General features: G+C 38.5%; 3 long non-coding RNA genes across 11 annotated transcripts; 1 reads left to right on the top strand and 2 right to left on the bottom strand.

The window, feature by feature from the left end:
* Positions 1–3,670: 3,670 nt before the first annotated feature.
* LOC143850991 (uncharacterized) lies at positions 3,671–69,188 on the bottom strand. Of its 3 annotated transcripts, XR_013236158.1 has the most exons (6): positions 5,399–5,651; positions 5,147–5,231; positions 4,976–5,049; positions 4,681–4,825; positions 3,935–4,050; positions 3,671–3,835 (listed from the first exon to the last, which is right to left on the bottom strand). It is a non-coding gene; the product is annotated as an uncharacterized LOC143850991 (long non-coding RNA). The 3 variants fall into 3 exon arrangements; XR_013236159.1 differs by lacking the exons at positions 3,671–3,835; positions 3,935–4,050; positions 5,399–5,651 and adding an exon at positions 69,153–69,188 and having other exon boundaries at positions 4,540–4,825; XR_013236157.1 differs by lacking the exons at positions 3,671–3,835; positions 3,935–4,050 and having other exon boundaries at positions 4,540–4,825; positions 5,399–5,648.
* Positions 10,138–27,103, bottom strand: LOC143851077 (uncharacterized). Of its 2 annotated transcripts, none has more exons than XR_013236205.1 (3): positions 26,050–27,034; positions 24,808–25,003; positions 10,138–10,273 (listed from the first exon to the last, which is right to left on the bottom strand). It is a non-coding gene; the product is annotated as an uncharacterized LOC143851077 (long non-coding RNA). The 2 variants fall into 2 exon arrangements; XR_013236206.1 differs by adding an exon at positions 23,088–23,204 and having other exon boundaries at positions 10,153–10,273; positions 24,808–27,103.
* A 33,686-nt stretch (positions 69,189–102,874) lies between the features above and the next one.
* On the top strand, positions 102,875–105,767 carry LOC143849798 (uncharacterized). 6 transcript variants are annotated; one of them, XR_013235874.1, is made up of 6 exons: positions 102,875–103,434; positions 103,587–103,978; positions 104,094–104,585; positions 104,703–104,737; positions 104,888–104,948; positions 105,057–105,767. It is a non-coding gene; the product is annotated as an uncharacterized LOC143849798 (long non-coding RNA). The 6 variants fall into 6 exon arrangements; XR_013235875.1 differs by having other exon boundaries at positions 104,857–104,948; XR_013235873.1 differs by having other exon boundaries at positions 104,094–104,737.
* Positions 105,768–121,896: the final 16,129 nt, after the last annotated feature.

Genomic DNA, 121,896 nt, shown 5'->3' with positions numbered 1-121,896 from the left:
CCTCAGAAATCCCGGTCCTTCAGGGATTGGTGGTCTTCTTCGAGATGAGATGGGAGCCGTGATTTGGGCTTTCTATGGCCCGATGGGCATGGCGGATTCTAATGAAGCAGATATCAGAGCGGCTCTGTGGGGAATAAGATTAACTGAGTCTCTTGGCATGGTTAAGGTGATAGTGGATGGGGATTCACAAAATGTCATAGCTTGGATGAAGGATAGAAAATCTTTCCCTTGGAGATTTGCCAATTGGATCGACGAGATTAGAGATCGAATTGGTGGAGTGGAAGTTGTATTCCAACATGTCAAAAGGTTGGCGAATTATGATGCGTACGGTCTCGCCAGGGGAGGCCGCCCTAAAGAGAGACCATGCGCCCTGCCCCCCCCCCCCCCCCCCCCCTTTACTGAGAGGTTTTGTCAACCCTCTCAGTCGGCTTTCTGTTTTGATGTGCTTTTTTATTTCAAAATATCTTACCATTCAACAAAAAAAAAAAAGAGAGTTTTTTTCTAGTGTACTGTAATACGAAAAGATTCATAAGGCCTCATTACATCTTTGCTTCTTATTAAGATACAAATGAAGAAACTGAAGTAAATCATGAGAGAACGAAACAACAAAATTAGCAGACAAATTGGAATTCCGTGGAGAGTCATGGAGTCTCAAACTCGCTTAGATTTGAGAGAAGAACTAGGAAAGAAAATACTATGCTTTTGGCCAAAAAAAAAAAAAGTTAAAAAAGTAGAAGAACAAGAAAGATGACAGAAGAAGAAACTCCTTTTAAATTCTCCCAAAAAACTTTTAGAAACCATCACCTATTGACTGCTACCACAGTACACAGTCAAATGAAAGGGCCATGCACCCGTATTTATGTGGAGGATGGGTGAATAAAGAGCTGCCACTTGTCCACTTGAGGTGGTCCCAAGTTCGCTTGTCACCCTCTCAAGCGGGTGGTTAGCTACCTGATGGTCCCACTAGCCAAGTGTCACTCTTGGCTTGGCCCAATCTTGTGGTCCCCCTTGCCTTCACATTTTGTCAGAATCATGCTTCTTAACTCATTTCTGAGAATTATTATTTTAATTTTGTAGGAAAAAATCATCTTCTCTGGTAATGAAAATTTTTTATTCTAGAGTATAATTTGTGACAAACCTAATTTTATAGAATGAAAACATAAACTTTATAATTATGAAAGGGAAATGTTATCAGCACTACTATAATGATCGGAGGGTTGGGATCAACCTATGGAAATAATTTTTGGGCACACCCTATTTAGGCTGTGGCCCATCTAATGGACAGTTGGATCATCCTATGGTACAGACCATAACGTACTTTTAATAAAGTGTGGAGTGCCCTCATTAATATATAGTAGTGCTGATAACATTTCCCTTAAGAAAATAGAAAATAGGTGCCAATATCAATTCAAATATTTAGAGAATAATTACAATTGTAGTTATCAAAACAACATGTGACAATTTATGAGTTTATAAATAAAAAGTGGGTGTTATCAAAACAACATAATGCTAACTTTACCGTGTTGAGTCTAATAGCCCTATGGCCCCGTTCCTTTCAACATAAAGCTTGAAAACACTTCTGTCTCCCTCCCTCCCATGTCATCAAAGTCCGGACCCAATACCGGAGAAATGATATATTCACCCTGTTTTTTACTGGGGAAATAAAAAAGGGCGAATATATCACTTCCCAATTTTTCTCTCAAATTTCTTTTGCATTGGAAACAATTATTAGAATAAAACGGGTTTCTACCTTAGGCCCTGTTCGTTTTAGATTCTGAAAACCGATTGTGCGAGTCAAACAGATTATTGGACTTAATTTTGAATCCAATAATCGATTTGGAGCCCACAATCGGTTGTCACAATCTCAAACAAACTGGGTGTTAGGGTGTTTATTCAAATATTAATTAATTTCCTTTTTTTCATTCCTATTCCGTTGAGGAATTATAAACTGAAGGGTGCCCTTGCAAAAAATCATCTACAAGGGCACTTCCATTGGTCCATTTTAACAAACTGCAGATAATTCTATATTTGTTTGAACCGTTTGACTTTGATAGTTTTCCATGTGATTCTAAATGCACTTTGTGAGTTCAAAACTGTTTTTTGGCACCTTGGATTGGTCCAAAGAATTGCCTTCTTTGGAGACCCCTATACGTAAAGGCGCGTACCGCTTGACCACAAGACTTTATTCTGTACCTTCTGATCGGTATGAGTTGCCTGGTTTCTCTAAATAAATCAATCCATCACCTCTGTTTTAGCTTACCGGATTAGCTCAAAATTAAACATAAATTTTAGCCCAACAATCAGTTTTGGAATGACAGCCAATTCTCATTATCCAAAACAAACAGGGCCTAAATGTGCAAGTAAGAATATGTTTTGCTGGAAATGAAAGAGATTTCATGCTCTGTTTGGAATGCAAGAAAATTATTTCCAATGGAAAAAAAAATTTGCACGATTTTTTCTCTCCATGATTTGGAAAGAAATGATACGCTTATGGTTAATTTATGGGGATATCATCATAGACTGAAGGTCCCTCTAAATGAAAATTGAATAGGGTTGGTTCAAGGAGAAATTATATGGTGGGCGACCGTGAAGTCCTGTCAAGAAGGTACGTGAGACGTACCACCATATTTTATCCAACAGCAGCCTCTTAAAATTACTTAAAAAGTGTGATGCTATTGGATCAAATATCAAGGTTGGTGGTACCGTTTTAACAGTACTTGACTGTCGGGCACCATATAAAAACTCAAGTTCAAGTTATCTTTTTTTTTTCATATGTAAAAGTGGTAGGAAATTTTAGAAATACTTTTCCTTTCCAAATTTTTCCAGAAAAAATCCAAACAGAACCTTAGGGTGCGTTCTTCAACAATTCTGGAGATTTTCTTTCTAAAAATTAGAATTAATCTTTATCTTTTAGAGTCCTTTGGAATCAGAATTGTGTTTTTCTAATTTAGGGATAAGTACATTTACACCCCCTCAACTATGGCCAAATTCCACTTCTAACCCCGTGGTATCAACTTCACTAACGACACCTCCGAGGTTTCAATGGGTTTTTTAATGTGACAGAGTGGACAGAGAGGAGGAAATGACTACCGGCCACCATAGAAGTTCTCCTATAAGATTATACCTTGTTTGGATGCAACTAAGTACGCATGAGAAAGCGATGGTAGCACATGGATGCATTTAAAGTTAGATGCTTTTTGGCGACAATGCTCACATAGCTCCTACAAATCTATTATCAGTAGATATGTACATTAAATAATGTATGAATCTGTATCTCTTTATTTGTAGATAGGTAAATAGAAAAATGTGTAAATAGAAGTGACAAATTTTTTTTTTGGAATGGTATAATTAGAAGTGACAATAGCCACCGATTGGGAATAAAGAAACAAAAAACAGAATAATCCCCACCGATTAGGAATAAAGAAACAAAAAAAAAAAAAAAACTTAATAATCCGATTGTGAAATGGATACCTTGTCATATTGCCGAAATTTAAACCAAAAAACCTTTTTTTTTTATTATTATTATAATATTTTACCGAAATTTCGGCCGAAATTTAATATTGAATAAAATACCATTTTCTTTGTGGTACCGGATTTCGACCGAAATTTCAGGGTCCGAAACCGAAATTTGAAACCATGGACATAAAAACTTCAAGTTAGTCCCATAAAATGAAAAAAACATTGATGCAGCCACATCATCATAAAATTTAGTGTTATTCATTCAATGTATATGTGTGCACCATTTTCTCATCTTGAATTCTTGATAGGTGGTGAAATTGAGTAGGAAGTACCACCATGTAGGGAGGCCAGCCCATATAAATAATTGTATCAGATTCTGCAATATAATCATGTCAATAAAGATTGCCAATTGGAGGAAAATAAAATAAAATAGATACCAAATCTACAATAACCAATACCAAAAAACATTACGTACCCAGTTATCATAGTTGTCCATGTCAATTCATCTTTGTCAGGCATTCCATCCATTGAACATTTGACAGACATGATCCATCGACAACACCCATTACGTAACATGAACAAATGATAGCACTGAAGATAGAAACTATGGATTATGGCCAATTTACAGGAAAATAAAACCAAAACAGAAAACAACGAAACTCAATGAACTACTATGGTTAGCCAAACATTGATAGATTCCATTCCTCAATAAAATCTAGAATCAAAGCTACAGTTCTTTTTGCATTGTATTTCAATTTTTTTTGGTCGGTAAGCTGGGTTTGAACCCCTGACCTCAGGGTGAAATAAATCAGCAACGTAAAAATGTGAGAAATTGAAAGTCAATAAGGCCCTGTTTGAACAAAGTTTGCCTCAGAGCTGACCATAAAGCTGTCAGCCCAGTCAATTTGGATTTGAATTGTATGGTACCCAAGTGCCAGATAAAGATTGAGGATTTTGTGCTATTCATGAATTTAAGCAGAACAAATTATAGAGAATAAGTATGAAGCATGTGATAGCAGTTGAATTTAAAATTAAAAGAAACATGAAACAAAAGAAAAAGAAAAGAGAAAATCGTGAAAATGCTCAGCAAAAGTAAAAGATCTTATGATTATAATCTACTTTAATACTAGGAGAGATCCAAAGCAAGGTTCACCAATTGGACGGCTGAAATCAATTATAGTCTAGCACGAAGAACTACAAACTGCCTATTATTTGACTCACCACTGTAAGATATAAAAAACAACAAAATAATTGGAGGAAACATGATATTCTCAGTTAACAGGCTCTGTTTCGAGGAATTTCTATGCCGCGAGATAACTTTTGACAGGCGATTCCTATGGAGGAGATGGTGTCTAATATTGTGAATCTGCAAATTTCAACATGAAAATATATCAAATTTTGAGCTTATAAATTGACTAATAAAAAAAACTGAAAGAAAAAAATTACATAAACACTTTTTGATTAAAAAACCCAACCAGATATTGATCTCGTTTTCATAAAATCTCTGAAACTTTACCGCAAAGTTCTGAATCTTCTTCCGTGCTATTCATGAATTTGCAAGCATATTATTGTGTTAATCCTAGGTTTTACCTACAAAAAAGGAGATTAAAACAGTGAGAAATTCATAAACCCTAAGTTAATGTTATTAGATGGACAATTAAAACAGTGAGAAAAAAATGTAATTAACTGTACAAAACAGAAACTGGTGTTCTTATAACACATGTTCATTCAATCCTCAAAAACCACCCTCTCACTCTTCGTCGTTGCAGCACCTACACGACCGGAAAGAGGAGAAATTCATAAGCCCTAAGTTTTCTTTAAAAAGAGAAAGAAAAGGGGAAAATAAGAGGATATTGCAAAACACATTGAAAAAAACTACAGATATGAGAGAGAAATAAGAGATTGCAAAACACATATGAAGATGGCTGTAGAATTCCACCTGTCATTTGGTACGCCTTCATTAAAGAAGGACCATCATGGTGAGGTGATCGTTCAGGGCGTATTGTTTAGAGTAAGAAACTACGGGTTGTGTTGTTTACCCTTCCCCTAATATTAGAGTATCGTGTTATGTGTTTCTAAAGATGTGGAGACTGCCAGAGGAAGTTGCCCAGTTAAGAAACATTCTGTGGAAGTGAGAGAGATTTTAGGGATCGTTTTGCCTTTTTCAAAAAAAATTCCGTCTTTAAGAATGAGGGTGCCACGTAGATAAATAGCCGGATGGGGGAGCTGTCCATGTGAGCGTGAACAGTGAAACCCCCATCCTGCTATAATATAATAGATGGGGGCATGGTTTCTAAGCTCTAGCTCAAGTTGAGCTAGAGCTTAGAATATACCATCTCCCATAGTAGTTTGACTCATCCCACCCATTCAGTTTACACTACCTCACATAGATTGGGTGTTCCTAACAAACCAGCTCCATAACATAATCCTAACCATCCGATCTATAGAACCATAACCTTAGCATAACCTATAAACTAAATGGGTTGGATGACTCAACCAACTATGGGAGTAGTGATTTATGTGCTCTAGCTCGGGCTGAGCTCGAGCTCAAAAACCTTTTCCATATATATATATATATATATATATATATATATATATATATATATATATATATACACACACTTTTATTTTTGTGTTTCAGAAATGGGTCATGGGTGGAAGAAAGAGGGTTTCAAAAATGAGCGAGATGGAGACGACGACGGTGGCCGGAGATGGCGACGGCAGTGGGGGCCGGAGATGACGACGGCGGTGGTGACCGTGATGAAGGAAATGGCGTAACCCTAATCTCTCTGCAAATGGCTTAAAACTAGTGACGAAGGTATTTCTGTCTTCAAAATATTAACCATGGTTAATTTAAGTAATTCCGGCAGGTTAAACTAACGGACCGTCAATGGAAGGGGTCTACTTAAAAATGTTAGAAAGATGAGGGGGTGTCTTTGGTGAAGTCGATACCACCGGGTCAGAAGTGGAATTTGGCCAAAGTTTAGGGGGTGTAAATGTAATTATCACCTTAATTTATTTTTAAAAATTCTCAATTTTGTGTGGCAGGTGACGTGGAAAATGTGGTTTCACCCTAAGTGGACATGTTTCACACTAGAAGTTGAGAGTGGAGAGAGAGGGGAAGATCATGACATAGCACCCAATTCTCTCTTAAGCGAAAACTTTTGCTCCATAAAATAATTTCTAAAAATTAGGATGAATTCTTAGACGAGTTGTTGAAATTCCAAACGAACAGAATTCTCATTTTTTAGGCTAAAACAATTGAAAATCGTTCTAAAAGAATGTTAAAGAACGCACCCTTAGTTTCCTCAATTGCATTAGTTAACTATGTTTTCCAATTGGATTCAAATGTGAGATGACGGAATCTTATCGACATGGATTTAAATAGGGGCGAAGCTCGGTTCAATATTTGGGAATTCGGATTGAGCCTTTATCATAAAGTCGGGTCAAGTTTGGGTTAATTCTCATTCATTTTTTCAAGCAAAACCTCAAATCGACCAATGCAAACTGCACCACTAGATTTAAATAATACTCCAAGTTTCACTACTCCGATAAGAGCATACCGCTTTGCCTAGTAGCACGATGCTTGTATTGCTCTCCCAATGTGACAAAATCATTGATTGGATTGTTTTGTGAAGGAAACCCAAAGATCTCTGATTTTTTTCCTCAATGTTTTGACTCTTTTTAAAGTGACACTATGTGTAACGAACTAGGAAGACTCACCAGTTGTAAGGAGGGTCATTACTAGAAAGAGGGAAGTGCCAACAAGGCTTAAAGATTAGTTGCAACTAACCGATTCTGTTGGACAGACTAGAAAAGCAGTTAATGACAGTTAGCATCTTAACAGTTGAATAAAATAGACAAGAGGAGGAAATACAGGGCTTGTTTTTTGTGTAGAACAGGAGGTACTGGTGCCTCGAAGCCAGCTAAATTTCAACTTTTCTTTCAGCAATTCAAGATTCTTCTCCTTCTTCTTTAGTTCTGACTTTAATTTCTGAAACTACATCTAAGCTCCTAACAGTGGTGCTTTCATTGACTTCTCACCTTATGGCTGAGAATACAAGATTGAAGAGTTTAGATGATGCAATCAAGAAATTGATTAAGACTACATCTCTCCAAGAAACTTGTTTATAGAATTACCAGGAACTAGCCATGGAGCAAAGAGATTTCTTGCTTAAGATCTCCAATAAAATTACAGTTTTAGATGGCCAGGTAACCAATTTAACAAGAAGGGTTGAACAGGGAGAAACTCTTACTGGAACTGGAACGAGAGATGGTACTCAAGGAGGACTGCGAGATGGTACGAGTCTTGGGGGTTTTCTACAAGACAATTGCAATTAGAATTTTCCCAATTTGAGGGCACTGATCCAGCAGCTTGGATCTCGAAGGCTGAGAAGTTTTTTCGTTTTCAACACACTTCTGAAGAACTAAAGCTGGAAATAGCTTCTTTCCATCGGCTTTCCATCTCGATGGTAAAGCATATGATTGGTTTCAAGCAATGGAAAGGGAACAACCATTTGATTCATGGGAGAAACTCTCTGTAGCTTTACAAATCAGGTTTGGACCATCCATTTATGATAACCCTCAGGGCAAATTAGCTAAATTGATTCAACACTACTGTTGGCGATTACGAAGCTCAATTTGACGCTTTGGCCAATCGTACCAGTCATCTTCCTTCTCAATTTCTGGTAGATTGTTTTGTTTCTGGTTTAAAACCAGAGATCTGAAACGAGGTACAAATTCACTTACCAAATTCATTATCAAAAGCTGTAGGATTGGCTACAATGATCGAAGACAAGATTGATGATGCAAGAAAAATGACTTACAAAGGCAATTATAAGAATCCATTGCCTTCCATACCATGATATGGAGCTGAAAATTCTTCTGTGGCTTCTTCTTCAATGACTAACAAATTGCCTCAACAGGGCACTCCATTCAAGAAAGACGACCACAGCAGAATTGCAAGCAAAAAGGGATAAATGATTGTGCTATACTTGTGATGAAAAATACAATCCCGGTCATAAATATAAAAACAAGCAACTCTTTTTGCTTATTAATGAGGAGTATTAAGATACAGACGTAGAGGCCATGCGTCTGATGCAAGAGGAGACATGTTTCCCTCAAGTTCTTGAAAAATCTGACAAGCAACCAAAAATTTCTTATTACACCTTATCAGGACAAACTAATCCTAAAACCTTACGAGTTCAGGCCAACATTGGTGGACGGAAAATCATTGTATTAATTGATGGTGGTAGCTCTAATAATTTTGTTCAAGAACGATTAGTACAATAATTACAAATTCCAGTTATTCATGGCATACAAGTTCAAGTTATGGTCAGTAATGGGGAAAGGCTACAATGCTAAGGAATTTGCAGAAATGTCAGTTTGAGTATGCAAAATCATAAGTTACAAGTTGATCTCTTTGTACTTCCAATCATGGGGGCTGATATTATTCTTGGAGTTCAATGGTTAGAATTGGTGGGCCCAATTATTTTTCATTATAAGCGGCTCACCATGGATTTTCACTGGCAAGCTCAGGCGATTCATTTACAATGTGAAAGCCAAATCACAGAGGAGCCTATGCAATTACACAGTTTCAAACGTCTAGCTACAAAAGATGGGGTGGATTTTTGTTTAAAATTACAACTTCTTCAGTCCAAACTGAATGAAAGTTCTCTTCCAGTTAATACCGAATTGACCAAATTACTCGATGAATTTTCTGAAGTATTTGCAGAGCCCAACTCCCTACCTCCCATCAGATCACATGACCATGCCATTCCCCTAAAATTTGGCATTGGATCTGTTAAAGTAAGCATACAGATATCCTCATTTTCAGAAATCAGAAATTGAGAGATTGGTCAAAGAAATGCTTGACAATGGGGTTATTCAACCAAGCCATAGCCCTTTTCCATCCCCAATTATTTTAGTCAAAAAGAAGGATGGTACATGGCGGTTTTGTGTGGACTACAGAGCCCTAAATACTCTCACAATCCCTGGTCGTTTCCCAATTACAACAGTTGAAGAGCTTCTGGATGAACTACATGGTGCCAGATACTTTTCTAAACTGGATCTCAGATCAGGATACCATCAAATTCGAGTTAAGGTCGAAGATGTACCAAAAACTGCATTTAGGACTCATGATGGCTTATACGAATTCCTAGTTATGCCTTTTTGTCTTACAAATGCCCCATCCACATTTCAATCTTTGATGAATGATGTGTTTCGACCAGTTCTACGAAAATTTATTCTCGTTTTCTTCGATGATATTCTGGTTTATAACAAAACTTGGGAACATCATTTAGAACATCTAAAGATGACACTACACATCTTAAAAACTAATGAATTGTATGCAAAACAATCAAAATGCTCTTTTGGAGCAGCATCAGTGGAATATTTAGGGCATATTGTGTCAGCTGACGGGGTTGTCGTAGACCAATCTAAGATCGACGCTATTCTTCAATGGCCAACTCCTAAATATCTTAAGGAACTTTGAGGATTTTTAGGATTAACAGGGTATTACAGAAGATTCACTATGTGCTACGCTCATATAGCAGCTCCAACGACAGAATTACTCTAGAAGGGGGCATTTTTATGGAATCCAGAAGCCAAACTTTCATTTGAAGAACTAAAACAAGCTGCATCTTCAACTCCTCTCCTTGCTCTTCCAAACTTTGCAAACCATTTGTCTTAGAAACCGATGCCTCTGGGTATGGTATTGGTGTAGTTCTTTCTCAGGGATGCCATCTTATTGCCTACTACAGTCAAAAGCTTTCTTCCAAAATGCAATCATCTTCTACATATGTACGGGAAATGTCTGCAATCACAAAAGCTGTGTGAAAATAGAGGCAATATTTACTGGGACAGAAATTAATAATTCAAACTGATAAAAAAAAGCCTCAAGTCTCTTCTCGACCAAACCATTCAAACACTTGTGCAGCAAAAATGGTTAACAAAACTAATGGGGTTTCAGTATGATATACACTACGGCTAGGAAAAGAAAACTTAGTGGCAGATGCTCTTTCAAGGAACCTACGATGGAGAATCAATACATGACTTTGTCAATACCATTATTTGATATAATGGATCAACTTAAACTGGAACATGCTTCTAATCCTCACATCCGAGAAATTCATGAGGAGATCCAACAAGAAGGAGCCGTTCCTAATACATATACTTGGAGACATGGATTATTGTTATGCAAAGGTAGAATAGTTATTCCAACTGATTCAGGGTTAAAAACAAAACTCTTACAAGAATTCCATTCATCACCGATTGGTGGTCATGCCGGTTTGACTCGAACAATGGCTAGGATCGCTCTCAATTTCCATTGGCAAGATTTGAGAAAAGATGTCAATATATTTGTTGCTGAATGTGTCATTTGCCAGCAAACCAAATCACAACATCTTGCCCCAGCAGGTCTTTTACAACCCCTACCAATACCTGACCAAATATTAGAAGATTGGGCCATGGATTTCATTACAGCCCTTCCAAATTCAGCTGGAAAAACTGTCGTTATAGTAGTCATAGACAGATTGAGCAAATACGCCCATGTTAGTCCCCTACGAAGCCCTATTACAGCTATATCAGTAGCTCAAACCTTTGTGAATGATGTCTGTAAACTCCATGGCCTTCCCAAATCAATTGTAATAGAGATATAGTTTTCCTTAGTCGTTTCTGGCAGGAATTGTTTCGTTTGCAGGGTACTACTCTTGCCATGAGTAGTGCTTACCATCCCCAGTCTGATGGGCAATCCGAAGCCTTGAATCGTTGTTTAGAAATGTACCTCAGAAGTTATGTGTGTGATTGCCCTTCTCACTGGTCAAAATTTCTAGTACAATACAGCTTTTCATTCAGCTGCTCAGATGACACCGTTTGAAGCAGCTTTTACTAAGAAGCCACCTACAATTCTACGGTATGAACAAGGGACTTCACATTTGGAGGCTCTGGACCAAGAGTTATTGCAACGGGATAGCATTCTCCAACAGTTCAAAACCAATTTACACCGGGCTCAATTAAGGATGCAAAATCAGGCTAATAAGAATCGACGAGAAAAACATTTTGATGTAGGTGATTATGTACTTGTAAGGCAACAACCGTACAAACAAGCTTCAGTAGCACAACGACGCTCACACAAGTTTGGTCATAGATACTATGGTCCTTACTTGGTAATTGAACGGATAGGATCAGTAGCTTACAAATTACAGCTCCCTGAAGAAGCTAAAATCCATCTAGTTTTCCATGTCTCACTACTTAAACAATTTACAGGGAACCCGTCTGTCACACAGGTTGCCTTACCCCAACTATCCACAGGAACACAACCACTTTGCTGACCTTTGGTTGTACTTGATCGGAGAGTCATTCAATGAAAAGGAGAGGAGGGCATTCACCAACTCCTTATCCAATGGGATGGGTTACCACTCGAAGCTTCATCTTGGGAAGATCTATCTGTCCTCAAGCATGATTATCCTGATTTGAACCTTGAGGACAAGGTTCATTTTCATGGGGAGGCAACTGTAACGAACCAAGAAGACTCACCAGTTGTAAGGAGGGTCAGTACTAGAAAGAGGGAAGTGCCAGCAAGGCTTAAAGATTAGTTGCAACTACCGATTCTGTTGGACAGACTGGAAAAGCAGTTAATGACAGTTAGCATCTCAACAGCTGAATAAAATAGACAAGAGGGGGAAATACAGGGCATGTTTTTTGTGTAGAAATTTCCTTTTTCATTGTAACAGGAGGTACTGGTGCCTCGAACCAGCTAAATTTCAACTTTTCTTTCAGCAATTCAAGATTCTTCTTCTTCAGTTCTAACTTTAATTTCTGCAACTACATCTAAGATCCTAACACTATGACACTGGGTTGAAATTAGAAAATGAAAACAAGAATACAAAGGTGACCAGCTTTAGCCATAGGAACTCCTCTTTCTTTCAGGTGTATCTCTATTGTCTCTTATTCTTAGGGGTGCAACTCGGGTTGATTTTTGGGAATTCGGCTTGAGCTTTTAGTATACAATCGGGTCAGGTTCAAGTTGATTCCAATCATTTTTAGCAAATCTCAACCCGAACCGACCCGAGTAGCACCCCTATTCATTCTCTCTCCCATAAGTTAACGAGCAAGGTTCAGGACGGGACTAGAGTAGATAGTCATTGATGGGCAAAATCTCAAGAAGCGTACCAATCTATTCTCATCTACCTCAAAAAAATCCTAGGGCTTAGCATGGATTGGATTGCCCGACTGAAGCTGTGGGTTAAAAATGCCACTGCCCCATTCTGCTATTACATTGCAATGGCTTCAAACTTTGGGTCTTCTTAAAAGCCATCATGGATTGGCCTTTCTTTGAGTGTAGGAAATGAAAGACTGGTTGATTCTTGTTTTAGAACAAAAAAAACTCTTCATTATTCTATTTTAAGTGTGTTTTTTTTTTCATTTTGTAGATTTATCCTGAAAGACTTAAAATATATACTTTAGATCTCCTTGGTGATAACTTTGTTCTGAAATTACAGTGTTGAAAGCCTCAGAACTTCGGATGCAAGAACTTCGGATGCAACAGAGCAATTAGACATCCCTTTGCAGGAATGTTTCGTATCTAATGTGGACCATTTGGCATTTATTAGTGTGCAAGCTATCAATTTAACCGTTAGCATCATTTGTTAGGGAGACTTAAGGCCGTGGTCCACTACAGTAGGGCCCACTTTCGTACTGTGGGCCCTATGCATGTCATGTGGACATGATCGGGGCAGTCGATTCAGTCATTTCCGTTGGTCCCACCTTTATCAGGGATTATCCTAACCTCTTGATATGTAGGGTTTCTACAAAACAGTTTTCAGGGTATAAAATAATAAAATAATGTGGCGGTTAAGAAGGGCACTTTTCTAATGAGACAGGCTTATCTCCTAAAGATGGAATTTGCTATTGAGACAAAGCATGTCTCCTAAGAGGGGGGGGGCTCTAGATGACTCTTTCATTGCCCTGGCAATGAAAGGATCTATGGTTTAAGGTTACATATCTAATAGACTTGAAAAAGTCTTCTAAAGAAAAGGATAATAAGGGGGAAATGCTACAAGGACTATGCTAGTCCCCTAAAAGATGGGTAAGTAAAATTTCAAGCATTCAAAATAAAAAAAGAGAGCAAAGCATGTGTTTGTATATCGATTTTTACATAGGATCATGATAGCGTGTGTTCATTTCCTTGCTTACCTACCTGCTTAGTTGTAGCTCTTACCTGCTTAGCTGTAGTTCTCACATGCTTAGCTGTAATTCTCTATCTTTATTAGGTTACCGATTATTACCCTTTATTATCATCTACTGATGTTTGCTCATTGCACAGGTTTACCTTCTTAACTATAGCGTTTTACTGCTTTTACTGCAATTGCTATCTGTCATTTACTGCTTTCTAGATGAGATGTGTTAGGATTTTATATTAGGCGCTATGTATTCGCCCCATTGTAGATAGGCGCTATGTGCACGCCATAGGTTTTTATTATTGCAATTGCTATCTATCATTTACTGCTTTCTAGATGAGATGTGTTAGGATTTTATATTAAGCGCTATGTATTCGCCCCAATGTAGATAGGCGCTATGTGTACGCCATAGGTTTTATTTCATTCTTCTATTATTTGCCTGGCATTTTTGTTTGTTCCTTATTTCATTTACTATTCATGATCAACTGCTAATTTTAGATTTCCCTTCCTGTACAGACTTATACTTTAGCAGTAACATGCATGTGTTCGTCCACCAAAACTTAGACACTTATTAGGTATGTCACTCATAACCTAGCTGTGCTTAGGCGACACATCTTTCATTTTATTTTATATGTGTTTATTATTTCATCACCGAGTCATGCATGATTAGGTAGACGTTCACTCGGGGATATTTGTTCCCATTTCATATGATTTTCGCCCGAAACTCTTCGAGGTTACTAATAAATGGCATAAGAGACCAAGTGCTTACACTCGGACGAATTGGGGGTGCTCTTTGGACCTTCTCCATTCGTAATCAGGCACGGACCTTTTGTATCTCTGGTTATCCGTTGCAGACAGAGCATTTATTTTGGTTCTATGGCGTATCCATGGATGGCGACTCTGAGTTATTTTTAGGTATATCTTGGTTTCGAGCCCTGGCTCCGGATCAGGATGTATCTCATTCGTTTTGTATCGCCACTCATGCTATGCTGTGAGAGTGGCACCTATTTTGAGAGTTCCTTGGTAGAACTCTCTTTCATGTGGAGATCCAGAGGATGTAGGGACTCGATTCCTCATCGTTCTCAGGATCGGGGTCCACATAATCAGTTAATATTTTAATTATGTTTAGTATGATTAAGTTTAAAATTTGTTATTTTACATATTGATTAATGCATCTATCTTATTAGGAATTTGCTAGGGGCCATCACAAAAGGCATTTCGAGGACTGGCGGTTGCATGAGAGAGCAACCACATAGGCTTTGTTTTCTTCTTATTCATTTAATTCATCCTAAGTGGCCGCTCTCTCATGCAACACCCAGTCCATGAAATGCCATATGCGATTGTCCTTAGGAAATCCCATCTTATTATATGGTAAGTTCCGAACGCTGCTACTCGGTGGTTAGATGAACCACTCTCTTCTGCAAGTCACGCAGTTCCCTCCCCTATCGAGATATATATGTTGATATTTTTACCTAGAATAATGTCAATACTTGACAAGTATGATTAATTATCTTAAATAACTATCATTATATACCCTCAATTGCTCAGGTCGTTGTGATGGGCCTCTGTGGAAGTGGCACACAATATTTTCTTTAGACAGAAGATCCAATGGCAGAAGTTGGGGGCACACCATTCGGCCACAGATTCTGTGTAGTCACTATTAAAGTACCCTTGGTTCATGATGAAGTAAGACCGTTTGGAAGGTTCAAAACCATAAGAGATGTCGTTGGAGCAAATGTCGCTTGGGTTTTTGCATTTTTAAGTAATGTTCATTTACTTATTGATGCATGATGAGCCTTTATTGACATGAATAATTATTTATCGATATATATATTTTTTTGGTTTATTTTGTTCGCAGGTTCAATGTAATCCAAGTAGTTGAGTCGTACTTTTTTATTTTTTGAGTTTTGATTTTGGTTTTGAGTGTGGTGTTTGATTGGCTTTGACTATCAATTGTTTTGGTGTTTGTGTTTAGCTTTTTTTTGTTAAAATATGTATAAGATGATTTTTTGGTGGTTTAATATATTTGAATTGTGAATTCTTCATGTGTTTTAAGGAATATTGGCTCTATATTAGTGTGGATTTTAGTTTTTCAGTTTTGGTTTACATTCATATACCTATTTTGGAAGTACTTATGCTTGAGGAATTTGGGCCAACAAGTGCAATGAAGAAAGACTTGGTGCCAACAAGAGAAATGAACCAAGAGGTGAAATTTTGTATTTGTAAAAGCCCTCCTCAAAACCAGTAAGATGTAGCTGAGCTTCCTTTTTAGAGAAACTTGGTGCCAACAAGAGAAATGAACCTAGACGTGAAATTTTGCATTTGTAAAAGCCCTCCTCAAAGACAGTAAGATGCAACTGACCTTCCTTTTTTACTTTTATTTCTTCTCTTATCTTCCCTATATCTATCTTATAGTTTGATATACTTCTTTGCAATCATCTTTCCTCGAATGCATTGATAGGAGAGTTGCCATTAAAACTTTCAAAGCTATCTATGCTAAGAAATCTATCAGTACAACAATTCTCATTGAACTTCACTTATCATTTGGAATTGTATTACTTTCTGATAATAAATTGTCTGATTTCTCTTCACTACAATGCAGAGGGTGGAAGGTGGCATGGGAAGAATTACGCGCGGCAGAATCTTTCGATCACATAAAACAAATTTTTTTCTTCCCAGACAAATTGAAATTCAGAAGTTTAAGAGAACTTTACCCCAAGATTATCGAAAAGATAAGCACTACTTGATCCACTCACCACTTGGTGTTTGGTGTTTCTGAAACACAAACTCTTTAGAAGTTGTAGTAGTGGCTCCTTGAGTTGCACGAATTGAAGGATGAAGATATTGAGAACCGATCTTGAGATCCAATCCCAAGTGTATGTTGAAATCCTTTCGCCCTTTTTGTTTTTCTCAAAACTAGAAGTGAGAGAGAGAGAGAGAGAGGGGAAATGGGAATTGTGTATGTAGTAGAGGAGGATGGACGTCTAAGAGCTATACAATTGCATATCCAACCCACTCTTTCCATTTTATAGGATTTCATGGTGAGAAATCGTTTCCCACTTGAATTCCTATTCTTTTAGAATAGGGAAAATGAACAATGGGGGACAAACTTTCACTAGAATTTTGAACGGTGGGGGTCCCAGGTTTTCAAAACCTATCCAATGGGTGACAAAGTACAGATTCTGACATGGACCATGACCAAAATGCCCTTTCACTTATGCTACACGGCTCTTCTTCTACTTTTTACTTTTCTACTTTTTTTCCAACTATTTTCACGGTCTTCCTCCCGCCACTCCGCTTGCCAGCGTGTTGGAGCTCCGAGGAAAGTGAAAAGTAGGGTATTGCTGTATTTAGATTAGGTTTTTCAAGCCGTTCCACTGTTATTTGAGATTTGTTTTAGGGTTTTGCACTTTTTAGATTAGGTTTTTTACCTTTCTTTCAACTGTTAATGGAAGTCTGTTTTTTCATATTATTTAGGGTTTCTTAGTTGTATGTGGGAGAAAGAAGATGAAGAAAAAAAATGGATAGATTGTTAGGTTGTTTTTTCCGGTTTACTTCTCTTTCATATGATAACGGAAATATATTTTTGCATATTATTTAGGGTTTATTTGTTGTATGTGGGAGGAAGAAGAAGAAGGGAAAAAATGAAAAAAAATTAAAACTCCTGGATAGTGGACTATCGATACATAGTGCAATGTCTAGTTTTTTGTTTTTTTTTTTTAAAAAAAAAAATCTTGGATAGTGGACTATCAATACATAGTGCACTGTCCAGGTATTCTTTTTTAAAAACAAACTCATGGACAGTGGACTATTGATCCATAGTGCACTGTCCAGTTATTCGACCCAAAACACAGTAGGGCAAAATGGGGGTTGTCAATTCTATATTTTGGGTTATCAAATTACCTTAAAGGATTCATCATTTTGGGGTTATCAATTATCTTAAAGGGGGTTATCATGGGGTTTTCAAGTGTGTGAATGAGATTATTAATTCCTAAAATAAGGTTATTAATTAACCAAATGGGTTAAGAATGTACTTTTCTAAATTTGGGGTTTCTACCTTTTAGGATTATCTTCATGGGGTTATCAAATACAAGCTGTTGCAAATACTCTATTTACAAATCGCTTGCCAAAATGCATGTATACATAGTAGGTTTCAACTATGTAAAATGGGTTTATCAAATAAATTAATGGGGGGTTTTCAAGTATAATGGGGTTATTTAGCAGGGCTTACTAGGTATGTTAATGGGGTTTTCAAGTATGTTATTGGGGCTATCTAACTTCAGGCCGTGATAAAATATCAGAGAAGCAGTTAGAAATATGGAAGACGGTGAAAGCGCTTCTACATGTTAGACTTAAAGATATACCACGCGAAGCTATTAAGATGGCCTTATTACCATTTTGTCAAGACTTCCACTAGGTTATTCTCATTGTTGACATGATGTTTTAGGTGGAATTTATGGTGGAGTTTATGTGGATCTTTTGTAAAATTTTAAATGTGAATGGAGTTTATATGGAGTTGATGTGTACTCTTTGTAAATTTGTGTTTATGTGCATCAATTTATAAATAGGGTGGCATCAATTTGTATTTGATAACCCCATTCAGATATTTGAAAACCCCTTCTAAAGGGTTCAAAACCCACCCCATTTTATTACTGGATAACCCCATGCAGGTACACCTAGTAAGCCTAGCTAAGGCGGTTAATAACCCTTTCACATACTTGAAATCCCCCATTAATTCATTTGATAACCCCATTTACAATGTTGAAACCCCTAATTTAGATAAGCACATTGTTAAGCAATTTGTAAACAGAGTATTTGCATTTGATAACCCCATGAAGACATTTGGAAACCCCTTCTAGATGGATGAACACCCCATTTTAAGACTTGATAACCCCATGAAGATGCCTAGTGATGTGCTTATATAGGTATCTGCATGGGTTGATAACCCCATTAAAATACTTGATAATCCCCATTAATTCATTTGATAACCCCAGTTTACATTGTTGGAATCCCCATCTTAGATAAGTACATTCTTAACCCATTTAGATAATTGATAACCCTATTTTAGGAATTAATAACCACATTCACATACTTGTAACCCCATCATAACCCTCCTTTAGATAACTGATAACCCGAAATTTATGATCCCTTTTAGGTAATTTGATAACCTCAAATTTTGACTTGACAACCCCCCATTTTGCCCTAATGTGTTTTGGGTCGAATAACTGGACAGTGCATCATGATTAATAGTCCATTGTCCAAGAGTTTATGGTTGCTTTAAAAGTCCATTGTCCAAGAGTTTGTTTAATTTTTTAAATACCTTGACAATGCACTGTCCCAAAATCCTAATCTCGCCCTTGCTCTTCCCTAAACCCTAACGGCCAAACCCTCATGCCACTCTCTTTCCCAAACCCTAATCTTGCCCTCCCTCTAACAAACTAAAATCTAAAAAAAAAGGTAAAAAAAAAAACTAAGAAAAAGCTATAAAAAAGAGAGCAAAACTCTAAAAAAAAAAAAAAAAAAAAAAAAAAAAAAAAAAAAAAAAAAAACTCACATAATAGAGTTCCTGTGAGGAGGACGGTAACCTTTCGATTGAAAAACTTCCCAGGAGGTAGCATATGCCAGCAAAGTCATATTCCCATAGGGACGAAGGTGAAAAAGCAAGGAAGAATGGTGAAATGGGAAGAGAAAAAGGGGCGGGAACATGTATAACGTGTTTCTTTTGTAACAGGACATTGTGATCATTTTTCTGTCAGAAACAGTAAATTGTCCCCGTCACTAAGCTTTTCAATTGATGGGACCCGGTGAAAATTCAGCAAAAAGTATGTCCCCCATCCGTCATTTTTTCTTTAGAATAAAACAACTTTTATTTAATTTGTTGACAAACACAAAACAATTAGGTATGGCCAAAATGTTTTTTTTTCAAATAAAACTCCTTCTATTTGGCAACATGAAAATTAAAAACCTTTTTTAATTAAATTTCTCTCTCTCCCTTTTATTTATCCAATAGGAATCAAGATAAAAACTAGCCAATAGGATTTCACTTAACCTCCAACCAATAGGATTTAAGTGTCAATTTAGCATATGTTAATAAATATGCACCCACCATAAGTACTCCTTTCTAATAACTTGTGCACACTATATGTATAGTGTACCTCCTCCCTGTATCTCATACAGTGGATCATATCCATCCATGCAAACGATCAAATCCGGTACCAAGATCATCCAACGATCCATATGGGTCAAGGGAGTCATGTGTGGGATTGACGCAGGGATTCGATGGCTGACCCTGGAAAACCCACGAAAGGCCCCACTGCAATCTCATGCAAGTAGTCTAGTTACGATCGCATTAGGCAAGTAACCCCCACCAGGACATTACCCTAAAGAAGACCATCAGATCAACATACCCATAATCACATCCAATGTAATGTGTAAATTCTTCCTCTCATTCTCATTTTCCAGTTCGGGTCCAACGGAGGATGGACATCAATTACCCCTTGGGCCCACCCAATGGTATATCATTCCCAATGGTATATCATTCAATCTATCAGCTCGAACCTGCAAATGCATATCCAAATACCTTTTGAAGACCACCATTGTTTTACGAAAACCATTTGATAAAAAATTATCAAAACTAGCTAGCCATCCATTATTGAAGGCCTTTACTAAGATCATAACTGTAAATGACTTTCCTCTACAAGACAGTTGGAGGACTCCTTGTTGGGTTGGAGGACTCCTTGTTGGGCATCACTATTAATATCATGGATTACCTGATGACGTAGCATTGCCCGTAAGTGATCCTAAACTAGGAACCACTCTTAGATAGACCAAAGCCATAAGGCTCGCCCATAGACTAAAAGGACATCTCAGGTTTAAGGACATATAAAGGGTCCTGACTGACGGAATAACCTTATCCATATCTTCGTCCAGATGCTATTCTGTAAAGTGATCCGTTCAATGCATGAGTCATTCATCGTACCAATTCTATCTGCTTAGGGTCCACTACACCAGTGACCGAGATAAGTCACCCTAATGCGTGTATGGAGGCAAGTTTTACTGATACAGTTATTGTTGATGGCAGACAGTTGTTGTTCGTGAATCGTGGAGACTTGTTCATTTGGAATAATTATGGTTTAATTTATATTTCTATTAGATTATTGTGGATATTTTGTGCTATGCAGGTAAATGCACACAGCGGTGGGGTTGGGTGCGGGTGAGCGGCAATGAGCACTACAACATATAAATGTTTCTCTATTTGTTTCATTTTTGTATCTTGGTGCAGTTTTTGGCTGAAATTCTACTGTGCATTATTTGATGAAACTTGTAGGGAAATGTTATCCGCACTACTGTATTTTGATGAGGGACTCCTCATTTTATTAGAAGTACGGTATGGCCCTCACTATAGGATGATCCAAACCGTCCATTAGATGGGCCACAGCCTAAATAGGTTGTGCCCCAAAAATCATTTCCATAGGTTGATCCTAACCTCCGATCTGAATGTTTGAGGGTTGATCCTAACCCTCTATAGATCTGAGAGTTACGATCAACCTATGGAAATATTTTTTAGGGCACAGCCTATTTAGGCTGTGGCCCATCTAATGGACGGTTTGGATCATCCTATGGTGCGGGCCATACCGTACTTTTAATAAAGTGAGGAGTGCCCTCATCAAAATACCGTAGTGCTGATAACATTTCCCAACTTGTATTGTATTTTTGAAATTTCAAGCATATTTTCCGGTGTCTACTCACATCTTAAGGTATGGCCTTTGCTATTGATCTTTGTCAAAGTTGCAGTTCTAAAAGCTAGGCCTAATATTCCCTTCAATAACATGCGCTTCCTTATTGGTGGAAGTGATGAGACCACCTACCATATTATGGGGGTTTCATATCACTTCCACTATTAAATGCACTACAAGCCTTCACCCATTCAACCCACACCGAATTCTGCACCACTGTTAGAAAATTTTAAGTCAGTTATTGACTCACCGAGTCGACTTGGTTTTGGCCATATTAAGTCAATAGAAAACTTCTCTTACATGTTTATAAGAAACTCGCTGCATCAATCATTGGTTCAACCGTATCTTTTACCATACTTGGTAAGTTGGAGTTTACAAAAATTGTTCCAAACCGATGAAGTTGGGTGGCTAATTTAGGCTTTTTTTCTATTGAATCCATCAGAAATATAACAAATTGCTGATTATGCAGATTGAACTGAGATTGAATTAGTTTATAATGAACTTGAATAAGATTTCCTGGTCCTAAACCTTATAAAGCCTTTGTATATTTCCCAATGTATTCTGGCTGTTGCATAGTTTATTTGTCACAGTTTCCTTTCTCTTTAATTCTATCATTCTGAAATGTATGGCTCTTAACTGTGAGAGACTTCTCTTTTTTATGATTTTCATTCTTATGTTCTTACAACTGTTTCAAGTTCATCGGTACACATACATGAATGATAACTTGTTCTTACACTGAGTTTGATTATTGAGAGTTCTCCCCCTTTCGCTTCATATTCCTTTGTCATCCTCGAATTTAAAGAACCTGTGTGCTACTTGGATCACATCATATGTTTTTGTTCTGCTGGTTAACATAAAATCTCAACCGATTCATGTTTTTGGGTTGTGGAGCTCATCCAATTTAGGGGTGCAACTCGGGTCGATTTTTCAAAATTCGAGTCAAGCTTTTACCTTAAAATTGGGTAAGGTTCAGGTTGATTCCAATTCATATTTTAGCAAAAGCTCAACCGACATGACCCAAGCCAGTATCATCCATTCTGCAAAGGAGAAACTGACACTAATTTTTGGTTGCTCTTGTACATCACAGGCACCCATATCTGTAAGTTACAATGGGCAATTTAACTTTGGGACTATAAGCACATGTTACTTGGTCGTGGTACTTTCAAAGAACATTTGCTCCATGATTTGGTTTCCCCCCCCTCCTTTAACTTATCTATTTCCAAATATCTTTCTAGTATATCAGCGGTAGAAACTTTTAAATTCTTGATAATCCTCTAATTGTTTCCCCTTCTTCACATGTTGTAATTTGTGAATTATGTATTTATTTATAGTTGTTTTACCCTTATTTTTTGGTCCTTAACGTTTGGGAGGTCGACCGAACAACACCACCAACTTAGCTTTTGTCCGGTAGTCATCAACACCGGCATCATTAGAACTGTCGGCTAATGTTTTCCCTGAGGATTACCATCGCACAACAAAAAAAGAAAAGAAAAAAAAAAAAACAATTAGGCGGCGTCCGACGTTCCTGAACGTTGACGACGGTCATGCCGCCTATATTTTACACTGCCAAGGGTCTTGAATGGCGGCCAAAGTAAATGAAAATTATAAAAAAAAAAAAAATAAATAAATTAGGGGCGGTCTGGCAATTCAGTTTTTGGAAAAAAAAATACAATTAGAAGATAGGTAAATACAAAATTGGGATACAATGAATTACCTGTAAGCAATCCACAAACAGCAAATTCATTGGTTGTGCAACCAATAATAACAACAATTACTAGCTGGGTCAAGCGATGAAGTATTCCTTACAGAAAAGAGTGGAGTTATCCACAAACTGCAAATCCATTGGTTGTGGACCATTAAGTATATTTTACAGAAATGATGGTGCATTCACTATCAATAACATAAAATCTTGTGATTCTCACACTTGAAGAAATGAGATGCAGGACAGCATGGACTATGTTAGCTTCAAGAAATGAACTGCCATATCATCTCACTTAATTTGTGATATATAACTGAAATAGCACACACAGAGGGCACTCAAAATTGGGGATGAAAAATCATGATGCTATACATAGGTAAATGAAATTGCATAGGATAGAGAGCACACAAAATTGAGATTGTAAAACAATGATGCTACACAGGCATAGTGCAGAAAACTTATGTGGCGATATAGCAAGAAGATGAGGTAGAGATTCTAGCCCAACCATAGATACTTGCCTACTCCCCAAATTAATTTCAGTATAATGGTTTCTAGAATTGAGACTTGACCTTCCTATTTTGTGGCCTCTAGGAAACATTGTTCCCAAAACAAATATTCACTAATGACATCTAGTCATTTGTTCACAAGTGGCATAAGTCCTACAAAACTTGCAACTCATTTGTCAAATGGAGGAATTTTTTCCTTTTTTGACCTCAAAGGAGAGGCATTCACCTCCATCCAATTGAGCTATAGGTTGATGCGAGAATTAACCTGCTCCGATCGTGAGGTTGGTGTAGCACGTATATCAAATTCAATAAAACATACAAAAATCATTAGAACATGAACACAATCGCTACTATTAAGCATAACTCAATGGCATGTTAAAGGTAAGATTTGACCTTATAATTGAAGCATCTATTTGCATACCCTGAGAGAATAGTTTAGTGTATTGGTGATAAAGTGTGTAGTTTACCAGAATCACATGTCTTGAGGCATCAGCATACAAGAACAAATAAGCATTCAAACACTCGGCATGGCAAATAAGATGAGCAAAACATGAAATTTGAGCTACCCAGATGCAGCTACTCGAGAAATTATAATTGAAGAAAGATGAGATCTTTCTCATTTACTGAGTATTCTCACAAATGAAATCCAACAATGTTAGGGGAGATTGAGGAGGTTTTTTGTTTTAGGAGGGCTCCATAGATCTAATCTAGTAAGAAGATTTCTAAATCTATGTTTTAGGAGAGTGAAGAGGGTTTTTGTTATTTCTACACAATGATGAAACACTCATCCATGATTCTGAGGCTTTAGAAGCATTTTGTTCCTGTTTTAGGCCATCTGGGAGGTACTTTGTATGCCTTGTAATGTCTTACCTAACCAGCAAATATAACAATTGAAGGTACTATTGTGACTTGGGATCTGTCCAAGAAGGCATGCTTCTCATTTTCTGCTAAAATGCAACAGAAAGTTGCAAGAAACCTGAGAAACACGCAACCACATGTGAAAAGTTTAGACAAATAGATTCTTGTAATCTTTTTAGCCAACAAATATTTGGGGCAATGAAATCTAAGTGTTAGTTGGTTGATTGACTCGGAACCCAAGATTGTTCATAATTCCAACACAAAACTAGCCACACTTCAACAAATGGAATGGAAAATCTGGTAAATTAGATTCAATGATTAAAGAAGACAAGCCATCTTGCACACAAAACAAGCTAATGTACAACACTTACATGCAAGATAATCTTCATACTTTTGGCTTCTGCATAGTCTCATTCCAGCAACATAGAAAGAAACTTCACGGCAAAGTGTTGCACCAGTCCCACAAAAGAAACCTGTGAAGCCATCTTGGGGAACAGTACCTCTAAATTGAATGGATAATTCATTAAGTGTTTATGATGGCACAGTTCTTCTAGGAGGAAACATAGCCTGCATATATGAATGGGTAACTTAAAACAGAGTTCAACCCATCGATCGCACATAGAATAGAAAGCAAACTATGCATCTACGAGCTCTTGGGTTTATTTATGCTCATATGTATCAGAATTAAGGTTATTTTGGTCACTTTCCATCAGGGTATACTTTCCCTTCAATACAATATAAACTCGATGTATCATCTTTCTCAGATATGAGAAGATGTGTTTGCGCTTATTAAATCAAATCTTTCAATATCATTGAAAAAAATATGCTCCTACAGAATGATCTTACTCCGTCTTAATATCATCTCTACTATAGAAGATTCCCATTGCTATCCTATATTGAAATCTTAGCTATCATCTCAGGGCCAATTAAGTACAAATTACCAAGCTAAAATCCCAATTAAATAAAAGAGGACATCAATACCATTCACAATGAAAGCCATTGATAACACTATTAAAGCCAAAACTTTTTCATCTCTAAAATCACTAAAAGAGGGCATTCTGGCTAGCTCAGGTCAGCTGGCTATTGCTGAAGGTCAGATTTTACCCCCAACACTCACCGTTATAATCCTTTGAAGCCACAAGTAGAGGGATGGGAAAGGACTCTTACAAGCCGAGAGGACTCCTTGTTGCCAAATTCAAGAGTAAGTCCAAAGGAAAACAAACAAACTACAAGAAAAAAGGGGTGGAACTCGTCCAAGCCTGCCTCCAGATTTTGAAAACTATTTCAAATTTTCATCTTCAAAACTACTGAAATGAGAGGACATTTTTTTTTGAATGGCAAGGACTTCACCCCAAATTATAGTAGAGGGTTGAGGTCCTTGATGGGCTGAGAACTTGACAAGTGTCTTGTTTCCTCATGGACACTTGTCAAGCAAGGAAACAAGATGAATATAGATGTGGTATGTGTCCCAGGGTCCTGTGGTCCCGAGGACAATTGGCAATCATAGAGGCCACATGTCGCATTGGCAGCCATGAGTCTTTAAATGACTTGTTTATTGCAGGTCCCGTCCTAAATTTGTGGATTACCTGACAAGTGGCAGCCTAGGAAATTACCTTGAGTGGTCTCCCTCTTGTGCAAGCATGGGAGCTCTCCAAGTGACGAAGGTGTGGTCCCCTCCCTTAGAAGCAGGAACCTTCCTCATGGGTGCCGCCTGTCCCATGATAAAACCGTGATTTGGAGGTCCTTTGGATGGGAACCGCTCCCATGGCAGTCCCAGAGAGACGGGAAATTACCTTGAGTGGTCTCCTTTGGATTTGGAGGTTCTTAGATTCAGATCAGATATGTAACAGATCTTATTTTTTCTTGCTTTTCCATTCATAAAATTTGAAATTCTAGTAGATTTTGACATGAAACATGAAACATGAAAAGAAATATATGTACAAAGAAAACTTACCGATCTCATTTTTTTTCTTCTTTTTCGATCTTTTTGCAGAAAATTTGAATCTTGATCGTGCCTTCTGTCATGGGGCCATTTCGTCCAGCGTTGTTCGCATGGCCTAGCTCGTTACTTGTATTGTGTGCACATAAGCATGTAAGGCCAAGGGCCCCAAAAGTGTCTCGTTGCATCTTAAAGAGTGTAATTCCAAGACTTGTGAAAATCAGTCTTAGCCAAAGGGGTAGGTTGCTCCACCCCTTTACCCTGGAAGCTTGCTTGGCCATCGAGTGGTGCTTGCTAGTGCATATCCTAGCAAGGATTTAATTCTAGTCAACGGGTGCCTGAGCCCCTTAGGATTTGTAGACTGTTACAACATTCTATTGTACTTCACTCATGATTCATCAATAAAGATTCATGTTTGCCTGTTTGTGCCCCAATGTTGTGCCCCAATGCTTCTTGCGTGCTAGTGAACTTAGCTCCCTTCTGTACTCTACTTCATAGGTTTAAGCCTTCCAACCTTAACAGGCTGACTTGCTTTGTAACAAGACAAATCAAGCGTCAGATGGACCTCGTCCTCAGACTGATTGCTCGTGACACTTCAAGCAATGGGACGCGAAAGAACAGATCAAGCACGGAGAGTCGTTAGTGGATTCTTGCATTCAACAGGACAGAAAGATAGGATGAAAGACATGAACAAAATATTATAACTCTAATTTCCAATATCCAAAAACTCAAGGGAAAAACATGGAGAAGAAATGAGAAGAGCCAAGCTCTCTCTCAATTCTCACACAAAGGAAGAATGTCTACAAATTCTGAATCAACAAAAACATATGAAAATGAGGTAAGTATTGGCTTTATCATGGGCAGCCGAACTAACAACCACAAAACCAACATAATTAATCTATTTAAAATGACAAAAAGGACATCACTTACAAGGGAAATTACAACTAATGACTATTACTAAAGACCAAACACTAACACTAACCCTAGGCTAGTGCAATCTACATGTCAAGCTGCATCAGCCACCATCATGAATGAGGAGCAGGGATCCTAGTAGCACAAGGATAAGAGGAGAAAGCAAAATCTAGGAGAGGTGGGTTGGGAAAAAAAATCCTCTCTACTATTAAGCTTATTCAGGACAAGGGACATTGGCTACTGGTCAATGTCTGGGTGAGGGAACCAATGTTGTTGATGGTTTTAGATGATGACCATGACAGCTACCACATCAATTCCCTTGAGTAGAGGACCAAAAGCATAAAGAATATCACAAGGATTTCCCTAAGGACAGTTGTGTAGTGGTAGGCTTGGACTTAGCTCGAGAGGTCACAACCCCACTATATTGGATTAAGAGACCTCGATGTTTAGAGAATGTAGGAGGTGAAGCCTAGATGAGGACAAAAGAGCTAAAGATCATGGAGTCATTTCCTAGACTGTTGAGAGAAAAATGCACTTATCCTTCAAAGAGGGTATTGGATGGAAGCAAATTGATTATAGAAATACTTACGCTTGTTCAAGTATTGATGTGGACATCAACACATCTAATGTTGTAGACCCCATCTTGGAAAAGGCAGAAAAGAGAGAAGAAAATTATTAGTTTTAATTTCCAAATCATCTCACTTCCTGTTCGTTAAAGTAATTGCCTTAACCATAGCTTGGGCAAAATCCCTTCCTTTATTCCTCTTTACACCGGCTTTTTCCTTATGGGAGATTTGTTCCAGTGTAGAGAATAGGTCTGCTATAGTACAACAATGGCAAGCTCCTCATGGGATGATGAAACTCAATTTTGATGGCTCTAGTATGGTTAACCTGGGGCAGGCATGCATAGGAGGAACTCTAAGAGATTCCAGGGGTGAAGTTATTTGGGCTTTTTCTGGGCATGTTGGGGTAACATATGCGACTGAAGCGGAGGTTCGAGCTGCTCATCAGGGGATTATTCATCTCCAAAGGGAGATTATGGATCATGTGATTGTCAAAGGTGATTCCCTTAATGTAATTAGAGGGCTTAGAGGTTCATATGTTCCCCATGGAGGTTTGCTCAATTCTTTGATGAGATCTGTGATAGATCAAATGACTCCTCTTTATCTTTTATGCACGTAAGAAGATTGGCCAATGGGATTGCAGATAAATTAGCTAGGGAGGGAGTAGAGAAACAAAGTTTAGAGATTTTTGATTTCCTTCCTCCATAAGTGAGCTGTATCTTTGTTGCTTTGTTTTTCCTGTATTCTATCTTTTGTTCTTGTTTGTTCCTTTGGGTCGTACTTTCTCAGTCGCCCTTTTTATTGAATGAAATCTACTATTGTTAAAAAACAAATATTAGTTTTCAGCATCCCATGACACTGCAAAGGTCAGAAAAGCTTAAGGAACAATGCATGAATGCCGCTAGGGATTAAAGAGTAAATTATGTGTATTGTCATGGTTGTAAATTGAGTGTGTAAAAAGGGTATGCAGTGCAGGCTTATTTGTAAATAAGGGGATGAAATAGGTCATTGTAATTATACAGATGGGGACCAAGAACAGATGACAATCAACCATGCGGAAGCTAGTAGGGACGATTCCTGATTCTCTCTCAATATGAGTTTCACTGTCACCAGAATCAGAACAATTTTGAACTGTAACAATTCAGTTCTGTTCATGGTGTGTTGGAACCAAAATTACTTCTTGAAAGTAGTTTAGTTAGTCCTATTATGTTAGCTTAACTTCTATAGTTCCGATCCTATCTGAATCAGAAAATATGATTTGCTTCAGCAGTTGTGTTTAAAAAGTACAGCTCTATAGATGACTGTACATTTAAGTGTCATTTCCAAATCTGTAACTGCAATGTTCAGTTGCAAATCAAAGACATTTGATTACATATTTGTTGTTTGTTAGCTTGTTGAATTGGAATCCAAATGCTGATCTGAAATTTCTGCCAGAAGACAGTCCATTTCTTAAATAGCTGCAGACCTTTAGCTCCTATTAAAATAACTGCAAATTTCTGCAGTTTATAACATTGTCTCCTCAATCACAAATCAGATCTGAAACATGATCACTGGCTCTTGATTTTACTAGTTCTGAAACTCCAGCATTGTTCAACATTGTTCTGAACTAGGTCTGTTCATGTACTGAACAGAATAATGCTGATTAGTTGTGTTTCAGTTCAGCACAACTATAGAGATATTGTTCGTTGTAGTTCTAAACTGAACAGAGCAGCAACATTGTGCTCCGTTCAAGTGATCCTGAACTAGTTCAATGTTTATAGACCAGATCTGGCTATAACTGTTCTGAGTATTTGCTGCCGATTGGGCCCATAAAGAAGCAGAACTTTAAGACTTTTAATCTGTTTCATTGCCAGTCTAAGCGTCTGTTAGTTCAGAGTCTTGAATTCTTAAACAAGTTGGTAGTGAACTAATCTGAGGAGGCGAACGGAACGGTTGACACCTTGGACAATGAGGGGTGTTTTTACTCCAAGATAACAGACAAGTACTGCAAATGGGGGGAACGTCCCAGAGTAGAGAGAAGAGCATGAATATGTGATAGATTGGCCTTACCTACTCTGAGGACGATTGTCCTTGCATTTTCTTAGGAAAATAGAGGGGAAGTATTCGTGAGAAGAAGGGGGAGCTCTTGAAAAGTTTAAGGGCTCTACTCTCCTACTTGTTCTTCTACATTGAGTTCAATGGTAGAAACTATTTCCCTTCCCTCTCTAGTTATTTCAGTTTTCCATTTGAATTTCTTTCAGTTTTTCATTTGAATTTCTTTTAGTTTAAGGGCTCTACTCTCCTACTTGTACTTCTGCATTTTCTTTTTGTTAAATTCTCATAAAATACTAGCAAAATTCCATTCATGTCCTCGCAAACTGCTCCTGAACTGCTAATACTTTGGAAATTAACCGCCCATAGATCTTGTTCTTCCTACGCTCCTGAGATTTCTATACAACATGATTGAGGATGTGATTTGTTCTCCGTGATCCTATAATGTTTCTTTGCATAATTGTAGTTGGAAATTCTTGATTCGTGCTTGTTGTGCTTTATAAAGATAGTTGTGCTTTATAAAGATCAGAGTTTTCTGCATCTTAATCGACCCCTGAGCAGCACCTAAAAAAATCAAGAAGTTACTCAGATCTCAGTTTTATTGCAGAGATTGCTTCTACAATGAAGTCAATTTCCAATATTCATCTATATCTGAGAAATCGGATTCAGTTTGGGAGAAGTACCAGCCGATTCACTTGCTACTCAAGAAGCGATACGGTTGCAGATGATTGCCGAAACAAAGAATTAAGCAACACTAGTTAGTTGATAAAGTCCAACAGTCCAGTTTTATGTTTTCTCTGACTTGGATCTGTCCTGAGCCAAGGCTTAAATCCATAAGAATTACATTTAGAGTAAATTCGGGTTCTTCCTTCGTGTGTACGCTGTCTCAGAACCAAATAACACTATGTTAGGAACCGTACCAATATGCCAAACGCTCCAGAGCTAATGGAACATGTTAAGTAAGGCCCTTTAAACCTATCCCATACTAGCCTGGGTCCCACCCAGTCCCATGCCCAGGCGAGCCCCCACTCCGGACCATAACATACCACCACGCTTCTCCATCCGCCGTCCTCTGTGACAGCTTTCACTCTGGCTTTTTTTCTAGGTAGCCCTCTCCACATGTCGACCCTTCCGTGACTCGAACACGGGGCGTGATGGTTTCTCTGATACCAAATGTTTGGTACCTTAACAATACGCCAAAAACTATAGAGCTGATGGAGCACGTTAGGCAAGGCCCTTTAAGCCTGTCCCATAACAGGCTGTGTCCCACCCAGTCCCATACTTAGGAGGGCCCCCGCTAAAGACCATAACACACAATCATAAATTTTTTTGGTTCCAGTTTGTTTCAGTGAATCATTTGATCTCTTGTGAAGAACACAACATTAGCCAGATCCAGTAGCTATTCAAGTGGCTGTGGGCATCTGCTGTGCAGCAGAACAAATTTTCTTTTTGTTCTAATTCTGAATTCAAGAGGAGAAGCTCCATTGCAGATTTTGAGCTTGGCAGAACAGATCTGATGGTTCTTGAATCTAATCCTGCCATTATCTTCTTGTCTTAACAAGCTACATGAAATTTTCTGGCAAATCGAGCAAGAACACAAATGGATCTTTGACCGTGTTTAAGTACTGTCTGCTTGGTCTCTGTACCGTTCATCTTGGACGTTCTGGTTACATGGCTTGAAAGAAGTTTCGAAGGAAAAGTTCTTGCTTGTGCCATCAGGTAAGGTTGTTGTTAACAAAGCAAAGCCTCTGACTAAAAGCATCAATTCACATCCTCTGCCACTGCGAATGTTGTTTTCTTTAGACAAAAGGTTGTGCTTCAGTAATGACCAATTCATCTACCAGTTCTCAACTTTTCCATAGAACATGGAACATTTGTAGAATTCTGTCATTGAATCAAGTTGAAGAGCCATCACAATGTTGAAATCCTGAGATCCAACATGCAAGCCAGTATCTCAAATTCACAACACATCATCACACTTTAGTAAGGCTTCCCAATGTTTAAAGTAACTGTGCTCCAACAGATCAGAAACAGTTTGTGCCATTGGTTCAATTTTGAGATCTTCACAAGGCTATGTGTACTTGTAATTGATATCTTCAGAGGAGAGGATTTGAGGTTGAAATGAGCCATCACAATGTTGAAATCTTGCTTGTGCCATTGGTTCAATTTTGAGATCCCCACAAGGCTATTTGTACTTCTAATTGATATCTTCAGAGGAGAGGATTTGAGGTTGAAATGAAGCTGTTTTATTTTGCGAGTTGCATACAAGGGTATCATGTTGTGAGTCTATACTCTATAGGTATATGATAAAGACATTACTACCCTGGACAATTTGTCCTCAATTGCTTTTGATGAGAGAATGCTGCTTCACTCAGATGTTGAAATGAAGTCATGTCTATATCCAAAAGGTTCGGATCAGCGTCGAGCAATTACTTACAGCCTTGCTACTGTTGGTATATTTCCTGGAAAATGCCTCCCTAATCCCTATACCTGTCTGCTAGAGAAAATACGCATGATGAGCTCCGGATGGTTCATTCTCAGTAGCATATTAAATCTGTTGAACCTACGGGGTCCACGTTGTCCAGTTATTTCATTGGAGCAGAAGTTCAGTTGTGGAGTTCAAGAAAACCTTTGCTTAAGCTAGTAGCATGCAGGCGTGGCCAAGTACAAGCGAGGGCATAAGTATTTGGCATATAAGCAAGATGTGCAGCCTGATCTCTAATTATAGACCAGTTGGTTGGATGTACCAAGAAGGCTCCCTGCACTGGATTGGAAAAGAAAAGATGATGGACTTGAATACTGTTTGTGGCTTCTTTGCCTCCTCCTAGACGATATACACGCCAAGATCAGATCAGAGTTCTTGAAGGTTGCTACTATTCAAATTAGAGTGCTATTATTCCATTGGGTTCGACAAAGAAAAGAGTTTCAACAGAGAGCAGAAGAATTTCAATATGTGAAGGAATGAAATAAGGAATCAAACTAAAGTAGAATGTATCACTAGCCAACCAAAATTCTGATTTCACTGCAATCGTTCTAGCAACAACAAGGTGTTTGCATTTTTGCTTCATTCTATAGAAGGAAGGATCGAGCTTGAGGACAAGCTCTTTTCTAAGGGGGGAGTTTGATGTGGACTTCAACCCCATCTAAAGATGTAGACCCCATCCTGGATGAGGCATAAAAGAGGATAAAATTATTAGTTTTCAGAATCCCACGACACTGCGAAGGTCAGAAAGCTTAAGTAACAATGTATGAAGGCTGCTAGAGGTAAAAATGTAAATAATGTGTATTAGCATGGTTGTAAATTGAGGGTGTAGAAAGGGTATGCAGTGAAGGCTTTTTTGTAACTAAGGGGATGGAAGAGGTCGTTGTCATTGAAAAGGTGGGGACCAGGGATACATGGCAATCAATCATGTGGAAGCTAAGTAAGGAGCATGACCCTTGTCACTAGCACAAGATTCAAGCTAAGCGACAGGTGGTAATTGGGGACCGGACACTTGTCATGGGCTAAGGCTTTATTCTCTGATCATTCGACAAGTGTCTCGTGGGGACCAGACCAAGAGGACACTTGTAGCCACGTCATGACTCCATGCTTCATCGAATGACAAGTGTCAGTGGACCACTTGCAAGAAGCTTCTAGGCCCCTTCCTCTTCCTATATATAGGGGAGGGGGGAGGCAACATGCAAGGCACTTTTAGTGATGGATTTTTGAGAGTGTGGCCGGGAATTCTAGGTTTCTCATTGCATTTTTCTAGGAAAATAGAGGGGAAATAGTCATGAGAAGAAGGGAGGGGTACCGGAAAGTGTAAGGGCTCTACTCTCCTACTTGTCCTTCTACATTGAGTTCAATGGTAGAAACTATTTCCCTTCCCTATCTTGTTATTTCTGTTTTCCATTTGAATTTCTTTCATATATCTAGTATTAGTGCGTAGATTTCTCTTTGTTAAAGTCTCGAAAAATACTAGCAAAATTTCATCCAAGTCCTAGCAAGCTTCTACCAAATTACTAATACTTTCGAAATCAACCTCCCTTGATCTGGTAATTTCCATTCTCTCATCGCTGATCCACATCAAGTACTCTCGAATCAATGAGATCCCTTTTGTTGAAATCATCTAATTCTACTTTCAGTTGCATAATGCAAGATTCAAATTCTCAAGAATATGAATTATGAAGCAAATTCAAGAGATCCTTAGAATTATAAATTATATAATACTTGATCCAGGAAATAAGCTGTGAGTTTGGAATTAATCCACGCAATAATGAGTAGATCATTGGCATGTCAAGAATCAAAATTTGTGATTTTTTCCCAACCAGGGAGCTTTTTCTTCAATACAATCTCCATCGTCCACTATCTTTTCGATCCTTTTACTATATTCGGCAGTAGGTAAAGCAAGATCAACAAGATGGCCAGGGATGCCATGAGCTCGCCGTGAGCTCTGAGTCTTGGGAGGATGTATCTCTCCAAAGCTAGGAAGTTATTATGCGAATTTGATACTGACTAGGCGAGGGATCTCTTTTGAGAATTTGATACTGACTAGGTGAGGGATCTCTTTTGAGAATTTGATAATGACTAGGCGACGGATCAAAGAAAAGGAAGACAACGAGGGAAGAAGGGAACAAAGAGGAGGATGTTTCCATGATAAAGAAGAGAGAAGATGAATATTGGAAAGATAGGAGAACCCTCAATTCTAATAGTTAAGGATTTCAGATTTTCTTTTCTTTTTATATCTGAGGAAATGCTAACAAAGGAGATTAAAAATAAAGGAGGGGAATAATTTCTTTCAGAGACATTTTTTGGAGACAGAGGAGAGAAATGGGCAAGAGAGACCCAACCAGTTGTTCTCTCTAAGAAATCTTTACAAATACAAGGTTCTTGTGACAGAAGTGCTAGTCCTTCCATCCAGTTGTGCTAATAGAGGATGTTAACTTACCAACTTCTCCAATAGCTTAAGCTGTTGGAGAAATGAGTTATTTATCTTTTATACTTTAACACTCCCCCGCACGTGTTTGGCCCACTTGGCAAACACGTGGCACATGTGGTCCCACTTTGGGCCGACCATTGCATGTGGATTTTTGCTATCCGGGAGGTTTGAACTCGAGACCTTTGGCTCTGATACCATGTTACGGCTACATCGAACATGTAAAAGAGAGAAGAGAAGAAGGTTTTGGGGAGAAATGGTGAATGAGAGAGTTCTACCTCACGCACATATTTATTTATATATATGTAGCTCATATACATGCGAAGACATAAATACCCCCCATAAAGAGGGTGCGCACATATACTACGATATCCAACAGAGGATATGATAGTAAACTTTTCAATAACATGCTGCAAGAATTATCTATGAACATATTCAAGCAAGTAGTTAATTAACACATGAGTTTCATAGTTTAAAAATTGAAAGACTAGGTCAAGAGAGTCATCTAGTCACAATAAAAGAACTTTAGTGAGGTATATTAATCTATGAAAAAGGTTTGCAGAAACTTAGCACATTGCACAAATATTTAATCAAATATACTCAAATGCAAATTTAACATCCCCAGATTAGAAAAGTTGCAGAAAAAAAAATATATCTGTATGCGAGGATGTAAAATTAGTGATGCAAATCATAGAACCCAAGAGTCCCAAAGAATTATTTAAACATGCACACAAGGATGAAGAAAGGTGCGGTTGGAAATGTGGGTCCAAAGAGTCTCTTGTTGATGTCAGAAATGACTCCCAAGTGCAACAAAGAACCAAAACTTCCATTTCAGACCATTCCTATCTACTTCGATGTATGCTGAATTTTTAAGACATTTTACAACTAATTTTGATTATACTTTTTAAAGCTCAAATCAGTAAGTTTATAGACTGACAATTTTGAGCTTTTCCACTTTAAAAGGTTCCAAAAAGGGGAATGGGAGTTCATTTGAGTAGGGCTTCATGTTAGAAGGTCTCTTTTTGAGTTAAAGAGACTACTAATAGTTTATAAACCAATTCCGTAAATCCCTCAAGTTGTCGATAGTGTATGAACCAGAACTAAAATGTACACAATCTGTTTGCTTTCTAAACTGGAACATTTACTCAATTGGAAAGTATAGTACTTAGGATGAGATTAGTAACTTGTATTAGGAGAAATAGTCTCCATTTATTTTTTGGAAGTAGGAAGTCTAAATTTAGTAGTTTTATGATAGCTTTTTTTATCTTTTGAGTTTTCTATGCAAAAACTACTTTTAGTTGCTTAAGTTTTAGCAATTTAGAGCACAAAGGAGTTGCTTTTGAGTTGATTTAGAAAGTACTATTAGTCTAGAATTAGAAAGATATGGTTTACACTCTGGAAGAAGCTTCATGTGCAAGAACTCTACATATCTCATAGATAGGGTTTAATGGAAAGTTCATATGTACTCACTTTAAAGAAACTGTTTTCTTATTGCTAAAAAAAGCAGTTCATGACTTTAGAATTTTCTATTTTCAATTCTTGCATCTACTCCTAATATTTTGAAATCCTTCTCCGGATCCCTCACAAAACCAACCATCGAGATTTTGGGGGGTCCCAAATAGACTTTATCCGCACGCAACACTTACCTTTGGGATTTGAGAAAACCTTTCAGGATTCACAAGGGTCGCAGCCACATTTGTCTTTTTATTCTTCAGCCCTACGGAAGGAGGTTTAGTGAGTGCATCCATGGATTTCAAAGTAGGCTTTCCTCGGTGGTTCCCCTTATGATGGCCGAATCCATCCCCTTAGATTTTTGCCTCCATGCAAAGCTAGGTTTCCATTTTCGAGGTCTGGGTTCTAACGAAAAGGATACCCCAGAAGAGAAGAGGCCCAGGAATCCCAAGCTTAGAGCCTCCCAAGCCTTTCCTTAATTTCGCAAGATTCTCCTTTCGGGTCAGATAGCATGCCAAACTAGCACTCCTAACATGCCTAGATGGTTGATAAGGATCCTTCAGTCAGAGACCTTCCTCACTGGGGTCCAGAACAGTGGGTATATGGCTGGCTTGAATAGGATGAAAATTTGATGATCCCAAGGAACATCCATCAGTCGCAAGAGGGATTGAATCGGGGGGAGATCTTCCTGAATATTGCCAAACACTGCTGTTGAGCAGTGAAATTTGAAATTTAAATTCAGAGAAGCAGGCCCCAGGAGAACATCTCTCCTTCCCTGAAGGTCCAGAGGCGGAAAGGAGGCCCCGGCATCATCGCCGAGGGCTGGCTATCCAAAATTAGATTATCCTTAACCGGTAAAGGGGAAGGTTCCAAACAACGGTCTGGCTCCAAAGGAGCAGCATCGGAACCCGGCTCTGATTTCTGAACTTCGATTCTGACTATGAAGTACTAGCCCAAGATCCGGATTGGAGCAAGGGAAGGGGGCAGTTTCCCCCATGGAGTGAGGATTTTAGCGGATACAAAGCTCATACATTGTTTATAGCTTCCTTCCATTTTTACCTACAAGACACGGCGAAAAAGGTTTCCTAAGGCTTCAACCGTTGAGGTAGCCCAAACGTGAAATATAATTTCTAACATAATATAATTTCTTAAATAGGATTCCAACAGGAAATGCTTTCTAAGAATAGATAAAAGGTTAACTTCTTCTGGAAACAGTTTTGCATAATGCAATCACATTTTGTCCTAAGTACCAAAATTTTTGAATAACCTCAATGAATGGATGAAGGTCTCCAAAAAGGATGGCAAAGTGTAAGCATATGTAAAAGGTAGGGATCATTGTTTATTTGGTAGGCCTAAACCAAAAGAGTAGATGGGACTTCGAAATAAAATGGAGAAATCTGAGGGCAGTAAAAAGTTGCAACTAAGAAAGAATAAAATAAGTATTTTAAGTCAACATGTGTTGGCGTTTAGTTCTTACTTATCTAGAAAGAAAAGGAGTCTGTGTGTGTGTGTGTGTGTGTGTGTGTGTGTGTGTGTGTGTTTGTTTAATTCTTGCTTATTTAGCAAAACAAAAGGTCAATATGTAGGCGAGAGAGATATGGGTGCATGCAAGATGGAAAATTAACGGAGTTTTGATGCTAAGTTCTAACATAGGTTTATGTAAATGTAAAAGGGAAACCTTTAGACATAACTTCATCTTATTATAAGTACAGGGAATGTAATTAAATGCAAATGTAATCATCAATCAAATAATATTTAAAGCAAGCCGGTACTAAATAAAAAGGAAGAACATTTGACTAGTTGAATGTCTAAAATTTCATCTACAAGATCAATTAATATGAAAGAAACCAAGAAATCATGACAAGGAACAACCAATGAGTATTAAGGCCGATAAAAATCCATGAGAGCTGGTTTGACTTTGTTAAAGTTAATTGTTGATAGATCCTACATCCATACATTGATCAAATTCTCAAGTAATGTACGCAAAGATATTTATTCCTTTTTTTTAGGATTAGTTGAAACTTATTGAAAAAGGAGAATAGACAGAAATACAATAAACATTCCAGCCAGGGACAAGGCCCCATAAGGCAAAAAAAAAATCTCATATGATGCAACCAAAGCATAATTTCACTTTGTCTTCTGTCTTTCATTTTTTGTGGACGAGTGTCCTTTCTTAATGAACCTAAAATTCCAGTAAATTTAACTATTTCCTTTGTTTTGTAAGAGAGTGAAAGAGAAAAAATGAGCAAGTGAAAGGGGATACAGAAAATGTGAGAGTTACTATTCTTTAAGATAAATAATGGAGCGAAAATCATTCATATAATTAATAAAAGCCAAGATGAGAGATATCCGTGTACCTTCACTAGTGTAGTCTTCAAAACCTTGAGTGAGTTACCCATATTTCGGGATGCGTGAGATACTAGGCCAATATTGGCCTCCTTCCTTTCTGCATTGTTTCTCTATTTCCACACATCCACAAATACTTATCGTTGAAGCATTGTGGGTAGCCCATCCTCCGGCAAGGAAAGTAGTTAAGGACAGTCACCAATGGCCAACATGTTGAGGGGGTAAGGTTCTTCAACATCCCCTTGGGAAAGGATTTCAGATTATCACACCCTATGATATAGAGGCCTGTAAGCGTGGTGGCAGTAGCTTTCCTGGAAAGGACTCAAGTCCCTTTCAAGGAAAGCTACTACCCACTACGTTTACAGATTAGCAACCTCTAAAGGGGATGTTGAATAACCTCACCTCACCTTCCTCAAAATTTAGCAATTGGTGACTAACCTCTCCTCCTCCTCTTCTTAATATTAGTGAGAAGCATCAGTTAGCTGATAACATATTTAACAAAAAACGATTTGTGTTACCAAACAACAACAAAATACCAAACTAAAGAAAATATGGATGTCTACCAAAACTAAGAGTATTAACGAATGTTTTGACTAAAAGCAGAACACATTAGTTCCAGAAAATCAATGGAACAGAAAGACCAAGACAGTGATTAAGAAAAACGTGAAAGGCTTATATAAATATGACCTAAAAGTTTCAAAGACAGAGGCATCTTTCAAAAAGTTCAAATAATATGACCTTTGTGTAAATTCTCCAAAAGGAAACCATACTGCAAGAAGGTAAAAAATGTGGTCCAGATCTAACAAGCTAATTATAGAATGTACACACCAGGCAATGTAAATTATCATCTCAATATGAAAAATCCTGTACAAATAAAATGAATGTTAAGGAATTACAATATTTCTAAGAAATTACCAATGTAAATTTTTCCTCGGGAAGAAAGAAAAAACCAAAACCCCCTATAAAAACCTCAAATCTATCGGAACAAGAGCATAAACGATAGGGTCACATGTATTTTCAGTTATGTAAAATGTGTGTTCTGTTCTTTTACAGTTATTAGCAGGTTAGGTGTCGTATGTGTTGTCGTATTGTAATTTGTTGTTAAGTTTGGCAGTTGTAGTTTGTGGGATCATGTTTATAAGTTTCAATAGAAGGAAGGAGAAGACAGACTGGTTTTTCTCAACAAAGCTTTTGTAAGGAGGCATCGTCCCCCTCGAAACGGACGTACTCATCTATTTTTGTTTATTTTCTATTTAACTCTATTTGGATCCTATCATCTGGTATCAAAGCAGTTACGATCTTGCAAAATGACGAGGAAAAATGATGAAAGGATGGATCGATTAGAAGAAACTTTGGAAGAGATCCGACAATCATTGGCGGCTGTAAATGCTAAATATGATCATTTAGCATCAACTATAAATACAGTAAATGAAGTACAACAGACTAGTAATCATGATACAGGGCAAGGAGAAAATCTAGGGATAGGCTATGGCAGATCTGATAATTTTTCCAATTCATTCCAGCCACGATACACTCGGTTGGATTTTCCAAAATTCAATGGAGATGACCCCACTGGTTGGATTTACCGCGTAGAACAATTTTTCCGTTATCATCAGATCGCCGACGATCAACGAGTGTTGTTGGCTTCATTTCACTTGGAGGGTGAGCTAGTCAGTGGTTTCAATGGTATGAACGGACTCAACAACACTTAACCTGGACAGATGTAACTGAAGCCATTTGTGTTCGATTTGGTCCGACCGAATATGAGGATTTTGACGCTGCATTATCAAAACTACGCCAACAAGGGACATTGCGGGAATACCAAACTCAATTTGAGAGGTTGGCCAATCGTGTACAGGGTTGGACCGAAAAGGCTCTCATAGGATGTTTTGTTAGTGGTCTAAAAGAAGAAATTGGTGCTGAAGTGCGTATGTTTCAACCCAAAACTATGACCGCTGCCATAGGTCTAGCACGAATGCAAGAAGAGAAATTACAACGGCTAAGGCGTTTGAAGAACACTCCGAGTTAATCAACTCCAAAATCCACTGGACTGCCCATAAAAAGGATGACACCGGCTGAAATGCAAGAGAGACGTGACAAAGGGCTTTGTTACAATTGCGATGAAAAATTCGCTCCAGTGTAAAAGATAACAGTTATTTCTCTTAGATGGAGGATCTGATAACGAGAAAGAAGAAGCAGATGAAGCACTTGAAGCATCTGAGGAATCAGAAGTGCTGGAGATTTCTATCCATGCTCTATCTGGACTGAGTCCACCGCAAACCATGCGGGTGTCTGGCCAAATCAAGAGACCAACTGTCTCCATCTTGATCGACTTTGGAAGTACCCATAATTTTTTGAATGCTCGCTTAGCTTCAAGATTAGGATATCCAGTGATAGAGCATCCAACATTTAAAGTGGCAGTTGCAGACGGTAAAAAGATAAAATGTCAAGGACGGTGCTCCAATGTACACCTGCAAATCCAACAATACACACTAAGCACAGACATGTATTTATTACCCATGAAAGGATCCGATGTAGTTTTGGGTATCCAATGGCTTAGAATGTTGGGTCCTATTGTATGGGACTTCTCTAAGATGTCTATGAACTATTCAATTGGCGATCGTGAATATTACATCATTGGGCAAACATCTGGAGTGACAAAATTGGCAACTTTTGAATAGCATTGAAAAGCTCTTACGCAGTCAGCAATCAGGTGTGGTAGCACAACTCAGACCCATTATTGATACTGGTATGAACGAACTTGAACCTTCTGACCTTTCTAAATTGCTCAAGGATTTTTCAGACCTTTTTCGTTGAACCAAGTAAATTGCCCCCTCCTAGATCACAAGACCATAAGATACCGATTAAAACTAGAGTTCATCCCATCAATGTGAGACCTTATAGGTACCCACATTTCCAAAAATCCGAAATCAAAAAGATTGTGCAAGAAATGTTGCAAGTTGGGATTATAAGACCTAGTGTGAGCCCTTATTCTTCTCCAGTGCTATTGGTTAAGAAAAAAGATGGTACATGGCAACTCTGCATCGATTATAGAGCATTAAATCAAGGACAGTGAAAGACAAGTTTCCAATACTGGTGATTGATGAGCTTCTCGACGAATTGCACAGATATAATGCTATTTTTCCAAGCTTGGCTTGCGATCCGGATATCATCAAATTCGTGTGTATGAACCTGAGATTCCAAAGACTGCATTTCGCACACATGACAGACATTATGAATTTCTGGTAATGCCCTTTGGACTGTCAAATGCACCATCTACTTTTCAGTCACTCATGAATGACATTTTTAGACCATATCTACGGAAGTTCGTACTTGTATTTTTTGATGATATATTAGTGTATAGCACTAATTGGGAAGAAAATTTGCTACATTTAAAAAAGACTCTGGAGGTACTCCAGGCCAACCAACTTTTTATCAAAAGGTCTAAATGTGCATTGGAAGAAAAGATGTTGAATATCTTGGTCACATAATATCGCAAGAAGGTGTAGCAGCAGATCCAAACAAAATTGCGAGCATGGTTGAATGGCCTCGACCAAGTACCGTGAAGGGCCTACGTGGGTTCTTGGGAGTCACGGGGTACTGCAGAAAATTTGTCAAAGATTATGGAAAAATTAGTGCTCCCCTAACTGCTCTTCTTCGAAAAGACTCGTTTCATTGGGGTCCTGAAGCCGAGAAAGCCTTTTCAGATTTAAAAGTAGCTATGACCACAACACCCGTATTGGCTCTACCAAATTTTTCCAAGACATTTCTTATGGAGTGTGATGTGTCAGGTAGTGGCATTGGTGCAGTATTGATGCAGGAGGGAAGACCTATCGCCTTCACTAGCAGAGCATTATCTGGAAAAACTTCGGCATTATCGATTTATGTAAAGGAGATGCTTGCCATCTTGCATGCAGTAACGAAGTGGCGACCCTACCTCATAGGTCAGCATTTCAAAATCCTGACAGATCACCGCAGCTTAAAATTCTTTTTGGAGCAGCGAGTATCCACCCTTGAGCAACAAAAGTGGGTATCCAAATTGTTGGGATATGATTATGAAACAGTATACCGGAAAGGGAAGGAAAATGTGGTTGCCGATGCTTTGTCTCGACAAAATGACAGCAACTGTTTCAATGCCATTTCTATGCCTCAATTTCCTATGCTAGTAAAAAAAAGAATGGGAAGAAGATGAGCAATTACAATCTCTCATACGACGACTTTAAAAGGATCCTCAAGCTGTCGTGGGTTACTCATACTCCAATAATCAGCTATGCTATAAAAACCATTTGGTGTTGAGTTCAAGTTCTAAATTCAAAGACCAACTTCTTCGAGAATTTCACTTCGCACCAGCTGCTGGACATTCTAGGTACCACCGTACATATAGGAGGATAGCACAAGGCTTATATAGGAAAGGAATGAAACAAGACGTCAAACGTTTTGTAGCTGAATGTGACACCTTCCAACATAATAAACATGTGAGTATTTCTCCACCGGGGTTACTACAACCGTTGCCCATTCCAGAACAAATCTGGGCAGATCTATCTATGGACTTTATAGACAGATTACCGCCTTCACATGGCAAAAGCACAATCATGGTGGTTGTTGATAGACTCTCCAAGTATGCACATTTTAGTGCCTTGCAACACCCTTATACAGCAGCAACAGTGGTTAGTGTTTTTATAAGTGAGATCTCAAAACTGCATGGAATGCCATGATCCATAGTCTCTGACCGTGAGCCCGTCTTTACCAGTCAATTTTGGCAAGAATCTTTGAACCTTCAAGGCAGAGAGCTTCTCATGAGTACAGCATGCCATCCACAAACGGATGACCAAACGGAGGTAGTAAACAGATGCTTAGAAACTTATCTTCAGTGTTTCACAGGATTTCATCCTAAACAAAGGACAAAATGGCTTCCATGGGCTGAATGGTGGTATAATACCACATACCATGCTTCAACCAAAGTGATACCATTTGAAGCTGTATATGGCAGGCCACCTCCTACAATCACTACATACCTGCCGGAATCCACCAAGGTTGATGCTTTAGACAAGGAACTGAAGAGCAGAGATCAGATCTTGCGCGACTTGAAGGAAAATTTACGACAAGCTCAAAAATGCAAGCTGACAAACATCGCACTGAGAGAGATCTAATGAAGGAGACATGGTATATCTTCGCCTCCAACCATACAGACAGACATCGGTATCACACAGATCCAACCTGAAACTATCCCCATGTTTTTTTGGCCCATTCAAAGTGTTACATCGAATTGGACCAGTAGCATATAAACTGGACTTACCAGCTGATTCTAAACTCCATCCAGTTTTTCACATATCACTACTTAAAAGAAAAATTGGGGCTCATTCAGTGGCATATCCATTGCTAGCACCAGTTAAAGCAGACGGAACACTACAGCCTGAACCATCAGCTATTCTTGACCGGAGGATGGTGAAAAGAAATAATAGAGCTACAACAAAAGTCTTAGTAGAGTGGACGAATCTTCCACGGCATGATGCTACATGGGAGAACTTTCAGTAATTTCAAGAAAGGTTCCCTCATTTTCTACCTTGAGGAGAACGTTGACATTAAGAGGGGTGGAATGATAGGGTCACATGTATTTTCAGTTATGTAAAATGTGTGTTCTGTTCTTTTACAGTTATTAGCAGGTTAGGTGTCGTATGTGTTGTCGTATTGTAATTTGTTGTTAAGTTTGGCAGTTGTAGTTTGTGGGATCATGTTTATAAGTTTCAATAGAAGGAAGGAGAAGACAGACTGGTTTTTCTCAACAAAGCTTTTGTAAGGAGGCATCGTCCCCCTCGAAACGGACGAACTCATCTATTTTTGTTTATTTTCTATTTAACTCTATTTGGATCCTATCAATAAACAAGAGAGGAAACAACAAAATCATCAAAAACCCTATAAGAAAGAGAAAAAGAACAAAAAAAAACCTCCTCCAAGTACCTCTATAGCATAAAGCCTTAAACAGAGCTTTTAAAACCCTAACAATAGCCTTCTTCCCTTTTGTCTTACTCTTGTTTAAAATCTGAAGGTAAATGGTCTTCACAGAGGCTCTTACCAAATAGAGAGAACGCGTTATGTCTGGGAGATGATTTTTTCACACCCCCCTGTAGGATTATGCGCCCCCCCCCCCCCCCTCTTAACATGATTTGACATCAAAAAGTGTTAAACTCTGCCAGAATTCACCTTAAAAAAAGGGGCGAGCATAATCCTACAGTGGGGGTGAAAAAATCATCTCCTGTTATGCTTTTGCCTTTTGCGTTCTTTCTTCTGTACAAAGAAATGAGAAAAGGACTGAACTGCGTAAAATAGAAGAGGAGGAGCTGCGTGACACTAACGTGCGCCGCTGGGTGTAACATGTCACATGATCCAGAACCATTCATTTTCGTGGGCCCCACAGTCAAGGATCTCCAACCTTTGGATGATGTAGACCCAGCAAGGTTACAGTGTGAAAAACCTCGATTGATCGGATGGTTAGGAACTTAGAGCATAGTGTGTGGCCCAGAGATAAAGGGTTTAGATCACTCATGTGGTACCCACACGTATTGGAATCTAAGAACTAGCCACTGTTATATGATCTAGAATGTTGATCTGAGGAAGATGCCCGTGGTAGGTTCTGGAAATGAGGTAAAGACAAGAGGTAAGGGGAGTTTATAATAAGCGAAGATTGCAATGTTATATGGCCTACAATGGCAATGATACTATTGGTAATAAGAACTGCTTCATTCACTGGTGAGCAACCATGGTAAAACAACAAAATGTACGATACAGCATGGTTGAACTTGCTCTGATCCAATCCGTCCACTAGGTTGGCCTTATTTTGGCTCTCGTATGTAATGAGAGCGGAAGAATAAGAAATTGCAATAACCAAAACCAAATAAACTTTCCACACTTGATTCACGATTTTTCAAAAGAAAACCGTAACATAAGAAGATAGTGTGGAATTTATCAAAAGTCCAAAAAAAGTCCCCTTTTTCATATTCCAAACGTCCATATATGTTCTTTACAAGTGAAAAGATTCAAATGCTGCTGTTACTGTTTTTTTTTTTATTGGTAAGCTAGGGTTTGGCAGACCCCTACCAGAATTCATAAAAAAAAAAGAATACAATCAAGGAGGCTCAAAAGCCAACAATTTGGGGATAAGAATCCAGCACAGCCCACTACAGGAGAAAACAATACAATTGAAAAAAGTCAAGGGCCAAACTAAATAAGGCATTCTGCACCAAGAGCCAAGGAGATAAGCCATCAAACCAAAAGTCTTCAGCAGGGAGAAAGGATGTGGGTAGGGGGGGTAGCAACTTCTAGAAGAGGGATTTATCGTTACAACCCAATGTGGCGGCACCAAGAAGTGGAGCACAAAGGAGCAGTCTTCCAGCAGCATCATCAACAATAGAAGAAGCAAATTACATTCTATGGTAGATATGTCCATCTCTGTCCAAATTTAAACAACTTAAGAGATTCTGAGGGCAAAGAGGAAGAGGGATGGAGTTGTCTTTCCACGGACAAGATCTTTTAGATAAAAGATCAGCAGCAGGATTAGCTTCTCTCCAAACATGAGAGATCCTCTAGGAATGGAAAGTGGACAGAATTTTCCTAATGTGGAAGATGAGGTTAATCAATCTCCATGGGGGCTTTATCTTTCCATTAATGACTTCCACAACGTAACTTGAGTAAGATTCAATCCAAATTCTCCGAATGTCTCTGATAATGACCTCCTTGAGACCTTTGTAGATAGCCCAGATTTCCAACTTGAAAATCTCCTTTTTTATTGTATTCAAAGAGAACATCGATAGCAGCATACCTTCATCATTTCGAATGAGGCCCCCCAAGCCTCCACCATCGGAATTAAGGGAGGCATCAGTGTTCAGCTTGAACTCTTCAGAGGTTGGGGGGGTCCAGGTGCACGTTTTTTTCCGATGGTTGCTTTGCATTAAACTTGTACCCAAACAGCAGGGCAGTATTTCTTTTCTCTTCAGAATCTTCATTTTGGAATTGCAGCCAGTTTATTCTTTCTTTGACATCTGCATTGATCATCCGAAGGATCACTAATTTGTGAAGTTTTTTATTCTGAAATTGCCTGTAGTTTCTTTCTTTCCAAATTCTGAAGATTGCTGAAGCAAAAGCAATTTTTAGATCAGTAACAGCTTGACCTTTTCCTGTTCTGTTAATTCTAATCCATTCTTCTTCATCTTTCAGAGTAACACGAGGTTTTCTTCTGCTGTTGAATTTCCAGAGCACGAAACGCCAAATCCAACAAGAGTATCCACATTGAAAGAAAAGATGGTTGACAGTTTCGGCATGTGCCTGACACAGGTTGCATCTAGTATCAATATGAGGAAGGTAGGTACACAATTTGTCCTTTGTGAGGAGTTTGTTTTGGAGGGCTCGCCAAACAGTCAGAGAATGCTTTGGGATATGGCCAATGAACCAGAAGGTTTTGAACCATGGAATCTTAGGCGAGTGGTGACGGATGTTATCCCAATCACTGTGAGTAGAGAAACTGCCGTCCAAAGATGGCTTCCAAATGGGAATATTTTTATTATCATGAATAAAAATACCTCTGTTAAGAAGAAGTTTCTCCTCACGCAGAGAGTCATTATCCAGTATAGGGTGCCATCCATCACTTCTCCGGATATCACTGAGCATTTTTTCGTCTGCAAGACAGGGGTCTGTTGTAGACTTAGGTATTTGAGTAGAGATTTTTCCATCAGGGTGCCAGGGGAAGTGCCACAAGTCAATTTCATCTTCTTTCCCAACTGCATAGCAAATGTAATTCACTGCAATATCACGGGCTTGAAGAACACTTCTTAGACCCCAAGAAGGCTTGGACGACATCTTTATGGTCGAGATACTCTGCTTTTGGATATATTTTGAATTGAGCCATTGTCTCCATAAGGACTTGCTATCTTGCAAAATATTCCAAAGTAGCTTAATTTGAAGAGCAGTGTTGATTTGTTCAATTTTTCTTAGACCCAAACCACCTTCACATTTGGGGAGACAAATATCATTCCAGGAGACAGTATGAATCTTCTTCTTCAGGTCAGGACCACTCCAAATGAAATATCGCATTAGCTTTTCAATTCTGACGATGATTCCTTTGGGAAGCTTGAAGGCGAATGACCAATAGAGGTTGAAAGAAGATAAAACAAATTTTACAAGCTCTACTCGATCAACTTAGAGAGAGACTGATTTGACAGGGCTTGAATTCTTTGTCTGATTTTTCCAACAATGGGCATACAATCCGCAGTTATCAACCTCCCAGAGATAAGGGGAAGGCCAAGGTATTTAATGGGAGATCCCCATTTTTTGAGTAATTCTTCGATTGTCTCAGGAGGAGGTGCCTGAAAAGAAATTTTCACTTTTGGAAAGGTTAGCTTTAAGGCCAGTGCAATTTTCAAAATCAAGGAGACAATCCAGGATGCCTTGGGTTGAGTGATCATCAGCAGAGGCAAAGATCATGAGGTCATCGGCAAAAAGAAGGTGGGAGATTGTTAGATTTCCTTTGCAAAAAGCAGGGGTGATTTTCTTAAGGATAATAGCTGATTCAATTAATCTGGATAGGATTTCCATTACAAGGTAGAATAAGAGGGGGGATAAGGGATCTCCTTGTCTTAAACCAATGGTAGATTTCAAGTGACCCTGAGGAGTGCCATTGAAAAGGATAGAGAAAGAGGGGGTATTACTGCACTCATCAATCCAAGAACACCATGTCTAGTCAAAACCTTGCAGGGACATGAAAGAGAGCAAAGCTTCTCGATTTACGTTGTCAAATGCTTTTGCCAAATCAATTTTGAGACACATTTTTGGTTTTCTAGAAGGATGATGGAAATTATGAAGCAAATCATGGGTTAGAAGGATATTTTCTTGAATCTGTCTACCATGAATGAAAGCTGATTGAGAAGGGCTAACAAGTTTTCCTATCACCAATTTCAATCTGAGGGCAAGAATTTTGGTGATAGTTTAGTAAACAAAATTACATGAGGAAATGGGTCTAAATTTTGCAGGGGAGGTAGCATCAATTCCTTTTGGAATCAGCGCAACAAATGTTGCATTTATTTCCTTCAGCATTTTTTCTTTTCAAAAATGTTTTTTATTGCAGTAGAGAATTCAGAACCAACCAAGTACCAGAACTTGTGAAAGAATCGGCCATTAAATCCATCGGGTCTAGAAGCTTTATCTCCCTTCGTGCTGAAAACTGCATTTTTGATTTCCTCCGAAGATACAGGTGCAGAAAGCATTGCTGCCTCATCAGAAGTGAGGGTGCTGAATGGATGAGGGAGAGGGGGGCAGCCAGATTTGCCATTGTTGAGAAGTTTGTGGAAATGTTCAACAAGGATTTCAGAGATCTGATGAGGGTCATTGGTGGTAGTACCTTGAGTATTTTCCATGGAAACGATGTGGTTTCTGTGTAGTCTGGACTTGATTGCTGAATGGAAAAAGCTGGAGTTTGAATCTCCAAGATTCAACCAATCAACACTGGCTTTCTGACGAGTCATATTTTCTTCCAAATGAGCAACTCTGAAGAACTCATCTCTCAGCTTGTTTTCCTCCTGAATAAGATTTCTGTCAGATGGATTATAGGCAAGCTTTTCTTGGACAGAGTGGAGAGAGGATCTGATGATGCTTAACATCAATCCGGCCAAAAACATTTTTGTTCCAGATTTCTATTCTTCTTTTGACTTCTTTAAGTTTTTGAGGGAGCCTATACATCGGATTTCCCAGAATCTTTATATTCCAGGCCTCTTCCACAACGGGATATAAGGAAGTGTCTTCTAGCCACATATTCATGAATCAGAATGGTCTTGGGCCCATCCTCACTTGATTTTCAAAACTGATAACCATCGGATTGTGATCAGAAAATGCCAGCAGGTTTATATGTTGTGTAAGAAAGAGGGTATACACTGATCCAAGAGTCATTTACCAGAGTTCTGTCTAGTCGAGCAAGTTTCCTGTCTTCTGAGCTCCTGTTGTTCCATGATAAACTTTGACCATCCGATTGCATATCCACCAGAGAACAGTTGGCAATGCAACTATTAAATTCTTCCATGTAGGAAGGGTAAACAAAGGCCATTCCGACTCTTTCCTCAGAAAACCGTGTAGCATTGAAATCCCCTAGGACAATCCAGGGGGAGGTGACAGAACCAGCAATTTGTTCTAAATCATCCCAGAGAGATCTTCTAGCACCTCCATAGTTAAGGCCATATACCGAGGTCAAAAGAAATTTCTGATTAATTTGTAACAGGTGGATTTCATAGTGAATAACTGGTTAGATTCCTGCAAAATATTAACTGCAACTTTGAATGGATCCCACATGATCCAAATTCTTTCTTTACTGACATGATCATAGTTACCATGAGCAACCCATTCATCATTGATTTCTTTTGCATAATCAGCCAATTTATCAACCTTGGCTTTAGTTTCCATTAGGCAAGGAAGGGGGATACGATTTGAGGTTAAGAAATGTTTCACTTCCTTCCTTTTTGTATCAGAGCACAAACCTCTAACATTCCACGCTCCTAGAATATTCATTGGGGACCTGAGTTGAGAGAATTTTGTGGGACTTGACTGAAGTCATTTGTTGGGTCAGGGGAGGACTGTTTTTTAATTTTCTGTGGGATCGGGTTGGGGTTTGAAATGTGTTTTGTTGGGTCAGGGGATGACTGGTTTTGAATTTTCTGTGGGATCGGGTTGGAGTTTGAAATGGGTTTTGATGATTCTAAAGGAGATGATTTCAGTGTTTTGCGAAGGTTGGGAAGATTCGGGCTCTTCTAGATCATCCAAGACAAGAGCAGCATAAGGGTTGGGAGAAAGAATGTCAGAAGGGGTATCTTGGAAGGGCTTAGAAACAGAGCTAGCCAGGTTACAAGGAGCCGGAATTTCCATAGTTGGGGTACACTGAGTCTCTTCATTTTGGGCATTTCCCTCCCCTTCTATCTCAGGGTTGGTGCTTTTTGAAACAATGGGTCTCCATTCTTGCCTTACCTTATCATCTTTCTTTTTTTCTCCTATTGGGCAAGCAGCTGTGGTGTGGCGGAAAATCTTGCAGTTTTGACAGGCTATGGGTCTCCATTCATACAGAACCTGTTGATTGTGGATGCCATAGGGAGTATGTATTGGGATGAACTCTGGGTACGAAGCACCAGCCTCAACCTCAACGCATAATCTCACAAAGTTCAGCGTTGTCTCCTCCGAAGTTTGTGAGTCCATGTATAGAGGGACCCCGATTGCACTAGCAATTTTGCTAAGGCCATTGGCACTCCAGAATTGCAGAGTAAGCCCTGGGAACTTAATCCATATTGGGACAGAGGTTAGGTTCAATTTTTCTTGAGCATTTATTGCAGTCAATTTTTCTGAGAATCATTAGCTTGCCCGCATATGTGTGGTCTTCCATTTCCAGGACGTTTTCAAAATCTTCCGAGCTGGAAAATTTGAATAAGTAAAATCCATTATTTAGAGTGAAGGTTGCTAAATCTCCTTTGAGTTTCCACTTTCTCATTAGATTTTCTCTCAGATGAAGAAAATAGGGTCTTCGACCTAGGAAGTATCCAATAAGGCAGCTTTCCCACTTTCTTGCATCCCTTTTGATTTCTTCTTCAAATTTTATCAGATTGTTTCCTTGATCATCTTTGGGGCGAATGACATGTCTCAATTTGGTTGTGGTCTGAGCTTTTGGTTTTGTAAGAACTGAGCTCCAGGATCTGTTGGGGTTGGTTTGCTGGGTTTTAGAAGCTTTTGCTTCTGTTACTGTTCATTGAATGTAATAGTATATTTCGTCAGAGAAAAAAAAGTATCTATTCCTTCATATCATTCGGCTATTATATACAAGTAGTTGAAGATCCGTGCGTTGCACGGGGATGGAAAACAAAGAATCAAATGAACAAAAAAAAAGAGTGCGAACGAAAAATATATCTTTAGACCAAAAGCATTATAAATTTCCAACATAATCTGCATAGATATGTATCCCTCATGCAAAGTGATTAATGTTGGGATAAATACAGGGAATATTAGCAAATCCTCTCCTTTTTTCAAATAGCTTCGCAGGAAACGGTATACATGTATCTGTAATAAAGGAAGGAGAAAACAAAAATGTTGATAAAATGGAAACAAAAAACAAAGAAAAACAAAGAATGAAAAGATAGAGAGACTACACATCCATAGATATCTATTTATCAAAAACAAAACATGCATAGATATGTATCCCTTATGAAATAACTGATAATGTTGTATGGTTGTAGCATGTTTTTGAATGATAAAAAGACCACTTATCATCCACAATGAAGAATTTCATATCTAATCGAGTTTCACATCAATTAATTAACTTAAAGTCATGTTCAAACAAATCCTCTTCCAAAATGAAATAGTATTGCATAAAAATCCCGTCACAAACTACAAAAAAAGGAATTTGACCATAATTGGCCACTCAGTCACAAACTAAGAAAAACAATACGAAAAATCAAATTAACTATCTTTCATCCTTTTCTTCACAAATCTCCCTCTCTTAGAAAAATAAGAAAAAGGCATAAGAATAATACAAACAAATAGCACCCTTAAGCATCCCAAATGAAAACTCAAACCCATCATAAGTATCCCACTTAGTATCAAAATAATACAATTTCCTTCTCAGTGAACACACCATGTCATGGGCATCCTCTTAGATGAGAGAGAGGGGCTAAACCTCCATGCTTTTCTAGAAAAGAGAACAACAACGTGTTGCAATGAGTAATAACATCATCTAAAGCCTAATTCCCAATTTCAACGAACCATTGATCATGTTTTGTCATATTTATTTGATTTTTCCAAGTAATATATTTTTTATATAGATGGCCATCTCAATTGACTTCCAAATATACTTAGTTCACTATCCTCAAATATTGGGCTACCTCTTGTCACATTTCAGCGGGGTTCATCATTAAGGCAATGCTTCCATTATATTTAACACATCATGACAGTATCATTTACATTTTTGTGATGTTTCGACGCTTTTTTCCTGATTTAGTTCTCTTTTTTGTGATTTTTGTATGGAAATAGAATAACTTACATGTTCCGAGTTTATTTAAAAGTTGCAAAACCTGTTTATTTGGGTCCTATTGTACAATCTCTTACCATGTAAGCAAAACTGTGAGCCTAGCATGTTTCTTAAGTTGTAGGCAGCTACAGACGAACATCATATAATAACTCATACATCAAATATCGAGTGATATACCAATTTGATTTCCATATTTTATTTTAATTTGAACTATGGTTCAAACAACTAATTTTGGATTTTAGGAAGCAATTGTGAGCCTAACAAGGCAAATTTAAGCACCCTTCCATATTAACCATTGCTAAATACAAAATCTCTAAAATGAAAGCATCTCATTTTATGATTTAAAAAAAAAAGGAAACAATTGAAGTTCTGACATATTTGGGCATACCCATACTTTAATTGCATTAGAAAGATGCCCTTTTATACTTTAAATACATTAGAAAGATGCCCTTTTGAAGCGTTCACTATGTAAGATTACCCATCCCGAAACGGAAATCTGGGTTAGTGAAGCTATGAAGATACACCCAAAGAAAGTAGAGTACCAAAAGTCAGGAAGAAAAGAGAATTGGATTAGAGAAGCCTGATGGAGCTGATTAGAAGACGACGATAATACCTTCTTGCCAATGTTCAGATAAGTAATCCAAAGATCATGTCTGGTCAGCATCACAGGAATCAGATGAAAGATTTTCAGCACTGACTGGTAAGCATCTGGCGATGGAGGACCGATCATCTACGGAATAGCAGCAACATTACAGTTTGTTGACAAAGGAGGGTCCTTGATTGATCTGATCTTTCACCGACAAACCCGAGAACTGAAAATAAAAAAAGGAGGATAAATCTGCAACTACGGCTGCTGTTGAAAGAGAGAAGATGGCGAGATAAAAAAGAGAAAAAACTTACTTGGAATCCTTAGAAGATAAATGCTTGTTCATTTTAGAGAAGAAGGCTCGGGCATTACAAAGACCAAGGGTCATGCTAGACGAAGGGCCGCGGGAGGAAGGGTGGCCTTTAAAATTACCTACGGCTACGAGACAGCCATCGCCATTAATTGTTTTTCATCAACATAAACGGTATGGAAGTATCGGATGGTGGAGAGGAATGAGAATGTGAAACGATTTTGAGATAAGCAACAGATGTTCGCTCGTATTTAAGCAGCAGATGTACCACTAACCAAAAGAGAAAATAGCTGAAAAAGTAATTAATATGAGGAAATTAAAAGTAGTATTTAGTGGATGATTTGGCAAACAAGAGATTGATGAGGTGACTTGGAATAAGAAACGATTTTCTTTATTCTTAGGCTTTGGACACGGTGCAATTTGTAATAAGAGAGAGATATGAGCTTTAAAAAGAGAAAAGTACAGAATGGGGGCTGATGTTTCGAGTAATTATGGATTGCGGGCACCTTTTAAAATAAGAATAAAAAACGGGCTAATCTTCAAAATTGGGTGGTCAAAAGACCCTCACACCCTTCTGACATTGACAAAGTCCTCATTTTTCATTACTGCCTATTAAATTGGCACACTTCACGAGGATTCTTTTGGTTCGTTTGAATGGGTATTTGAACCGAAAGAACCTTGGGTTCGTTTCTATCTTGGCCGTCGGAAATAACTAGAGACGGATGGATGCTTGACACGTGTTGGAAAACTTAAACTTTTTGGAACGTTAACATTATTGAATACTTTACTGAGCAACGTTACCTTTTCTCACTTCTCTTTGGGCTTAGAACGGTAACGTTATTGAATACATCTCTTTTGGCTTAGAATATTTTCCCTTCTCTTTTGGTCCTCATTATTAATGCCGGCTTAGCCCATTATTTAATGCCGGCTTACCCATTAATTACGCTGGCGTACCCATGAATCCCGCCGGCATACACCCTATTTCCGCTTACACCCTATTTCCGCCGGCGTACCCATTATTTCTCCTTTTGGCTTAGAATCTTTTCCCTTCTCTTTTGGTCCTCATTATTTACGCCGACTTACCCCATTTAGTTACGCCGGCGTATCCCATTATTTCCGCCGACGTACCCATTATTTCCTCCGGGTACCTATTGTTTCTCTTTTGGCTTAGAATCTTTTCCCTTCTCTTTTGGTCCTCATTATTTACGCCGGCTTACCCCATTATTTACGCTTTCCGCCGGCGTACCCATTATTTCTCTTTTTGGCTTAGAATCTTTTCCCTTCTCTTTTGGTTCTCATTATTTACGCCGACTTACCCCATTATTTACGCCGGCGTATCCCATTATTTCCGCCGGCGTACCCCCTATTTCTCTTTTGGCTTAGAATCTTTTCCCTTCTCTTTTGGTCCTCATTATTTACGCCGGCTTACCTCATTATTTACGCTTTCCGCCGGCGTACCCATTATTTCTCTTTTGGCTTAGAATCTTTTCCCTTCTCTTTTGGTCGTCATTATTTACGCCGACTTACCTCATTATTTCTCTTTTGGCTTAGAATCTTTTCTCTTCTCTTTTGGTCCTCATTATTTACACCGTCTTACCTCATTATTTACGCTTTCCGCAAGCGTACCCATTATTTCCGCTGGCGTACCCATGAACTCCGCCGGTGTACACCCTATTTCTCTTTTGGCTTAGAATCTTTTCCCTTCTCTTTTGGTCCTCATTATTTACACCGACTTACCCCATTATTTACGCCGGCGTACCCCATATCTTCCGCCGGCGTACACCCTATTTCTCTTTTGGCTTAGAATCTTTTTCCTTCTCTTTTGGTCCTCATTATTTACGCCGGCTTACCTCATTATGTACGCTTTCAGCCGGCGTACCCCATTATTTTCGCCAGCATACCCATTATTTCCGCTGGCGTACCCATGAATTCTGCCGGAGTACACCCTATTTCTCTTTTGGCTTAGAATCATTTCCCTTATCTTTTGGTCCTCATTATTTACGCCAGCTTACCCATTATTTACGCTTTCTGCGTACCCCTTTATTTCAGCCGGCGTACACCCCATTTCGTCGGCGCACCTCTTAATATTCCGGCGGTGTACTCCTGAATCGGGTGGCGTTCTCAGCCAAAAGAGACATGAGAAATAATAAAATATTCAATAACGTCGGAGTTCTAAGTCAAAAGAAGCGTATTCAATAATGTTACCGTTATAAGCCAAAACAGAAGTGAGGACCAAAAGAGAAGTGAAAAGATAGAAACGAACCCAAAGCCAAAAGAGACGTATTCAATAACATTACCGTTATAAGCCAAAAGAGAAGTGAGAAAAGATAATGATTGACTTTGGGTTGTCAGCGTCCAAAAAGTTTTTCAACACGTGTCAAGCATCCATCCGTCTCTAGTTATTTCCGACGGCCAAGATAGAAACGAACCCAAGGTTCTTTCGGTTCAAATACGTGGTCATACAAACCAAAAGAAGCCTCGTGAAGCGCCAATTTAATGGGCAGTAATGAAAAAGGAAGTTGAATGGCGTTTCTGTCGATGTCAGAAGAGTACCAGGGTCATTTTCCAATCTGATTTTGAAGATTAGCCTGTTTTTTGTTCTTGTTTTAAAAGGTGCCCGCAATACATAATCACTCCAAATATAAGCCCGCATTCCGTACTTTTCTTCTTTAAAAATGTATAAAGGAGGGGCTGCTTTTTTATTAAAGTCTTTTGGAATTTAGAATTTTTAAAATTGCGGGATAGAGGAGGGGCGGACATGTAGCAGCACCACACAGCGCGTGAAATCCAATATTTTTTTCGAAAGTACAAGATGATCGAAACCATTCAGTACATAGGATGACTAAACCGTTCATTTGTCGGGCCACATCGTAAATATGCAGCACCCTGTAGATAATTTCCATAGGATGATCTATGGGGTACAACCTATTTATGCTGTGGCCGGCCCAACAAATGAACGGTTTGATCATTAATTTTTGAATAATACTGGACTTCACGCACGCTCACCACATAAAATCTCATATTTTCTAACTAGTTATTAAAGGCAGTTCCAATTAACAAAAACATATTAACAGCCAATAAAAAAATGTGCTTAATAAAGGAGTCCCATATTAAAAAAAGGGGGTATATAAGGGAAGTGATATATCTGCCCCTTTTGATTACTTGGGACACCTAGCAGCACTGTACGTGACAATCTAGGCCCATTGAATCCTTCTGACGTGAAGTACATCAACCCCTATGCAGCCACTGATACACTGTTGCTCGGTGTCCCAAGTAATCAAAGGGGGAGGATATATCACTTCCCTTATTTAAATTTTACTTCCCTCATATAAATTTGCGCAAGTATTTCTCAATCCTGGTAGAGCTTACAAGTATTAAAAAAGAGCAGTGATAAATCGACCCCCCAAAATGATAAATCGACTCCCCAAGTGTCTATCTCTCTCCTCTTTCTCTCCCTAACCCAGAGGAGAGAGAAAGACACATGGGGAGTCGATTTATCATATTTGGGAGTCGATTTATCACTCAAAAGGATTGCCATATCAAGGGAATGGGGATATTATTGCCCATTTTTAATTTGCACAAGTATTTCTTATCCTCTTACGACTCTCACTTCTTAATAGTTTACATATAACTACTACTATTGCCTCTCAATTTCTCTTCAACCATCTTAGGAACCCTATCTTCTCAAACACTAATAAGCAAAAGTATTGTAGAAAAAAGAGTGGAAAGACAGTGGGTGAACTAAAGTAGATATGCAGTTTGAATCCAACCAACCTCACCATATTTTTGCTTCAGTTAGAACTTAGAAGTCAAAAGAATTGAATCTGATTATGTAATTCCAAGCACCCATCCAAAAGTACTGAATTTCAATTAAGAAATCCCTAGTTAGGGTTAGGGTTTACCTCTTCCAAACTTTTTTGGAGAAAGAATGAGTAGTAGTTAGAAAATGCCCTAATTCATATTCCATTAGAAGGCTTAGTAAGAGGACATTAGAAGCATAATTTGTACCCACCCACATGATATTAGATGATCCTAGCCATTCAGTTTATGACCCTGGAGATGTGGTCAAACCATTCATTTTATCAGCCTAGTGATGTAATCTAAACCAGTCATTTTATCAGCCGGCACAGTGAACAGAAAATTGTATTTATTTCCAAGATATGCCCAAGAGCAGAGCGTGAACCACCTTGGATTGATCTGAACCATTCATTTTATAGGAATTGCTTTGGATAAAAACCACACCAATGACGCATTCCCATCTTACAGTAACAATTACTTCCTATTTGGCTTGTATAAATGGCATGATTTTCGGACAATACGAGATCTAAAAGAGGATTATCAAGTGGGTGGTTCAGATCAATCAAAATTGGTATCAACTACTTTGTCTTGCGCATGTTGTTTTACAATAGGGATTAGTCTCACAGAATTCTTAAAACCACGGGTGGAACTTACTATCACAAGTTAGGTGGAACTTACTATCACAAGTTAACTACGGGTGCCAACAGATCCACTTTGGATATCGGATCCACATATGTCCTAATCACGATCCAATCAAATCCCTTGGATCCACATATGTCCTAACTCCTATACACGATCCATTCAAATCCCGTATCGATTGGATTAGATCCAATGTGTTTTTCACATCCAATGTGTTTGTCATATTCTACTTCCCGTGTCTCGGTCACGATCAATTTCACATGGGACCGTCCATCAAAGTGTCCTAGTGGGTCTTACATTGTACATGGTTCAAATGGGCAAGGGCGAGCAACAATGACGAGGGCGAGCCAGTGGCACAATGGTATAGGGACATAGGGTCAATGATTGGGAAAGGACGTAAAGAGAGTTTGAGACTTGAGAGGGGTGAATGGCAAAATACTTAAATGCCTAAGGCTTGTTATTACTAAAAAACGGTGGCCCAGTGCTCGAGGCTCCCACCATTGTTGGTCTGCGGAGGGCTAGATTAACACAGCCTTACCCCTGCTTTGCCAGGAGGCTGTTTCCGTGACTCGAAGCCGTGACCACCATGTCACAATGGAGAAACCTTACCATTGCGCCAAGGCCTGCCCTCTCTTGTTATTACTAAAATAGACTAAATAGTCCTTAAATAAAACATAGTTATAAAAAATTGGAAGGTATTTTGTTCATAAAATAGTATAAAAAAATTGGTTTTAAGACCATCCCACGTGTTCGTATTAGTGTCTAGATCTTATCGGAAATCCTTTCAGATATTATGACAGTGGATCCTAGTAATGTGTCTAGATGCTAACGGTTTTGAGTTTGGATTCAAATGGAGGCATTAATCAGTTGAGCACGATTTCTTAGGACCATGGGCAGAACTTGACTAATGCGCATTAAAGGTGAAACTCTTCATGCTGTTCTTGCTAATATTGGATCTACTACAAGCCCTTCCATTTATGGTGCTGGTGCTTAGGTGGTTGTATTGGTGAGAGAGGACAACAACCTAGCTATAAGTACTACGGGCCCTTCCATTTTTTACATAAAATTTATGTACAAAATTAGGACAACAAACAGAATCTATAAAATTCAAAATTCCGTGTTATTTTGTTTTTTTTTTTATAAAAAGACAAAATCCAAAAATTTTAGAGAGTTTGAAAACATATTCCAGATATCTTCATAGGGATTTGCTAGCTAGGTCCATCGCAAAAGGCATTTCTCGGGAGGTCTTTGCGTCAGAGAGCAGCAACATAGAGAAACACACGACATGCGGATTTTTATTGCAACTATCTACATGAGGAGGGCAGTCTTGCTTTTATCAGCAAAACACACATGGTTCTTCAAAAAGTGGAGGAAAAGGCACCCTATTGCCTTTTTTGGCACCATCAGAGTCCAGATAGAGTACACTTCCATGATTCTCTTTGCAGCTTCCCTTTTTCAATATTTTAATATTTCTTATTGGAAAATTCTGCTTGCATTTAATACATATTGTGTCCCCCATTATTATATGAGACGCCGGTAGATTGAAGGAACATCATGCATTTGAACATTTTTAGTTTTAAAGTAGAACGTTGCCGTTATTCAACGTAGTAGAACGGAAACATTGCCGAGACGCTGGAAAAGACGCTGCCGATATGTTAAATAGCGTTGCCGTTCTCCTATTGTTTCACTCAGGAGCAAATGGGCAACGTTGTCATTATACGTTGCCGTTATTTAAATGCATGACATTACTTAAAAAAAACGGCATGCAATTTAATATTGCCGTTCTACTATTTTTTCCTTCAAATGGGCCCACTAATGGAAACCCTAGATCCAAAACAGCAACATTTTCTAATTACCCCGTTATAACTGCTGATCGACCCTTCATTGATTAAGGTAGTCTATCCGTTCCTTAAAATAAAATATCGGCAAGGTCTTTTCCACTAGTTCCGGGTTGAATACGGTAGTCCATCGGTCCCTACATACGGACCCACTAACAAGAATCCTAGATCCAATATCGGTACCATTTTTTTATTTGACCCGCTTTAACTCCTAATTGCCCCCTTGTTTATTAAGGTGGTCTATCCCTTCTTGGTCTTCAATATAAGGATGACAACATTATTTACTAGTCGACCAGTCTCATTAGTCTAGGGTCCATCGCACAAGGAATTTCACGACTGGTTTGTTGCGTGTCAGACCAGCCACCTCGTGAATGAGGACAACAGCTTTTCTCTCCATTCACGAGGTGGCTGGTCTGACGTGCGGCGTGTCTTTTGCGATGGACGCTAGCAATTCCCTTGTTAAAAAAGCTTTATGGATGAAATAATACCTGAGGTTCATAATCTTTAAGATATATACCACTCTTGTGAGGATTCTCCGGATTCACCACTCCTGTGAGGGTTATCCGTATACACATCACCCATCCTTAACCAACAATAGTTGGAAAGGATAAGTATGTTATATTTAATTATCTGTTGTAATTAATCTGTAAATTCCATTTGTAATCACCCCATTGGGTTTACTATATTATTAAATACAAAACACCCCTGCCCACGATGGGTAAGGTTTTTCCGTAATCTTCATGGTATCAAAGCCTACGGGATTTGCCCCGGTAGCCTCAATCCTTCCTCCTTTCTGCTCCAGTAGACTCAATCCTTCCTCCTTTTGGTCAAACCTCCTCTAGTTCATTTGCCAAATCTCTCTCCAAAGTCCTCTTTCTTCTTCACTATGTCAAAATCGATTGACACCACCTCCTCCAGTTCTAAATCCAGCAACTCTCTTCCTAATTTCCAACTTCTTTCCCACCTTGTTTCCATCAAACTCACTTCAGAAAATTACCTATTATGGCACCGTCAAATGATACCCATACTCAAATCACAGAAGCTCTACAAATATGTAGATGGTTCTTATCCAGCACCTCCGCCATTTCTAGAAGTTACGAATGAGAAAACATCTACTGTTACCACGGTCGATAATCCAGATTATGATGATTGCGTACTCACAGATCAGCTTCTTATAAGTTGGCTTTTTGCAACATTGACAGAGCCAATGCTGGCTCAAGTGGGTGATCTCACCACTTCACAAAAAGTTTGGAATTCTCTCGCGTATGCGTCTCAATCCGAAGCTCGCATTGATCAACTCTGAACAAAGCTCCGAAATATCAAAAAGGGGAGTAGCTCCATTGCGGAATACGTAAACCAAATCAAAGGAATCGCTGATCAACTAGCTGCAGTACAAAATCCAATGCCTCAAAAAGAACTTGTATCTTACACTCTTTGCGGTCTTCCGGCCGAATCATTTTCACTTCTCTATTCACCAAGTCAGATGGTTTACCCTCTTTTTTTAAATTAATTGAAATGCTATATGCTCAAGAATGTCGTCTTGAAGAATATCATGCCAACCAACATATTGAGCGCACTGCCTTTCTCTCTGCAAGAGGTCGTGGCAAATTTAATCCAAAAAGAGGCAACCAAAATTTTGGTCGTTCCAATACTAATGGTGATAACCGACAAAAATTCCACTTTAACAATGGACTTGGAAGTGACAACAGGAATGACCGAAATCGTTACATATATCTATGGATACAAAACTCTCAACCAATACCCCTTGCCAAATCTGTGGCCAACAAGGGCATGAAGCAACAACCTATTGGAAACGTTACCAACCAGATGATTTGGCACACTCATTTGCTGGTCTCCACATGAACTCGCCTCTTGATGAAATTTGGTATCCTGATACAAGAGCTTCAAATCACATGACAATGGAGAACTTTGGCCTCACCAATCGCATGAAGTTTAATGGGAATGATCAAGTACTTGTTGGTAATGGTATGAATCTCCCAATCAATGAAACTGGTAATCTCTCTCTAAACATAAGTCTGGTCATCTTCATCTTAAAAATGTTCTACATGTCCCTCAACTTTGCAAAAATTTATTATCAGTTGGACAATATACTCAAGATAATGATTGCTTCTTCATCTTTTATGGAAATGGATTCTATGTGAAGGACCGAAAGAAGACCGGCAGAATCTTGCTCGAAGGAACAAGTAAAAATGGGCTATATCCGATCGTACCACTGCATGAAGATCGAGGACAAATTCCAGGTTTGGCTATGGGAGTAACTACACCAACAGCATAACGTGAGGTTTGGCACATGAGACTTGGTCATCCGAATAATGGTGTCATGGGATCTCTCATAAAAAATGGTAGCATTTATATTTCTGGTTTTAGGAAGCAAATAAATATTTGCCCTAGTTGTCAAGCTGGGAAGAGTAGACGGCTTTCATTTAGTGCTTCTGAATCCTTTTCTAATGGACCATTAGATTTGTTGCATTCTGATTTGTGGGGTCCATCACCTACTTTATCACGTCATGGACATCGTTATTATTTCTTAATTGTTGATGATTATTCAAGGTTTAGTTGGATCATGCCTCTTACTAAGAAAAATAATGCTTTGGATGCTTTTGTCTCTTTTAAACGTTTGGTTGAAAACTATTTTGGAAGAACTATTAAAGCATTTCAAGCAGACCATGGTGGTGAATTTACTGGGTCCTTCTCTGCTTACTTAGATCATTGTGGTATTTATCAACGTTTTCATTCCCTGCAACACCAGAACAAAATGGTGTTGCAGAACGCAAACATAGACATATCACTGAAATGGGAATAGCCCTGTTGGATCAAATCCTTTTGGTTGGATGCCTTTCAAACAAGTGTGTATTTGATAAATCGCCTACCTTCTCCCATCTTGAGAAAGAAATTCCCATATGAAATCATGTATGGAAAGCCTCCTAACTATTCACTTTTGAAGGCTTTTGGTAGTAGATGCTTTCCATATTTACGGCCATTCAATGACGATAAACTTGAGACTAGAACTAAGCCATGTGTATTCATTGGCTATGCTGAACACCACAAGGGCTACAAATGCTTGGATCCATCCACTGGTCGAACATATGTTTCTCGTCACAAAGTTTTTTATGAGACTTTATTTCCCTTTGCAGGAATGCAATCTGGCCCTGTGATGCCGACCTCATCTACTGATATCAAACAATGGATATATCTTGAGCATCATGTACCCTCATCATCACCTTCCATATCAATTCATGTCCCTAATTCTTCTCAACCAAACACTTCTCCAGAAGTAGCTATTCAAGAATCAGATTCTCTACCTATGGCTACTCAACCTGAAATTAGTTCTGAACCAGATCCACAACAACCGACACTCCCATGGAGCCCACTATCTCGACCACATTAGACCCAATACCCTCCACTCCCCTACCCCCTTCAACTCCACTAAGACGACACCATATGGTGACTAGGCTTCAAGATGGAACCAGGCATCCTAAGGTCTTAATGGCAACTCGTCATCCCATTCCTTCATGTTACATGGCTCTCGCTGCTACCTTAGAACCAACTTGTTATACTCAAGCTGTCAAACTAACCCAATGGTGTGCTGGAATGATAGATGAATACAATGCACTCTGCAAGAACAATACATGGGCACTTGTGCCGAATCATCCATCCTACAATGTGGTCGGATGCAAATGGGTTTTTCGTCTCAAGCGTAAGTCTGATAGGTCCATTGAACGCCATAAAGCCAGGCTTGTTGCAAAAGGGTTCAATCAGCAAACTGGGGTCGACTACGGTGAAACTTTTAGTCCCGTCGTCAAGCCCACTACTATCTACACCATCCTTGCATTGGCTGTCAATCACGGTTGGTCTATTCGTCAATTGGACGTCAAAATGTGTTCCTGCATGGATATCTTAATGAAGTCGTATATATGTGTTGGATTTTTTATTAAAAAAAAAATCTAAGTTTCAAATATTCCATAATTGAGCTGAGGCTTTAAGGTGGCTTTTCATATTCCTTGGTACTCCAAAAGTCATGCACAAAAGGACAAAAGAGTGGGCCTTTCTTAGTGACTCTTTGTATTCCATTTATGGTGGCTCTTTGGTTTTCTCATTTTTAGTTGAATGCCTTTAGTTCTCTCATTAAGGGTGATTCCAAAATAATGAAGAGACTCTTGGCTAGCTTCAAAAAAGAGAGAAGAAAAAGTACAGCTTTTCTATCAAAGAGAAAAGAGAGAAGGAAAAGGCACTACACCATTGTTGTGGTGTGTGAAAGGAAAGCCAACCAAGGGTGTGTCCCATATTTTGGTGTGAGATTAAGATCTTCACAAGAAGCCTCAAAGTGTTTTTGTAGAGCCCGATTTGCTTAACTAGAGAGACTCAAAGCTTTGCCTTCAAAGTGTTTGGTAGGTGCACACCAACACTTAGTTGTTGTTCCTGGAGACGATTCGGTCGTCAGATCCTTGCACCGGAATAGGGCCGAATAACGTCTTAAGCGAAGCGTTCGAGGATGTACAGTAGCTCTACAAATATTGAGGATTATCTATTCTCTATTTGGTATTTCCATCTTTCTTTAAGATCATACTATTGCAGTTTTCATTTTTTATTTTCCCTATTCGCACCAATAATATGAAACAACCACCTGGATTCACCGACCCATCTCGACCTAATCATGTCTGTCGACTTCAACGAGCCTTATATGGCCTCAAACAGGCCCCACGAGCCTGGTTTCACCGCTTTACCATTACCATAGCACTGTTTTGACAAGGAATTACCCAAAGTAAAGCTGATTGCTCTATGTTTGTGCATCACTCATCTCATGGAATTATTATCCTTTTCCTCTATGTGGATGACATCATCATCACTGGCTCGTCCTCTACTCTTTTATCAACCTTTCTCAGATGCCTTTATCATCACTTTGATATGAAGGATCTCGGTCCTTTGCATTTCTTCCTTTGAGTTGAGGTTCAAAGCTCTCCATCTCAACTAATCATGACTCAGACCAAGTACACACTTGATCTGCTTAATCGTGCATCCATGCTTGGTTCAAAACCTATCTCCACGCCTGTCTCTTCTGGTTCCAAGCTTTCAGCTCATGATGGTACTTCTATTTCTAAAGTTGCACTTTATCGTAGTATTGTTGGGGCACTACAATATCTAACTCTTACAAGGCCTGATATTACCTATGCTGTAAATCAAGCCTGTCAATTTATGCATGCACCTACCACCACTCACATGATAGCAGTTAAGCGAATTCTTCGTTACTTAAAAGGAACACTTGGCTATGGGATATGCCTTCCTTGTTCTTTCGATCTTCGTATATGAGCATACTCTGATGCCGATTGGGCAGGTAATCGAGATGATCGTTGATCCACGACTGGTTGTTGTATATTTCTTGGTCCGCATTTGGTATCTTGGTGCTCCAAGAAACAACCAACGGTTTCTCACTCAAGTACAAAGGCTGAATACCGTGCTCTTGCAGTTTGTTCGGCTGAAATAACTTGGTTGAAATATCTCCTACGTGATCTTGGAGTGCCACCTTCATCACCTTCCTTACTTCTTTGTGATAATATCAATGCCACGCATCTCACTATCAATCCAATACTTCACACTCGGACAAAGCACATCGACATTGACTATCATTCATACGGGTCGTGTTACTGATGGCTCTCTCATTGTTCGTTATACTCCTACAGAGCACCAACTGGCTGACATATTCACTAAGGGACTGCCAAATCAACGTTTTCAATGGCTACATTCCAAGCTTCTTGTGCCCGCTTCTAGAGGTCCCGATAACCTCGCGGGGGATGATAAGAGATGATAAGATACCACTCTTGTGAGGATTCTCCGGATTCACCACTCCTGTGAGGGTTATCCGTATACACATCACCCATCCTCAACCAACCATAGTTGGAAAGAATAAGTAAGTTATATTAATTATCTGTTGTAATTAATCTGTAAATTCCATTTGTAATCACCCTATTGGGTTTACTATATTATTAAATACAAAACACCAGTGCCCATGATGGGTAAGGTTTTTCCTCAATCTTCAAGTACTCCATAAGAGTACATCTAAACCCAAGAGATAGGTCCCACCGCATCCACCAATGGGAATGCATGAAGAAAAATTTCAGAATTTCACGTAGTTCTCATAAAATCCTCAAAACTATAAGGTTCCTGTCGAAAAGGACACAAGAAAATTCTGTTTCTCTGACCTAAGGGTGCAACATGGGTCGGGTTGCGTCCGGTTGAGGCCAACCCAACCCGACCCGACCCCAAGAATCCTTTTTTCCAACCTGAACCCGACCCGACCTGATTTCCTACCTGACAAGGTTCAACCCAACCCGAGTTCAACCGAACCCGAATATTTAAGCTTAGAAAAAATTCATAAAAAATGTCGGCTAAACTCAGATCGAGTTGCCGAAACCCTCAACCTGAACCCGACCCGAGCTCAACCCGGGTTGGGAAAACTCAACCCGAGCCCGACCCCGACCCCGACCCCGGCCCAAACTCAACCCGACCCAAATTTTTTTTTTTTTTTCAGGTTGAACCCGACCCGAATTGCACCCCTACTTTGACCACCGTTGATCACAAGATCCATGGTGTTCGAACAGTGTGTACAAAGTAACTGCAAAATGCCATCTTCAAACTAACTTCTTGCAGTCCGCGATTCACGGCGTTTGAGCCGCTAACTTTGATAGGTGAACATGATTTTTTGGAGGGGTCCACAATTGTCGGCCCACTACATTAATATTATCTTCTCCAAAAATTACTCCAGAACTTCATTGCAATAATGAAAAACCCGAGGAATGTAGAGCCATTGATGTTAACCGTAATATTAAAAGGGCAGTCATAAATTCACCCCCTTCTAGGATCAATTCACCCCATATTTTTCAAAATGGACTGTACAGCCCACACCATAGGATGATCCAAACCACCCATTTGATGGATCCCCCATTTGATGGGCCGCAACATAAACAGGTTGTGCCCCAAAAATCAGTTCCATCGGATTATCCCAACTAACCGATCTATAGAAGTTTCCATAATGTGATTCCCTCATTAGATCAGAGGGTTAGAATCATCCTATGGAAATGATTTTTGGGGCACAGCTATTTACATTGTGGCCCATGAAATGGGCGGTTTGGATCATCCTATGTTGTGGGCTGTACCGCTGTACAATCCATTTTGAAAAATACGGGGTGAATTCATCCTAAGAGGGGTTGAATTTACAACTGCCAAAACATATTGATTAGACAATCCTAACAATCCAATTAACGAATATAGGCCAGTATTGGTCTCGTTTTTTCCTTTCTAAATGCCTATTTGAAGGTCATTTACATGGCCCATCTACTTTAATCTTCTTCCGAAATGACACCAAAAAAGTTTGAGGAACAAAGAGCTGTAAATTGGATCGGGTTCAAAGTGTTCAACCCTAAAACAACCTAAACTTAGCCTTAGGTCGAGGAGGGTCAATCCTAACCCAAGCCGCCTTCTCTCAACCTTACCCTAACCCGTCAAACGTGATATTCCAAATCAAGGCCCCGTTCATTTAAGATTATGATGACCTATTGTGAGTCCAAAGCCAATTATTGGAAATTTGAGTCCAATATTTGGTATTGGATTCACAATCGGTTGTCGTAATCTAAAACAAACAGGGCATAAGGAGACGGGTTCCGGCAAGTAGGGTTGCCTAAGGCCCCAACCCTTGCCCGACCTGAAATTAAATTGGGTTGGCTTTTCTCAACCCTAACACAACACAATCCGGGGAAATGCAAATCCAACCCTAGCCAAAATAAGGTTAAATCCATTGAGGTCGAGTTGAGCCCTGCTGAAGTTGCACCCCTTATGTTATAACAAACTCGCCGAGTAGGGGTGTTTATTCGGTTTTAACTGAACCGAATAACCCCAAAATTAATAACCGAAATAAATTCGGTTAGCTTAAATCGTTAACCGAAACCGAAACTGAAATTATATTTAACTGAACCTAACCGAAACTAAATTTGTAATTCGGTTAATCGGTTAATTCGGTTAAAACTGAATTTGTTTCTGTAGATTGTTGAGAATGAGAAAACAAGTTGAAGTATTTATTACAAGACCAGTCGGATTCCGGCAAGCCTCGCCGGAGATGATGATTCTTGGCCGGAAGAGAAGAAAAATCGATCGTTGTTGATTTAAAGGATGAAAAGAAAATAGGAAAAGTGACGCCTGGAATTGGAAGAAAAAATCTTTAAAGGGATTGTGGCTGATTTTTAGGGAAGGCTTTGGTAATACAGATGAAGAGTTTTGTAGGAATAAAGGAAAAAATGATGATAAAAGTACCTGGAATGGCTGATTTTTGGGGATGAAGAGTCGTGTAGATAGAGAGGGAATAAAGGCTTTCGTAATATACATGAAGAGTTGTGTAGGAATAGGGATTTGGTAATACTTGCGTGTGTGGAGGGAGGAGTGCCACGTCGCACCAGCGGTCACCACTAAAAAAAATCCTTCCCGCTTATTATACTATCATAGTAGATAGATTGAATTTCAAATTCTCTTGTATCTATCCTCTCTATGTCAGATGTCAGGTCTTAGTTGACAAAGAAGACACAAAGAATATATATAAAATAATATGCAAGATTAAAAAATGGGGTGTTATAACTTATAATATACAAATGGTGTACTCTCGTCAGTTCTATAGCAGAAAAAGAAGAAAGAAAATATATATATAAAATGGTATGTAAGATTAAAAAATGGGGTGCTAGGGGTAAGAGCATTATTTTATGCCATACAATTCGGTTTTTCGGTCTAACTGAATAATTTGTTGTTTAAACCGAAACCAAAACCGAAATAAAAATAACCGAAACTGAAACCGAAATATAATTCGGTTCGGTCGGTTCGTTCAGTTAAAACCGAATAGTGCACACCCCTATCGCCGAGTACAAAATCCTAGCCATCCAATTAATGTGATTTTTGTATCCCGGCACATCCATATTAATGACCACCAAATATGATCACACGATCATACAACTAAGTTTGAACTAAGTTTCTTCATAAATGATGTCCACTTAAACCATAAAGTTTATTAGCTAGTAATCTAAGACTGCCTCTTTAGTCTTTACTAACTTAGCTTACTTTTGTGTCCTTAATCCATCTAGGAATAGCATTTGAGTTGGAAGGCTTAGATAATTTCCAATAATTTAAGGGCATTATAGTAACTTCACACTTGAAGAAGAGCCCTAACCCTCCCCCAGTTTTTGTACCCTCCACCCCTAGACTGTTTGACTATTTTTTTTGGAAAGAAGGTTAAACAAAGGAAAGAACAAAGAAAAAGAGAAGCAGAGAAAGCTACAAAATTTCACTTACCAGAGCTGAAATTATCAGCAGCAACAGCAAGCTCCTCATAATCAAAACTCCTCCAAGACGGCTTAGTGTAAATCCTCACCAAACTCCCTTCCTTCCTCGGCGCAGCGAATTCGAGCCAATTTTCTGTTTAAATTCCTTCCCGTTCTCATAGATCTCTTCTTAAAAACACTAATCAGATTCTTCCATTGCATACCATGACCCTCCAAATTCAAAGATTCGTTGACAACTGATGATTTATCCCCCGAAGAATTGCTTCTGTTACTACTATAATTAGAATAAACACCCAAAATTGGTATTTCTAAAATGCAGTTTACATAATAGAATACAAAAGAGTCCGTGTTATTATCAAAACATGGGAGTGACAATATCAGTAGCCATTCATTTCATCATGTGTTGAGCCACGACATAAATACGTTGTACCTAGGGAATTATTTGAAAAATGATCTCCATGATCCTAATCATCCGACCTGAGTTTCTTTCTGCCTAAGCTAACACATTATACAGAATACTTCGAAAGCACACATGGTGATCACAATCCTTCAAACCGACGACATGACTGCCCAAAGCATCTTGTGTGTTGGAAATACTTATTCCATTGGAAGGGTTGATCGTTTGTAGATTATGTGAGGATCAGAACCGGATAAATTCTCATACCAAATGCCAATCATTATATTTGACGGGGTTGAATCATTTCAAGCAGGGGAGTATGATGGTAACAACCTTAGGGCCCATATTTTAATTTTTTAAGTGATTTTTGGGTGTTTTAAGTACATTAAGTCATAGGAGGGGTACCACAGTCTTTTCCTACTAATATCACTTGGTTTCTTTGAGTCATGAGTATTTTAAATAGGCCCCACACATGTATTACGGGAATTGTAAGTGGGGAGAGAGGTTCTAAGTCATTAGAGGGTCTTTTAATCCAAAAGTGTTGGGTTTTCATTTTCGAGTTGTAGATATTTCAAGTTTTTTTTTCCTGTTCTTAGATACTATAAGCCTCATTACACTTTTCTTTGATAATGAATGTTGATTGAACAAAGATTTTGAAAGCTTCTTCTCTTGTGTGGATAGGAAATCTCCTCATCGCCAAGGTGTGATGCTTTGATCTTCTCTAAGGAATGATGCTTAGGAGCCCCTAGGTGCAATATGCGCTGGGTTTTGGTTACAGAGATTCCAACCTTACTATCTATCTCTTTCATGTTTCTGTTTTCCCATAAACTACCTTCCCGGGAACCCTCCATTAATCTCACACAAAACCTCTCTTGCATTATTTTCCACCTATCTTCTATACAAAAACCCTATAATGCCCAATATAAAAAAATTCCCTACCTTTGAAACATCATTCATATCCTACGCCCTTGTTGTTTTGTCCCAAAACTAATTTTACACCCTCCTGGCATACGTCTACAGCTTCCCAGTATACGCCTGCGCTCTGCGCTACAAGAAACCTACCATAAATCTAGTACAAAGATTTTTCCAATTTAAATCCTACATCAGATTTGGTATCAGAGCAAATGTTAGTCCTTCCTCCAATCATCCTTCATCATAATGTCTTCAAGATCTTGTCAAATTTTCCTTTGATGATTTGATTAAATAAAAAACAGAAAAGATAATAATGGAGAACACTAGAACACCCTCCATTTAAAAAAAAAACACAAGAACCCCTAAGGCAAGCTACTCAACTCAACTCAACTCAACAAAGCCTTTGTCCCAAACTAGTTGGGGTCGGATAAATGAATCCTTTAGAAAAATTTCATGAAGAAGGTGAAAGGAATCTACCCGGCTCTAATCACGGCTCTAGTTGGGTTCTTCTACGTGGATCATTTTCTTTCATTCTATTCTATCCAAGGTCATGTTCTCTGTTATGTTCCTAGATATCAAGTCTTTCTTCATTGTTTCTACCCAAGTTGCTTTCGGTCTGCCCCTACCTCTTTTAACTCCATCAATTTGGCACGAGCCGCCTCTTCTCACCGGAGCATCCAAAGGCGTACATTGGATATGTCCAAACCATCTTAAGAGGTTCTCTCTCATCTTCTCCTCAATTGGTGCCACACCCACCTTTTTACGGATGTCTTCATTTTTAATTCTATCTAACCTTTTGTGACCACACATCCATCTAAGCATTCACATCTCCGCTACACTCATCTTATGCACATGATGCTTCTTGGTGGCCCAACATTCTGAGCAGTACAGCATGGCTGGCCTCACAGCTGTCATATAAAACTTTCCCTCCAACATGGTAGGGATTTTACGGTCGCACAGAACTCCTGAGGCAAGCTTCCCCACCCTAAGGCAAGCCTAACAAAAGAATTTGAGGAAGGAGGAATTGAAGTCAGGTCTCACGACTTATCTCATATCCTTTATATCATTAACATTAGCCAGATTAAATAAACTGCCCCATATGGTTTACACAAAAATAAAGGACAAAAAGTAATATCGAATGAACATAAAGGGCTGAAACAAAGTAAGCTTCTACCTGAGATGGTCAGCCAAAAAGAAGAAACAACAACTCGCTTAACTCAATTAATTGCAAGAGGATAGTGCGTACTAACAACAAAAGTGTCCAAAGAGACACCACTTCTATCAAGAGAATTCACCCTCAAATTGGCAGTCCAATGTGCGCATGGAAAAGAACTTGCATCCCCCCCCCCCAAACATACACACACAGAGATAGGGCTGCAAATGAACCGAGCCACTCACGAACATGTTTGGGTTCGGCTCGTTAAAAGCTCGGCTTGGGCTCGTTCGTTTACTAAACGAGCCGAACCCGAGCCCAAAAATTAAGCTCGTCAAATAAACGAGCCAAACTTGAGCATTGTCCAGTTCGGCTCGGAAAAGCTCGTGAGCTTTTTAGGCTCGGTTCATAACGCCGAGCCGAGCTTTAAAGCTCGGATTATGTTTGTTTTTTATTGATAAAATAAAAGAATGTGGGCTATTTATCAAAAATGAAAGGTTGGCCGAGTGGTTAAGGCGTTGGATTTAGAGGGCCTGGGTTCAAATCCCACAACTGTCTGTTTTTATCATTCTTGAGACGAGCCGAGCTTAAGCTCGGCTCATTCTACTTAACGAGCCGAGCAGAGCCCGAGTCGAGCTTTCTCGAATATTTCACGAGTCGAGCCGAACATGAGCCTTCATAAAAACTAAACGAGCCAAGCCCGAACACCCCAAAGCTCGGCTCGGCTCGTCTCGTTTGCAGCCCGAGAGAGAGAGAGAGAGAGAGAGAGAGAGAGAGAGAGTGATCAGAATCCTCAAGATAATGTAGCTAATCTCCAAGAAAGCCATTTCCATGCTTGATGCAACGAATAACACAAGGGGGTCACCTCAACCACTAGAGAGTCCAGAGCATTAGGGTCAATGAGAAGGATGCTTTTCTTGAGTGCAAGCACTTCTGCCTCATTTGAAGCCTTCATCCTGACATATTGATGAATGAACCTTCAATTAAATCCGCACTCCTAAATTTATCCACCATTCAACTTAAAGATTTAGCCTGATTTTAAGCAAAATGGAGAAAGAGGGTCACTATGTGATGCAGTTCATCCTACCAAAAGAGTTGAAAAAACAGGTAGAAGAAAAGAGGGAGCTAAGTCAGCATTCAAAAGGATAGGGATTTGGCCCCACATTCCCCTGGGTGGTATTTAGTTATTTTTTAGGTAGAGGGCCCAAGGTATCGTGTCCATTTATTGTTCTATTTTAATTATTTCAAGTCTAAGTGATGTGATTTAGAGTAGTAACACACCTTTATTTTTTCTTTATTTAAATTTTATTTAATATTTTAATTCATATTTTATTAATCCTAGACGTGGTAGGATGTCCACATCAACCTATGGCTCACTTTACTTGCCTATTAACCATGACCCACAACTCTAAAGTCTAAACCGTGCTCAAACTCACATAAAAGGTCTTATAACCCTATTAGCCTCCCTACCATGACCCACCACTTAAACCTCCAACCCCTTTCTTAGATCCTATTGCCTAACCCCCCTATGGCCCACTACTTAACCCCTTAAGCCCCTCTTCTTATTTCCTATAGGCCAGCCTACTTATGGCCCAACACTTATCCATACAGCTCTCTTTAAAAGCCAACACCCTCCTATAAACCCTAATTTTGAATCGACAAGAAAGAAAACGCACCCTTGCATGCAGCGCCTCCCTCTTTATTCCCCTATTTTTTTTCTTTGTTTCCTCCTCTTCTCAGCCCCTATCGGCCTTGTGCAACTCTTTTCTTTCTCTTCTTACCTTCTCTCTCTCTCGCTTTCTCTCTTTCTCCTCTTCCTCTTGGACATTACTTGCAGCGAACGATCAAGGCATGAAGACCGACATGTCACTCTAAAGTACAGAGCACATTCACTTCTTTTTTTTTTTGAAATGGCAATCAATATAAAAAACAGGGAAGACCAAGGAGGTCACAGAGAGATGTACAGAAAAGGAAAACAGGAAAAAACAAAAATACAACAACCTCAAGGAGGCAAATAATAAAAAAACTCCAACCCCAAATGCTTGACACCAGATCTAGCTAAAGAATCAGCCTCGCCGTTTGCAGATCTGCGCACATGGGCAAAGACAACTGATGAGCCCTTCACTAGATCAAAAATCTCGTCAAAAAACGACCAAAATCTCCAAGGCGGCACAACAGACCCCCGAAGCCATCTAACCACATTTAAAGAATCTCCCTCCACAATAGTTGTGTTAATCAACTCCCTCTCAATTCTTTTTGTACCCTGATAAACCGCTCTAACCTCCGCTTCACTTGAGTCACATACTCCCAACGCCCCAGAGTAAGCCCACAATGAATCCCCATGGGAATCACGGAACAAACCACCGATCCCTGCCGGCCCGAGGTTTCCCAAGCTCGAGCCATCAAAATTCAGTTTCTTCCATCCAATAGGTGGAGGATCCCACTTTTGAACCACCTTAGCTCTAATATCCCCACTTAAGCACACTACCCTCCAACCTTCCCATAAATCAAAAGCAGAAACGAAGCGGAAAGAAGGCAAGCAGCTCGCCCAGGATATAGCAAGGGCGATGATACTGATGTATAACCTATAAGGCGATCTGTGAGACCCCTCAAATACCCTTGCGTTCCACTCCTTCCAAAGGACCAAAAAAGTAGCAATGAGGCAAATATTCCACAAAATCTTACCCGTCTTCTTCCATGGCACCGACTCCCAACACGAAACAACATCCTAAACAGAGAAAGGAAACACCCAGAAAATCCCAAATCTCTCCAAAATGAACCCCCAAACTTCCCTAGCAAATTTGGAGTGAATAAAAAGATGGCAAGCCGACTCCCCCGCTTCTAGACAAAGAGAACAATGATCCACCAAAAACATACCCTTCTTACGAAGGAAATTAATAGTTTGAATCTTCTCCAGGCAAGCCGCCCACCCAAACAAGCACACCCTAGGAGGACAGTTAAATTTCCACACCTTAGCAAGTGTAGAGGGGGCATCGCATGGGATAAGATGAGAATGAAATGATTTCACGGAAAAGAAACCAGATGGATCCCAGATCCAAACTCTTTTATCCGACCCAGACAGTTTAATGTAGCAGGATTCAAGCAACTTGAAAAAATGAGATAAAGCTTCAAATTCTCTGTCAAAGAAGTTCCTCCTAAACGCCGGCATCCACAACACTCTCCTGTTTTCACGAACAAAGCAATTGCTAACCAACGCATCCTTCGACGACGCCACAACAAATAGCTCCGGATACAACATCATAAGGAGCTCAGGAGAGGACCGAGCATCATACCAAAATTTGATACGATCCCCCGAATATTCTTTGTACCGAATCCCCTTACTAAACCCATGATAGATTTTCATCACATCACGCCACACAGTCACCCCCTTCAGGTTGTATAAATTATCCGACTCCCAATACCCAAGCTTAGCTCCATACTTACTACACACCACTTTCACCCATAATTGATCGTGTTCCACCCCAAACCTCCACAACCACTTACCTAATAAAGCGTGGTTGAATTCCCAAATCCTCTTATTCCCAAGACCTCCATATTTAAAAGGTAAGCATACCTCCCCCCACTTCACAAGCGGAATGCCCTTTGAATCACAAGAACCGCCCCATAAAAATCTACGTTGAATCTGCTCAATTCTCAACACCACACTGACAGGGCATTTAAAGAGCGATAAAAAGTATATAGGAATATATGCCAAAACAACCTTCACCAGAACCAATCTTCCCCCTCTGGAAATAGGATTCATTTTCCACGTTTTAAGCCTCTTTTCAATCCTCTCCACGATAGGATCCCACAAATGCTTCCAATGTCTACCCACGCCCAACGGTAGACCCAAATATTTGGACGAGAGAGATTCCAGTTTACACCCCATCATCTTGGCAAATCTGAGGGCCCTATCCATCAGCAAATTGAGAGCAAACATACAAGATTTATGAAAATTAACTCTCTGGCCCCAAGATCACATTCACTTTATCTTCAATAAACTAACCCCATATTCTCTACGTCTTTATCCGTTCTCATGTTTTTTCTTACATTCCCCTCCCAGATCCTATTACTTTTCACATCACCTTGCCCTGAGTCATTGCCTATTACCACACCCTAGCCGCCCTTAGGTATAATTTGAGCCATATATTGGATTATTTCATATTCATTTAAAAAGAATAGATTATTTCATATATCTGAACCTTATCATACATTATTTCCATATTTCCGGCAGCTAGCTGTTTTGTTTATGGATTTGATGTACAGAACCTGCATGGGGCTCAATTATTTACTATTTGATGAAAGAATTTCAAAGGCTCTGCTTTCCTGCAATAACTACTTGTAATTAGATTTTATATGATGTTTAATCTATTTTTGAATATATAATTTGCTGCCATATTAAAATAGAACAACTTATTCGTGCACCTAAATTCTCAGAAATCAACCTGCGGACCCCAAGGTTTGCACCAATTTGGTATCAGAACTCAGTTCAAACACTTGTAGGGTCCTTCAATTAAAGACACATAGGTGTTCGATAATGACCGATAAACTCTTCCTCAGTTCTAGCCTTGGATAGTTCGTCTCTCGCCCTCCAATTGTTGGGTAAAGTCCTGATGGAGTCTCTCTTAGTTATATGCATTAGACTCTAAAATTCTCCTTTAGAGTCTAGGTTCATTAAAATTGTCTTTTATGGATCCTTAGATAATATTTGAGTTTCTTAGTGCTGCCCTATACCTTAGAGTCTACTTCAGATCAGTTAGGTGTCAACTTCCTAGTCTTAGCCCATCTATTTTCTTTTAATGTGTCTTAGTACACCCTTCAATTCTGTACGGTTGTCTTGCACATCGATCACACATGTACAAACTATGACTAATATGGCCAATGCACCACATCAAGGGCAAGAACGAGCCCAGCCCCGAGAGGCATAGAGACATCGCACTCAAGCTACGTTGGACCATCACTCGGAAATCTTAGCCGAGATCAGAGTTGCCTTGAATCGCATTAGCAAACGCATTGGGCTTGGGATTATCGGAAATGTCGTGGTCCCTTGGAATGCATGCCCTGCCTAGCTAGGCAAGGCAAGGCGAGGCGAGGCAAAGGGGCATTGACTGAGACTCAATTAGTTCAGTTATTAGAGATTACGTGGCTAGTCATTTGAACTCCACTTTTCCTCCTAATAACAATGCTAAGAGACCACATGTGGGTGAGAAGAACACGGATCATGGACTTCTATAACCCAAACTACATAGTACCACTACCTTCAAAAGTTCCAACTGTAATGAATGGGGTCATAGACCATCTGATTGTCCACATAACACATATTTTATGGAGTAAAATAGGATTATACTTTAATTCAGCCGCACATACTATTCTCGAGCATATGGACAGATATAAGTGATCAATTATAGCTTAGGGCATTTGCTGAAATGCTTAGCTAGAGGGGACCATCACCAATGGAACGAGTTTACATAATTTGGTTCGTTCTTTTGAGAATATTTGTGGCCATCTCCTTCCACACCTCCTAGATCATACACATGTGCTCTATACTGGGAAGTGCATCACTAAGGCCGACGCCTTCGTCCACTACATGAAAGAGGTAAATCGAGAGATGTTAGAGAGTTTGCGACCGAGTATTGAGAGGAACGAGGTTTCCATTGATCACCATCATAGAGATCACTTCTATAGCATGGAGGATCTAGAGATGGTGTTCCTTCAAAGTGTATCGGTTTGTGATTGGAGCATATCATCATTCACGTGAAACAACCAATTTCTCCAAAAGCTTAAGCTATTGTAGATGGCGCTATTTAATCTTTTATACTTTAACACTCCTCCTCCAAGTGGCCCCCTCTTTTCTAGGGTTGGCCTACACGTGGCGCATGTGGCCCCTCTTTTGGGTTGGCCATTACATGTGGATTTTTTTAATGTTAAGGAGTTTTGAACCCAGACAACAATTGCTCTGATACCATGTGAAACAACCAATTACTCCAAAAGCTTAAGCTGTTGTATATGGCGTTATTTAATCTTTTTTACTTTAACAATTCACTCATCGCTTCGTAACATTCCATAGATGTTCAAAGTAAGGGAACCTGTCGAGGATTTTACTAGTGGTACCTAATTCATTAGTGATGATGTTCTTGGATTGAGTGTTTGTGATAGTGCGGTACAATTGCAAGGACTTCCTCATGAACCACCAAATTCTAGTTCCGAACAGGCATGATGTAAATTTCCTCATCTTTGTCTTGATACTGGTCATAAATAGGCCATATTTGATCCTCTTCGTCGTTGTCACCTTTAGCAAAGTCAACACTCTTATGGGTAAGAATAGGATGCATGTCCTAATTCCCCACAAGTGAAACATTGAATCATCGACCCAATGAGTGCTGGTTCCTTTCATTTAACGGTCCGGCCAACCCCTTCAACAGTCCTGGGACTTGTTCAATTTGATAAAGGAGATGCATGATCGCTTCTAGTAGCTGTTTTGTCAATCCTTGACACCCCAACGACACTATAACTCATTGTGTTTGCATACGTAGGCTTATGTCCGATCATATTAAACTTAGGGCCATAATGGATCACTCTTTCTTCTACCCAAATAGCATACTGATGTGCATCTTCAAGGTTAGTCAGCCACATAACTATCATCTCATCCTGAGTCAACAGGTTGAGCCGGGATAAATAACTTGCATCGAGTGTGTTCGTCACTTTTTTTATTACCTACCCCTATGGACAGGTTGTTGAACTCCGATGTCTATACTTCTACACTCATTTCACGTTGAACTAAACTATGAAAATGTTGATACATCATAATATGTAATCAGAAATCAGCAAGGAGAAATTGCTTCCTCATCTTGGCCCTCATATGTTCCCACGCATAGTAGTCAACCCGTGACTCGACTCGTAACTCGATTTCTTAATTTTATGACTCGTGACTCGACTCAACTCGTGACTCGTAAGAGTTTTTGAAAAGAGTAGCAATGTAGTTGAAAAAAATATCATTATATCTCAAAAGATGAAGCATGTAAAAAACATATAACCCAATTGCACATAGATAAAGCACTAAGCCAAAAATATCCATCTATCCATAATATATACTGTTAGAACCGTCACTCGAAGAGTTTCCGAATTAATGAATAATTCCAAACTCAAAACTGTGTTTCTGCGCATCGAACCGTCACTCGAAGTGGGTCCAGAGATTGATCTTCCCACTAAGAAGATCAATCATGTTCCAAACTGATTCAAGTTCGTAACCGATAAGTGTTATGGTGTATATGCCATAGTTACAAAGTAGTTATGATGCTTTTGTTTAGTTGTAATACGGCCTTACAGTCAATTAAACACGTAACAGTAAGAATATCCAACCAGCACAAAATGACAATTAAACAGGCTGATTTAGAAAAAGCAATTTCAAGTTAGAAAACATTAAGGGGCCATTTGGATACACGGATTTTAGAATCCTGAATTTCCTCAAAATTGTAGTAGGGAGACGAGAGAAGAAAGAGAGCAGCTGTCATTTTCTGTTTTCTACCCGTTCTTTCCGACAGCAAGAGAGCTGGCGATTGTCCCATGTTTCCAGGTTTTAGAAATCGCAGGATGCGGGAGAGATTTCTAAAACCTGGTTTTCTTACTTAAAATCCAAGAAATGCTGCCAGGACAGCATACCAGCAGGTGGATCATGACCCTCTTTTACACTGTTTTCAAACAAAAACCTGGATTCTAAAATCCACGTATCCAAACGGCCCCTAATTGTTTTTATAATTGCACTAATTCATATTGAATTTTATTGTTTAAACAGATGTAAAAGGTTATTATAGTTCCCGAAAAGCTCTTGGAAGCCAATTAAAGAAGAAAATACAAGCTGATTGTGTGCAATTATTAAAACATGGTAGTGCCAGTATCAGTATCCTTGAGAGAAAGCAATTCCAATCCAAAAAACTAAAATTAAACAATCATAGAACCAACCTATCTGTGCTGGTTCAAGCACAGTTTCGTTCTCCATCTCAACAGGGGGATCCAATTCCATGCAACTGACGCCATCGCCTAACTCAATTACACTAACATTTCCAACCAAAATCCGCGCATTTTCCTTCTTACTACAAACCATTTCCGCTGCAAATTCCAAAAAAGAAGGACCCAATTCTCCCACAGCCTCCTCCAAAAAAACCCAAACACATTCCAAAGCATCCTTTCGCGTATCCTTCATCAAAAAATTATCATGAACACTCTCATTCCCAATCGCCTCTATTATCTCATTCCTCGATTCCCTCAACCATTCCGTTTTTTACTTGTATTTTTCTATTTGGCCATAGATGAACCAAAAACCAACCCCACCCGATTTGGAGGCGGGTTGGGTTAGGGTTGACCATTCTCAACCCGAGGCTCGGGTTGGGTTGAGGGAATGCCATCTCGGGTTGGATTAGGGTTGGCCTCAACTCGACCCAACCCGACCCGAGTTGCACCCCTAGATAAAACTCCCTGCGAGTGGGTCATTTTCCCAAAAAATAGCAAGGAAAACAAATCCAAGCACTTTTTAAAGCAATGGAAGGGCGTTTTCGTCATTAAGTACAAAGTTAGTGGCAATTTCTTCAACGAGTGGTAAATTCGCACCCCTTCTAGGATAATTCGCACTCCGTTTAACTTGATTTGACGTCAAAAAGCGTTAAAAGTCCGCCACAATTCAGGTTATACGGGGGTGCAAATTATCCAACAGCTGGTGCGAATTTTTCATCTCCCTTTCTTCAAAAAAGCTTTTACTAATGCGTCTCCAACTCTCCGTATATCGATCGACGCACTCTCTTTTCCCCCATCGTCTCATTCGTCGTCTTTTCGCTCAAGCGCTGTCTAAGCTCAACAAAAAAATATAAAACAAAACAAAAAAAAGCACCGCAAATTCTCAGATCTCGTTTCAGAACCCCAGAAATACGCGAAATACTGAGGTTCTTCGATCTAATCAAGGTATAACTCCTTTAATTCCGTTATTTTGATCCTCAATTCTTCCCACGAAAGGTTATTAGGTCACTAATTTGAGTACAATTACCATTAATGCCACGCTTTCTCTCGATTTCTCCATACTTTTCTCAATTTTTTTTTCTTTTGCCCTTTTTGTTTTCTGTCTTTTTTGACTTCATCTATCGATCGGCTTTTGACTTTACGTGTTTGATTGTTTTTCTGCTATGTGTATTTAGGGTTATGTTTTTTTGATTCGTTGAGTCGTGTTATTATGAATGTTGAATGATTGAGATGGATGGTTTTTTCAATTAATTGTAGTTGTTTTTGTTAGTTCTGGAATTAATTTTAATTAGTTATTAGTTATCCAGAGCCATTTATATATATATGCATTTTTAAGAGGAAATTTAGATAAACCCTTATTATATTTGAAAAACTTAAAGACCAAGTATCCCTCAATAGCTATTGTCTATTTTTTTTTTCTATTTTACCTTTTTAATGCAATTTCCACCCTCTCTGGTGGTAGCTAATTTCACCATATAATTCGTTATTTACAGTCGCAATTGCAGTTATCAACAAAACCATGGTTCAAATTTACAAAGTAAATTGTGGCATGTGTTGTAATTGTTCTTAAGGATGGCTCAATACCTATAATCTGTTTTTTTCTTTAAACTGTTTTAATGCAATTTCAACCCTCTTTGATAGTAGCTAATTTCTCCATATAATTCGTTATTTGCAGTTTCAATTGCGGTTATCTACGAAACCATGGTTCAAATATACAAAGATAAATTGTGGAATCTGGTTACTGGCATGAGTTGTAATTGTTCACTTCAGAATTCTTGATGTGTCCTAAATCTCGAGGAAAGCATGAACATTGTTAAGGGTGTTGCTGACCTTCTCCGAAGCACATCTGGTGGCCAAACGGGAGAAGGTTCTTCATGGCCACAAGCTGGGAGATTCTCTGTTCCCCCTCCAAGAATCCGCTTTGGGTACTTTTTCCATCATCATTATAACTGCTTTGGTTCATTATTTTAAGGGTGTGTTTGGTTGCCCAAAAGACAGAATAGGATAGTTTAGGGGTTTTGCTTTGCATTTGGGTGCCACGTCAGCAAAATCCCTTGTTTAGTTGCCAATGTATTATCCAAATCCCCAGAAACTACCAGACAAGTTTCATAGGTAATTATTGCATGTCTGGTGACATGGCCCTTCCTTATACCTTCCAAGCCAAATTTCTCTGAAAAGGTGAAATTTTGCTTGGAATAATGCTTTTTCTCATTCTCTCTCTTCCTTCTCTTTCTTCTCTTTCTATATTGGTAATGACACCCCCTCCCACTACTCGAGCTTGGTAAGCAAACACTACTTATCATTCTTCTACAAGGTAAATTCTAGGTAAATCAAATGTTTGTCTCCTCCCTATTGACTACTTTTACCACTAATCCACACGGTAACTACCTGCAGCCAAACAGAACGTAAGATCATGAAACACTGTTGTTCATTGTCTAGCTTGTTATATTAGGGTTACTAAAGCGGAGAGGGTATATATGCATCTATCTATTTGTCTGTTGCGTTCATGTTGGGCTTTGAATAATATCTGGATGATTGTACTTTTTGATGCATTTATTACACCAGAAATTCCAAAGAAAAAGTTAAAGAATGCACTGGCCAATATAATCCTAAAACATAAAACCGAGGAATTTTTCCTCTGGATACTACCTTACTTATTGAAATTAGAGTGTTTTTCAATCTGTTACCGAGTTTGCTGCTTGATTAATCTAAACTTCAGCATCAGCACCAATCAGAGAAGCAAAATGTCATCAAGAGAAATGTCATCAAGAGACTGTGCAAGACTTTAAGGAGAATTAGGAAAAAATGTTAAGTTGAGGAATGTTTTCTCTTGATTTTTTTGAAATGGAATGTTTTCTCTTGATACTACCTTTCTTATTGAAATTAGAGTGTTTTTCAATCTGCTACCGAGTTTGCTGCTTGATTAATATGAAAATGTAAAATGTCATCAAGAGACTGAGCAAGACTTCAAGGAGAATTTGGAAAACAGTTTGTTCAGTTGATTACTTGTGGGTGGGTGGGTGGGGGTGGGTGGGGGGTCCTCAATCATTAAGAACAGAAGCAGAAATCCAACTTAGCCCAAGTTTTGAGACTAGTTATCCATTTTGGATCATGGTTGTTCTGATCTTTCTGATACTTGTCCCAAGGGCTATGATTTGGCCTTTATTCTTCTAGATCTACTCCCCAAAATCTCTTTCCATTTTCCAAATCTCCTCTCCAAATCTCTTTATCTTTTCTTGCTATAGATTTTTGGCGTGGCCTTTTTCTTCATCTTCAAGGTGCACACTAAGTCTTTGGTGAAATGTCCGAGAGAGGTGTGGTGCCTTGATTGTCTTCTTTTCTTTGCAAGTTGAAGGTATTTGGCCTTGAACTTGAGGGGGAGTGTTGTCATGTTCTACTGTTGTTATGTTGTTCTTTTTCTTGTGGTTGTCTTCTTTTGTTGTCTTTTCTAGAGAGGGAGTGTTAGTGTTGTCTCCTTGTTATCTTTTCTTGTGTTGTTGTGTCCGGGCTCATATAGTCTCGCCCGAGGGGGAGTATTGTTGGTGATTCCGTTCTTCGTCCTTCGTCCTTCGTCATGATGTCTCCTCATTGATGTATTTCACCATTCCTTTGTGTTGTGAGTTTCTTCTTCTCTTTATGTTCTTCCGTCTCCCTGGTGGTTGTTCTTCCATTGTGTCAGTTTTTCTTGTTTGTTGTTTCCTCCTTGATGTCTTCTTTTGGTGTAGTTTTACGAATTATTGTCCTGCTTTATGCCTTATCAGTCACCGGGCGATGGTTTCCCCATCGTTGGTCGGTTCACCAGGCGATAGTTTGCCCATCGTTGGTCGGTTCACCCGGCGATATTTTCCCCGTCGACCTTCTTTCCAGACGATGGTGTCCCCATCGTTGGTTGGCTCTCTTCAAGCGACGATTTTCCCGTCGAGCTCTCATCAGGCGACGATGTTCATGTCGTCGGCTTTCTTTCCAGACGATGGTGTCCCCATTGTTGGTTGGCTCTCTCTTTAGGCGACAATTTCCTGTTGACCTCTCTTTGTTAATTGCCAGTCCCTGTTTGGTTTGGATTTTGAGAACTGATTATTGCTGACTCACTATTGGTTGTCAAAATCCAAAACAACCTAGCTTCAGTTGAGGTGGTCAACAATTGGTACTATATCAAATCGGGTCAACCGGACCCAACCCAACCCGAATTGGAAATCAGGTTGGGTCGTGTGGGACCCGATCCCGCGAGAGGGGTGGGGCGCGAGCCGCCACGCTCTCCCTTGGTCTCTCGTACCCACGCGATTGGCGTGTGCTCTTTTATTATTGATTTTAATTCATCTTTTATGTGAACTTGGGACCACTAAGGCAATCCGAATTCCACACAAAACAGACTGACAGAGTCGCCACCTAGATGTGGGATCTAGGACCCATAATTAACCAGAAATCTAGACTCGCTACCTGGTTACGAGAATGGAAGGTATGGGGAGTTATCCACCACATGCACCATTCCTGCCCGATAATCGGTCTTCGATTCCAAAAGCTAACTCTTTTAAATTTATTTTAAATGGCTCATTCAACTCTCTGTTAATGTGCGAACTACGGGACATGCATCCTATGATCTAATTTCAATGTAAATCCTAAATGTGTATCTTGATTTCTTAATTTGTCTGGATTCAATCTAAGTGCAAGTTCTCCTAAGATTCTAATTTCATGGGGAATCCTAAGTGATTTAATTAAGAATTTACAAGAAAATTAATATACAAAACACCACAATTTGTTGTAGTGCCGACTCGCGGTTGGTATGCCATCAGACATCCAAGCTGCCTACGTACCCAAGCCTCACTGGGATCAGAGTCGACGTAGTTCGGTGCACCTAAGCTAAGCTACATATGCCTAACTCAACTAAGACACCGACCTAGACGGATTTGACTTTTTCAACAGTTTTAAGAGAAGTTATTTAATTCAAGTTGAGGATTTTATTATCCTAAGATTTCATCTAAGATGCTATATGATTCTTATCTAAATGCAAGTGGTTCCTTAGACTAATGCAGGTTAACCTACATCCTAGTTTACTAGGCTTGTCCTAGGGAAAGAGTGGGTGACTAGTGTAACTAGACCTAAGGCACGGTTGCTATCCATAGCAAACGTACAAGATGAGGCTGGACTCCTAACTCTAGGACTCCCTAAAACCTAAGACTCCCTAAAACCTAAGACACGACCTGACACAAGTGTTCCTAAATTGGGCTCTAATGGTTCTTATGACGGAAACCGTGATCCAACGGTTCCTAAAGACACAAAGTAAATCGATTCAAGTTCTTGAGGTTAATTAATTTCAGATTTCAAGGATTTTCGGTTTCTGGATATTTAAGGAATACCAATGGTTCTAGGGTTAACCAATTTCAGCCTCGAATGGCATCCAAGGAAGGGAATCGTGCGCTCTTTCCTTGTGCAATTTAATACTTAGGTTATAGCATCTTATTGCCTGGCATATCTCAGGATTTCCGTGGACAGTGAACCTCGGAGCCAACAACATACTATAGCTTAAATATTCAAATTGTCAAAGATCGAGTGCAACTGGGATACGATTATGGATGCACTGGCCATTTTTCCAGGGAAATCTAAAGACCCTAAAATTTCTGTTTTAATGGATTAAGGAGTTAATATGTGACAGAGATTTAAGGTTCTTTAGAGATTTTCAGATGATTTTCAATTAATTTCGGATTTTCAATGAATTTTATCAATTTTAAACATATGAGTGATTTTTACAAGTGGAACTGTTGCAAACGAATTCGAAATGAGTTGAAACTTCTACAGCAGCAAGATATGATGAAATGTAGCTTACTGGAAGATTTTTACAGATTTTTACATTAAGCTCATATTTAATTTTGATTTAACAATTAATTGACCAGATTGCAAAAATAACACAGAAACTACTAGAAATAGAAATCTAAATTCAATGAAATTTCTTCAGAAATAAGATATGAGAAAATATAGCATCCTGTGAGATTTTCATGAATTTTGGAAACTATTTACTATCAGTTTCGGATTTTTCACTTTTCAGACCAAATTATGAATTAACACTACATCTCATATTAAACAAGATCTAAATCACTTGCAAATTTTACAGAAACTAGAAATATGAAATATAAGACTACTGTAAAAATTTTGGGAATTTTATCTGTGATCTGATGTCTGTAAAAATTCCCCCAAAATCTGATAAGTTTCAAAAAAGCATAAAATAATATACCAAACCAATTCCAAAAATTCTCAAAAATTCATGGTAGAATATAACAGTATCATATTATTTTCCCACGAAATTCCATTAATTTTTGAATCCATTTAGCATATAATTTATTTTTCTTCATCAAAAAGATATTTTTGAAGCGTTTTCTATTTTTAAAACACGATTTTCCAGAAAATTACGACTCCGGAAAACGTCCTTTAATCTTGTTCTGATATGATGAAAACAAGAAAATTTTTAAATTCCAAAAAATAGATCATCCTGAGATGGCTATTTTTTCGAATTTTGTAATTTCTCAGCCATTATTTTAAATAAAATTCCACTCATCACTCAAATTTTCGAAATCTTTTGATTCAATGTCCGATCCAATCCGATGGTTATTTTAGTCTATTTAAATAGATCAGTGTATTAAATTTCGGGACGAATCGGAATTGAAACACTCATGTAGATCGTGATTTTGAGCACACACATATAATATTGAATTAAATTCAATTAAATGCTAAAACTCGTGCAAAAATACATTAAAAATATCAAATAATCCTGAAAAAATCTAAGAATAGTGCACCTACCTGTGATGGAGATTTTGGGTATCCTTTGAATAGGACAAGATTTGAAGGCGGGGATATGGAGGATTTCTCTACTAGTTTTCTTTGAGTCTTCTTCCTCTTTTTTTCTCCTTGTTTGAAAGAAGAGAGCATGGGTATTTATAGGTGAGGGATGAGCCAGGTTGCCATTTTTAGGGCCTAGAGGTGTAGGGTGGAGATTGAGTGATGGAAAAAGGAAGGGGAAAGAATGGCCAAGATCGGATTTTTCTAGAATATTCTCCCTCTTCTTTGGCATCTTCCATTTAAGCCATGGCTATGTTAAAAATGGCAGGCACTTATGCGGCCAGGATCAAGTACTAAAGATTTAGGAACAATTCAAGGTCCAAGATTATGCCATTTGTCCTTGGAATCTTTGTAGATTTTGGAAGCAAATTTCAAGGTAAGGGAAATGTCCAATTTGGTTGCCTTTGTAGAGAATGGCAACGATTTGGATGGTTGCGATTAACTGCAATCTCCATGTGATCGAAAGAACGGGCGAGATCGGGTCTCCAAATATCCTGAAATCTTTGCAATGATATGGAATAAGATTGGGTGGTTGAGATCAATTTCGATCGAAAGAATGGACGAGATGATGCCTCCAAATCTCCTAGAATCTTGTAAAAGATTTTTCAAATATTTTGAATGTAAAAATCGAAAAACGCGGTTTTCAGGAGATTTTGAAGTCCGATTTCGATAATTCTTTCGCCATTAAAATCGTTGATTTTTCCTCTTTCATTTAAGCCCAATGTTGCTATAGAAATATTATTTTTAGAATTTTTGACCAATGCGAGCTGTCGGTTTTTAACAGCGAATCGTTTTTCCAACCGTTGATCAAATTGACGATTCGATTGATCCAACCAACTTAATCATTTTTTGATGAATGATCCTAACCTTTGAAATATGAATTTTGACAACAATTAAAGTACTGAAAGCACTGTTGTTGATAATTTGGTTAAATTATTTCGACGGCTCTCGTTCACCCACATTGATCCGTGATTTTTCACTGGATTTTTGCTCAATTAAGTGACACAATGTTTAATCTGAATTTGAGATTAACCTTGATCGATCCTATTTTGACTAAATGATCACAAATTCTTAGTAAGGAAAGACACCCAGGTTAAGATCTGCCCTTGATCTAACGATTTACGGAAATCGGGTCTCGGAATGGAATCAGGTCCCGGGCTGTGAAGTGACCCTAGCTTATTTTGTCCCGATTGATGATCCGTAAAGTCAGATCGAGATATTAATGACCTAAAACATATAAATCCATGATAGAGGGGCTCTCACATGGATTTAACACACTAAATTCACCAATCGGGGTATTTTTCAATTTTTCGGATCTAATCATCTCACCAGGTACATCTCTTTATAATTTCGGTTTTCAGAAAATTTGAGGATGCATACTTTACCAATGAAATTCCACGGATCAATATATTAGGTTATTGTTGGTTAAAGTGTAGCAAAATGAGGGTGTCTACAGATGCCCCTCTTTGGTAGAGATGACGTAGTCATCGAATACCAAAGTAAAAGTGACAGAGCCATTTTGCGTAGCTTTAATCGACAAAGGACTCCCTAGACATAATGCAACCTACTATAATACAAGACCCTAGATAAAATCCTAGAATTTGAACATATATCAAACATCTTTTACTCTAAACACCATGAGATGGCAGTTTAGAAACATGGAGAATCAGATTTACCCGGGGTGTACAAATCTTGCAATCCAGAACAAAAATGATTATGATGCGGCGCCGTTCACAAACAGGCAACGAGAGAATGAGATATCATTTTCGAATGGATTCTGAAGAGAAGGAACAAAGATCGTTCTCAAACGGTTTTTAGAAGAAAATGAAACACCGTTCACAAACGGTTCAAGGAAGATAAGAGATATTCCCAAATGTACTTAGAAAATGAGGCACCGTTCACAAACGGCCTCAAGGAGGATAGGAGACCATTCACAAATGGACTCAGAAAATGAGACACCGTTCACAAACGGGTTTAAGGAGAAGACGAGATCATTCACAAATGGACTCGAGAAATGAGGCACCGTTCACAAACGGGCTCAAGGAGGACATGAGACCATTCACAAATGGACTCAGAAAATGAGACACCGTTCACAAACGGGTTCAAGGAGAAGACGAGACCATTCACAAATGTACCTAGAAAATGAGGCACCGTTCACAAACGGCCTCAAGGAGGATAGGAGACCATTCACAAATGGACTCAGAAAATGAGACACCGTTCACAAACGGGTTCAAAGAGAAGACGAGACCATTCACAAATGGACTCGAGAAATGAGGCACCGTTCACAAACGGGCTCAAGGAGGACATGAGACCATTCACAAATGGACTCAGAAAATGAGACACCGTTCACAAACGGGTTCAAGGAGAAGACGAGACCATTCACAAATGGACTCGAGAAATGAGGCACCGTTCACAAACGGGCTTAAGGAGGACATGAGACCATTCACAAATGGACTCAGAAAATGAGACACCGTTCACAAACGGGTTCAAGGAGAAGACGAGACCATTCACAAATGTACCTAGAAAATGAGGCACCGTTCACAAACGGCCTCAAGGAGGATAGGAGACCATTCACAAATGGACTCAGAAAATGAGACACCGTTCACAAACGGGTTCAAGGAGAAGACGAGACCATTCACAAATGGACTCGAGAAATGAGGCACTGTTCACAAACGGGCTCAAGGAGAACAAGACCATTCACAAATGGACTAGAGAAATGAGGCACCGTTCACAAACGGGCTCAAGGAGAAGACGAGACCATTCACAAATGGACTCGAGAAATGAGGCACCGTTCACAAACGGGCTCAAGAAAACAAGATAGCTTTGATTGATGAATTCAACAACGAAGAATTTAGAGATTTTTCATGAACTTGAATTTGACGTAGGATTGGATTTTTTTTTGAATCGGGGATTGGATTTGATGAATTTTTTATTTTTGAGAAATAAGGCACCGTTCACAAACGGGCTCAAGGAGGACATGAGACCATTCACGAATGGACTCAGAAAATGAGACACCGTTCACAAACGGGTTCAAAGAGAACATGAGACCATTCACAAATGGACTCAGAAAATGAGACACCGTTCACAAACGGGTTCAAGGAGAAGACGAGACCATTCACAAATGGCCTCGAGAAAAGAGGCACCGTTCACAAACGGGCTCGAAGAATTTAGAGATTTTTCATGAACTTGAATTTGACGTAGGATTGGATTTTTTGAATCGGGGATTGGATTTGATGAATTTTTTAATTTTGGGAAATGAGGCACCGTCCACAAACGGGCTCAAGGAGGATATGAGACCATTCACGAATGGACTCAGAAAATGAGACACCGTTCACAAACGGGTTCAAAGAGACCACGAGACCATTCACAAATGGACTCAGAAAATGAGACACCGTTCACAAACGGGCTCGAAGAATATAAGAAACTATTCCCAAATGGATTTAAAAAATGATGCACTGCTCCCACACGGGTTAGAAGAAGATAACAGGCCATTCCCAAATGAACCCGGAAGATGAGACACCGTTCACAAACGGGTTCAAAGAAACGAGATAGCTTCGATTGATGAGTTCAACAACGAAGAATTTAGAGATTTTTCATGAATTTGAATTTGACGTAAGATTGGATTTGATGAATTTTTGATTTTTTGAACTCAATGAAATCGGGGATATTATGGATCGTGCCCGACAAAGATATTGGAAACTAGGACTTTGACGAATGATGAAACGGCAAACCTTAGGAACGAAGAACCATTACTAGCAAGAATGGATCAGGAACACTTTTATGAAACTTCAACAAGATTTTTCTCAAAGAGACTGCTGGTCTTGTCTTCTGGGGATTTTGATAACTGAAACCTTGAACAAGATATTTGAGATTGGTGATTTAGAACAACGGCTCTCTTGGATATAATCATGGAAAAGTGGGGTTTGCCTCTTGACAGGTGTTTAGATAGACATTTCTTGACCAGGATAGAATTTAACTAACTGGAGGGAAATTCTGAATTTTAATGGTTCATCTTTCTGAGAAATTGGCTCAACCACCATTGCATCTGAGGCTCTTCCAAGCTTAAGGTGCCTTCCTGGGGTATGATTTTTTTACGGAAGCTGGGCTTTCTGATGTTTCTACTTCTGAATTTTTCTGAGTTGATCTTCTTTGAAATGAAGCTGCTTGACTAGATTACCGAGCTCTTTCATACGATCGCAGGGAGCTGCCGAGGCCGGGCCTCCTTCACCAAGACAGTTGCATCATTTGGACATAAGAACGACGATTGACTCTTTCTAAAGAGAAAACTTAGATAAAAGGCACTACTCAAAGGATTGAGCAGCCCTGAAGGAGTGAACATAGAATGACAAAGATTGACTAACTCCACTGACAGACACAGTAATGCTTCTGACTTAGTTAACGTTTTATTTAGTAAGTCTATCCTTTCAAGAAATGGTTTTTCAATTGGTAAACACTGGACTTTTTCCTTAAAACAGTAATGCCTCAAGGATTTAATTACGCCCCCTAAGATTGCTTAGCTTCAATGCCCCCAGTTTTGAGGATGTCACTTGAATTTGCTTAAACTTCAGTTGATCTTCAGTCTTGATACCGGCTGTAGCCTTCTTATAATGATTCTCTTACCGTGACCAAGTCACCTCTTCGGGGTTTTTAACTTGGCGGACCGTTCTAGCCTTAACTTTTGCCTGAACCACCTTTCTAGGTTTTTGATCCAGCAGGCTATCCCCTTAGCTTTTGCCTGAGCCGCCCTTTCGGGTTTTCAACTTAGCAGGGGAATGATCTTAAATTTTGCCTAGACCGCCCTTTCAGGTTTTCAGTCTAGCAGATCTTCAAACTCCGTTCTTTTTTTTCTTTTCTTTTTTCACTTTTTGTGTTTTGGGACCTGTATCATTAGTTCTGAACACCAGAAGGACTTTATATGTAGGATTTATATGTAGGATAGGGCTTTTCAAAGAATGGCTTAAGGTTCAACAAAGATTTCGACCGAACCTGTGAACAGGTTGCCTACATATCCCAAGGTAGGAATCAGGTCGTGTGTAGTTCAGGGCGGATGCCCCTAGTTTGAAGATAAATTGTTTGAAGGTTAATTGATTTTTCTTTTTTTTTTCTTTTCTTTCTGGAATAATTGACTTTTCGTCTTTTGGAACCTGTCCCTCTTTTCTTTTTCTTTTTTTTTGAAAGTGGTTGAATTTCTCTTCTTTTTTTTTGAATCTACCGAACTCGGTTTAACCGAGCTGCCTACGTACCCCAGTGTAGGGATCAGGTCTCGCGTAGTTCGGGGCAGATGCCCCTAGTTTGATGGGTTTTCAAGAAAATTTCATTTAGGCTCAAAGGGTTTGCAAACCGGTATTCTTTTGATGTTGGGTTCTGATTTTGGGATTTATTCGGCCAAAGGAGGCCTTTCGATGTTCAGATTGGGAATCGATATAGGTTACTAGAGTCCCTCTGGTACTGATTATCTTTTTTTTTTTTTTTTCACGGAGCTTGACGGCATTTCCAGGTAAGAGATAATGGATCTTCTTCTTTCAAGATTCTATTACGTGCTTTCGACTTTCATAGAGCGAAATTTGTTCTTTCACATCCTCCATCTACGGATTTGTAACTCTTGATATCTGATGATCACTTTTCAATGCTTGGTCTTGAACTTCTTATCTTGAATTTGTTGGCTTTATGTTATGAATTTGAGAACCAAGGTCATTGATTGGAAATATGAAAGTTGTTTCCGCTCTATGCCCCTTGTATAGCATGTGTCTCTCACTTTCTTCCTTCTCTTGAACTTTCTATCTATGTCTTGCCCCTGGTATCGGTTGTAGCTTTTTTTAGACAATCTTCTTATTCTTGAAATAAGTTTATCAATTCTTCACACTCTTCAGAGGGTAATGTACTTTTAATCGGCATTCACTGAATCAATGTTTCAGTGCCACTGTTTACCACTTCAATTTCATCTTTGAAAGGCTGGGATTGACGCTCCTCCTCTTGTTCAAGTAATTGCTGTGACTCAAGTGGAGTTTCGTCAATTTTGTCCTCATTTGAGGAGGGAGTCTTATTTTAAGATCAGAAGCACACTTAAGAAATAGACATAAGTGAACTATTGGAACTGAAAATTTATTTAAAGAAAAAGCTATTACATCTGACGACCTATCCTGAACATGCTCATGATTCACAACTCTGAATAAAAAGAAAAGCAAAAGATAACTTGCCTGGACTAAGCATTAACCTTGAACTGTAAGACCGGACCCAACAATTATACTGACCATGATGACTGACTCAACATAAAATAGTAAACGACTAAAACTTTAACTGCCGCAACTGTCTAGCTTCGGAAGCTCGGCGAAGGCTGGTTCATATCATGATAGCAGCTACTAGAACATCTTCACTGTCTGTATCTTCTTCTTCTTCAAATGGTTCTGACCCAGACGTCTCAAAGGTAGGTTCTAAGGCGCAGATAAGAGTGAGAGGATCAAATTTTGGGTCCCCTATGGTTATAGCACTGACAGCAGCAGCAGGGTTTGCATGACCAAGTAATGGGTTATTGGTAGCATCGGGTCTTGGCTCTAACACAAGGCCTTTATTGTCAAGCAACCTCTGGATTCTGAATTTTAGGGCAATGCAATTATTAGTGAGATGGCCGGAATTTTTATGGTATTCGCAGTGTTGATCTGTTCGCCAATTTGCTTGGTGCATAGGCCCTTTATCCTTGGACAACGACGGTCCCAACTTCTCAGAAAGCTGAGTCTTGATAACTCGGTTCTCTTCTGAGTTCTTGAAGTTGTTGGAGAATCAAGGTAAGAGTATCGGTAATAGCAGCGAGTGGAAGGCCATCTTGGTTATCTGTCATTGGTGAGGATGAGAAAGAAGGAGATGCTGGGGTTCTCAGAGAGGGTGGTGGAGAGACAGAATTCCTCTCCAATCGTGAAGAGACCCGAACCCAAGGAGCAGTGGGGTTAGCTATGGTGTTTACTGCCCTGAAATATTTGAAAGACATATTTTAAAATCAGAAAGAAGTAGACAATGATGCACGCATAAACCAAGATAATGAGAGAGAAAGATGAACTTTATTGATCAATCATTAAAGCTTGAGTACAGGGTTCATTCTTTCAAAGATAAACGGATAAGATTAAACATGGAACTAATCATTCTTTTTAGACTTATTCTCCGGACGACAATCTCCCTCAGCTGACTCTTTTAAAGGTTTGATGATTCTGACATCCCAAGCAGATGAAACGGCTTTGACAATCTTGGGCTTAAGATCCTCAGGCGGATAAAAATGACGAAGGGGAGGCACAATAGATTGCTCCCTTCCATACTGACGCAGGATCCTGGCAGGAACATAAAAGGAAGTCTTTTTGAGACCAAGAAGGTGAACGTAGTTAGCTTCTCCAGTGTTGAAGACAGCTTCTTGGATTCCAGGAATTTGCCAATAAATCTGATCTTGTTGGCGAGAATTTAACCATTCAACCCAATCGCTTTTATGATCGAAAGAAACATCATGACGCCATTCACTGAAGGTGTATAACGTATGATCGAAATGGACAGGAGCTGCAATTTTTAGCTTGTGGCATAACCACACCTGAAGTAATGCAGGACATCCTGAGAAGGACCCAACGAAAGAGCGAACATAAGAGCCTGGACCTGAGCTGGCATGAAGGCGAGCCATATCATCCAATCCATTGAAGGTTTCTGTAAGTATAGTAGGAATTGGATTGGCGCCATGATCCATTTGATCAACGAGGTCCAGAAGAACAGCTGACGCAAAGCGAGAAGGCTGGACAGTGAGGAACCTAGCAAAGGAGCAGAATCTCAAAGCGCGCCGTCGGGCTTTTTGAATATCAACAGCACCAATGTGTCCAATAGGAGGGTAAATGTCAATCAGATGTTGCATTGACACTTCTTGGCCTTTCATGAAAGAGTTTATGGATTCATCTGGATTATTCATTAAGCGAAGGAACAAATGACGATAATCTGAAACACAGGATGGCTTCACTAGAGGGCCATCCACAGGATATTCCAATAAGGCACACCATTCTTCAAAGGTGGGACACCTTTCTTGGTTGCCAAAACGGAAGACATGATGATCGGGATCCCAACACTCTGATGCAGCATAGAGTAATCCCCAATCGAGCTTAATGGTTGCCACGTAGTCGAAGAGATTTTTCTCTTGTTCACTTATGGCGTAGATATGGGATTCTCTTAATATACCACGGATCCAATCAAGAATTGCACGAGTAGACATGGTGCCTGCAAGCCAAGAGAAGGGATAAAGAATGATCAGGATTACATGAACACGAAATTGGGATAAGTTCCTGCCAGTACAAAGAAAGTATGGATACATGATAGAAGATTGAAAATCGTAGGATCAAGAGATGGGATGAGATAGCATAGGATTGCTTTCAACGGATAGATCATGAATGACTAATCCTATAAGATCTTTGGAAATGATGGGATTTATATCCGAACCCCAAAGGGAAAGTTTTTAATCTTCGCACATTTTAACAGTGTTACCTGAAGGCATCAAACCCTAATCCTAATCTAGCGGAGTGGAGAGAGGATCTCGACTCATGACTTTGTTTGTGTACCTAAAGACCGATCGTAGCCATTGGAAGATGGACTACGGCCTAATCTAGACACAAGTGGGTAGGATGTCCTAAGCTAGGCTCACACACGTGATGCACATGTGTTCGTATACTACATGCATGTGTGGGTTAATCTAGGGGTAAGGCCAAGAGTTCCCTTAGCGCGAATCCATGTTCGATATACTGTACCAGTGTCCGGCGTATCAGTACGTGAACAAGAGATCCGTTTACGCACCATAAGGTGCTAGGCTAAGGGTGGAATGCTTCTCTAGCACAGAGGCACCAGGTGATGAAATCCTAGTCAACCATGCTAGATAACATTCCGGGTTCCTAAAATAAGACGTGTGTGCACGTGAGATGCAAGGGTTTAGATGCAAGTGAAGTAAGTGTGTGCAATAAGTTTGCGCAATCTATGATGCCTTCAGGTTTTGTTAGATTAAGTTCGAGTAAAATGTGAAGAGAAAATAAAACAAGACAAACTAATCTAACAAGTATAGAGTTTTTATGATCCAGTTAAATTAAATTCAAATGAATTATCCTTTGAAATTGTAATGAAGTTAGGTGGTCCCCAGCAGAGTCGCCAAACTGTGGGACCCGATCCCGCGAGAGGGGTGGGGCGCGAGCCGCCACTCTCTCCCTTGGTCTCTCGTACCCACGCGATTGGCGTGTGCTCTTTTATTATTGATTTTAATTCATCTTTTATGTGAACTTGGGACCACTAAGGCAATCCGAATTCCACACAAAACAGACTGACAGAGTCGCCACCTAGATGTGGGATCTAGGACCCATAATTAACCAGAAATCTAGACTCGCTACCTGGTTACGAGAATGGAAGGTATGGGAAGTTATCCACCACATGCACCATTCCTGCCCGATAATCGGTCTTCGATTCCAAAAGCTAACTCTTTTAAATTTATTTTAAATGGCTCATTCAACTCTCTGTTAATGTGCGAACTACGGGACATGCATCCTATGATCTAATTTCAATGTAAATCCTAAATGTGTATCTTGATTTCTTAATTTGTCTGGATTCAATCTAAGTGCAAGTTCTCCTAAGATTCTAATTTCATGGGGAATCCTAAGTGATTTAATTAAGAATTTACAAGAAAATTAATATATAAAACACCACAATTTGTTGTAGTGCCGACTCGCGGTTGGTATGCCATCAGACATCCAAGCTGCCTACGTACCCAAGCCTCACTGGGATCAGAGTCGACGTAGTTCGGTGCACCTAAGCTAAGCTACATATGCCTAACTCAACTAAGATACCGACCTAGACGGATTTGACTGTTTCAACAGTTTTAGGAGAAGTTATTTAATTCAAGTTGAGGATTTTATTATCCTAAGATTTCATCTAAGATGCTATATGATTCTTATCTAAATGCAAGTGGTTCCTTAGACTAATGCAGGTTAACCTACATCCTAGTTTACTAGGCTTGTCCTAGGGAAAGAGTGGGTGACTAGTGTAACTAGACCTAAGGCACGGTTGCTATCCATAGCAAACGTACAAGATGAGGCTGGACTCCTAACTCTAGGACTCCCTAAAACCTAAGACTCCCTAAAACCTAGGACACGACCTGACACAAGTGTTCCTAAATTGGGCTCTAATGGTTCTTATGACGAAAACCGTGATCCAACGGTTCCTAAAGACACAAAGTAAATCGATTCAAGTTCTTGAGGTTAATTAATTTCAGATTTCAAGGATTTTCGGTTTCTGGATATTTAAGGAATACCAATGGTTCTAGGATTCACCAATTTCAGCCTCGAATGGCATCCAAGGAAGGGAATCGTGCGCTCTTTCCTTGTGCAATTTAATACTTAGGTTATAGCATCTTATTGCCTGGCATATCTCAGGATTTCCGTAGACAGTGAACCTCGGAGCCAACAACATACTATAGCTTAAATATTCAAATTGTCAAAGATCGAGTGCAACTGGGATACGATTATGGATGCACTGGCCATTTTTCCAGGAAAATCTAAAGACCCTAAAATTTCTATTTTAATGGATTAAGGAGTTAATATGTGACAGAGATTTAAGGTTATTTAGAGATTTTCAGATGATTTTCAATTAATTTCGGATTTTCAATGAATTTTATCAATTTTAAACATATGAGTGATTTTTACAAGTGGAACTGTTGCAAACGAATTCGAAATGAGTTGAAACTTCTACAGCAGCAAGATATGATGAAATGTAGCTTACTGGAAGATTTTTACAGATTTTTACATTAAGCTCATATTTAATTTTGATTTAACAATTAATTGACCAGATTGCAAAAATAACACAGAAACTACTAGAAATAGAAATCTAAATTCAATGAAATTTCTTCAGAAATAAGATATGAGAAAATATAGCAGGCTGTGAGATTTTCATGAATTTTGGAAACTATTTACTATCAGTTTCGGATTTTTCACTTTTCAGACCAGATTATGAATTAACCCTACATCCCATATTAAACAAGATCTAAATCACTTGCAAATTTTACAGAAACTAGAAATATGAAATATAAGACTACTGTAAAACTTTTGGGAATTTTATCTGTGATCTGATGTCTGTAAAAATTCCCCCAAAATCTGATAAGTTTCAAAAAAGCATAAAATAATATACCAAACCAATTCCAAAAATTCTCAAAAATTCATGGTAGAATATAACAGTATCATATTATTTTCCCACGAAATTCCATTAATTTTTGAATCCATTTAGCATATAATTTATTTTTCTTCATCAAAAAGATATTTTTGAAGCGTTTTCTATTTTTAAAACACGATTTTCCAGAAAATTACGACTCCGGAAAACGTCCTTTAATCTTGTTCTGATATGATGAACACAAGAAAAATTTTAAATTCCAAAAAATAGATCATCCTGAGATGGCTATTTTTCCGAATTTTGTAATTTCTCAGCCATTATTTTAAATAAAATTCCACTCATCACTCAAATTTTCGAAATCCTTTGATTCAATGTCCGATCCAATCCGATGGTTCTTTTAGTCTATTTAAATAGATCAGTGTATTAAATTTCGGGACGAATCGGAATTGAAACACTCATGTAGATCGTGATTTTGAGCACACACATATAATATTGAATTAAATTCAATTAAATGCTAAAACTCGTGCAAAAATACATTAAAAATATCAAATAATCCTGAAAAAATCTGAGAATAGTGCACCTACCTGTGATGGAGATTTGGGTATCCTTTGAATAGGACAAGATATGAAGGCGGGGATATGGAGGATTTCTCTACTAGTTTTTTTTTAGTCTTCTTCCTCTTTTTTTCTCCTTGTTTGAAAGAAGAGAGCATGGGTATTTATAAGTGAGGGATGAGCCAGGTTGCCATCTTTAGGGCCTAGAGGTGTAGGGTGGAGATTGAGTGATGGAAAAAGGAAGGGGAAAGAATGGCCAAGATCGGATTTTTCTAGAATATTCTCCCTCTTCTTTGGCATCTTCCATTTAAGCCATGGCTATGTTAAAAATGGCAGGCACTTATGCGGCCAGGATCAAGTACTAAAGATTTAGGAACAATTCAAGGTCCAAGATGATGCCATTTGTCCTTGGAATCTTTGTAGATTTTGGAAGCAAATTTCAAGGTAAGGGAAATGTCCAATTTGGTTGCCTTTGTAGAGAATGGCAACGATTTGGATGGTTGCGATTAACTGCAATCTCCATGTGATCGAAAGAACGGGCGAGATCGGGTCTCCAAATATCCTGAAATCTTTGCAATGATATGAAATAAGATTGGGTGGTTGAGATCAATTTCGATCGAAAGAATGGACGAGATGATGCCTCCAAATCTCCTAGAATCTTGTAAAAGATTTTTCAAATATTTTGAATGTAAAAATCGAAAAACGCGGTTTTCAGGAGATTTTGAAGTCCGATTTCGATAATTCTTTCGCCATTAAAATCGTTGATTTTTCCTCTTTCATTTAAGCCCAATGTTGCTATAGAAATATTATTTTTAGAATTTTTGACCAATGCGAGCTGTCGGTTTTTAACAGCGAATCGTTTTTCCAACCGTTGATCAAATTGACGATTCGATTGATCCAACCAACTTAATCATTTTTTGATGAATGATCCTAACCTTTGAAATATGAATTTTGACAACAATTAAAGTACTGAAAGCACTGTTGTTGATAATTTGGTTAAATTATTTCGACGGCTCTCGTTCACCCACATTGATCCGTGATTTTTCACTGGATTTTTGCTCAATTAAGTGACACAATGTTTAATCTGAATTTGAGATTAACCTTGATCGATCCTATTTTGACTAAATGATCACAAATTCTTAGTAAGGAAAGACACCCAGGTTAAGATCTGCCCTTGATCTAACGATTTACGGAAATCGGGTCTCGGAATGGAATCAGGTCCCGGGCTGTGAAGTGACCCTAGCTTATTTTGTCCCGATTGATGATCCGTAAAGTCAGATCGAGATATTAATGACCTAAAACATATAAATCCATGATAGAGGGGCTCTCACATGGATTTAACACACTAAATTCACCAATCGGGATATTTTTCAATTTTTCGGATCTAATCATCTCACCAGGTACATCTCTTTATAATTTCGGTTTTTAAAAAATTTGAGGATGCATACTTTACCAATGAAATTCCACGGATCAATATATTAGATTATTGTTGGTTAAAGTGTAGCAAAATGAGGGTGTCTACAGGTCGGGATGAGGAAATTGCAAATCGGGTTAGGTCGGGTTGAACCCAGTCGGTTGGAAATCGAGAACTACTTTTCCTTATTCACTTTTTACGGGTCAAATTACGGAGAGTTTGATATTACAAATGCAGGACACCTGTAAAAATATTGATGAATTATGGGCACCTTAAGAGGAACAACAATTATCGAAACTTCTATAGATTGGACGGCTAGGATCAGCCTATGGAAATTATTTTACGGGCACAACCTATTTACGTTGTGTTCCATCACATGGACGGTTTAGATCAACCTATGATGTGGTTTGTACAATTCTTTTTCGGCCCGTGGATCGCACGGGGTTTTTTGCTAGTATATATATATATATATATATATATATATATATATAAAGAGGGAAGGGGAAATTACTATCTATCTATCTATCTAATATAATAAGGAGGGAGGGGTGTTTAGTGTTGGCTGCTTAGGTGGCACCCCTCCCCTTCCTCCCTCACGTCGTCGACGTTAGAGAAATGCCTAATATGCCCTGACATTCCCACTTGTATGAGTTTCAAATACCCCCGTCGGTCCTCAAGCCTTTACACGAAGCATTACCCTTTTACCATTAACTCCTCTGCTGCTATCTAACATCTATACCTATAAGAAATTATTTGAGGGTAAAATCGTAATCTACATACGAAAAGTACCGACACAAGGTTCGAGTCTATGACAATTTTGGAAAAAACTTCCAAGAAAAGGTAAAGACATATGACAATGACGAAAGAACTACTTTATATTACTTATGCAAGACACTTCCAAAATATTGACGGATTCCAGGCACCTGAAGAGGAACAACAATTATGGAAACCTCTATCGATTGGAGGGGTAAGATCAGCCTATATCGATTAGAGGGCTAGGATCAGCCTATGGAAATGATTTTTCGGGCACAACAGATTGATGTTGTCTTCCATCACATGGACGGTTTGGATCAACCTATAACCCTCTATAGATCGGAGGGTTCGGATCAACCTATGCAAATTATTTTTGGGGCACAACCTATGTAGGCAGTGGCCCATCTAATGGACGGTTTGGAACATCCTATGGTACGGGCCATAGCGTACATTTTAATAAAGTCAGGAGTGCGATCATCAAATTACGGTGGGTAGTGCCATTATACAATATGGTAGTGAGGACATTAGCACTATATTTTACGGGCACAACCGATTGATGTTGTGTTCCATCACATGGACGGATTGGATCAACCTATAACCCTCTATAGATTGGAGGGTTCGAATCAACCTATGAAAATTATTTTTGGGGCACAACCTATGTAGGCAGTGGCACATCTAATGGACGGTTTGGATCATCCTATGGTACGGGCCATAGTGTACATTTTAATAAAGTGAGGAGTGCGATCATCAAAATACGGTCAGTAGTGTCATTATACAATACGGTATTGAGGACATTAACACTATATATAATTCGATGTTCTCACGCGGGTCGGGTTCAACCCGAATTTGGGTTGGGTCAGGTTAAGCTTTTTCGCAAATCGGGTTGGTTGGGTTTGGAAAAATCAACCAGAATTGGAAATCGGGTCGCGTCGGGTTGGGCTGTCGGGCAACCCGACCCGACCCGACCTGAAACCCAAATTTGGGTTCCATCTGAAGAAGTTCTGTATGTGTTTTGTAAAAAATGTTTTCTTGTTTTTTCATATACTTTTTTCTTGCCGTGTCGTGCAATTTTTTTTACACAAAAATTCATTACAAAATTTTGTATCATATACTTTTTTTTCCCCGCATCTTGCATCTTTCACTTTTTTTGACTTCTTTTAACAAAGGCATCCAGTCAACCCACATATTCTCAATCCTACCCGCTCCTTTATGCTTCTTAACAAAGGCACCCATTAAAGCCACATAATTTCAATCCTACCCCCCGTCCTTTATGTTTTTTTAATTGAAATAGTCTCCACAGTCCACACTGCACAATTTGGATCATCCTATGGTATGGGCCATACCGTACTTTAATAAAGTGAGAATTCTTATCATCAAAATATAGTAGTGCGGATAACATTTTCCTTTGTTAATTGTTACTCCCTGTTTGGTTTGGATTTTCATAACCGATTGTGAGTTAAAAACTGATTATTGGTGACTCACTATTGGTTCTCAAAATCCTAAACAACCCAGCTTAAGTTGAGGTGGTCAACAATTGGTACCATATCAAATCGGGTCAACCCGACCCAACCCTAATTGGAAATCGGATTGGGTTCAATTCCGGTTGGGTTCGGTTGAGGAAATTGCAAATCGGGTTGGGTCGGGCTGGGTTGGAACCATTAACCCCTTTGCTGCTATCTAGCATTTATAATTGTGAGAAATTATTTGTGGGTAAATTCATCAATTGCTTTGTCATTTAATATGGAAAGAACCGACACAAGGTGCCTGTATATGACAATTACGGAACAAACTACCAAGAAGAGTATAGACATATGACAATGACAAACAAACTACTTGATATTACGCATGCGGGACAACTTGCAAAATATTGACGGATTCCGGGCACTTGAAGAGGAACAACAATTATGAAAACCTCTATCGATTGGAGTGCTAGGATCAGCCTATGGAAATGATTTTAAGGGCATAACCGATTGATGTTGTGTTTCATCACATGGACAGTTTGGATCAACCTATAATGTGGTCTGTACAGTTCGTTGTCGACCTGTGCATCAACTGGAGGGCTAGGATCAGCCTATGTAAATGATTTCACGGGCACAACTGATTCATGTTGTGTTCCATCGCATCGACGGTTTGGATCAACCTATACTGTGGTCCGTACAGTTCTTTGTCAGCCTAGAAAACTTTTTCTTTGGCAATTTTTTTCATTATTTGGTAAGTGGTTATGCATACTTTTTTGGCTTATTGTTTCTACATAGTTTTTAACTATTTTTTTCTGTATCATATTCCTTTTTTTTTTCCCGTGTCGTGCATCGCACGTCGGGAGGAAAAGCCCAGGCTTTTTTTAATTTCTTGAAAAATCGGTGGGATTAACACCTCACTTTTTTTTACTTTTTCTAACAATCTATTAATGTTGTGTTCCATCACATGGACGGTTTGGATCAATCTACGATGTGGTCCCTACAGTTCTTTGTCACGGGGTTTTTTACTAGTCTACTCTTATAAAGAGGGAAGGGGAAATTACTGTTCATGTGTACATGTCAACCTCCCCTTCGTCCTCCCATATATTTTTGGGTTTTCATAAATTCCAAAAAAACCTTAAAAAAACAAGAAAAATGAGAGAATTCCGAGGAAAACTATGAAAGACAAGAGATGGGAATAAAAAAAACCTACGGACTAAAATTTCGCGAGATTTTGGGCGGATTTCTTGAGATCTTGGTGGTTTTTTCGTTTCAGATAGGATTTGGGCTACACGGGTTTAACGAGATCTTGCCTGGATTTTCCGTTTCCAATTTCTCTTGCTTCTCGAGTCCTGCCTCGAGACGCGCACCACAACCACCATCCAGATACTTCCGTCAACCTCGAAATTTCTGGATTTTTCTTCGACTTCGGCTAGATTTCAGCCATATTCTCCCACCTGCTCTTTCTCCTCAACCCCCTCTCTCTCTGTAACATCTCTTATTTCCTGTAAAACTAAAACCCCATGAGAGGTCTCTCTTACCATGCAAAAACCCAAAATGGAACTCACAGACATCTCTTTTTGGTGTTGATTCTGCACCTTCCAATTCTTCTAGGGTTTCCATGGTTGTTTTGTTGATCTTCTTCATCATCTTCCCTATATGTGTGAGATCAAACCCTTCTGATCTATTAATATCTTTGTTCTTCTATTTTGGGTCTCTTTTCTCAGTTATTTTAGGTTTTATTTCCCACATATTTTTTTATATTTATCTTCTTTTTTTTTCTCATGTCTTTTTTTTCATTTTCATTTGCTACAGATCTTTTTTCTGGTAGTTTCGGATCTCCCAGAGAGCCACCGGCTCTCTCAAGCCTTCTATGATTTGCAGGGGTTCGATGAGGATACCAAGTTCCAGGATATCCCCATAGAGCAAGGGAGTTTTCCCAACTGCTAGATTGTGTGCCCAGTTTTTTTTTTTCCATTTTTTAATTCATGGATTTATTGTTCTTTTATTTCAGCTGAATTGAGTTTCATTTTCAAACACTGAAGGTGCTTATTCCTGCAGATTTCTTCCATTTAGGGACTTCCAATCTGATCTACGATTTTGATCGATTTTGTGGCTTTCTTTTATGATCTCTGCTGTTGAAAGAAGAAGAAGAAGAAGAAGAAGAAGAAGAAAAAGGAATCCCTTTGTTTAGAATGATATAGCATGTAAGTAAGATTTGTTCTCCTTATGCATTTGCCTTTTTCAGTTTTTCTTCTCAGGTTTTTTTTTTCCTTCTCTTCTTTCTATTGTTCTGCTGACTATTTATTGTTGTGATTGCAGATGATTTTGCATTAGTAAAGCTTTGAGATGGTCGGAGAAATAATTGAAAAAACACTAAAATTTCAGGTTATCAGACAAATTTCACCTCATCCCAATTCACGTCAGAGATATTTTTGGCATAGTCTTATCTTCTTACCCCATTTAACACGGGTCAGAGATATTTTGTTTTGCATAGATATCTAATATCTTCTTACCATGTTTAGGACCTTCTTCTGCAAATTCCTTGGATTTACCCCTAGAGATCTGAAAACTGTTTTTATTTCTTATTCTGTCACTTATTTAATCTTTCTATTTTTAATGGTTTTAAGGTTTTTAGGGTTTTAATGACTGTGGTTTTTTATAAGAGTAATTTGATTTTTAGAAGAGTAATTTGTTTGATTGTGTAGTTTTGCCCCAGAAATTTGGTATGGGTTTGTGAGATATGCGTTGGGAATCACATCTTGGTTAGAAAGTTACAAATTTGATGTGGAAATTCTAAGTTTCGGATACTATGTAAGATTAGGTTATTCGGATTGATGTTTGGTTTGAATAGTTGATTTTCATTCAGTGCAAACATGGAAATATGAGGTGGAAATAAATTAAACAGTACAATCCTTTGTTTTAATATAGACATGTCTTTCAGCTGCAAGGCTCCCTCCACAAAGGTAATATTTTCTTCTTTTTCTCACCTTGAATTTCTTTTCGTTCCAACCACTCTAGGGAAGCAATTAAACTTTGCCATTCCAGAGGCTTGGTATGATTTTGCATCGGTGGCTGAAAACAGGTTTTGTAATCGATGGCTTTTAACCGTGCAGCAAATAAAGAAAGTAATGGTTGTGGAAGGGAGATCCAATTTTTGCCAGTTTCATATTTTCAGTAGGGTAATTATTATGCAACGAAGCCCTTCCAATGGGTTTCCATCCATTGTTTTCAGCTATTTCATTTTCCTCTCATATCTGAATATGATTTTTTTATGCACGCCAGATGTTTGATGGAATGCTTCAATGAGACATTACTGATCTTGGCGACATGACTATCCATGGTCCGTCACCGAGGGCAACTATGACTCTGATCCATATGATTTTTCTCTCTAGATGTAAGCCTCATTTTTTGCTTAATTCCGTTTATATTTTTTATTATTTGTCTTCTTTGCTCCCACTCCCATGCCATTTCTAGATTTTTCTCTCTAGATGTAAGCCTTATTTTTTGCTTAATTCCATTTATATTTTTGATTGTTTGTCTTCTTTGCTCCCCCACTCCCATGCCATTTCTATCTTGATCTCCCTTTTTCCCGTGCGATGTGCAAATTCTATGCAACAGAAACAAAGGCATCATTTCTATTGTATTCCTTTGCTGTTTTAAGTTCTGAATTTTGGAGATAAGTACATTAATATGTTGTATAGGTTTACCTTTCTCTTCGCATTTTTCTGTTCGTATGTTGCTTCTAATGAATATAGGCTTTATGATTCTAATGAATTATGTTATGGCATTTATTGGTCGAACCATGTTTCTTTATGAAGTCATGGAAGTGGTTCAACCATTTATTGGTTAAATCATGTTTGTTTCTTTATGAATTTTTTTTTGAAACAGCAATATATTGAAAAAGGAACCTAGATGGTCCACCAGAAATACAAATTTCTTTATGAAATTATGCACAATTTTTTTATTAATTTTTTTCATGTGAATTGCAGATAAAGAGGATACATATGGTTTACCATGGAAGTATTGTGGGCTTCAGACGTTATGATACAAATGGTTTACGATGGAAGTATTGTTGGCTACAGGCGTTTCATCTCTTGAACTATTTATGCATGTGCTTGGGTAAAATCTCTCGTAAATGAAACATCGAGTTTATGGAGGCAATATTCATTGTTTTTTCACCATTAAAGGTTGTGCTAACCATTAATTCAAGTTTTCTGATATATATATTGTATGCTTTTGAATTGCTCCATCAAGTGTTTTGCATTTGCAGGTTAGGGGAGCAATCATATGTATGTGGCCAATTATGGATTTGTTATTTTTTCTTCTTTTTCGTTTTTGCTAACTTGGAAGAAGAGTGTCTTTTGGAGACTTGAAACTTTGTTTTTCACTTTTCATCTTCCACCTTTAATTTTCACCTATTTTCTTCCATGTACATTATAGTTCATAGTTAAGACCTGCTTTAAATTAGAAAATTCCAAGACTATCCCTACTTCTTTACGAGCCCTCCTTTCTCGCTTGAATACTCTGGTTCTTTCTCCATTGCCACCATTGGAGCTCCCTGTCTCTCTCGCCCTGCTTCCCATTGCCACACCTATTTTCCGAAAGATGCCCTCACTCCTTTCTCTGCCTAAAACTATGCTCTACGGTCGAAAAACCCTTTCTCTACCCCCTCCCTCGAAGTGAAAGATTCATGATCCTCCCATGCTGATGCCTCAATCTGGTATAGGTGATTTCCTAATCGATTGAGCCTTTTTTGGACGTTTTTATCTATTTATTTTTCATAACATTCTTCTCATTTTGAAAACCCTAGCTTTGAAGAAGTCATGGTTACAGATTTCAGATTCAGGAATCAATGGTGAGGTTAAAAAAATAAAAAATTTGACAATGGTTTTTCAAAACCCTAGATTTCAACATGCCTTGGTTACAGATTTCAGATTCGGGAATTAATTTGCGCGGCAACTGTTCGCAAAAACTAAAAAGTTTGCGAATGAAAAATTTAGACTTCAATAGGGGTGTAGAAAGTCTAAAAATAAAAAAGTTAAATCAGAATATGAAAAATTTGGGAATGATTTTTCAAAACACTAGCTTTCGATCTGCCATTGTTACGGATTTCATATTCAAGAATCAATTGGTGATGAGCTGAAATTGGTACTCGTACTACCATGTTTTGATAATTGCACAAACTCACCTTCCTTTTCCTTTTTAATTGAGTTCTGAGAGCTTTTTGGGCATTGTAATAACATTTGACAGCTGGTCAAATAATGAAAGGCAAGACGAGTTACTGCAATTATCAAAACATGGTAGCGAATATCAGTAGACTTTATTTTATTGTATACTCTTTCATGTGGCCATGATCTCTGGCATTTTTTAATTCGTTGGATTTTGAGGTTGAATTCCTTTTTTGGATAAGATTTCAAGTTATTGCCGTAGAATTTTATGGTATTGCTGGAGTCTTTGTTTGATTTTTTTTTTTCTGAGAATGTTATCAGTTTGATTTTCCAGAGAATGTTATCCGTTTGATTATTCTTTTCCATGTACTACAATCCTTATGTTTTTTAATCTTTTTCAGTAACTTGGTTCTAATTAGGGCTAAATGATCATAAGCCATTGGATTTGATGAGTTTTGATTCCAATGACATCCATAAATAGGGGCCACTAATCAAAGGGTTACGTTCATCCCAAGTCCCCCATTTTTGGGCATACATGACTTATGTATCGGGCCATTACCTGAATGGTTTTCTTTAATTTATCTTGTGGTAGAGCTTCTTTCTAGCTACTTGATTAACCATTTCACTTCAGTTTTTCCTCTCTTAACCATATTTGATTGAGAAGCTGGAATACTCTCAGCTATATTAGAAATCAAGTTCTTTTAAGAATTGTAGATTTTTCTGCATTTTGAGCTACAAAACCTCTTGCCCTTGGTCAACTCCTGTAGCTAAAAAATCTGTTTAAATTTGCTTTGAATACTATAAATATTTGTGATTTATTTAATCATAAATGTGCAGTTCCGTGCTGTATGTATTTGTTTATTAACTAAATCATTTGGTTATGATGTTATCGATATGTATCTTTTGCACGTCTATCTATGTCTTTATCATTGCCAATGAACAAAGATAGAAATAAGAACCTCTTTTCTATTTTTATTTTATTCTTTTTATGATTTCATTCATTTAATTTCGAGATTGCAAAAGGAGGTCACATGAGGAGTACCTTAACTGAAATGACATTTGGAATATATGTATCGGGCACTGAAGGTTTGGATGACTTTCCGAAAAATTTCCTTCAATTATGCTTTTTCTGCTATGCTGCTTGAAATACAGGCAAGCTATTCACCAAAGCAGATATCTATATCCATATCAATCTTATACATGCATGCATATATCCTGTACAAAATGCAAATTTGTTTTGATGGAGGTGTTACTTTCATCTTTTCTGCATTTTGGTCTTATTAGTTGCATATAAAATGAATTTCTTGATTCTGGTCTTAATTATATCTTCTTGCTGCTTCTTTGATATAATATTTACCGGTTGATACATATTGCGTTTTGATCATTCTATTGTGAGCAATTATTAAATGTTGATGTGAAAGAGGTGTATCAGGGTCATTTTCAGTAGAAATTGTTGATTTTTTGAACTTTGTATCTTCTTTATCTTACGTTGGTGGTTCTCCAATTCATTAATGTTTTTTGCCTCATAAAATCGGCTCTTCAGTTGACCACTGCAAAATGAGCTTGGTAAGAATTCTCACTCCCCATTATAGATTTTTAAAAACTCTTTAGTTTGTCTTCAATGTCGTATTTCCTTTTTATGCTTGAAACTTTAGTTTAGAATATGTACTGCTCATCGAGGGCCTCTTATGTTTCTGTCCTCTGACTTAAATTGAAAGTACAACAAGGTTTCTATCTTACCGGGAATGAGTACTCTGGGCTTCATAATGAAAATTTTAAGGACTTACTTGGACAATATAAATCCAGTCCACAAGAGCTGGAATTTGTTATGGGATATTTTCTTTGTACAATTTTTACTAGCCAAGTGGTTATACTCTTATATGCAGAATAAATTATACATTTCAACTTTGTTTTTATTCAAATTCCATTGGGAGTTAATCGGTGTGAATATTTTCCTTTGGGAGATCTCTGTGATGAACCTCTGCGAGCTGCAAACTATTCCAGATTGTTGACTCTGTTACTTTTGTATTGCCCGAGTTTTGCAACCCTATGGAAAATTGGAGAAGCCTAGATTCTTTGTGGCACTGCATCAAGTTTAAATAGATGCTCAATGTCTAAATTGAGTATCCTTTAATTATGTAAGAACCAACCCATGTCAAAGACTATAACCATCCAATCTCAAATATTAAATAGAATGTTTTAATCAAAATGTAATGTTGTCAATTATTTCATCTCTCTATTGTCAATTGTTTTAATGCTTCTTATAATTAACCATTATCTTTTTCTTCATCACCCGTGCATCGCACGGGGTTTTTTACTAGTATATATATATATATATATATATATATAGAGAGAGAGAGAGAGAGAGAGAGAGAGAGAGAGAGAGGGGAAAAGGAGTGTGCGGTCAAGTGCACCTAAGCTGCTTAGGTGCGGTCGAGGGCCCAAACACATGGGTCTCACATTTTTTGTGTTGATCAAAACCATTAATTTGCAAGGCCCCATCATAGATAGGGTGTGTACAAAAAATCAGGTCCATTTGATCATCCTAACCCTTCCAAAAGTGGAGGGCAAAAATGGGCAGATTTGTGGCAAAGGGTGTATGTCCATTTTGACCTCCACAAATGGATAGGTTAGGATGATCCTATGGAGCTGATTTTTTGTACATACCCCATATATGTAAGGGCCTTTCAAATGAATGCTTTGGATCATCCTAACAAAGTGGGCCCACATGAGTTTGGGGCTCTCGACCGCACCTAAGCTTGGTGCGGTCGACCGCACAATCTTATTCCTCATATATATATATATATATATATATATATATAGCTGTGATAGAACTTGAGACCTCAAGGTCGAGGAACAAAGCCTCAACCATTGAGCTACAGGTCCAACCCCAAAAATCATCGAGTATTAACACATTATATCTATCAAATGTAATACAACTTTATTTAATACTTAAAATCCTAATTTCACCCGAATACTTGCTCTATTTTTTTTCAGTTTGGGGGGGGGGGGGGGGGGATTATTATAGTCTCCTACAGCTAGTTAGAGAATTGTGAAATAAAGAAAGGAGTGCCATTATTAGAATGAGGAAGTGCGTGTGTTCTCATTTTAGAAACATTAAAAGTTCTCCCCCCTTAGGAAGTTTCCAACGTCTCTTTCTCTTTAGTCTTAAATTAGGCCATGTTTTGGCAACCATGAATATTGTTTTTGAGATAGGGGTAGGGCCGGGTAGGAGGAGAGATTTGAGAGGACACGAACGAGGAGGCATTGCAAGGTGGCTAAAAAACAAGAGAGCTTTTAATGTTTCTAAAATGAGAAAACATGCACTCCCTCATTCTAATAATGGCACTCCTTTCTTTACTTGACAACTTTCTAATTAGTTGTTGGAGACTATTATAATCACTCCAAAACTAAAAAAAACTTTTAAATAGAGTGAGCATTTGGGTGAAATTAGGAGTTTTAAGTCCTAGATAAAGTAGTTGGGTGACTTTACGTCTTGGATAAAATTTTGTTAGCTGTATACATGATTTTGTCTAGAAATGGTTTTGGGCAGATAAAGATTTTTTAGTTGTGAGATTTTATACGGTGCCCGAGGGTGAAGTCCCTTGATATTTGAAACAACTAAAGAGAGAGACATATTTTGTAACACCAGAATATTCGCTTTTCAATAGTGAAACCATGGTTTACACTGGCCCAAGATCCACAACCGAAAGAGAAAGGTGGGGTCCACCAAATGAAGCATAGTGAAGTTGTTTCTTACCCAAATGTTCCTTCAATGGGGAAAACTATGTGGTGGGTCCATTTCTCAGGAAGCCATTTTGCTAATCCAAAATCCGAAATCTGCAAGGTGAAAGGAGAAAATGATATTCAAAAGAACATTTACATTTGGAAAAGTTAACAAAGAATTTGTAAAGACAGGGAAATGATAGTATGAGATGCACTTATGTGAGAGCTCTCATGAGATGCAGCAATTGGAACCACACACATTATTTCAGCACATTCTGAACCATTGATCTTGTGGGCCCACTTCATATCCCAAGACTCAATCTGATCAAATAATCCTGAAAATTCAATTGGAGGACTTGCACACTGAATTTCAATGGTTGTTCCATGGTGGGGCCCACCAGGTGAACGGTCCAAATCTTTGATGATATCAAATGGATGGTTCCGATCACAACATCTCATGGCAACTCTAGTCTAAGTTGCATCTGACACTATAACTGCCCAAAGAAATGGAAAATCGATATTGGCAATCCTTTTGATAATAACACTCTTTACTTCATCATATACTTTTCTGATTGACGATTAGGGCCCGTTTGATTTGGATTTGGATTTGGAATACAGATTTACAATTCTGTGAATTTGAAATCCAAAATTTTCAAATTTCTAAATTTCTAAATTATTTGTTTGGATGATCTTGTGATGATTTGCAAATCAAATCCAAATTTTTTAATCTTTTGTTTGGCTACTCTTTGGATTTGAATTTTAAATCTCACAAATAAAAATAAAAATATGTCATATTTAATGAGAAATAACAAAATATATCTCATGTAAAATGACCTAATTACCCCTCTCATAAAAAAGACCTAATTACCCCTCATAAAAATGACCTAATCTCATGTAGAATGACCTAATTACCCCTAACATAAAAAATTGCAAGAAATTGTTCTCATAAGAAATGACCAAAATATCCCTGTCTCATGGAAAATGGGCAAAGTGCTCCTCATACAAAATAACCACAATACACATCTAATGAAAAATATCAAAGTGCTCCTCATACAGAACAAGTGAACAACCACACCACATCGAATGCAAACTATAAAAGGAAACAAATGTCATGTGAAATGACTAAAGTGCCCTCTGTCATAGAAAATGAAACATTTGACTAGACCCTCTAATGATAATTTTAACTCTGCCTGAAACTCCTATATGATTAGAGCATATTAAAAGGATGCAGAGGACTACTTGCAATCAGGTGGAGGAAAGGTAAGAGAGTAATCAACTGTTGATTAATAAAACATAACAAGGGTTGTGAATGCATCCAGAAAGATTATTGGACCAACCCTACTCAGTTTTACTTAGTGAGACCATTAATTTATGAAAACATCCCTCTAAATTAACTGGAATCAAATCTTGTCCTCTAAGCCATGGAAAGGGAAAAAAATCCTAAGAAATGTTTTTCTTGCAATCCAAACAGGGCCTTGGGAAAAGACAAACAAAATGGGTTGGAGTGCTGAGAAAGGAGATGGAAATTTCATTTTCCTAGTACAACCTTACCTTAATCAGCATACAGAGATCATAACTAGAAAAAATTCCAGCAATCCAAACATGGCCTAAAATTAATTTCAGGAAAAAACTGGAAAAATCTCACAGCGATTAGAGCAAGAGAGAGAGAAAGAGAGAGAGATCGTTAGGGTTTCTGATGATATCTCAAGCATGAAAAATCCAAAACTGCAAAGATAAATCAGAATAAGAAAATAAAGAGAAAAAGAAACAAATCAAACCTGTTAATCTTCTTCTTCTTTTTCTTCTTCTTTTCAGGAAAAAACTCGAAAAATCACACAACCATTAGAGCAAGAGAGAGAGAGAGAGAGAGAGAGAGAGAGAGAGAGATAGTTAGGGTTTCTGATGATATCTCAAGCATGAAAAATCCGAAACTGCAGAGATAAATCAGAACAAGAAAATAAAGAGAAAAAGAAACAAATCAAACCTGTTAATCTTCTTCTTCTTCCAGAGAGGGAGACACACAAATCGATCGCTAGAGTTTCTGAGATTTTAGAACATGATTTTGTGGATGGGGAAGATGGGGAGCTAGGGTTTTGAGACTTGGAGGAGTTAGGGTTTTTATGTCGAAAACGAGAATAGGTTCGAGAGATAGAGTCTTGAAGATGAGGAGCTAGGGTTTTGAAACTTGGAGGAACTAGGGTTTTGAGTCTCGGAGGAGCTAGGGTTTTTTTTTTTTGGTAAACAAAGATGTGTTTCGAGAGATGAGAGATAGCGTCACGATGTTGAATTCGGTCCAATTTAGATTTACAAATTTCTAGTTTCAATAGGAATTTATAAATCAATATTTTTACACTAACCTCAAAAATTTGGAATTACCTTGGATTTGGCTCAAATCCAAATTCAGACAACAAAAAGCCTAGCCAAACGTGAGATTTGCATTTACAATTCCAAATTCATACCCAAATCCAAATTCAAGGGGTATCCAAACGGGCCCTTATAGTTTTTTGGAAATTTAACACCTTTTCAATAGCTCATTAGAAAATTGTAAAGTATAGAGAGGAATCCCACTATATTGCATCAATACGATATGATTGTCAGTATTCACGACCAATATCAAGTGTCGGATTCGGTAAACCTCAAAAAGAAATATACATGGATTTGTCAAAACCTTTTAATCAATTCTCAAATTTTATTTTTTTACATAATAAAATGGCTATGACTAGTAATAGTAAAAAAATTTAGTAAGTTAAAATAAATATAATATTTTACTTCTATAAAAAAGACTTGGTATTATTATGGGAAAAAAATGATTTGTCCGGCCCTAAATGGTGTAGGGATACCTTATATCATAAAAAAAAACACTCAAAACACGTGACAGTAGTAAAGTTTTGGTAGAATTATTAAAAAACAGATAAAAATTGTCTAGAAGTGTAATTAAAAAATTTAATAAATTAAAAAAATTATGATATTTCACTTCCACAAAAACGACTTACTTTTATTATGAATAAATTAAACCCAAAACATGTGATAATTGCAAAGTTTTGGGAGTAGTATTTAGAAAAAAAAAGATAGAAGTATTGCAAAGAATCATGCAATATTGGAATCGAACACGGATACTTCGTCCATTCAGAAGAATATATGTAATATGTGTTGGAAAATATATAGTGGAGATGGTGGGAAATAGAACCAGAAAGGAGATGCTTCAAGGTGCGATGTCGCTTTCCTTAAGACGATATTCGCCCCCACTAGTAAGTGAGCAAGGGGTACACGAATTTGCCTCTAAGATACAATGAAGCCCGGTGTAATGTACACCAAAATGGTTGTTGACACTTTGCACTAAGCGGAAACAAACCCAAGAACCACATTTGAAAGGAACAAGTATTTGAGATACAAGTTATTGTTTCTGCAGAAAACAGTATACTTGAATCAAACCTAAGAACCACCTTTGGAAGGAAGTTTTCTTTTTGAAGAAAGTATACAGTGGTTTGAAAGGCTTTCAAGAGAGTAATTTGCTTCGGAAATTTGATTCCAGTTTCTGGCACCCTTTCTGTTTGATTTGCACCCTTACATAGCACCTAGTATCGGGGCGATGGCACTTGAATGGCAAGGGGGACAATTGCCTCCCTTAATTTTTTGGGAAAAAAAAATATATACCTTTATTTTTTAATATTTTTTTATACTTAGCCCCTTTTTTAAAAAATATGCCCCCCTTTCCAATCATCCCTAAGATAGAAAATAATTTTTGCTCCCCTTGTGCAAAATTTCCGGCATCGCACCTGCCTAGTATACAGTGGTTTGAAAGACTTTCAAGAGAGTAATTTGCTTTGAAATTTGGTTCTAGTTTCTGGCACCCTTTTTGTTTGATTTCCATCCTTACAGAGCACCTAGTATACTGTGGTTTGAAAGGCTTTCAAGAGATTAATTTGCTTTGAAAATTTAGTTCTAAGGTAGTTCGCTTACTTGCTTGTTAGAGGACAGGTAGTTTACTACTTGCTGTTGTTAGAGAAAAGGGGATGCTTGTGTATGGATGGAACTAAGAGCTTAGGGTTCAGAGCGAGCTAGCGACTAGCTTGTTAGAAGCTTGCTGTTGTTTTCGAGCAAGGTAAGGTGAAAGTAATTTGCTTCGGAAATTTTTTTCTGGCACCCTTTCTGTTTGATTTGCACCTTTACAGAGCACCTATTTAGAGCGGGTTCGATTCTGGCTGTTAGATCGTGCTCATCCGCGATTCTACGGTCCAGATCGATCCTGTCCCTTTACAGAGCACCTATTCAAAGCGGGTTCGATTCTGGCTGTTAGATCGCGCCCATCAGTGACTCCACGGTCCAGATCGATCCTGGAGTGACTGTTGGTTTGTGTAAAACCTCCCTCCAACCCCATAACAGCTAGATCGATCATCCACGGTGTGGGTCGCACCCTTTGGGCTCATGATTGTTGGGAAGATGGGACACAATCCAACGGCGGGTTCGATTCTGGTCGTTAGATCGCACCCATCCGTGACTCTACGGTCCAGATCGATCCTGGAGTGACTGTTGGTTTGTGTAAAACCTCCAACCCCATAACCTTTAGATCGATCATCCACGGTGTTGGTCGCACCCTTTGGGCTCATGATTGTTGGGAAGATGGGACACAATCCAACGGTCATCATCACACCCGATCACCACTAGCTGTTACACACGATCTGACGATTCGGATCGCACTCGCCCGAGCTTGCTCCTTGCGATGCGTTGTGTGCCCGAGCTTGCTCCTTGCGATGCGTTGTGCAAAGTGCGCCACTATAGCGCCCTACAGCCCATTGCCCATGCCGCGCATGTGCATTGCACCAACCCGTAGGTCCACCCAATGGCTAAAACTCATTGTGGATTAAAGCAATAGCGAGAAGTGGGAAAAGCTATATAAATATCTCTCCAACTTTGTTGCCTAACCGATGTGGGACTATCTTTCTAAAGCTACTTTACTCTCTTTTTTAAAAGCAATCGCTTTACAAAACAAAGGCGCTTTTCTTTGTAAAACAGTTTCAAGAGCTGTTTTATTTTAAAAATACACTAACAATATGGAGTGTTATTATTAAAACAAGGGAGTGCATATATCATTTTGCAAGGAAATATTGTTAAAAAGCTCTACGGATGAAATAATACCTCAGGTTCATAATCTTTCGTAAGTAATATGTTAGAGGCCTTGATATCTCTGTGAATTATAAGTCTGTGGCAGCCCTCATGAAGATATAGCAGCCCTTCTGCCACTCCTAAGGCCACTTTAAACCGGACACCCCATTCAAGACGCCCTTTTGAACTTGAAAAACTAAAATTCAATTTCATTTCTAAGAGATATAGAGATAGAATAATGACTCAATGCAATGCATCATATTATGGTGCAATGCCCAAGTCAGCAATTTAATCATCAATTTGGGCCATACATCTAGTGGGCCCCAACTTGAATTGTCCGCCGATGAAAGATCATCCTGATCGGATGATTAAAACCATTCGATCGATGGAGTTTTCTGCCATTGAATATCAAAGAGTTTTGATGGTCTCTGTTAACCAATTTTGCTCTGGTAATATTTTATTGAAGGTCTACAGAAAGAAGATAGCAAATCTCTCCAAGGATAAAATAAACCTCAGCGTGCTTGATATCCCCGTGATGAACATCTCTAGCATGTAGTGTACATATAGATAAGTATTTGATGATAGATTTATATTTCTAAGTATTTAATAGTTATATATATATATATATATATATATATATATATATATATATATATATATATATATATATATATATATATATATCCATCAGAAGCTAAGTCCAAGTTTCAGACTTCATGTTACATAATTTTTCATTAAATAGAACTTTCTAAAGTTAGCATCATTTTAATTACAGTATTTTACTGTAGTTAAATTCTAGGTGAATCAGTGCACTTATACTATTAACAGGTAAAAACCAACAATTTTATTTTATTTTATTTTTTTGAAATCCATGAACATTGCAGATCTGGTCTAAGGATTTAGAACAGATTTAAATAAATTTTCAATAGTAACTTAAATTACCGAATAATTAAAAATAGTTGTAGTTTCATCTTTCAAGAAATTTAATTTTATTCAATATTAAATAGCTATGGAGAAATTTACATTTATAAGGTTTTAAATAACCTGCGCCTCTTTTATGTATAGAGTATAGATACACTGAAACTTGGTGTATACACACAACATGCCTATTCATTCAATTCTCACTTTCCATTTAGGGGTCCACCTCTCAAATGAAACCAGATGAATTCTAACATCCAATCAATGGGAATTTTAGGAGACCCAAGAAAGCTATTGATTGGAGATTTAAGAACATTTTTTAATCAGGCCATGATAGGCTAGATTGTTGCTAGGATGGTTTATATACCAAGCTTCAATGTATAGTCTGCACATAGCATCAATAAACCTTAGTTTTTTTTTATTTTAAAAAAAGGGATCTACACAAGAATTACTATGGAGAATAGAAGCTAGACTTCCATGTGGGGAGAACTGGAGAACTAATTACAATCCTCCTTCCACACCAAAACCAAGTAAACGAGCTGCATTTGGATGATTTATGTGAGCAATTATTCCAAGCTCAGACAGAAAGTCTCCAACTCTCTCCTCCTCCTCCTTGTCTCTCTTTGTTAGCCTCTTCACTGCCACAAGTTGCCCATTTGGCAGACACCCTTTGTAAACTTCTGCATGGCCACCCTTTCCAATCAACATTTCTGCAAGTTTACGAGAAAGAACAAATTACTGAAATATTACTTCAATTTAGAGAGAGAGAGATTGAGAGAATAGTATAAAATCATAGTTTTTATTCAAATTAGAACAGAAGATTAAGGGCTTCTTGGGCCTCCTTGTATACTAGCGAAATTGGTTTTTATTTGCAAATAAGATTATTTTAACTTAATCTTATTTGTGAATTGGGGGACGTTAAGACCTCTTTTGAAGCCATTAACTATATTATTTCTATAACTACTATAATGATTATTTTCAAATAATTACATTTAATTTTAGAATCATTTGCGTGTAAGATTATACGCAAATAAATGGCTACTGTTTTGTTGTAGATTCTGCTTTGTTCATCGTTTTGTTTTGGCCAGTGGAACCGAACGTTTGGCCATTTTGCCATTTTGGAAAAGACGCTACGACGACAGGAAAAAATAATAGCTAAAAAAAATTTAAAAATTAAAAAATTAAAAATTTGCTAAAATATAAGAAACAATTTTATGAACTAAATATTTAAAAACTATTTTTATTACCTAAAATATTAGACTAATCACAATACATAAAAACAGCTAAAACATAAGGGCAAAATTGTAAAAATAGAAGCTGATCCACTAGAAGGCATTTCTGTATTTTTTTTATTTTTCAAATAGTATGTGTTTCGTCACCATAATTTGGACGAAATGGAACTAACCAGGGTGTTTCGGACGAAACAGGCTAAAATGGAATGGATTGCCGAATGAAACGGAATAGAACACAATTCTTTCCCCCCTTTTTGGTATGAAGCGAAACAAAATATATAACTCACACTACTGCCATTCTTCTCAATTCCAATGTTTGGTTCAAAAAATAATAGAATCAAGGGGTAAAACTGACACGAGGGCAAATTTAATGAAGAAGAAAGTGAGAATCTATTTTCCGCGGCAAGAGGTGGTATTCTAATTCTGCCCTGGTCAAAATGAATGGGGGACTCGGAATCAGATGTCAATTTTGATTCATGATTTTTGCAATCCAAACTTAACCTTAGCTGCCTTTGGATGGCCAGAATCAGGAATCGGAATTGACATCATACAATTCCTAGTTTGATTCTCCCTCAAATGGAATGAGAAAAAATTAAAATTAAAATAAAAAACCCATTTTGACCAGGACAGAATCAGAATACCATCGCTTGGGGTGGGAAATAGATTCAAGCAATTTTCCGCCCTCTAATTCCCCGTGGTGTTAATTCCGCCCTCTGATTCCGCTCTTTTTTTCTTAATCTAATACAAGAGTCGGCAGAATTGGAATTGGATCCCAATTCCATCTCCTAATTCCGGGCAACCCAAAGGCACCCTAGAAGTTTAAAATAAAGAGCATGTGAACAAAAGTGTAGCTGTAATACTAGCTCCACTTTAATCTCTATTACTTTTTTGGTTTTTCCTTTTAAATGAGGAAATGATGCATGCCAAATAGCATTCTTCTTCAAATTTTTAACTTCTTTTAATAAGCAGCTAAATGCTATCATAATGGTAAAAAAGCAAATAACACCCATTCAGAAAAGTAATTAAAAAAGTGAAAAATATTATTATAAAAAGAGTGCATATATCATTAACCTTAAATAATTATTAGGCATTTGCTAGGCAATTTCATGGAAAGCCATTTCACGGCTGACTTTTGCATGAGAGAACAGCCACACGGGGTCACTTTTCATCAGATTTTGTCTTATTCATTTAATTCTGCTGATGTAGCTGTTCTCTCATGCAAAAGTCAGTAACTAAATGGCCTGGCGAATCCCTAATCATGAATAAAACGTTAGTACTCCATAACAGTACATATAAACCCAAGAGATGGGTCCCACCACATCCCCCAATGGGAATGCATGAAGAAAAATTTCAGAATTCCACGTAGTTCTCATAAAATCCTCCAAAGTAGGTTCTTGTCGAAAACGACACAAGAAAGTTGTGTTTCTCTGACCCAAAGGGTGCAACTCGAGTCGGGTTGGGTCGGGTTGAGCCCAACTTGACCCGACCTGAAGAATGCTTTTTCCGACCTGAACCCGACCCGACCCGAGTTCAACCCGACCCAACCCAACCCGAATATTTAAGCTTAGAAAGAAAAAAAATTCATAAAAATTGTCGGGTTGCCCAAATCCTCAACCCGAGCCGGAGAGCTCAACCCGACCCGACTTCTTTTCTAATTGACCCGGACCCGAGTTGCACCCCTACCTGACTACCGTTGATCACAAGATCCATGGTGTTCGAACAATGGGTATAAAGTAACTGCATAATCCCATCTTCAAACTTCTTGCAGTCCGCAATTTACGTCGTTTGAGCCACTAACTTTGACTTCAGTCAAATTAGGTTACCAGAAGCTACCGTACGTGAACACGATTTCCTGGATGGGCCCACTATTGTCGGCCCACTACATTAAATACTATCTTCTCCAAAAGTTACCCTAGAACTTCATTGAAATAACGAAAAACCTGAGGAATGTAGAGTCATTGATGTTAATAGTAATATTAAAAAGGGCAGTGATAAATTCACCCCTTCTAGTATGAATTCGCCCCATATTTTTCAAATTGGACTGTACAGCCCACATAATAGGATGATCCAAACCGCCCATTTGATGGGCCACAATGTAAATAGGCTGTACCCCAAAAATCATTTCCATTGGATGATCCAACTATCCGATCTATAGAAGTTCCATAATGTGATTCCCTCTTTAGATCGGAGGGTTAGAATCATCCTATGGAAATGATTTTTAGGGCACAACCTATTTACGTTGTGGTCCATCAAATTGGATCATCCTGTGGTGTGGGCTGTACAATTTATTTTGAAAAATACGGGGTGAATTCATCCTAGAAGGGGGTGAATTTATCATTGCGTAAAACATATTTATTAGACAATCCTAACAATCCAATTAACGAATATAGGCCAGCATTGGCTCGTTTTTCCTTTCTAAATGCCTATTTAAAAGTCATTTACATGGCCCATCTACTTTAATCCTGTTCCGAAATGACCCCAAAAAAGTTTGAGGAACAAAGCGCCGTAAATTGGATCGGGTTTGAAGTGTTCAACCCTAAAACAACCTAAACTAAGCCTTAGGTTGAGGAGGGTCAACCCTAACCCAAGCCGCCTTTAAATCTCTCAATCTTACCCTAACCCGTCTAACGTGATATTCCAAATCAAGGCTCTGTTCATCTAAGATTATGATGACCGATTGTGAGTCTAAAGCCAGTTATTGGAAATTTGAGTCCAATATTTGGTTTTGGATTTACAATCGGTTGTTGTAATCTTAAACAAACAGGGCACAAGGAGACGGGTTCGGGCAGGTAGGGTTACCTAAGGCCCAACCCTAGCCGGACCTGAAATTAAATCGGGTGGACCTTTCCCAACCCTAACACAACACAATCCAGGGAAATGCAAATCCAACCTGAGCCAAAATTAGGTTAAATCCATTGAGTTCGAGTTGAGCCCTGCCGAAGTTGCACCCATTATGTTACAGTAATACAACAAACTCGCCGAGTAGACAATCCTAGCCATCTAATTAATGTGATTTTTGTATCACGGCACATCCATATTAGGGACCACCATATGTGATCACTCGATCATACAACTAAGTTTGAACTAAGTTTCTGCATAAATGATGGCCACTTAAACCATAAAGTTTATTAGCTATTAATCTAAGACTGCCTCTTTAGTCTTTACTAATTTAGCTTACGTTTGTGTCCTTAATCCATCTCTCCTTATGATTAGCGTTTGAGTTGGAAGGTTTAGATAATTTCCAATAATTTAAGGGCATTATAGTAACTTCACACTAAAAGAAGAGCCCTAACCCTCCCCCGGTTTTTGAACCTTTACCCCCTAAACTGTTTGAATTTATTTTTTTTGAAAGAAGGGAAAACAAAGGAAAGAACAAAGAGAACAAAAGCAGAGAAAGCTATAAAATTTCACTTACCAGAGCTGAAATTATCAGTAGCTGTTGAAGAATTGATGGTAACTGTTGGTGATGAGAGAACAGAAATGTGTTGCTTCAAGGCGTGATATCACTTTCCTTAAGACAAGATTCACCCCCACCAGTAGTGTGCAAAGGGGATCCACAAATTCCCTCCAAGATACAATGAAGCCTAGTAGGGAAGCCCTACTAATGTTTGATGACGCCTCGCACTAGTGGAATCAAACCCGAAATGCCCTTCAGAAATTTCAAGCCTTAGAGAAATTTTCAGATACTGTTTCTGCAGAAAAACAGTATCTAGAACAGTAAACAAAAGAAAAAACAGTATGTAGAAATACTTGGGGATTTTGAAAGAATGTAGAAGAGTGTTTAAAGTTTGTCAGAATTGCACAACGGAATTGCCAATTCGTTTATGTACTCAAATGATAGAAATCTGCTCTTTTTATAGAGCCTCGGGTGTCTTTTCAGTGTAAAGAACACCTCTACAGGGCACCTTTCCAGAATGTTTGAAATCTTACCGTTAGATCGCACCCATTTATTATTGAACGGTTGTGATCGATCCT

This window comes from Tasmannia lanceolata, unplaced genomic scaffold (assembly GCF_043159265.1).
Source record: "Tasmannia lanceolata isolate RefF3 unplaced genomic scaffold, GAP_Taslan_0.1 ptg000018l, whole genome shotgun sequence".
Classification (NCBI taxonomy): Eukaryota; Viridiplantae; Streptophyta; class Magnoliopsida; order Canellales; family Winteraceae; genus Tasmannia; species Tasmannia lanceolata.
This window is presented reverse-complemented; position numbering and strand designations above follow the sequence as displayed.